Raw genomic sequence first — 138,698 nt, 5'->3', positions numbered from 1 at the left:
ACAAACTGGGTACCGCAGCCACACCCCACATGCCCTCCTCTGGAGCCCGGAGGGAGGGGGGAGGGGCTCCTGGCGGTGCGGGCCCTGTTGTCAGCTACACCTGGCTCTCTCCCCAGTGGCCCAGGAGCCGGTTGGAGGTGGTGTGGTGTGGAGGGAGGTATTGCTTTGCACCCACGCCTCACCTTTTCCCCCGGGTTTCCATTTCCCAGGTCTGGAAGGTGCTGGGCCTGGGCCTCTGCCACTCAGTGGACACAGAGATAAGAGCTGAAGGGACACAAAGGACAAAGAGCGTTTGGTCCCTGGGACCCAGACTTGGTGGCTGCTCGCAGGTGCCCCAGGAACAGGTTGCAGCCACTTCCTGCCCCCACCCTGCACCCTCGCAGAGGAAGTCTGGAACATCCACCCCCTGGACCAAAGGCCCGGACTGAAGTGGGGGGTCACCTCCTTGCTGCCACGGCTCTCAGAGCCCCTCTGCTCCCGGCTCTGCCCTGTTTGCTAAGTGCACAGGCAGTGGGAGGAGCACGGCCCTAGAGTCCAGGGGCCTCCATTCAGCTCTGTGACCTTGGACAAGTCTCTGTCCCTTTCTGGGCTTCCGTTTCCCCAACTGCAGCGAGTGGGTCGCAGTTGATTATCTCGAAGGCCCTTTTATGGACCCTGAATGGTGTTTTTGGGCATCTTGCTTTGTAAGGTTTTGTGTGGCTGCACATCTTGTAAAGGTGTGTGTGTGTGTGTGTGTGTGTGTGTGTGAGCCTCAGTCTATATTAGCTTAATAAGTTCTTTTAATTTTTTAAAAAATCCTCACCTAGCCCTAACTGGTGTGGCTCAGTGGATAGAGCGTCGGCCTGCGGACTGAAGGGTCCCAGGTTCGATTCCGGTCAAGGGCGTGTACCTTGGTTGCAGGCACATCCCCAGTAGAGGGTGTGCAGGAGGCAGCTGATCGATGTTTCTCTCTCATCGATGTTTCTAACTCTCTATCCCTCTCCCTTGCTCTCTGTAAAAAAAAAAAAAAAAAAAAAATCCTCACCTGAAGATAGTTTTGTCCATTGATTTTTAGAGAGAGTGGAAGGTAGGGAGAGTGGGGGGTGGGGGGAGAAACATCGATGTGAGAGAGACACATCTATTGGTTGCCTCCCACATGCACCCTGACCGGGGCCTGGGATCGAACCTGCAACCCAGGTACATGCCCTTGGCCAGGAATGGAACCCACTAGCCTTCAGTGCACGGGCTGATGCTCTGACCACTGAGCACACCGGCCAAGGCTCAGACTTAATAAGTTTGTACATACAAACAGGTAGACAGTCATCCAGTGCAAAGCAGAGCTTGACAAGAATGGCTGGCCTTCGGGGCGTGGCTCTCGGTCCCAGCTTATGCTGAATTCAGTGTGGCCTCAGACAAGTCCCTCATAAATAATCCTCCCTTTGCCTTCCCAAGGGTTTGGGGGCTCGCTGAGATATTGGTGATGGAACCCTTTGAAGGGGGAAGGCTAGAGGCTGTGTGCTTTCTGGTGTCATCTTTGGATGCCTGTGACAGTGAGGGACTTCAGGGGGAGAAGAGGACGTGAGATGTTCACAGCCTGGGGCTGGCCTCATCCCCACCCTGCAGAGGCAGCAGCAGCAGGCACAGTGGCGGCATGTACCCCCCTACTTCCCCCCCCCCCCCCAGCGAAGGGCACAGATGCACAGGGCCTCGCCAGACTCCAGCCCACCTTTGAGCGCACCGTGGGAAACTAAAGAGGGAAGATCAAGAGGCTCCCACCCTAACGGGAGGTGGTCCCTGGATTACAGTGAACCTATCAGCATGTCCTGGCCGAATACCTACCTGGTTGGCAGGTGCCACAGACACCCACCTCTGCTCGGAGGGAGAGTAAGTCCAGCTGAATGGTTAAACAGGAACACTTTGGAGAACTAGTGGAACAAGGAGAGGCCCTGTGGTTAGTAAACACACAGGAGGGCAGAGCAGGAGAACGGGGAAGGGAGGGAGCCTGGAGGGGGTGGGATTCGGGCTTTCTGTGCAGCCCAAGGAAATTTGAAGACAGGAAGGACAGGGTAGGTACCGGTGACTGGGAGAAGCATTCTAGTTGAGAGAAGGAGCTGAGCCAAGGTGCAGAGGTGGGAATGAGCAGAAGGGAGGGAGCTTGGGGATTTTGGAGGCCACACCAGTTGTGGAGAGATGGGTGTGGGATGTTCCCGAGAGGTACAGGTCCCAAGCTCCCCAATGAGGCAGCAGATGACAGGCCAGGAAGGCAGGGAGGTGCCCAGGAGTCGGGCAGCCTGTATTGAAACGACTTTGAGCAGTTGTTTCTCTTCGCTGGCCCTCGGTTTCTTTATCTATAGAGTGGGGATCATAACGTCTTTTCTTCTAGGGTTATCATGGGACCGCAGGATGCAGTTGGAAGTGCGCTGTAGACTGCTGAGTGCTGAGTGAATGTAATATTTGGGGTTTTGTTGTTTCCTTTAAGGGCCTCAGTAAACATGTGTGGAACTGACCAGGTTGGGTTGGGCTCTGCTTGTCTCTTCATGGCGATGGGTACATGGACCATGAAAGGGGGGGTCTGCAGATGGTCAGAGGGACCCGTCAGGGTGGGAAGAGGGGAGAGTGCCAGCCATAAATGCCACATCTCCTTTGTGTTTAATGTTTTTTAATTGGTTTCAGAGAGAGGAAGGGAGAGGGAGCGAGAAACCTCAATGATGAAAGAGAATCATTGATCGGATGCCTCCTGCACGCCCCCTACTGGGAATCAAGCCTGCAATCCAGGTGTGTGCCCTGACCAGGAACTGAACTGCGACCACCTGGTTCATAGGTTGACGCTCAGCCACTGAGCCACGCTGCCTGGGCCCACATGTCCTTTGGACACCTTTACAGTGAACTCAGCTACCCGCTTTGGGAGAACAGTCCCGTCCCATCCACATGACTCAGCATCTCCCACCTCTGCCTCTGCCCTCCTGGCACTAGGGGGTCAGGCGGCACCGTATCAGAACTTACTGTCCTAACAGGCCCCACCCCTCACAGGGCTCGCCAGCTCCTCCTGGGAGGGCCCAGACTGTCCTCTTTGTGCAAAATGCCCCTCATGACAACAGGAACGATGCAAAAGGGACCAAAATCCCCACTTAATACAGGACTTGGCCCTCCATCACCCAACCCTGACTTAACACGTAAGTCCTCCCCCCTTGTCTCCTCTGGGGTGGCACCGTCCGGGTTTACTGCTCCAGCTGAGGCTGGGAGCGGTGGCCACAATCCTCTATGCAAGGCTGGGGCGGCCCCCGGCTTGCAAGGGGAGAGCTAGGGGACTGGTTTGAAGCTGTGTTAGCAGAGAAGCGCTGTTTTATTTGGGTGGCTGGGGAAAAGGCCTGCATAGAGACTATGAAGGGGGTTTAGCTCTCCCTCTCGCCCCCCCCCCCCCCAACATCATCCCTAGCCCACAATAACCTCTGTTTTTCCCCTCCTAGCCTCAGAGGGTCGCTGTCCCTGCATCCACAAATGCTCTAACAAGAAAATACAATGCCCGCTGCAGTGGTCTCAGTCCTGGCTGATTTCAGCACCAGCCGCCAATTCACTCCGAATCTCTGGAGGTGGGCCCAGGTCTTTTGCAAGTTCCCCAGCTGATTCTGCTGTGCAGCCAGTGTGGTGACCCTCAGGGGGTCCAACTCCCTCAGCTGCCTGAGTCCCGGGGTGCCTAGAGAGCCTCGGTCATGTCTGTGCCCTCATCATCCTGCCCCATGGCCCCCGGGGGGGGGGGGGGGGACTCGGCACACGGCAAGTTTGCTGTATGTACGAGGAAACGTGTGCGGAGACAGGGAGCCTGCCCTGACCGCCTGGGCACATAGCGACAGTGTGGGATGTCCCCAGCAGCCACTGCAGCTGCACTTCCTGCCTGAATTCTGGGCCACCCAGTGCACGCAGCTCACCACTTCCCTGGTTTCTCCCTCGCCCAGCCTCCCTATCCCCACCGTGGTCGTGCGCGTTGGAGGAGTGGGAAGGAGAGAGCTCCTCTGGGCAGCCTCTGGCATCTGCTCTCAGCCCGGGGCGCTGCCTCTCCTCCAGGCAAGCCTTTAAGGATTGCCCCTGCAAAGTCTGGACTGCCTTAGTGAACCCAGAGACGGCCCTCGTCCCCCCTCCTGGACCCCCAGCTCTCTCAGTCCCCAGGTACCAGCTGTCTACAAGCTCTAGGCAAAACCTGGACTCAGCTCTCTTTCAAGAGCCACACAAATATTCAGCACCTTTAACCCAGCAATCCCACACCTAAGAATGTATCCTAAGGGAGTAATCCTCAAACAAAGAAAAAGCTCTTTGAACAGCGTTCCAGCATTATACCTAACTGGAGGGAACTTGAAGCAACCGACATGCCCAGCTCCAGAGCGCCGGTACGCAGCAGCCCACCCATTTCAAAGCTCATTGTGAAGACGGTTGCAACATGGGGAGACGCGGATGATACCGTGGTATTGAGTGCAACATTGCAGTGGGTAGGAGTCCAGCTGAGAGAAAGCGGTATATGTACAAGGGCTGTAGGGGAATTGGGGGATAAAAAGAAAACCAAAATTCCATTTCCTAGGTCTGGGATTGTGAGTGATTCTTTTTTTCTGATTTCTGGTATTGTGGCAATAAGTATGCAATAAATACATAATCGTGTGAGTATATAATAGTGATTGTTATTAGTCTTGCATTCTGGGAAGGCTCTTGAATAGCCTATTCAAGCTCAGGTGTAAATGAGCACAGGCCTCCTGTGGGCTGCCTCTGTGGAGGATTTGCATTTGAAAGAAGCTAAAGTTTCAGACAAACTGGCATGCAGGCCAGGGTGGCAGAGCTATTGTCCGGGCAGGTAGGGCCTGAGGTCCCCACCTGGGGATGAGCCCTCTTCTCCGCGCTCCCCCCGCCCCCCCCCCCCCCACACACACACACACACAGCCCTCTGAGCTCAGGGCGCCCACCTTGCGGGGGCAGCAGAGGGAGAGCTCACTGCTGCGAGCCTTGAGGGCCCTGCCCATTGTTTTATTCATTAATGAGAATATCTGCGGGGTCACACCGGGACGCTGACGAGGTAAGAAAGGTGCCGAGGCCCGCAGCTAGTACAGGCAGTGCCCAGGTGGGGCTCAGCCAAGGGCAAGGGCCTTCTCCCCTCTGTCTTTGGGCTTCACCCCGAGGTGGAGGGGTGTCCCGGAGCCTCCTCAGCGGAGCCTGGATGGCCAAGGACACTTTTAGAAATAGAGCTGACCCCAGGGAGGGGGGCTGGCACGGGGCCCGAGGCTTTCCTAAAGTCTGGGTGTGGGCCCTTTGCGGTTGTGTTTTCGGGAAAGGCCAGAGGAAGTTGCTGTGCTCCTTGTCCGCACCCAGCTCAGGAGCTGTTCGAGGTGGGAGGCGGAAGTGCTGCCTGCTGCTCTCGGGGCCTGGCCTGGGGGCGGCTCCGGACTCGGATGAAACCCAGGACACGCCCGGTCCGGTCTGCTTACGGCGTGGAAGTCCAGATCTACACCAAACATCTAGCGCGGCAGGAAGCCTTCATTTTGACAAGAGGATTTAAAGTGATAAGCATAACCAGTGTTTACCAGGCTCTTACTACAGGCCAGACACGATATCTCAGGCGCGTGCCTATCATTAGCCCCACTTCATAGACCGGAAAGTTGAGGCAGTGACTTGTACAAGGTCACGCAGTTGCTCAGGACTGGTCCAAAGTCTGTGCTCTCCATCGCTGCTAATCTGCCTTTCTTAGTAATCAGAGGATACATTTCAAAGTCCGAAAATTAAATATATATATATATATATACAATTTTTCCTGGAACATGTCTTCACCACAACATATATTCTGTCGCTAACGTTCAAAATATGACGCCTTTTTCACATTAGCCAGCCAATCTTGAGGCTTTCACAGGGTCGAGCCTTTGAGAAATCGTCCATTTATGGGAACTTTGGAGAACTTATGGGCAATTTCACACATTAGAATACAGGAAGGTGAGATCTATTAGCTATTCCAGGAAAAGTAAGACCCTAAGAGGGCAAGCAGCTTGTCTGAGGTCCCTCCAGGAACCAGAGGCTGAATTGCATTAGATTGCCACCTGCCTTGCTAGGCTTTCTTCCTCCTCAGGTTCTTGGGTAACTGTTTTCAGGGTGGTTTCCCACATGGGTCTACTAGAAAGTTCCTGCGGGCTTAGTCTGTGTCACATCAGCCTACGCGGTTTATTTAGTTTGCCTTTCCAAGATCCAAGTGCAATGTCTTTCTTCCAGCACATAGATCTGAGGGGGCCCGGGGGACGGCCCTCGCCTCCAGCGAAAGCCACAGCGGCTGGGAATCCGCTAAAAGCCATGGCCACAATCCTCCTCGCCACTGAGTCCCTTTCTGACCCAGAGCGGGGTTTGAGAATACTTCTGAAGTCCATGCTAAAGGTTTTAGCATGGGCAGTGGGTGCTAAAGAGAGGGAGAAGATAGTTGAAGGCTGTGTAAATATTTCATTTAGCCCCAAGCTGGTATCCTTACAGAACATTGATGTCTTTGTCATGATATTCCCGAGTCTGAGGACAAACAGCCCCTTTTCAGGCTCCCATCGTTGCCCGGTCAGAAGACCTCAGACAGAGCCCCTTTCTGTTCCTTGAATGCTCTGTCCCCGCCATCCTCCCAGCCCACACCATGCTGCCCTTCACATCCCGGGCGCAGTCTCAGCTCCCAGGGCCAAGGGAGAGGTGGGATGCACTGCCTCATCCCTGCTTACGGAGAAGGAAACTGGGGCTTAAAGGGTCAGGGAAGCAGGGACGTGCTGAGCTGGTTATTTTCACCCAGATTCTGAGCATTTCCTGCTCCACCTTGGGGTCCCCAGGGAGATCCCCAGAACCGCAGGCCCTATGACTCGTCCCATCTCAGGGTTCAGCTCCCCTGTAATGAATGACTAAAGGGAGTCAGCAAATCACACAAAGGGCCGTGTAAGACCTAAAGCCTCATTCACGCCCAGGACTGTCAGGCCTGGGGGCCAGAGGCCTGGGTGTGGTGGTGGCCACGGCTAATCCCAGGCTACCCGAGTCAGTCAGCACCCGCCCACTGGCTCCAGCTCCCCCTTTCACCCCTTCACCAGCAGTAGCATCCCTGCCCCCATGCACCACCCCAGGGCCAGGCTGCATTCCTGCTCTCCAGTTCTCTCTCTGCACCCTGGTGAGGCTGATGTTATCTAACCCGCCTCCCCTTGCAGATGAAGTCACTGAAGAGGAGGAGGCACAGACTGGTTAAATGCCCCATTCAAGCTCATGCCCTTGGCAAATGGCTGAGTCAGGACTTGAACCCAAAGTGCATGTTCTCTTGGTGACCCCAGACACTAAGCTTGCCCAGCTGGCACCCCGTATTCCCCTCACAGCCGACCTTCAGATCATCGGTCAGCCTGCCCAGTGCTTGATGAGTGCCACCTGCCGGGCTCCATTTGGGGCCTCGCCTTCCCAGTGCACATGGCACCTGGCCACTTGAATTGAAGGACCACTGTGCCCAGGAGCATTGTGGGGTCTCATGGCTTCAGGACCAGGTCAGAAGCTCACCGGTGGGCCCAGGCTCACAGGATGAGGAAGGGTAAACTTCATCGGGCCCCTGATTTCTTTCTTCCTCCGCTCACTCATTCATTCTCGCTAGAGATCCTTACTGAGCACCGGCTCTGTGATCGATGCTGTGGTAAGCTCAAAAACGTCACCACCTGATCCCAGAGCCCATGAATATGTTGCCTTGCACAACGAATAGGATTCTGCAGATGCGAATAATTTAAGGATCTTGAAGCAGGACCATTATCCTGGATGATCAGAGTGAGCCCTTTGCAGCCATAAGGGTTCTTGTCAGAGAAAGGCAGGCGGGTCAGAGGTCAGGCTTCCCACACACACTTTCGGCTTCAGCAGGTCTGGGTTGAGAATTTGCATTCTAACAAGCTCCCGGGAGATGCCGAGGCCTCTGGTTGCGGACACACTCTGAGAACCGCTGGGGTAGAGCAGCGGTTCTCAAGTTTTAATGTGCATTCAATGTCCTGGGGATCTCGTTAACATGCAGGTTCTGCAGTCACCGGTTCCATTTATTTGTTGCGTGTGCATGGCCTGAGCCCTCTGCTAGAACATCAGGGCTGTGAGAACAGCACCTTTGCTGTTAGCTGCTAGAGCAGTGCCTGGCAATCTTTCGTAGTGACTCCTGCTGAATGAATGGCGAGGGAGCCAGGGCGTGGAGCCTGCAGGAGCCGTTTAGGCTGAACACGGGGATGTGGGTGTCCTGGGTGCCTTGCTGATGCCACCGAGGGAGTGAAATTCCACGGAGATCCATGAGGATCGGGAAGGAAGAGGGGATGGAGAGGGTCAGGAGGAGTACCCACACAGAAGGAGCAGCTGGAGGAGGGGGAGAGTGAGGACAAAGCCGGGGGTGGACAGGAGGAAGGGAGGTCAGGTGCTCGGAGAGCAGAGAGCCTAAAGGGGCGTCTGATAAGGGGCAGGGAGGAAGACAGTAAGCACGTGACGGCCGGACGGCCGTTGCTGGGAGCTGGGTGGTATGTCCTCTGTGAAGAACTGAACAGTTAGGGAGGGCTCAGGGGCTCAGACTTACATCCACTTTTCTCTCTCGACTTAGACAATTTATAAGAGCCATATGCGTATGTTGGGAAACATTTTGAAGAATTCTGAGACATATAAGGAAGAAAACTGAAATCTCCTATAACTACCATCCCCAGAAATGAGCCCTATTTATATTTTTACGTGCTTCATTCTTTATTTAATACAAGTATTTAACACACACACACACACACACACACACACAATTTTCCTTCAGATTGAGGTTACACTGTTTATATCTTTATATCATAATTCTTTTACTTAATATTTTGTCCCATAATTATTTTTATGTTATTTTGAAGAACAAAATATAGTTTTTGAAAGGTGGATAATATACTTTTGTAGAAATGTACCATAATTTAACTATACTCTTACAGCCGCCTTCCCTTATCCGTAGCTTCATTTTCTATGGTTTCAGTTACCCATGGTCAACCTCAGTCTGAAAATATTAAATGGAAAATTCCAGGAATGGACAATTCAAAAGTTTTAACCTACACACCATTTTAAGTAACATGATGAAATCTCCCACCTTCCTGCTACGCGGCATACGGTCCCCACCCATCAACCACTTAGTAGCCTACTTGGTTATTAGACAGAGACAGAGAGGTAGGAAGAGAGAAAGAGAGAGAGAACACACTCACATAATTTTTATTACAGTATATTGTTATAATTGTGCTACTTTATTATTAGTTGTTGCTGTTAATCTCTTATTGTGCCTCCTTTATAAATTAAACTTTATTATAGGTATGTATGTATGGGAGAAAACAGTACAGCACATGTACGGTCCCGTATATCTGCAGTTTCATGCATCCACCGGGGGTATTGGAACGTAAGCCCCGCATGTAAGGGGGGATACTGTATTTAAGAGTATTTGCGTTCCTTCTTTGATTTACATCCCCCTCAGATGAATGATGTCTGGAATCTTTCATGTGCCATCCTTATTTCTTCTTTGGTGAAATATCGTTTGAAATCTTTTGCCTATTTTAAATTGGGTTATTTCTTTTATTATTATTATTTTTTAAACTATTTTCACAGAATACATTTCACATTAGAGATTCTCACAGTGGGAAAATAACAATTTATTACATAAAGTTTTATATTGTGGACATTATTTCAGGACAAGTAAAATGAACACATTTGAGGATTGTGTCTCAGTTTAGAATGTGTAATACTCCCCTGATTAGAACTTCTCTATGTTCAGAAGTTCTTCAGGCTCTTTTCCCAGGATTTATAAATTAGTAATGTGAAATATCAGCATTTCCTAACTTTAAAGTTTCCCAAAGACATATTACCATCAGTGACTGGTATCAACTGAACCAAGGGGGCAGTTAACCATTAAGTACTGCCTGAGTGTCTGCAGTCTTTACTTATGAATTAATAGTTTCCCCCTTTTCCCATCATTCCCAGAGCAAATACAGATGTTTGATCAGGTATTGATCATAATAAAGCTGAATTCCCTTTGATGTTTGGTAAATCAAGATGCGAAAGCTCATATATAATGTTCAGTTGCCTGTGAGTCTGTGAGAAGCTGGAAGACAACCTCATTCACTCGCCAGAATATGGAACTCAGTCTCACAATTTCTTGGACACAATTCCTCTCAAGCCTTTTCCTCACAGATTAAACTCTAAAACTAGCCAGGTGGTTAGAGGAGGAGGTTTATCTCGCCAGTGGACTTCTCTGTCACTTCCTCCTCATTGTGAGAGGAATGGCATGACAGCGTAGAGGTGTACAGCCAATTCTCAAGGTATTCAGTCAAAAAGGTCAGAGCTTCCACAGCGTGGCAGCAGCTTCGCACGTGCCCGCATCGTGGTAGCTGAAGTAACAAAGCCCAGCAAAGGGGAAGCCGAGAGTGCCAGGAGGCCTGCCTCGGCAGCTTCCTGCAATGCACCCCTTTGAACACAGTCGGTACCAACCTGTCCAAGGCCCCGGTGACGATGGGAGCGAGGGCTGCGGGCAGGGAGTGGTGCAGCAGAGCGGAGGGATTCACCACGCAGCTGGAGGCAGGCCCAGGAGCAGAACACGGGCAGCTCGCACCGTCCGGGGGAGAGACCCAGCCTCGGAACCGGAATGGCGGCGGGTGGCAGGCGAAGTGCTGTATTCCACACCAGCCCCGGGCAAATGCCGAGATTGGAGCAGCTCTGGCCACTGGGTTCGGAGGAAGAGAGCTCGGCCTCCTGGAGCACAGGACACCCCGCCCCAGATGCTCGCCATCTCGCCCCTTGGGCTACTTCTTATTGCCGACTCCTTTATACGTTCTGAATATTGATGAAGTCCAACTTATTATCAATTTTTTCTTTTACAGATTATGCTTTTGGTATCTAAGAACTCTTTGCTGAACCCGAAGTCACACATATTTTTCTCCTGTATCTTCTAGAAGTTTTTTTTTTTTATAGGTTTGCATTTTACATTTAAGACGATGATCTATTTTGGGGTTAATTTTTGTATAAGATGCGGGGTAGGTGAGAGATCTTTTTTTTTTTTTTGTCTTGCAAATAGAAGTCCAGTTGTCTCAGTCATTCATGCACTTGTGCAAAGCACGTGTGTGTGCACCCTGGGGCTGGACTCTCATGTGATCACATCCCCATTTACACACAGAATGGACAGAGGAATTCACCTTTACACCACACTCCTTTCCCACGAGGGGAGACAGTACTTGGCGAGAAGTGCCCGGGCCTGGGATCAGATCTCTCCTTGTTTCTGGCCTGATTCTCTAGAACAAGTCATGCCATCTCCCCAGGCCTCAGTTTCATCGTCTGAAAACGGGCAATAGCAATCCTGCTCTCACTGGGTTGACTGAGGGCTATGGAGGTGTAATCTGGTAGCAGGATTCTAAACACACACATTTGCAACCTGAGGAGCTGCCCTAGGCAAGGAGATAGGCCTGCCTGGGAGTTGTAGGTGGAGGGATGGGTTTGGCTTGAATGGGACAGCATTTCCACGGAGCCGTATCTCTGGAAACCCTAGGAAGCAGCTACAAAGACTGCTTGGTCTTGCCCTATTCGGTTTCTTTGTAGTGAAAGGGCTTCCTTCTGCAGTCTGAGGGGTTGGAGTTAGACATTAGGAAGAACTTTCCTTCTGCCAGAGGAAGAAGTGAAAAGGAATAACCATGAGCTAAGGGCGGGGAGAGTAGCGTGGGTCTCCTGGTTGCACTTGTCTGAACTTCCTTCATCACGCGAGGTCCTCTGTGGGCCGGAACCAGCCAGGCCGCATCATGCTCCCAGTTCTGGCTCTGATGTGAGCTGGCTTGCTCGGGAAGGGCCCCTGCTGCCCTGCAGGTGGCGCCCTCGTGCCGGCTCAAGAGGCGGCGCAGATTTGGTCCTGCTCTGCAGCCGCTGGGACTCACCCCTGATGTCTGGTCCCTAACCTGCGCCGCACAGAGCCTCAAGCTAGGGGCTGCAGGACCCAGGCCTCAGGCCTGAAGGGGCCAGAAGTAGCTGCTGTGGCCTTAGTGTGAAGACAGAGAAAACCCGGGGTTTGGGGGCTGCCCAGCTGCCCCAAACCGTTCCAGGGCCCTGTCCAGTGTGCCTTTCTAGGGTGGTACTCAGTGTGGGGTGAGCCGGCTACTGATGTTGCCCCTCACAGCCGAGGACGCCTGACAAGTCCTCAGTTTCTCTGTTTCCCCGCCTTAAACATGTGAATAATCCCTCCTACTTCGTAGAGCTGTCAGGACACACTTAGTAAATGTTAGCGCTTAATAAATGCTACCAATTCTTGTTACTCAGCACACAAGGTGTGTCAGAGTCAGGAAAGATTACATTGCCTGATGGACACTGAATGCTAGAATCACAAGTGGTTTTACTTCTATAAACTAGTTAAGATATAATTATAATTTTTAAAAAAATCAAACAGAAAATTTCAGGTTTAAGTAATTTTGACTTTAAGTTTTGATAGTCACAACATAATTTGTACTTGGCCTTTTAAATTTAATAGATACTTTTTAATATTTTAGAAAAAATAAAATTATTTTCACATACCTTTTTTTTAAAAGTTCATTTTTACAATTGATCTAATTTACACTGCTATGATGAAAATATATTCAAATTATATACTCTTGATGTAATTAATTTTATTTTTAATCCCATGGATCATTGAGAACGAGTGCAACTAGAGATTATGATAGAAAGAGCAATTATAAACGTGGAGCTCAGACCAGAGGTGAAAAGAAATAGAAAATCTAGAAAGTGACAGCCTGCTTAACGTTTTTTAAACTGCCAACAAGTGAGCAGTTTTTTCCGATACCCCAAAAACACATACAATTACTAGAAATGGAAAAAGGAGCTGATTAGACAGCCAGCTGTGGACAGTTTTCAATAAAAATAAGTAAACACCAATAGGGAGCGTTGATGGAATGTTCTTAAAGGATAAAATGATATTCCCTGTATCCAGCCAAACAGAATGCTGTATTTGGGAGAGGCACTAACGACATTATATATACAGGAAACAAAATAATAAAGCCTAGGTTTAGTAGAAATGACTTTAATTTTTATGCTAAACTAGGCAAACATATAACTGGAATTTTAAAAAGTGAAACAAATAATTATATAGGAGGTAGAATTCTAAATGAGATTATTAATTTGGAGGATAAAAAGTGAGAGAAGAAATTGAATAAAAAAACAAATATTACTCTGATCAATTAGATTGTACAGAGACAAAAGCTACATTGAATGACTAATATTATTGTACCAGAGGCCCGGTGCATGAATTCATGCATGGGTGGGGTCCAGCTGGCCCACTCTGATCATGGCTGATCTGGCCAGGCTGGCCGGGGGAGGGAATGGGGGTAGTTGGCCGGCTGGCCAACCCCGCCCCCTGGTTGAACTCCGGGTCAAACTCCTGGTCAAGAGGATAATTTGCATATTAGCCTTTCATTATATAGGATGAGTTTTGAACTACAGAAAAAGAAAAGTCAAAATTAAGGAGTATTTTCATTGGTTTTATGCCTTTTATGAAAAGTACTACTGTAGAGGCCCAATGCATGAAATACATGTAAGGGGCTCGGCCTCACAGCCCCAGATTCGTCGGAAAGGTCCTCTGGTCTAATTAGTATATTACACTTTTATTATTATAGACTAGAGGCCTGGTGCATGAAATTCGTGCACGGGGGGGGGGATTCCCTCAGCCCAGCCTGCACCCTCTCCAATTGGGGGATGTTCCCTCAGCCCAACCTGCACCCTCTCCCCTTGGGGGATGTCCGACTGCCGGTTTAGGCCCCATCCCTGTGGGATCGGGCCTAAACCGGCAGTCGGACATCCCTCTTGCAATCTTGGACTGCTGGTTCCTAACTGCTTACCTGCCTGCCTGCCTGATTGCCCCTAACTGCCTCTGCCTGCCAGCCTGGTTGCCCCTAACTGCCCTCCCCTGCTGGCCTGGTTGCCCCTAACTCCCTCTGCCTGCCTGCCTGTTTGCCCCTAACTGCCATCCCCTGCTGGCCTGATCTCGCCCCCAACTGCCTTCCCCTGCAGCCTGATCTCGCTCCCAACTGCCATCCTCTGCTGGTCAATTTGGTTCTGATTGGTTGGTTTCTATGCCAGTCAGCGTCAAAAGCTCTGCCTCCTAGGCAGCCATTGGTTCTTCACAGCACCCACATTTGGTTCTGATTGGTCGGTTCCTATGCCAGTCAGCATCTCTGGGCCTATCAATGGGGCCTGATCAGAAAGGCAGGGCTGATCAGCAGCCCCTGTGGAGGGCTGGAGAGAAATGGAGGCCCGGCTGCTGGCCAGCCTGGGAGAGACAGAGAGAGGCAAGTGCTGATCAAAAACTGCCACAGAGGCAACAGATCAGTCCCTGCTTCTCTCTTCAGGCCTCTCTCTGGCCCTGATTCGCAGCCCCCTCAGCAGTCAGTGCTGGGGCACAGTGCCTGCAGCAGAAGCAGTCAGCTCTGGGTTGCCACAGCAACCCAGCTGACTGCAGGACTGACTTCGGGTTGGTCGAGCCTCAGTCCTTACTGGTCATTACAAACCAGGGTTTTTATATATTAGGATAGGTTTTGATCAAAGTGAAAAATTGAATAACAGCTTTCAATTATAGGCATTGCTTTTAAAAAATTGTCAAGGCTAAACCTCTGATGATGCCACTAATGTGATCATAAAGAAAAAAAGTGTGAGCCAGAATTTTAATAAAAAATGAAGAAGCATTCCCTGTGCTGTGTACAGCTCATGGTTTCAATTCGTACTAGGAGAGGTGGCTTTAACTGCACCAATTCAATGGCATTTTTTGGACAATTCAGCAATTATATATGATATTTTCTGGATCTGTACCAAGATAGAACATCTTGATGAAACACATATCAAATCTGACCTTACAACCACTCAGAGACACTTGATGGGAAGGCCAGTGAATGCTCTTAAAAGGAATCAGAAGTAATTTGGACAAGATACAATACAATTAGAAGAGTTCAGTGAAACAGCAGATCCTCAAAGAGCAAGTCATGGTGCTTGACAGAAAATGAAATTATTTTTAAAATGTGTGCTACTCATAATTATTTGGTATAAACTGTTGCTTGTCAGTAATATTAGAAAAAATTATTTAAAAAACCAGATCTAAATTGGCTGTCATTTTTTTTAAAGGACTGAAACATTATTTTCACGTTTAGAGAAATTTTTAGATAAATAGAACAAACCTTCATATGAAATATGCAATCAAAGTGATATACCGATAGAATATAAGGAAATTAGGAAACACAACTAAAATGCTCTCATGACTAGAAAGGAGATTCACATTCAAATAGTCCAGGTTATAGAGACTGTTTTCTGGCCATTGTACATGAAGGCAGAATCTCAATTGAAGAGAGATTTGCACAAATGAGCAAATCTGGTGCTTTTGGTTTTCTTTATTATATCTCAGTTGAAAAATCAGAAAGAAGTTAAGAAATGCCACATGAATTCTTCATGCTGATTAAGGAATGTTAATCAACACACTGCTTTCTTCATCAAGAACGTCTTGTTTTGAAAAAAGCCAGCTGAATTGAAGGGTGTGCCTAGAAACACGTTCTTTCACAGCCTCCTATCTCATCACAGACCCGCCACAGATACTCCACGGGCTGGCATTCCGAGGAGCTCCAAGCTAGACGCGGCTTCAAGAGAGGCCGGAATCTGTCAGTGATAGAAATTTGTGTGGGGAAATTAGAATATTATGTAATGCTTCCTGTAATAATAACTTATCATATAAAAGCCCATTACAGTGTTTGAACATGATATGCAAAATTTATGGTTCACTTCAGAATCTAAGTACTGCTTTAAGGAATATATAAATAATTTCAGTTCCTATTGTTTCAGAAAACTGAAGTTTCTCCGCATAGAATTTAAAGCAAAACTGTCTAAGAACCCCCCAAAAATTAAAGGTCTAATTTGGCATTTCTGCCAATAGAACAACATTTTTGTAAAAATCCTAATTATAACAACATGATTTGTAATTTTGTTGAAGTAAAGAAAGACAAATTTATTTTATGAAATAAAGAAATAGTGTATAATTTATGTGTTTTTATTTTATTATTCTTTCAAACATCGCTAGCTCATTAACAGAACACTCAGACATACCTAGTAATGATTAAATGCTGTCATTTGTTTTTTTTTTTTCAGAGCGAGGAAGGGAGAGGAGGAGAAGGATAGAAACATCAATGATGAGCGAGAATAATTGATCGACTGCCTCCTGTATGCCCACTACTGGGGATAGAGCTCGCAATCTCAGCATGTGCCCTGAGCGGGAGTCGAACCTTGATCTCATGGTTCATAGGTTGATGCTCAACCACTGAGCTGGGCAAATGCTGTCATCTTTGATGTTTTTGTCATTTTCAGCCATATAAAAACCAGTTTTCAGCCCTAGCCAGTTTGGCTCAGTGGATAGAGCATCGGCCTGCGGACTGAAGGGTCCCAGGTATGATTCTGGTCAGGGGCACATGCCCGGGTTGCAGGCTCGATCCCCACTAGGGGGCGTGCAGGAGGCAGCCGATCAATGATTCTCTCTCATCATTGATGTTTCTATCTCTCCCTTTCACTTTCTCTCTGAAATCAATAAAAATATATTTAAAATAAATAAATAAATAAATAAATAAATAAATAAATAAATAAATAAATACCAGTTTTCAGTCATATGAAAAACACTATTTTTCAGTTTTGCTATTATTAAGGTATTATTTGTCAAGGTAAAAGGAGAAAATATTTTCGTTTAAGGGCATGTGAGCCTGAGCAATGACTATGAAATGTTTAGACACATGGTAGGTCCATTTGTACTGTTCAGGCCCCAGGAGTGTGAGGAGCCGACCCAAGGCCTCTGCCACCTGTGACTGAGATGCAGACGCCGCTCTCGCCTTCTTTTCACAGGCCTGAGGCATGATGGGGATCCTGGGTTGGAAACAAGAGGACCCACCTTACTTGCCTTATTTTCCCTTATCATCCATAAATCAAAGGTGATACTGCCTGCCTCATGCGCTGTTTAAAAATCATGTGAAATAATACATGTGGAAGTGCTCCATGACATGGAGAGAGAACTGTCCCAATGGAAACTATCCCATCCGTAGCCCAAGACCCTGGTTTCACGCCTTACCTCCCTCCAAAGGAACAATGGCTTGCCCCAGCTGTTGGCTCAGTGGCAGGTCTAGGCCCGTGGTCGGCAAACTGCGGCTCGCGCGCGTGTGGCTCTTCCACAAAATACTATGGCCTGGGCAAGTCTATTTTGAAGAAGTGGCATTAAAAGAAGTTTAAAAAATTTGGCTCTCAAAAGAAATACCAATCGTACTATTGATATTTGGCTCTGTTGACTAATGAGTTTGCCGACCACTGGTCTAGGCCATCGTGTGTGTGTGTGTGTGTGTGTGTGTGTGTGTGTGTGTGTGTGTGTGTATCTATATTTTTTAAAATTGATTTTAGAGAGAGGAAGAGAGAGAGAGAGAAACATCTATTGGCTGCTTCTCACACATGTCCAACCGGGCATCAAACCCACAACCCGAATATATGCTCCTGACTGGGAATCAAACCCTTTTGGTGCATAGAATGAAGCTCCAACCAACTGAGCCACACCGGCCAGGGCTAGGCCATCATATTTTATATCACATGATTCCTCCAACCCACAGTTGACCCACGGGGGTCAAGTGACATATGACATAAGATATGAGTAGAAAAAGACCAACTGGAATGGGGAAAAACATTTTCATCCTCCCACTGATTCCCTCTCCTTCCCAGGACATCCTGACCTCAGCACCAGGGAATTGACGGAAACCAATTACTGTTTCACTAATAGAGAGATGTGGACAGGAAGCCAGGAAGGCTGTCAACAACATTAATTGCTCTAACCACTCACCCTTTAGTTGAGACATTGTTAGCTGAAGCAGCCTCCACCTCTGTTTGTCCTATGTATATTTTTGTTATTTCCTGCCTAAGGTGTTTTCCCCAAAGCCTCAATAAAAGGGATAGCAGGGCCAGAGCAGAGGGTAGTTCTCCCGCTAGAGTTGGACTATTGCCTGGCCCCTCATATCACCAAATTAAATTTCTTCTAGTCTCTTTTCATTTGTGTGCGGCCCTTCTCCAGAACTCGAACCCTGAACCGGAACCCTGGACCACGCAGGACGTGGAAAGGGGATCCCACAGGGAATGCTGCTAAACTTCTCTCTTCTCTACTTGGCATCACCCTTTCTCTCCTTCTCATAAATGTGGTCCCAGCTTTCTTGTGGTGAAGGCTAAGAAATAGTTATAAACTCCAAAGTCTTTTATCCAATGCATAAAAAAACTTAGATGGCTCCACGAGGCTACCTTCTAGAATTCATGAAAGAATCAAATGTTCTTGACAACGTTTAGAATGAAATGTGACCCCAGAAAATGGACTTGGTAGCGGCAAAGGTTACAAGAGAAAAGCTGCCCTGACAGAAGCTATCATCAGTGAAATCTGATATCGACAAAAATTTGAGCTATGAACCATATTTCTGATATAAAATGTAAGTGAAAAAAGACTTCGTCCCAATGAAAATAGTTTCAGTCAACTCAAAATGAAAAAGCGAAAAAATTGGAAATAGCTTAAGTGAGCTTTATAGAAAATTGATCAAGGGATTAAATTGACTTAATGGAGTCCATTCCGGAAAACCTTTTCCCAAGGAAAATTCATCAAAGTCAACGAATTTCCTAGTTACGTGTTTGTATTCAAATGTCTCCAGTGGATTCTCCGTGGGATTTTCATTAAGACACAAGGGCAGTGGTCATGGTGGGCATTGCACCTGAGAGTCACCATGTAGAGGGACAGGGAGGGGGTGATGGACAGCAGGGAGCGGGGGATGGGCAGTGCCATTGGGAGTGGGCCCTTCTTTTTATGAACATATAGTATTAAATCTAATGTGACTGCATTGGTATAAAGATGACTATAATATAGAGTTATTATTTTATATTTATCACTAGAGGCCTGGTGCACAGTATTTGTGCAGCTAAGGTCCTTAGGCCTAGCTGGTGATCAGGGCTGATCTGTGGGGTGACCAGCGGGGCGACTTGGGGCCTCCTGCTGGCACCTGCCTTGGCCAGCCTGGTGCCGCCCGCTCACCAGCCCCACCCCTGGCCGCCACCACTGGTTGCCTTCCTCTGCGGGGTGATTTGGTGTGTGTGTGGGGGGCCACTGGCACCTGCCTTAGCTGGCCTGGGGCCTGCGGGCTGGGGGCAGCGCCTGCATTGAGCGTCTGCCCCCTGGTGGTAAGTGTGTGTCATAGCAACTTGTCATTATACCGGTAATTCCACTGTTCAGTCGATTTGCATATTAGGCTTTTATTATATAGGATTATTATTATATTATATTGTTCTGATTTTATTTTATTTAAAAATATATTTTTTATTGACTTCAGAGAGGAAGGGAGAGTGAGAGAGAGCTAGAAACATCAGTGATGTCTGTGAATCACTGACCGGCTGCTCCCTGCATCCCCACACTGGGGATAGAGCCTGCAACCCGGGCATGAGCCCTGACCGGGAATTGAACCGTGACCTCCTGGTTCATAGGTCGACGCTCAACCACTGAGCCACGTTGTCTGGGCTTGTTCTTCTGATTTTAAAAGAAATTAGATTAAAACAGTTTTGAGGGCCTTTGGCTAACAGGTAAGTTGGCCCTGGTAGGAGCCCAGGTCAAGGGTAAGCAGGACTGCTTGATGGAGCTGGGGGTGGGGTAGGTGGCACGGAGAGAAGAGATGTAGCTTTATCTCCGTCTTCTTAATGGACGGTGCCAGAGTGATGGCTCCCAGCCCCGCCGTCCTGCAGCCACTCAGCTTTTCCCAAGGCCTGGGTTTCCATCTCTCTTCATAGTGAATGTTCCCCCTCGCAAGCAGCCCTGGGTGTATTCTGTGCTTGCGGCCTAAAGAGCCCAGCTGAACAAAGAATCCCAGTGCTCCCTCCCCACCCTCAGGAAGCCCCTCAGCAAACTCACCTCATGGCTGTGAGCGAGGCTGAGTTGTCTGTGTGGAGAACCAGTGTGCACGGTGCCCTCGGACTCAGCTGTGTGCCATCTGGGCTGAGATGGGATCCTTCTCTTTAGGACCACCCCCTAGGCATCCCACCTCATCAACAGGCCCGAGCGAGGTCCTACTGTGTGCCAGACCCTGTGTCACAGGCACTGGGAGCTTGGCATTCCCCAGGACATAGCCCTGCCCGCAAGGAGCTCATTCAGGGCCGCTGGCACCAGGGTTTCTCCATCTCGGCACTCCTGGCATTTGGCCACACCGTTCTCTGTTGGGGGCTGTCCTGTGCACTGTAGGGTGTCTAGCAACCTCTCTGGCCTCTCTCCACTCGATGCCAGCAGCCCTCTTCCCCCAAATGGTGACCATCAGCGATATCTGCAGACGTTACCCTGTGTCCCCCCGGGGGCAAAATCTCCCCTGGGGAGAGCCCCTGGCTTAGGGAGTGGGTGTCCACACCCGAGTCAGACCGGGCTCACTGCAGGCTGGTGAGTTTATATTTTTAAACATAAAACAACACACTGATTTTTCACTTGGGTTTCTTGGGCCTTCTCCAGATCTTGGGATAAAATTCAGGGCACCAGGAGGCTCCACGATTGTGGGCAGGAACTAGGAGGCCTGAAATGTATCTAAGATTCTCTGAGCATTTTTCTGGTGAGGGAGTCCCTGGCTATCCCTCCAAAGGTCTCCCCCTCTCTCCTGAAAGAGGCCCAGCTAGAGCGGGAGGGGGTCAGGGCTGTCGCTGAGAAATTTTGTGCAATCAGCAAAGGAGAGACCCGGGGCTGCGTTCTGCTCACCTTTTCCTCTCAGTCTATTTTAATCCCGTTGGTAATTAAAAATATTAATGCACTGTGAGATCTGCTTAGAGCACAGGCAGGCTCCGGGGCGTCACCAAGCCGGGTGCATTGATTTAAGGCAGCTGGGCAAAGGGAGTGACTTTGTGAACCGAGAGAAAGCCTTCAGTTAATGACTTCCTCCACCATTAAGAGGCCGCTTTGAAGGACAGAGCCTGCGAGGGAGATAAGCGCTGCAGCTTGCAGGCAGCCGTCTGCCAGGACCACACTGAGCCGGGGGGTGTGGGCTCCCAGGTCTCTCCACGCTGGCCCCAGGGCCCCTGCCTGTGCTGCCTCCAGCAAACCACTCTTGTAAGGGACCTGGCGACTCTGTTTACACTCAGGTGTAGCCGTTGGAAACAGCTTACTCTGATCTTTTTTTTTTTTTTTTTTACCAGATTTTCTTTTTCTGACACCATTTCTTTTTTATTTTATTTTAATTTTATTATTATTATTTTTAAATCCTCACCCAAGGATAATTTTCCATTGATTTTTAGAGAGAGTGGAAGAGAGGGAAAGACAGAGGGAAATATCAATGTGAGAGACACACATGGATTGGTTGCCTCCTGCACACGCCCTGACCAGGGCCCAGGCCCGAGAGGAGCCCGCAACCAAGGTACATGCCCTTGACCGGAATCGAACCCGGGACCCTTTGGTCTGCAGGCCGATGCTCTATCCACTGAGCCAAAGGGGCTAGAGCTGCATCTTGCTTGGAATCATAGCTTGCTGGTTGAGGTAAGGGTGGAGGACAACCTTGGGGCGGGGCCTGTGAGGTGGGCTTTTGGAGCGGGGTGGTCGGTGGGGTGGGGTGGGGAGCGAGCTAGCTCCGGTCCCAATTCCCTTTTCTTCATCTGAGAATTGGAATTGTTCTTTGAGACCCAAGCACAGCCCTGCCTTTTTTTCCGGAAGGTTCTGGCGTGGGCACCGACTCTCCTTGAAATGACAGCAGCTGGCTGGATCTTCCCGACTTCTGCTGGTTTTCTGTAAGCCCAGCCTCCTTGAAACTTTTGACTGGCGGACCTGTGGGCAGAGCTCTGGATTCCTGAGGGGGTTGGCAGGGTGCCCACGCACGTGTATTCACTCGCGGTCTGGGGCTCACCCTGTCCCTGACCCATCAGAGAACTCGGTGCTGAGAACTCTGGGGAACTGGCTTATTTTGGGGTGTGTGTGTGTCGGGGGGAGGATGGAGAAAATGAGAAGCCTTAACGAGGTCCCTGTCTGATCGGGGTTCAGCCCCCTCCCTGGGTGATGCCTTGGTCTGACGCAGGAGCCACAGCCCCATTCAGAGAACGCCTTGAAGAGGAGGAAAGCGAAGCCCAGAGCAACTTAGGAACCAAGAGGACGGCGCGCACAGAACCACTCAGGCCAACGAGGGCCCGCGAAGACTGAGCCGGAGGCAGGGAGGCAACCACCCATTTCCCTCCTCCTTCCACCCCTGTGATCCCAGCCTTACCCTGTCTGCTCCTTGAGTTTTGCTCTCTGTTTCCCAACAGGAAGGAACAGCAGGCACGAGCGATTTCTCCACCTTGGCTGCACCTTATAACCAGCTGCACAGCCCAGCCCAGCCCACACCAGGACAGAGAGAATCACCGCGGGCCGGGGCCCAGGCATCCGAGCGCGGGTAACCCCCAGGTGATGCCAGTTTGCCGGCGAGTGTGCGAATCAGTGAACTAGGAAGCGCTCCTTAAAGGCAGGGAGCACACCGGGTACCTGGGGGGTTGGTGTAGCGCTGACCCTGATTCGGTAGGTTTGGGATGGAGCCTGCGTTCTCCATTTCCAGGAAGCTCCGGGCTAAGGCCCAGGCTGATGCTGGAGGGTGTAAAGCACTGCCAGTGCTGTGAGGAGCCAGCTAGCTCCAGGCCCCTCTTTCTTTGCAAGCTCTCATCAATTAATTAATGAAACTCCCGCCCGCCCACCCTCCATTGAGCCCATTCTATGGGCGGGGCTCTGTGCTGGTGCTGGAATGAGGCAGAGACCAGAGTCAAGCTCTTACTCTCAAGGAGGCCGCAGTCTGGGGGGGAGCAGGGCTGTGCACGGGGAGCAAGTCCACTTCTGTCGGGGAGAAAGGCTGTGCAAACATGGAAAGCGAGGCGCCGCGATCACAGCTCCCTGGAGCTGCCGTGGCTGGTGGGCCAGGGCCTCACCACCGAGCTGACATTGGGCTGATGACCCAGTGAGGAGAAGCCAGCCTCGGGAAGTCAGCAAACAGAGTCCGGGCTCGGGCGGAGGGAAAGGCAGAGCAAAGTCCCGAGGCAGTGAGCGACTAGGAGAGGCTAAGGCCGAGGGCCAGGCCAGGGCGAGGCAGGGCCAGCTCGCTGGAGAGGAGCTCGGATTCTGTTTCTGGGCCATGGGAAGCCGTTGGAGAGTTTGAAGCATCTGATTTTTATCCTAAAACAGTGTCTCTGCTGGCTATGTGGACACAGGGTTACAGAGGCAGAAGTGAAATCCCGTTGGTGAATAAAGAGGTGACAATCACTCTAAATTCTCTTTTCTCCTCATACCTTCAAATACCCTTGGAAAAGGCACTCCTCTTAGGCCCGGGCGGGGGCCCAGTCTTTAGAAGACCCCTTCCCCCCCACCCCCCCGTGAGACCATCCAGCCTTCCCATCTCAGCCCTCTGCCCCCCGTACCTGGGAGCTGCCCTGGATTCCTTGCTATCCCTCACCCTGCACAGCCAGCCCATTAGCTCTGCCATCTACCCTTAATCTGACCACATCTCACCACCTCACCTCAGTCCTGGCCACTGCCCCTCTCACGGGGCTCCTGCCATGATCGCCCCACTTCCACTCCTGCCCCTGCAACCCCAAGTCCACACAGCTGGAGTCGCTGAGGTGTGGAGAGGTGAGGTGACTGGCTCCACCTCGCACAGCTGGTGGACAGTGGGCGGGTCCCCCCAACATCATGCGGCCCTCTCACGGCTGCAGGAAGTGAAAGGCGGGAGAGCCCCCAGCGGAGTAAGATTTAGCTTGGGTTTTCCTTGGGAACAAAATAAAACTATCTTCCTGAACGTTTATGAAGTAATGGGCATCTTAAGATGGAATCTAGGGTCAGATGTACCTGATTTCTAGACCTTGCCTTGTCAAATAACTGAATGACCTCTGGCAAGTTGTTTGACTTCTCCAAGTTTGTTCTTCCATCTGTAAAGTTCACATCACATTTCCAAAATTAGAAAGAATTCACGTGGAGTCCTTTTGCAAGAGCTTGACTGTGGGCACTCGGCCGTTTTAGCTGTGAGTAGTAACACCATTGCGTGGTCTTTGGTTTTGGAAAGGGAAGGCCACTCCAGGCTGTGACTGGAGCAAGAAGGGGGTCTTCTCACCTTTTCTGTCTCAGTAGGTAGCACATGACTGGTGCTCAGTAAGTATTTAGTGAAAAGAATTGCATGACCTGGAGCAAGTTACTTAAACAGTGTTTCCTTTTCTACCTCCAGAGTCTGGATTCCAGTCGTGTGAGTTGTAAATGAGATTTAGTTCGGGGAGCGCCTACAAAGGTGCTTGACCCTCTCCCTATTCCTAAACAGCAGCCCCAATCCGGAACCATAGTTTGCTCTCCCCAGACACTAAGAATTCTGAACATTTATTAAAGCTCATAGGAAGCTGCCGGGTGATATCTTGTGGTGGCTATCTCCAGATGAAGCGAGTGCCTCCCTGGGTTACCTGCAGGAGTGGAGAAGATATACACTCGTCTTGATTACCTTGCCACACCATTGATGGGATTTGAGAATTAGTTTGGGGCCTCCCACTCTATATTCAATTGAACTGCACAGATTTGATTTCACTGGTGTTGAAAAGGAAAGAGAATTACAGGCAAAAAAATAAAATCATGCACTTTTGCCAAGACTCCCCACCCCATCTCACCCCAGGTTTACTTCCTTCTCTAGTCTCTAGGGATTAACACCCTTTACTAGGTTTTCTAAACTGAAAGGGGACAGCCATTCTCATCTCGGTGATTTCACTAGGTGCTGAGGAGAATGGCACGAAGTCCAGGTGGTAACCTTAGCTGCAGAGAGCTTGGGGTTGCTTAATAATATCCAGTCTAAACTCCGTTTACCATTGTTCATGGGCTGCTCTATTTCTGATCCTTCACAGGGCCTTTTTCTGCCCCTTTCGCTGTCTCTTTGTTACTGCTCCTCAATGGTTTGCTTTGCAGTCCTGTCATTTCACAAAATCCTTCTATTCCTGGAAAAGGATGAGCAGAATTACACGGTGTTGCTGCTGCTTACCATTCAGGAAGTGCAGCGCGCGCGCACACACGTTACCAATCATGCTTACCAGATGGTAAATGTATCTCGTTTCATCAGAAAGTGAGCAGCAAACATTCAATTTCACCACCAATGCAATGTCTAAATTCACATCCATTTTCAATTTGACATCCTTAATGAGTTGGCATGATGAAAATCAATATTTTATCCCTTTATTATTAACTGTCTGTAAGTTACAATAATGCAGGCTTGAGACTTTAAAAATTGTCATTAAACAAATCTCACAACTTGCTATTTTTATATGCTTTGTATCTCTCTATATTTTTAACACCTCAAGTTCTATATTCAGAATGGACTCACGGAAATGGCACATGGTAGGAAGAAGTAAAATCTAGAGGCTAATGTTGGTGCTTATATATATATAATTTTAACACCACTGCTTAAGTTTAGAGGTTACCTTTTGTTAGTTTATAAAGCAAAGTTTAAGATCCATTAGTTCTCTCCTACTGGACTGTGTGATGAGGCAAGGGAAGCCCATGGAGTGGAGAAAGTTCCTGATGCTACAATGGCAGAGCCAGGGAACCCCAGGTCTAGATCTCTGCCTACCGAATGGTCCCCAAAGATCTCTGACTTTTGGCCTTAACTGGTTATCAACAAATTGAATGGCAACCCTGCCTCGTTCAGTTTCTGTGCACTTGAGAGTGAAGAGTGGTTTATGGGCTGAATTGTGTCCCCCCAAATCCACGTTGAACCCCAACTCCTACGATCTCAGACTGTGACTATATTTAGAGACAGGACCTTTACAAGGTAATTAAGGTATAATGAGGTCCTACTTCAGTATGACTGATGTCCCTCTAAGAAGAGATTAGGACAAAGACAACATGGAGAGGACACAGGAAGAAGGCGGCCATCTGCAACCCAAGGAAAGAGGCCTCGAAGAAACCAGACCTGCCGACACCTTGATTTTGGACTTTCAGCCTCCGGGATGGTGAGAAAACAAATTTCCATGGCTTATGCCACCCAGTCTGTGGTATGTTGTTACGGCAGCCCTAGCAAATACAGTGGGTCCAGACTGGAGGAATATACAGAACTTACATTATATTTTTCTCTATAATGGAGACAGTTATTAGTTAGGGTTCATTAGTTATAAACAACAGAAATCAAATCCAGCCAATTTAGCACACAGAGAAATGTGTCCTAAAGAGACAGTGTATCTCACGGATCCAGAGGAAATGCTGCTGGCCTCTGAAATGCACTGGACCAAGGCCTAGAGCACTGCCAAGATTCTCTTCTTTTTCACTGTGTATCTTCTTCAGTTATCCATTCCGACTCTGGGTTCCTGGGGAAGAGACTCACCCCGGTCTAACAGTCATGCCCAGAAGAGGCAGGGTCACATAGCACACAGTGGCCGCCAGGACCCCATGGATACGAAGAAGGCGTTCTCAGGAAAGGAGAGCTCAACAGACTGGAGTAAGTCATCCGTGGCATGGAGGGTCTGTCCCCTCTCAAGGGCGATGGGGAGACAAATATGTGATGTGCAGTGTGCCACAGAAGAATGGCTAATACATTCAGTTTAGCTACAAATAGCAAAATCAAAGCAAGAACAGCCCGAGATCTCATCCAGGCCAAGAACTACTTGCCCCCTTATGACTGTTTCCCAACTGAGGATGACAGAGAAGGAAGAGAGGCCAAGAATGTGGATTAGCAGCCTGTCAAAATTTGTGTACCCACCAGCTGGAAAAAGCTGATTGGTGGTCAATTGGAATTCCATTATATAAATGCAGTCTTCATAACAAAAAACTAATGTGCAATCAAACATAACATGAAGCCACACTAGTCTATGATTTTGTATGTATTTGGGAGCCTGGATTACTTATGACTCTGTGAGAAGAAGGGAGGGATTAAATAATGCTTATTGTTCTGGAGGAGACACAACTACAGAAAACATAGGAAGGGCCAACTTTCTCATAAATCGAAATCAGACAGAAACAGTTATCAGCTGATTTAGCTTGGAAAGGGCATCCTCACAGCCAGCATGGCACCCTGGTTTTGATCATGTTACTTGATCCTCTTCTTCCACCTGGTACCCGGGCCTGAAGGCCCTGCTTAGGCTCTATCCCCTCCATAACGCCTTTTTTTGACTGACCACACAGTTCAGCTTTTTTTTTTTTTTTTCCCCCTCTGAAACTGATTTGTGGACACCGTGTACTCCCTATAGACTAACCCTCCTGGTTAAGGCCCATGTGATATTCTCCTCCCCATATTGTCTTAAAGGGCCTGATACACATTATAATGAGCATTTGTTGCCTGACTAGTTGTCACAGACTGAACAGAAAATGATGGTCAGAAATCTGCTTGCTGGGATAAAATAATCTTAGAATAATTAGAGATGAAAGAGAAATATCCAGGTACATTCCTTTTAGGATAAAAACTTTATTTTACAATTTTATAAAGCAGCTTTACATTCAGCACAATCCATTTACTTTGTATAGAAACAAAATACCTTTCCATCTGCAAAAAATCAAGTTTTGCTGTATATAAAACTAACATGTGCACATTGTGCTTAAACTGCAAAGTCTGTACAGCTTTACAAAGGACTACCCTTCAGAAGGGCATCCAGTAAACACTTTATTGCATATTTAACACATGGTATATAACCCACATGTACAATGGAGGAAAAACAAGAAAAACAATTACAAGGAGGATGCGAATAGCAGCTTTCAGTGGAAGTTTGTACACCGACAAAGAAGAAGGACTGCCACATCTCGAGAGTTGTGCTTGTGTGTCATTTTTTGTATTTGCTCACATACACTGGATGGTTTTTGGATGAAGCCTGTATGTACAGTAACTGCTAAAGGGTCAAACTTGACCTTCATCTGAAACTTTTGGCTGGTTTCAAAACTGAAGTGGCAATAGATTTAACTTAACATCAAAGCCAACTCAAGATAAGTGTAAACTAATACCCATAGTCTTGAAACAAAGACAAATTTAAAGAAACAAAATAAAACTTTAAAACACCTTCCCCATTCTCTCTAAGCACAGAGTAAGCAAAGTAAACATTTTACATGATTAAAAACCCTAGCAAACTCCATAGGTGTTTAGGAACAAAAGTGCAATGGATGTCTTGGGCAGTGTTCCTCCTTGTATTCCCCCAGATCACCTGCATCAGAATCACCTGAATGCTTGTTAACAATGCAGGTTACCATGGTCCACAGGCAGATTTACTGAATATCTGGAATCTGTATTTCAGTGGGTTCCCAGGTGGTTCTGAGACATCGTGAAGTTTGAGAACCAATAGTTTGTACTGATGTTGCTGCTATCGGTTCAACTCACTCTCTTAGAAAATTCTGGGATCACAAGAAAAATCAAGTTGCTGTTGCAATGTGGAAGGCAGTGTGAAACCAACAGCAATGAAATAGCAATGCCATTTCTAGATCAAAATGCCTTTCCTTTTTCTGTGGAAAAGGACAGACACATTGTTAAGGCACTGATATTTGTCACAGAAGCAGTACCGTACTGTTTTTGTTGTTTCCCTTAGTCTGAAGTACCAGTAGGCAAACACAAGGCAGTCTGGGCTGTTCTAATATAATAACAAATACAATGAAGTAAAAAGGGTTCCCAGATTGGAGAATGTTTATTTTTGAGCACTGAAATTAAAAATGAAGGCATCCAGATGTTCTTGTTGAGACATCTAATATAGAAGAACTACAAAGGTCAAAAGCTATGGGGAAACCTAATAACCCACAACTGTTTTGTTGTGGGTAAAATAGAGTTGTGATGTGCACTTAATATAGGTCACAGATAAACTGCACTGTTTGTGGTGACCCCTGAAAGTGTGGGGGTCTCATATTCCCCATCTGTCTAAGTACAGTACTGATTTAGTGTACTGTCAGACTTTAAAACAAAAGATAGAAAAATCAACCTCCTTTGGTTCTGACCTAATGCTTGAAGCCCTATAGCAGACACTGCCCAGGGTATGCGGGCTAAGAAACCTATAGGCATATAGTGAGATATAAAAGCCAAATAAAGTCTGGTTATATGTACAATAAATGCAGTAACATCACTTCTACCCAATAGCTAAAATAATTTAAAATTAAAATTACAAAGGAAAAACAATGATGCACAGAGTCAATGGTTTCAAAAGTTGATGACCAAGAATGATCTAAGTAGGAAAAAAAACCTTCTGTGATTCTTGTATGTAATATCTGATCTAGTATTTTTCCTTAAGGGGGAAAAAATCCTAAAGGTGTAATGGTGGTGGACTTATCAGAATTACTAGCTCCTTTCCAAATTTAGGTTTATTTATAATAAAATTTCCCAAATAATGACCCCCAAATGTCCCCCCAAATAGAAAAAACTCTTGCATGTAGTCTGAATTGAAATAGAAAATTCTAGATAACAACAAAAGAAACCAATCACAATGGAGATAGGGGAGGAATAGACTTGATTATCAAACCTTTACTGATTGTAGATCAAGTTTCATAAAACATAATATTTTTGTAATTTCTTGTGCAGTCAACACGTTTCATTTTAGTTGTGCTTACATTACATAACTGTGAAGCCTGAACACCGACTGTGTTTTAATTTACACATCAAGAAAACCAGAAATTCAAAATATTCTCCATATATAACAAATTGAACAAAAGCAACAAATGCTCAATTGCCCCCAAGAAGTTAATCTATAGAAAAAAACACACACATCATTTTAAAAAGTTGCACACAGTCCACTATTCAGGCTACAGGTAAATATTCACTGTATTACAGCACATTATTTTTTTTTTTTAAATCTGCTTTCAACATAAACATAAATAATCACATTTTAAAAGCACCCCATACTAAGTTTTCAGGTAAGTGATAGCCAGGTGGCGAGTAACAGCTATTTACCATTCATTTTCCCAAACCAAGAGGGGCTGGGCTACTTGTGGAACTGTACAGGGTGATAAGCAAGGCAAGGTTAAACATCTCTGTTCAGCCCCGACTAAACACTTTCCTGCTCTGAATGCCACCTACCTATAATTCTACACACTCTCTCATGGAATGCCGTCATCTCAGGAGACTGGTTTTAAGGATCATGCATCACTTTGATGTCATCCACAGACACCTAGTCTCCGACCTTTCCACGCGTGCCTCTGCGCTGCTGGCAGGGCCCGGAGTTTCTGTGTACAGCAGAGACTGAAATAGGCTTTTGGTTGTGAGCTCTAGTTGTGCTTTGCCCTGCTGCCTTTAAGGTAGCTTTTCCACCTCTTGACGAATTCTTTGAAGATTGGGGACTCATCAATGGTGCTGAGGAGCTGCAGTTGATTGATGTGGGTGGTGTGATAGTCCCAGCGGGCCAGGTTGGGGGCGATGCCAAGCATGAAGTGCCGGAGGTCATAGATGGTTCCTGAGCCAGTGTCGTACAAGGGGAGCATGGCTTTCAGGGATTCCATGCCATGCTCATACAGGGACTTCGCTTCTTTCCCGAGTTTTTCTCCTGCAGTTTCTTTTAAGTCATACAGCCCAATTAAAGAATACATAAAGCCATTTAAAACAAAAGAGCTAGGTGTGGTTGGATACTCTTCATACCAGTCATGTTTATTCATAAACACAGCTTTAACTCCATGCTGCTCTGATAGAAACTTATAAGGGGCTGTTGCCCTTAAAGCTGAATTGAGGAATATATGGTCTTTTGTTAATAGATAGGCCCTGACTAATGTAGAAATGGCTTGCCCTTGGGCCATGGCAGAGTACCACCCTGGCTCTAAAGACTTGAACCCTTCCCCTAACTTCCGGGTTACCATGATTGGCCAGCCACCTTTCTCATCTTGGTTCCTTACCAGCCAGTCACTGGCAGCGAAGAATGCAGCCATGTGGGCTGTGGTAGAGATAGTAATGTTATCAAGGAATCCTTTCCCTTTTGCAATTAACCTAACCACCTTCTTGGGCATTATTTTGGTTGGCTTGACAGCTTTTGTGTTGGAAAGACCCACTCCTTTCCTGAGGTCAGTGACCAGGTCCCTGGTAACCGTGCTCCATGAAGTCCTGGGCCCAATGCCGTAGTATATGTCTCTTTCTTTAAAAGCAATTAGCTGGGTATTGGACACATAATGCACAGTGAAGAGCTGGTTCTTTTCTGTAGTCTCTAGAACCACGGACACACTTCCATTTGTCAAGAACTTGAGGTCAAATGAAATAATAAAATCTTTTGTGTTCCCCAGCTGCAAAGATACACCTTCACTGGTTTCTGTAGGGAATAAAATATACCAACAAAGACTGATTAGAATACAACCTCTTTGTATTTAAAAGTTAACTGTAATTCATCCTTGACAACCACTGACCATACAAAATTAATGCTTCAATATTTTGTGTCAGATCATCATTGTTATTGTTATTGTTATTTTTACTGAATTAACCACAAATGATAGAATTAGTGAATCCATGATGGCTGTGAGCACCAGGCTAAAGCTCTTATCTTTTGGCCTGTGTGGTTAACATTAGATGGTTACATAACATAAGAGCAATGGCTAAGGCATTGTTGATCAAACTGCCTTTCAAATACCAGCTGATCAATAATCAGCGACTATTCTAATATACCCATTCTGCAAAAAGAAAAACAACAGTCAAAAGCTAGCTGAACCCAGGTTGTCTAGTCTGGCTCTCAATTACTAATATCTCATTTGATATTAAAAATGATAGGTTGTTTTCAGATATTTGCTGGAATTGTGAATAAAATTTCTGGTAATTAAGGAATAATAGGCTGATGTAGTCAACAAAAAGTGAGGGATACTGAGGGAGGTAGAGGGAGAAGCACAGGCTTTGGAGTTAAAACAAACAAACAAACAACCAGCCTCATATAAACTCTTATTCTATCACTTACTAGCTTTGAGATGTTCAATACACACACCTCTTAAGAGTCTCAGTTTCTTCACATGTTAAATAGAGATAATATTACTCTGCAAGGTTAATTGTGTGGATTTAAAAAAGATAGTGGCTTGGCTCACTGGTGTTGCTCAGAGATTGAGCGTCAATCAATGGACCTGGAAGTCACAGTTCGATTCCAGGTCAGGGCACATGCCTGGATTGTGGGTTTGATCCCGTGTGGGGTGTGCAGGAGGCAGTCATTTGATGATTCTCTCTCATCGCTGATGTTTCTATCTCTCTTACTCTGAAATCATATATATATTAAAAAAAGATATTGGCTTGGACTATAGTAAAAAAAGACAGTGATTATTATTATTCTGAAGCCACTGGCTTCAGAAACTGATAAATTGTAAAAGCTATTTAATTTGGCATATTATCAAAGAGGAAATTTCTCCTGCATATTTACAGTGCAATGATGGCTGACTCCCACAAAGATGACTTTCTGTGTACTGCTGGGCTAGATCTACCAAGCAAAGAAACTGAGCACATTAAATCAGACAGCAGCAGCAGCAGGAACAAGAAAAACAACAACAGAAAATATCGTACAAATTTTATAATATTAAAGATAAATGTAAATATCTTGATCTTTATAGAGCTTAAATATTCAAAACACACTCACAGGTATTATCTCATTTGATCCTTACAATAAAGACTGTGAGAAAGAAATGATATTGGAAGTGGCATTCTCATGAGAATAATCAGTGAAAAAGTTATTTCTCTTAAATATAGCCACAGAATCAGATCTGCTTTGAGGAGTCCTTGAGGAAATCTTTCACTGGGAGCAAAAATTAGAAATGTGAGCTGATGACAGTGCATAACGTATACCCTATGAGTAGTTTGGTGAGTATTAGCATGTTGAGTTGATCGTTAACTCTCCCAATAGTGGACTTTACCAATGTGGATATAATTAATCCAAGGCTCTTAATTACTTCCTTTGATGGACAATTATGGAAACTGAATTAAGAATGGGAACATCTTGATAGACTTTGAGTGATTTTTTTTAAAAAAGTGATTTCAAAAGTATACTTCTAATACAGTAAAAATCCATTTAACCAGGAAAATGTCAACATGCAATCTCTCTCTTAACTAGCATTTTTCTGCATCATAGTAAAATGGAATCTGATGCTCAGTATATCCCCGAACCACTACAGGATTCTGTTGACTTATGAATCACTCAAGATTAAATTATATTCAGCAAATCAGACTATCTTGAGTGCTACTTATTTTTTCATTCTTAGGGTAATGCCTCATTAATCAGACAAGAGTATTAACTATGACATCCATTTTCACCAAAGTGGGTAACAATGGCCCATCTCTAGAAGTCCAAATGGGAGGAAGCTAACGAAGTACCCATTTTTCTCCCAGAATTATATTCTGACTTTCACTTTATATATAAAATTCCAGTGAAATGATATGGTTTAGTCAATCACCTTATGTCTCAATATAACAGATTAGTTCAAAGAACTCAGTAATGAATAATGTCATGGGATGTAACCTTTTAAAAAAACCACTATTAACTTTCCTAAAACCTAACACCACCACATAACTTTCCTAAAATCCACCACCACCACACAGAGAAGTCACAATCTCTAATTTAAATCAATCTACCAACAACCATAATCGTCACAACAATTTTATGAGATTATTTTTAATTCCATTTCACAGATGTACTGAGAAGGATCTGAATGGTAGAAAATGGAACTGACTATGGTGTGGCAACTATAGTGCTTTAAATCTAATAGAAAATTTCCTAATTGCTTGAAATCCATGACCCCTCCTCTCTGAGCAGTTATTCCAAGGAGTCTCTACAAGGGTCTATTTTTAGTATGTGTTTACATGTACTTTAGGCAACAAAGAATAATAAATATTTAAGAGCAGTCTTTAAATCAGTATTTTCACCTAGTACACAAACTGTTAGGACTCATTCATTTAATCAACAGTTTTACTATGTGGAGTGAGAAGAGGCCCTACTCAAAATCTCCAGGACCACTGAGAGATAAGGGTCAGGTAGAAGAAGAGAAGCTCACAAGAAGCCTGAGAAAGAATGCTACAGAGAGAGGGAAAGTGATATCATGAAAATGAAATAAAGAGAGTGCTTTGGGAAAGAAAAACTAATTTAATTTAATAGAGCAGGACAGGTATAACGTTTTTAGTTCATTCCATCTTAAAATCAGGAAGAGGAACAAAATATTATGCAGCAAGTAAGACAAGAAAAAAATATGCTACAGATGCATGTTATAATTCTTTCTGCTAGATGATTTTGTCCCCTTCAGGGCAAAAAAATCCAAGGCCAAAATATAAAAAATAAAAGGCCAACAGTATTCAGGCGTTGGTCCTCTAGAGCCTCATCTCACTTAGACCTATGCTTTTATGTACAAGTCCCAATATCTTCTCTGAATTTATCTCCCATGAGGTCTATATCCTCTAAAAAGCCTCATCTCCTATACTACTGCTTTAATAAACAGATTCACCTCTGGGATTTCTTTCTCCTGCTCTGAGCAACAACCCCCATGTAACTCCACTCACTCTCCCTCCAACATTTGTATTGAGTGCATCATCAGGCACACCCAGGATATCAAAACAAGCTCTCCATCCCCAGCTAGCACACTTCCACCAACAGGGACTTCAAACTGTGAGTAGCTTCTGTCCTACTTGCAGAGGTACTGTCACAGAGTTCTCTTCTCCACATGCTTAAAACCACCTTAGGAAGTAGTTTTATCTCCAGCTACTGGCTGAAGAAAGAAGGACTAAAGTGAGGGTTCCTCGTTTCGTATGAGGGGACCTATCTTTGTATTATCCAGGGCATCTAAAAGTGGGCCATGAAATCTATAGCTCTAAATAGGATAGAGTTCAAAAGATTGTTCTAGAAACCTTCCAGCACTTGAAGAGATCAAGATGAGGGCTGCTGTTTGCCACCCTAATCTAGACAACATTTTGTAATTAGTGCAAAAATAAGCCCCTTTGGTGCACCCCAAACCAAATATCCTTTTGCTTTGTCCAAGCATTTCCTGCTGCAATAAATTACCTCTTAGGTATCACAAGCTAAATATCCTTAAACATTTCCACATACTTTCTCACCCAGCCAAGCCTGCTGTTTTACAATAAGCAAGATGTTCTATGTACAGGAATATCACAGAATACCTCAGGAGAAAAGAAGTCCTAGTCACAGAATAAAAACGAAAGGTCACCCATTATTTGTACTGCATTAAGCACTCATAAATCCATTACTTAAGGCCATCCAGAATGAGTAGATTTGTATTGTGGCTTTCAAGGTCTGTGAATTACACAGTCATCAATAAAGGACAAGGAGAGAATACAGAAGAGGGCTTATAACCTTTTCTCTTTCTATTTACTGACTGCAAGGTTGGTGGGAGGGAGGAATGAGTTCTATTTTTGACAACATTTCCCCATAGAGAAGTAAAGCCTGAGGTGCTAACTAAAATTATTTCATTGTCTTTTTAAGTAATGGACTCATTAATTCTCATTGATATTGATTAGTGGAGGAAAATGCATTACATTCTAATTAATGAGACTGTCTTAGTAAAAGGGAAAATGCTGCATAAAGTTAATTTGATTTTATAAATGATTTTATTAATGAAATGGTTTTATATGAAATTTGAGACAATTTAGTACATTAACAAAATTCAATATGGGAAGCAGGCCTAGTTGGTAATGCTGTCTTATCTTGAAAAAATTTAATAGCTACTGGTAAAAATATGCAAAGGAAAGGATGGTTCTTTCTATAAGGGAAAACCTCTACCTTAATGCAAAATAGTTTAAAAATTAAAGAATATTGTACTGAAATACTGAAATACACAAAAAAATCTTCATTCTTGTGGGACACAGATCCCTGGAAGGAGATGTACACCACGCAGTAACCTGGATCTTAATATTCAATCTAGGGCTTGGCTCTTCACCCAGAAAATATGCCTTTTATAACCTTGAATTTTTTAGCTGTTCCTTTTTAGGGATTTTACTTTAGTGACACCATTTGTTTCTTTATATATGTAACATGAAGGGTTTGTTAATGTGTGCTTTTTCCAAAACAATTTAATGAGTATCAGATGCTATAAATCAACATAAAATTAGCAGTCACACAATACATCTCTTACCTGGAGCAATGAACTGTTTAACATTGGTGAATCTAGACTTATCAGCCACACTAGCCATAAAGCAGCCCTTTGGCACAGTCCAGTCATTGGGCTTGTTGGCTTTGTCTCTATCTTCTGCTGTTTCATATACTTCTATATGAGGAGGTTTCTCAGTTAGATTCTTGCTATAATGACTTAACCCATACTGTGCAATCTGGATCGGGTAGAAATAGCCTTGAGGTCCCCATTGTGTAGATAAAGGTACACCTATAAAGTAGAGAAACAAAATAAATAACCATGTCCATACATTTATAAGTTTGTTTGAACACTACTCTTCACTGTTTTACTTCTGGGGATATAAAGTTATTAGCAAAATTTGAGCTTCCTCATATAGTTTTCATATTTAGTAAAAAAAGAGTACCCAAATTAACCAGATAGGAAAAACAAAGTTAAGCATTCATTTACTCGTATTCATTATTTGTTGACAGGCAGCAATGTAATGTTGTAGATTATCTTTTAAACTGACTTTTTATGAGTGGTACTTCTGCTCATAGCTATAGATGTTATGTTTTATAATCCTGCTTCAAACATTCAAGTTTTGCGCAACTTAAATACATGTAGATAATGTTATCATAGTTTTATTCTAGAGTATCAATCCTGAAATTTTCTTAAACATTTATACTTAACAGTCAAGTTAATTACATACTCATCTCTCCTCCAATATCAAGATGTGGTCTCATAAGTATATAATCTGATGGTTAAAGAACCCAGTTACGATTAGGCAACTTAAAAGTATAAACAAGCTTGCGAAGCTTTTTCATATAGGTAATTCTTGAGAACAAGGAGTATTTTTAAAAATGAATTAAAGTTGTATGTTTAAATAGATTCTTGAAATAATTCATTAATAGATTATCCTCTTATAAAGTTCTAAGGAACAGTTATACATGCTTGGTGTCCGTATTTTATTTATTTTAGTAATTCCCTACATGGGAAATACAATCACACCACATTGCACAGACTATTGAATTGTTGCATCATGGGGTATGTGTTGAGACATAAAGTCCTATCTGTATGTAGTTCTAGTCCCAGCAGAAACTGGGAACCTATAAAACTATATGTGCTCTGATATAGTTTCAACACAGTTTAGGGGGCACAGAGGTGAAGAAACCTAGGCTACAAGTAAGCTTTTTAACTTCTGAATTCCTTCTCCAAGGGGAGATATTTTTTTCTAAAATTCAAACAGAATTATTTTCATTTCATAAAAGGAAAGCTTATACAGTCTCATTAAAGATGGTTGATAACTATAATAATATACAACTGGCATGAGAACTGATAGACTGATCAATGGAATAGGCCAGAAACATACTCTGGTATTCAAAATACTTTAGTATAATGATAAAGCTAGCATCATGAATCAGTGGGGAAAAGAGGAGATTATTTAATACATGTTAGGAAAAAAGTATAAAGACAGACCTTACCCTTTTACCATTTACCAAAGCATTAACCACCTTAGCTGGATTAAAAAAGTTAAATGTAAAAAAACCAAAAACATAAAACTATTAGAGAAAATACAGAGGAATAGTTGATTATGGTGTGGCAAATGACTTTCTAAGCTTAAAAGGAAAAGGTAAAAAAAAAAAAAAATCCCTAAGCTTAGTAAATAGAACTGAAAACTTCTAAAGTTAATAAATCATAAGTAAATGAAAAGTCAAATTCAATTTCAAATCCTAGGTTTGAAATACAAGTTCAAATTGGACACTAATATAATCATAAGAAACCCCCACTGCTCCAAATTTGAAAGACAATATGTAATAGACTATAGGATTTCAGAATAAGTTCAGAGAAAAGGACTGTCTATGGATTGTCTAGTTCTGAGGACTTTAAACCTCCACCCAGAGATGATGCCTGGCTAATCTGGTAACAAGACTGTATTTGGGACATTGATGGCTCCACTGAATGGTCTCTGTTTCTTTCCCATCTCCTCTCATAGGAAAATAACTGTATATTTTAACACAAAATTTCTGAAGATCCTGTGCCTTGGCCTTACTGGTGAGAATTTTTGATTCTGAGGCAGATTAATGGAATAATCCTATTTGATCAAGTATGATCTTATTGTAGCTCGTAAGTCACAATAGGAAGATGCCCTAGGTTGAGAATAAATTGTTCTTCTCTGCTAAGTCAGAGTGATGAAAGGTCTCTTGATGGTAAATTATGTATGTACTTGCTTTATAATTAATACCTATAGTATCTTATTCCCCAACACAATCAGGATAGAAAAATGCAGTGGAGCAGAGATACCAACCTTCTACCCCACTTATGCACTTGACTCTGTCTCGGACTTCCACGTTGTAGCCTTCAAAGGACATAAATACACCATCAGGGTGATAAGGAGCTCTTTGTGCATAGACTTTGGAATAGCTATGAGAGAATTCAAACCGATCATAGCCATCATACTGAACTACCTTTCCATAAACATCAAAATATTTCTCTATCCAACTGAATGGAAGAAAGATCTCATTCCCCTCTCGTCTCCCTTTAATTGTGTGGTCATCATTTATGAGACAGTCAATTTCTTCATATTTGAGTCCTAACACCTTGCTCCCCCCATTGCTATTGAAGCCCCCAGCGACAGGGGGTGCTTTCTGCTGTTCCTGAAGAAATGCCTCCTCGGACTGTTTGGCCAGATGGTTCACATAGTTGTTACTCTCAGATGCTGCTGCTCTTTTTTCTAATCCATCCACTCTGAAGCCACCACTCAGGTGCCGTGGAAACTGGATCGCTTTGTCGCTGGAACACTTATTCCACAAAAGTACTGTGACCAAAGTGAAGAGTGCGCAGATGATAATCAAAGTTTTATAGTTGACCCGAGCTGCCAAGCAACGCATATTCAGACCATACCTATGGAGTCAAGAAGAAAAATTCATGCAAAGATGTATTACTGCTGATATTCCACAAGATAAGGCTTTATTTTTTATGTTGAATTACCACATTAAGGAAATTTTATTAATTGCATGTAATCTAATCAGATTTAAAATTATGAACTCAAAGTTTTTGGCATGACAAAGAAAAGGCAAGAGGTGCTTTCCCCTCTTAAAATGCTCACTTGGCACGAGCCTCTAAAGCAGAGATTCTCAAACTTTCTGTTTGTAGCTCCATTTGTATCACAGTAATTTTTTCACAAAGCCTATAGGCCCAAATAAATATCTAATAGTTCCATTTATTAAGTAGTTGGGCCCAAACAACTTAACACATTTTTTTTCTTAACATCTTAGTATCTATTTAAAACACATAACAGGTCTTATTAAGGTAAACTCCAACATCCATGTGGCCAAATCCAACAGTGAATTTTTAGTGCTCATCCTACTTGACCCCTTCACAGTATAAAACAGTAAATGATTCCTTGGCTTCTAGGGCACCATTCTGTCTTAGTTCTCCTTATACCCCAGTGGCTGCTCCTCCTCAGTCATCTTCAGTCATCCCTTCTCTTCTCCCTGAAACTAAAATGTTGGGAGTGACATAGGGTCCCAGTCCTCAGACCTCTTCTTTCTCTCTACTCATTTCTAGGAGATCTCACTCAATTCCATAGCTTTAAATACAATTCATATATTCCCAAAATTCTATCTCCAGGCCAGTCCTTTCTTCAGAACTGCAGACATCCTATCTAATAAAGAGGGAATATGCTAATTGACCATCGTTCCATCACAAAGATGGCTGCACCCACAGCTGAGGCCAAGTTCCCTTAAGGAGCCTTAATGAGCCATCAGCAGGGACCTGAGGCTATGCCCTCCCCCACCCCCGTGGGGCTTGACAGGGGACCTCAGGCTGTGCCCTCTGCCCTGGCATCAGGCTGGGAGACCTCAGGCCATGCCTCCTGCCTTGGCACCAGGCTGGGGGACCTCAGGCCATGACCCCCACCCTGGCACCAGGCCAGGGGACCTGAGGCCATGCCCCCTGCCCGTCGGGGCTTGACGGGGGACCTCAAGGCGTGCTTCCTGTCCTGGTGCTGGGCTAGGGGACCTCAGGCTGCTTCCCCTGCCCCAGCGCCAGACCGGGGGACCTCAGGCTGTGCCCCCCACCAGGTTGGGCTTGACAGGGGACTTCAGGCCGTGCCCCCCACCCCAGCACCAGGCCGGGGGACCTCAGGCCACCCCCCCCCCACCCCAGCACCAGGCCAGGGGACCTGAGGCTGTGCCCCCCTGCCTGGCAGGGCTTGACAGGGTACCTCAGGCAGTGTTCCCCACCTAGTGGGGCTTGACGGGGGACCTCAAGGTGCACCTCCAGTGCTGGGTCAGGGGAACTCAGGTTGTGCCCCCCGCTCAGGGGGGTTTGATGGGGGATCTGAGGCTGCGCGCCCCCTCCTGGTGCCGGGCCAGAGGACCTGAGGCTGTGCAACCCCCTGCCTGGTGAGGCTTGACGGGGGACCACAGGCCATGCCCCCTACCCAGTGGGGCTTGACAGGGGATCTCAGGCTGTGTCCCCCACCTGGCGGGGCCTGACGGGGGACCTCAAGGCACGCCCCTCACCCCATCTGGGGGACCTCAGGCCACGCCCCCGGTCCTGACGCCAGGCCAGGGGACCTGAGGCTACGCCCCCTGCCCAGCAGGGCTTGACAAGGGGGGGACTGGCCGGGTCTGGATCTAGCCCAATGTGGGGTTGGGGACGGCCGAGTCTGGGTCTCACGCGATTTTGAGGCGCATGTGGGTGGGCGGGGACTTGATTCTGGGTCCCCCTTTTAATGTGCACGAATTTCATGCACCGGGCCACTAGTATATATCTAAGTTTCAATCTAACAACTGACATCTTTAGTTGGAGGTCAAATAGACTTCTGAAATATAACATCCAAAACTTAACTCCTAATCTTTTCCCTCAATCTGTTCTCATTTCTTACTGCTCAGACCAGAAATCTTGACTCCTTTGTTGCTCACCCCATATCCAATCAGGCAGGAAATCCTATTGGCTCTACCTTCAAATTATGCCCAGAATCTGACCTCTTTCTGTTACTGCTATTACCACCAAATCAGAGCCACTGTAATTTTTCATGTGGAATACAGCAACGATGTCCAACCTGGTCTCTGTGCTTCTATCCTTGCTCTACTATTCTACCCCCAAGTCTATTTTCAACACAGCAGTCAGAATGATGCTTTTGAATATAAGCCAGATCATGTCATTCCAGTCATGATGGGAGAAGAATTTGATGCTGTTGTCCCTGCTGGTCATATGGTGTACCAGCCAGTTGAGATTACATGTAAGTGGTCCCAGGTTGCCTGTTGCTGAGGTCATTGAGAAATATGAAAAATTATGAGTTATTTATGTGCAGTATATAGAATATTTCAGCCCGCTGAGAGTAAAGGGAGTGGTCTCATTGCTGTTTACTATGGTAGCTCTGTCATTTATTTTGTGGTATAAATCCACAACTACTTATTTTATTGTTTGCAATCCTCCTTCCCTTTTCCCTCTCAATAAACTCTTTTGGCACCAATGAGATTTTTAAAAAAAGCCCCTAATGAAAATGTTTAATGAAAATGTATACAATGAATTTCTGTTTTACAAGAAGGTTGATGGTGAATGTGCAATCCATTTATTTCTTTTAATTCCAAGAGAAGTTAACTTTGAGCCCTTGCCTGTCTGAAAACAACTTTATTCTGCTCTCACCTTTCATGAATAGTTTGGCAGGATATAAAATCCCTGGTTGCTAGCATTTTCTTCCAAATGTTGTAGGCAATATTTTACTGTCTTAAAGCATTAAAGGTTACTGATGAGAAGTTTGATTTCAGACTGATACTTGTCACTTTGTACATGACTTTTCTCTGGATCTTTTATCCTAGGAATTGTGCAGGTTCATGTGTTACAGTATTATGTCTGCATTACTATTTCAGTACTTGGTGTGTCCTATCAATCTGAAAACTGGTGTCCTCTTATTCTTGTTTAATCAATGTATCTTCTTGTAGCTTTGAGTATATTAGTTTCTCTTTTATAAAGTTCTCTCTGGTTACCTCTATTTTCTCCAGTGGCATTTTTCTGATTATTTTAGTCTCTCTTTCATGCCATTAGTTTTTCTCACATGCCTGGTGATCTCTGGTTACTCATTCATATTTAGGCCTGAATGACTCATTAGCCAACATAGATTTTCTCTGTTACTGTCAAGATGGTCTGTTTTTTTGTTTTTTTTGTTTTTTTCCTAAATGGCTCTCCTGAGGGGGCCTCTGTGTGGGCTAGGTATACAGTGTTCCTTCAGGATGTGTAGGTGGGGAGCCAGCAAGCCCTCTAAATGCCAGAATAAAGATGGCTTTTTGCTTTGTTCTGGGGACATAACTTGTACTCAGAAGCCTTAGTACAATTTCTTTGAAAAAAATGTCTGGTGCTTTGCCTGGGTTCATGCCAGCTAGCTGTAGTCCAAGTGCAGGGGTGAGAGAGGTATGGGAGGTGAGATGAGGGATATACTTGTGCCTTCTTATACTCAAAAAGAGATCCTGAAATCTGCTCAATTATCACTCTTGGGGAGTCTTCCTATTTATTGTTATTGGCTTCTTCACTTCTTATTTTCTATATATTTTATTTCATCAGAGCATTAGGAGGCAAAGATATGGGTTTAATCTTGAAAATCATACAGATTTTAAGAGCTAGAATCCAATCACATTTTATCATCTGCATTATTAGTATGAGAAAATGTGTTGAAAATGCTAAAAAACAAAAACAAACAAATAAAAAAACACAGTGTGGCATAAGCAAAGCTTCAGAAGTCATATATTTATACATTGAGAATTTCCTTATATTGTAGTACAGATAAACTGATAATAAATGGTGTTTATTTCAGAAAAAGGTCCTTTATTAAAAACACCTACCTGCCAAAATTTGAATCATTTGTCAGCTAAACCTAAAATGTAGACCAATTAAAGTAGAAATATAAAGTTTTTTGTCGCATCTTTGAGAAGTGCCCATTCTCCACGATTCAGGTGAGAGTAACCCTGCTTGTGAGAAGTAGGCTACCATTATGATGAGGCACATGAGGGGAAAGTAAAGAAAAATCAAAGTTAAAAACTTTCAATAACCTTTATGCCCAGATTTTATCTGATGCCATTCCTCAATCAAAGCAATCAGGGCTTCTTAGAGAAATGGATGATTCCAGGTCTGGGGCCTTGCCATAACAGAAAACTTTTCAAATATCAATGGAATCATAATTCAGAAATCAAAAAAAGTAGAAGAGGTCAAATAAAAGAAGATTGGAAATATACTGATAATCACTGAAGCTGAAAGATACCTTGGAGGTTCACTGTATTTCTCTCTATACTTTTATGTTTAAACATTTCCATAATTTAGAAAACTAGAATCATAGCAAAAAGATACAGGACAGGAATCAACCTGAAAGGTCCCCTTCCCCACTAGTAGAGTTGACCAAACCAATAGCCTCATATGTTAAAAAATCCTATTTTATAGAAAAATTATTGCTAATAAAGGAGAAAATATTTTAAATAAAAAAATTATGGGCTCCCTCATTAAATTACTAATTTAGGCAAATATTAGAGTAAGGTATATGTTTGATACGGACATAGAGATTCATACTGTGCAAAGTAACACCAAATGTATTGTTTTCTAGTCACAAAGGAGAGAAAGATGAAATGCTACAGTGAAGGATCGAATGGTCATTACCCTAATTCAGTGGTCAAATTCACTCTCATTAATGGTGACTCATCTAGATACTGTCTCTCTCTCTTTTTTTTAAAAATTGAATTTATTGCAGTGGCATTGGTTAGTAAAAGTATACATGTTTCAGGTATACAATTCTACAATACATCTGTATATTGTATTGTATGTTCACCACCTGAAGTCGAGTCTCCTTCCATCACCTTTTATCCCCCTACCCCCACTTTCCTCCACCCCTCTTTCCTCTGGCAATCACCGTACTGTTGTCTGTGTCCACGAATCACCCTTTTTTTTTTTCCTTTGCTTAGTACCTCACCTATCTCACTCAGCCCTCACTCCCCCTGACAGCTGTCAGTCTGTTCTCTGCAGATACAGTATCTCTTGATGAGTTAAAATAAAAAGTACATAACCTATCACATAGCCCAACCAAAAATGTTTAACTTAAATCTCTCAGGCCTTAAGATTTAACTTCTAGTTAACAGGAAATACAAGGTATAGAGGGACAAGTTAAGTATGGGAGCAACCAGATACATTTAGAAGGTAAAACATCCTGCAGGAGAGCTAGCCCTGTCTCCTCAATATGTTTAGGGACAAAGAAAAAGGGGACTAGATTCAATTGAGAGAGAGAGAGAGAGAGAGAGAGAGAGAGAGAGAGAGAGAGAGAGAGAGAGAGAGAGAGAGAGAGAGAGATATGTAAGGCATATAGCAACCAGATGTGAAAATTTGTCCTACACCAGGAAATTTGACTATGGACTTGATAAGAAGGAAAAATGGAAGGACATATGGAGAGATACTGTTAAATAAAAAAATGTTATAAAACAGCAATATAGTATGATCTCACTTTATTAAAAAAGCATATTTTCTAATTTTCATAATTATATTTATTGTTTTTAACTGTATAAGTTGAAAATTAAAAAGGTCAAAAATATTGTTAAAATATTGAAATAAAAAAGTGTAAATTTTAAGTTAAAATGTGTATAAGTATTTAGCTTTCAAAACAGGCACTGACATTTTTGGAGAAGGGGGAGAGATTGGTGAGCTAGAAGAAGGATAGAGAGAAAGAAAACCCTGATATTGGCATGCGGTATTAACTACTAAATCAGGCTTATCTAAAGGTAGATGTGAACATTTTATTATAATGTTGCTCAAATTGTAAAAAACTGACCATAGAAACTTTCAAATTTCAAAAAGTAGCCTGCATTGACATTTTGCTAAGTATAAATGATAGTAACTTTAAGAGCTAAAACGAGGGTTTTCTGCTGAATGGTGATAAGCTTCCTACTTAACTTTAAAGCCTTTGCCATATCTATGAACTAGATTAACCTTTCAAGTTACAAGAAAAGTTTAAAAAAACCCATAAGTAAAAAACTTTGAAACTTCATCTATTGCTGACCCTAAAGGTTTATTTTCTTAGAAACATAATGCAATAAAATTTGATTTTAGTAACTATGGAGATCTGAAACAGAAAATAACATTCAGTAAGATCATAAAGAAACTGGAGAAACTTTGCAGAAATAGATAAAAATTAGGGAAAACAAAATATAACTTAGTTTTTCTTTGGGAGAACAAACTGTTCTCTTCTAAAATGATTTGCAATTCAAAGAACTCCTCTGTGATAATTTACTTTTCAAATTCATTTTCTTAACAGAATATTTCAAATAACCACTAGAGTAATTCAATAAACAGTAAAACTGTGAATATCACCATGAATTTTTAAAATATGAAGGTCATATTTCAGTTAAGAACAACCTTAAGATAAGTTTGTACAAGATTTCATTGAAAGAAATCATTGGCTTTTTCTTTCCTCTGAATAATGTAGACCAAAGGTTGCTTGCTCATTATTTAATTATTTATATATCTAACAATTTACATTTGTTATAATTCTTTGTTACCAAGTAAATAAAAGAAATAGGAGTTGCTCAATAGATAATCAAACTGACTATGTATATGGAAAATAATGTTATGAGACAAAAACTATAAAAAAGTCACATAAATTTGGTATGAAACATAAAGGAGGAAGCCTGTAACTGTCAGTTAACTTTTTAAAGTGTTGAGGAAAGCTTCAAGGTGGAATGAGTAGAAGATTGACAGACGAGTATTTGCACTTGCTATTCCTTCTGCCTGGTACTGTTTCCCCAAATATCCAGTGGTTTGCTCCCTTATTTCTTCAAGTCCCTGCTTAAGGGTCAATATGTCAAAGAGACCATTTCTGACCACCTTCCTAAAGTAGCAGTTCTCACCCTGTCATTCTCCAGGTCCTTACTCAGCTTTATTTTCCTTCTTAGTATTTATCACCACTTGATACTATATATATATTTAGATTATTAGCCATCTCCAATCCACTAGAATCTAAATCCCACAAGGACTGGGATTTTGTTTCTCCTGGATCCCCAGCGGCTAGAAATGTGCCTGGCTCATAGGAGGCATTCAATATAGATTTGGTGAATGAACGAACAATGTTAAGTATGCAATTTTAAAAATAACAGACATTTAAAAGAGACAACTTTGTTTTCTTTCCCATATTTGGGTATTCTGAAATCATAATTCAAATAAAAATGAACATAATGGATACAATAGAATATGGATTGTGATGCTGTATATTGGCCAACTCTTTAAAACAGATTTACAATTTAATTACTGCTCTTAGTAATGTTCCATCTGTTTACTGTTTGATAGACCAAGATTTAAATTACACAAATGGTTAAGCATTCTGTGATAATTCTAATTCAAAGGAGAACTGCCTAATATTTCTGGTGGTCAGGCCTCTTCCAATAATGTAAACAAGCAGTATTCTCTGGCAATTACAATAAAGGACAAACTGAGAAGGTAATTCTGCTAGTCCCCATTTTTTAGAATAACAAAAGTTAAAGTAATCTTTGATACAAGTGGCTTATAATGCATCAAATAAGATTATATTTCTAGGTACACATCCCAAAGAAATTGAGTAAGGAGTATATGGTATACTATATTATTTACAATTCAGAAATGAAGAGGCTAAGGTATAATAGCCCACAATAGCTTCACTAAAGAAGAGGACAGGAACAAAGCCAAAATAAATGAGAATTTAAACCTGATTAAAAATTGTATTTCTCCTATTTTACAGATGATAAAACTGAGGCTATGTGATGTTAAGTAATTTACCCTAGGTCACAAGATTACTTGATAGTTCACTTGAGATTTGAATTCAAGTTTGTTTGATTCCAAACCTTGTGTTCTAACTGACATGTCATAGATGGTATCTTTGAGCAGATATATATTGTATTTCTGACACTGAATACTACCTTCCCTAAGCAGATATTCTAATTTATAACAGGTTACCAGTTGTGAATTGAACTCAAACATTTACAGGTCTTATTCCAGACAAAGTTGAATTCTGACCTTGAATTAACAGCTTGCAAAGGTAAAATATGATTTTAGGAAAAGTTATCTAGTATTCTAAAAATTTATTAGTATTTTTGAATTGTCTTTAAATTCAACAGTGTAATTACATGCCATATTAATATAAGAAAACAGTAGAAATGACTCATAATTATGAATATTTAAGTATATACAGTCCAATAAAGCTCCCAGGTCTCTAGGTAGATTAGAATAATTAAGCCCTTGAAAATAGGATCCCACTGGCCCCACAAATCCAGCAATAACTTACAAATGCATAACAAAGCTTCATTTCTGCTGATAATTATCATGATGCTCTGGGGTGGCTTGTTAAAACAAAACCTTTCTCTAGAGACAGAAATGGAGCATAATAACAGTTTCATCAGTCCATGTTAATTTGAGGCTTTGAAAATAATGTGTCAGTGTTCTAAAAATCCCAAGGTGGCAGTATATGTCAGAGTAACCAGCATTAGTATAAAAAGTGAGGCTGTAAAAAGTATAAATCTTAAGGTAAGAATATTTTTATTTCATGATTGTCTTTTAATTAGCCAGGGCCCAAAAACAACAACAACCCCCCCCCCCCAAAAAAAAAAACTACAACCCAGGTTAAATATTTTAACCTTTTTTTCTACTTAGTGTACTTTCTGGCAAGAATCCTATATAATAAAGAGGTAATATGCAAATTGACCATCACACCCTCACACAAAGATGGCCGCCCCCATGTGGTCACAAGATGGCCACCACAAGATGGCTGGCAGGTGAGGGCAATTGTGGGCGATCAGGCCACCAGGGGAGGGTGGTTGGGGGGGACCAGGCCGGCAAGAGAGGAAAGTTGGGGCAACCGGGCCAGCAGGGGAGGGCAGTTGGGGGCGATCGGGCTGGCAGGGTTGCAGTTAGGTGTCGATAAGGCTGACAGAGGATTGGTTAGGGGGTGATCAGGCTGGCAGGCAGAAGCGGGTAGGGGCAATCAGGCAGGCAGGTGAGTGGTTGGGAGCCAGCAGTCCTGGATTGTGAGAGGGATGTCTGATTGCTGGTTTAGGCCTGATCCCACACCGGCAATCGGACATCCCCTGAGGGGTCCCAGAATGGAGAGGGTGCAGGCTGGGCTAGGGACAACTCCCCTCCCCGTGCACGAATTTTGTGCACCGGGCCTCTAGCGTATAATATTGGATATAGTTTGCCTGTAATTACCCTCAGAATGAAAATTTTCTGTGGCATCAAAGCTCAAGTTTATCTGCTCAGTTATTAAAAACAAATCTGCTTTGGAACAACTTAACCCAATACTTTAGCTTTCTCTGCTATTCTCAAATCCATTGCCACGAAAGGAAAAAACAAACAAAACAAAAATGAAAAACTTCAAACTATAGAAATAAAGGAGACCCATCTAATAGAGAATGTTAATTGTATAGAAGTTGGGGGAAGGTACACTTGTGATACTTGCTGTATTTGCAAGGAGAGCTGAGACCACCTGCTGTCTTCTATTACTCCAGAGTGTGGAAGCTCACTTTCTTTTTTCTCCCCAATTAAAAAAAAAATTGTGGTAAAATACACATAATATAAAATATATCCTCTTAACCACTTTAAGTGTACAATTAAGTGGTATTAAATACATTCATAATGTTGTGCTATCGCTACCATTTATCTCCATAACTCTCTTCATCTTATAAAACTGAAACTCATTAAACAATAACTCCCTATTCTTCTCACCTTACCAGCCTATGGTAACAACCAATCTACTTTCTGTGTTTATACTTTTGACTACATTAAGTATCTGATATCAGTGAAATCATATAGTATTTGTCTTTGTGTGATTGGCCTATTTCACTTAGTATAATGATTCTGTTTCATCCACGTTGTAGTACATGCCAGAAATTCCTTCCTTTTTAAGGCTGATTAGTATTCAATTGTATGTATATACCATATTTTGCTTCTTTATTTATCAACTGATGGATACTTGGATTGCTTCCATCTCTTGACTATTGAGAATAATGTTGCAATAAACATGGGTACAAATATCTTTTCAAGACCATGTTTTCAATTCTTTTGGGACATATACCCAGAAGTAGGATTGTTGATCATATAGTAATTCTATTTTTAAGTAGTTTCTGATAGCTTTCCTGTATGACAAGATATCCAAGTTCATCATGTCAAAGACCTGAAACAGCCATTCTTGAAAGAGTTCTAGTTGCTTTCAGTGGGAATATCTAGATTATTTTTAATAGAAATTTCTGGACATTTCTATATTTCAGGTATATAAACACCCCTTTTCCATGTTTCAGTGCTGGTGTACTATTTTTAGATATATTAGTCATTTTAATAGTGACTGGAGGCAGGGTTATAGTTTCAAAATTGTTGTGGTAGGCAACAGTTAGGTGTTTACCTTATGCCGCCATCTTGGTTTCTCGAGGCAGGGTTATAGGTAAGGTGACCAGACGTCCCGCTTTTTAACAATTTGTCCCGCGTCCCGTGGCATTTTAAAAAAGTCCCAATTTTTGGAAAGAATACACGACAAGCTAGAGAACGGCGGGAGAACGGTAAGGGAATATACGGTTTTCGGCGGCCATGTGGCTATTTAGCCAGGATATGAGTTTTATATTATTTTTGTTAATTTTATAATGTTAAACTTTAATAATAACAAATAATGGTTGAGAACTGATTATCGAGAACTGCTTATCAAAGTTCACATTGTTGATCAATTGTTAGAATTCGACCACCATTGTTTGGATTTAATGAACAATGGCATTTTTTGGGATTGGCAACGACGAAAACATTTTGTAACTGTCTCTCAGACGATACACATCGTACTGTGTGCTAGTAAGCTAGTTAAACAAGTGGTGTCATTACAAATCAGCTATTCAGATAATTTAGGTAAGTAATTTATTTATTTCATAAATACATAAATTTTCTTGAATTTAGCAGACAGTACTCGTATTATTTATATTTTATAGTGGCGGCAAAAAGTCTAGCGCTGGCCACTTACGACTTACGTTATGGCAAATTCAGAGGAAAAATAATACAAGTTAGTATTGTTATTATTTAGAAAGAAATATAGGATTAAAATAATTTTTAAAATATAGTTACTTTATAACAATCAAATTAATTTAATTTATAAACAATAAAATATGTTCATGTAATTATGTACCTACTTACTGTGTTTTTAAGCAATATGTATATAATAATTTATAATATAATTAAAAAATTTTTTTTTTAGATTTTTAACATGAGTAAGAAAAGAGGATGCAAATTCAACGATGATCTAAGAAGTGAATTTCCTTTTATTAAAAAAACCAAAAGTGATTACAATATAGACCAAATTTTTAATCAAGACCCCCCCCCGCCCCCGGGCTGAAACCGGTGTGGCTCAGTGGATAGAGCGTTGGCCTGAGGACTCAAGGTCCCAGGTTCGATTCTGGTCAAGGGCATGTACCTTGGTTGTGGGCACATCCCCAGTAGGGGGTGTGCAAGAGGCAGCTGATTGATGTTTCTCTCTCATCGATGTTTCTAACTCTATCCCTCTCTCTTCCTCTCTGTAAAAAATCAATAAAATATATTTAAAAAAAAAAAAAAAGAACCCCTCCCCATCTCCCCCGGTCAATGGTGTCCCGCTTTACCAATGTTAAAATCTGGTCACCTTAGTTATAGGGAACCAAATACCTATAGCCAGAATGCTATCAGAATCTGTTAGGATTAGGTTCTGCTGCTATTAGCAGACACCAGAAAAAATATCCTTATGTGTTTAAGCCATTGTTATTTTCACAACAGTAAAATAAACTGTTGGCCTTGCGAAGAATATACTTGCCAAAAAGGACTCCTCCTTGTTAATTGAGCTCAAATTCATAATCAGAATCTAGCAGCCATTGTTAGCAGAGGTCTCTCACACATATTGCACTTCAAGGAAAAGCCACAGGCTGTCAAACCTCTTACACTGTGTATCTGCTCTCTGAGCCAACCCTTGTAAGAGAACTCCTAGAATGGTATTTCAATCAATAGGACTGAGACTTTCCCCATCCACAGGGAGCTGCACAACTATATCCTCATTTGTATATTCACCAACCAATCAGAGCAGCTCCATTCTGACCAATTAGGATAGAGCTTTTTGGACTAATCAAACTCAAAGGATTTGAAACTCTCATTTGTATGAGAATGCACCAATCAGAGACTGGGAGTGGGCACTACTGTCTATATAAGCAAGCTACTTTTGCCTCACTGGAATATCCTTTAAGTTTCCTTCAAACTGTGTTTCCCCAGGTAGAGGTGTGACATCAGAGCTGGAGATGGAGCAGTCATGCAGGAGTGGAGCAGAGCTGTAACACTGGGGCCTTCTCACCTGAGCTATCTCACAGCCGTGGTGTTCCAACCATGCTATATCACTATTGAGCTGTCTTATAGCTGAACTATATCACAATTGAACTATTTGCACTACATAAAGTCTCTCCCCCTTCAATGCACTTCAAATTGGGGGCTCCTGTTGCTGTTGGATTGGCAATAACGTCTTTCAGTTGACAAAACTCAGAAGTAGGTAGTCTGGAGCTAATAAATACCTACATCATTAAGGATCTAGGCACTTTCTATCTTTTTACATCACACTATGGCCCAAGAAAAATACTGAAGCTTCAGTCACCATGCTTGTGTTGTGGCCCAAAAAGAAAAGGAAAGACAGAAGGATATAAGAGCAGATGATCTCTCAGTAGAATGTCTTATCCATTGTAGGTGATCCTCAAATATTAAATTGAATATGCTTATTCAGGCATACAGGAGGTATGTATCTACTCACAGTGTTTATAGTCATGTGCAGTTTCAAACTAATCTGTTGGCTTGTATTACCTAATATGGCAACCTAGTTTTCCCTAGTCCAGAGCTTTGCTGAAAATCATCTCCAGCACTACATGGGTAGGCCTACCCTGCTACCCTAATCTGCCCTCAAACCTGCATGAGACATATTTAGGTTTTTTAAAAACCAATTTGAATAATAAAGTGTTTGTTTTGTTTTGTTTTTGAAGGGGTAGGAGGAAAGGTTACAGGGCAAGGACAAATTTAATGGGTAGTTTTACCATATGCCAGGTGCTGTACATACTTTAGTTACTGAAATCAAGCCCTAAGAAGAAGCTCTTATTATCACCAGCATACAGTAGTTGAGAAAACTGAGTAGTTTTAACTCCTCTGGGAAAAAAATTATTAGCAAGCACATAGTGGGATTTAAACCTAGATTTATCTGGCTTCAAAGTGAAGGTTCTTTACATCTGACCACAATAGCATATTATCTGGCTCCAAGTCACCAATTTACTTTCTTACCAACTAGATCAGAGCACAATGGTTTGTGCAGACATCTTAAACTACTAGTATTATGCAGCAACTTCTGAAACGAAAATGTTTCTGAAAATAGCTTCTAAATGTATTCAACTTAATTCTCTCTCACATTTAAAGCAATAATATAAAGAACTAGGACAGAGAGCAAAGAGCAGCTTTGTATCCAGAAAAGCTAAACAATTACAGTGTAGCTAAAATGTTCTTTGAAGTATTTGTATAGTACTTAACTAAAAAAAGTATCTGCTTCTTCTAAGCAATGTGTCAAACTAAGCATATGCTATGTAAATAAATCAGTTCAAAAAGGAGTCCCATGCTTTTCCAGCTGTGTAAGATTTCTCCCCTCATTAGGCAAGTTGGGAGAAAGAAAACCTAATGATGTGTTTACTTGTTATGGCTCATGGACAGGGGGATTTACAATACAAATTGGTAGAACTAGCCTAAGAAGTTCTACAAAATAGCTGCTGATAATGTTCTATCAAGTTTGGTGCAATCCTGCAAAACAGGAATGACAGAAGGGGAAAGATTCATCAAGTCGGTTGCTTATAGTAATTTTAAACAATCATAAGGCATACAGAGATAGTCTTGGCCATACAGAAGCTGTATGTGAAGAAATCAGTGCCCACACTGATTCCTAAATGTGAGAAGTGACTGGGCTAATTTTTAGCACAGAAGTAGTAGAATGCAGGTCTGAGCTACTTCACAAAGCAATGCAGAAAGTATCACATTGGGGAAAAAATAACCGAGAGAATGTGCTAACAAGAATTATGTGAGAACAATCTGTCAGGCTGTTAGATTATACTGTGAATTCTATTTGCTAGTTGACTTATTGTTTTTCTAATGTTTATGATAAAAGAAACATCTAATATGCCAGCTTTCTGACACTATATAATCTTTGCAATTAAAAAAAAGAGAAGTTAGCACCCACATTTTAGATTTCTCTTAATAACAGTTAACAGAATAGCAGGGCAGGAAACAGAGGGACCTTTGTTAAAAGGGAAGGAGAGAAAGAGACTATCATATATACTTCTCATATCTACAAAGTGTGTATTATCTCCTTTTCCAGATAGGGAAATGATATGGGGTCATCTGTTCACTCAACCACCTACTTACTAGCTTTGCTACCCCTGCCAGTTACTGCACTTCTGTGAATCACAGTTTCTTCATCAGGGAAATAGAACTAGTACTACCTACCTCAGAGGTACCTCATAGGGTAGTCCTGAGAACTAAATGAAATAATGTATATATCTAAAAATCTTGGGCCCTGGTCAGGTGGCTCAGTTGGTTGCAGCATGGTCCCATACACCAAAAAGATTGCGGGTTCAATCCCCTGATCAATGTTTCTCTCTCACATCGATTTTTCTCTCTTTCTCTCTAAAATTAAAAAAAAAAAAAATTCTCAGGTGAGGATTAAAAAGAAAGTGGAAATGTTAGTTTTATTTTGCTCCTTGTAGAGGATTACTAGTTTGTTCAAAGTAAAAATCTGTCCAAAATCATTACTAGTTTGTTCAAAGTAAAAATCTGTCCAAAGTCTAATAAGAGAGAGAGCTGGAAACAAACCAGATTAAAGGACTAGAACTCAATTTTTGAACTCTTAGTTCAGTGTTTGCCATTATGCTACATTTTCATTGTACTTCATTTCATATAATTTATCTTTCTACTTTTACAACATGCGAAATTAAAAAGTATGTCCTAAATGTCATATAGTACCTCCAAATTTCGAAAACAGTCAACAGGTTTTTCGTCCCCAATTTCTAAGAGGGCTCAGAGACCTCAGTGAGAAGTCTCCTTTAGATTATCTTAGACTAAGGGATCTCTTCGGATCTCACTCAAGAGAATGCCATACTAACCCAGAAATTCTATAATTAAATAGGTTATAAACATAAATGTTTATAGCAGTTTATTTATAATAATACCAACCAGGAAAAACTCCAAATGTCTATCAACTGGTAAACTGTGGTTCAGGAAGGTTATCAAACTGAATTAACTTCAGCACTGTAGGAACTTTCATACAATGAAATACAACTCAGCAATAAACTGATACCTGATATCTTTAACAACATAGATGAATCCTAAAATAAACAAAAGTTTACTTAACATATAATTTCATTTATGTGACATTCTGAAAAAAGCAAAACTATAGGGGTAAAAGTAAGATCAGTAGTGTCAGGAAGGAATTGACTATAAAGGGGCATGAGGGACTTTGTGGGGGTGAGGAGGTGGGTTGGTAATGGAAATGTTCCAGATTTTGATTGTTGTGGTGCAGGTTACATGAATGTATATATATATGTCAAAACTCACCTAACTATACACTTTAAAAGAAGTGCATTTTGTTGTTGTTATTAATCCTCACCCAAGGATATTTTTTCCATTGATTTTTTTTTTCTTTTTTGAGAATGGAAGGGAGGGGGAGAGACAGAGAAACATCGATGTGAGAGATACATCGACTGGTTACCTCCCACATGACTGGGGCCAGGGATAGAGCCTGCAACCAAGGCACACGCCCTTGACCAGAATAGAATCCAAGACCCTTCAGTCCATAGGCCAATGCTCTAATCACTGAACCAAACCAGCCAGGCTGAAAGAAGTGCATTTTATTGAGTGTAAATTATACCTCAATAAACCTGATTGTTAAAACAATGTGTAAAATTAGTCAGGAAAAATGCGTTTCTATAGGATTTATTTTGAGTAGTAAAGACTATGAAAATATAGAGGAAATTAATAAATTAGGTAAAATAAAAAGGAGATAGTATATTTTGGAAAAAACCTGAGTTTGATAGACCTAAATTTGAATATTGGTAAGCTGGACAATCTTGGACAAGTTAGGTAACCTTTCCAAATCTTGATTTCTCATCTGAAAAGCTGAGATAAGACCTTCTACTTTATAAAGTAGTTGTAAGATTAAATGAACACTTACTTTGGTTCCCACCATACAGTAGGCAAACAAAGGAAAATGTCTATGGATAAAGTGGTGTCTTTTTTTAAATCAATAAAGGAATAATCACCTACTTACATCAGTTAATTCAATCAACTTATTATTTTTTTTGCTATGCACCTATTATATGGTATGTTAGCACTTTCCAAATAGGCAACCTGAGAGAAATACATCCCCCCGCCCCCGAAAAGAACACCTTTCTCTAAGCTTCTGTAATTTTTGTCATAAAAGTTAATAAGAACAGCAATCAAGAAACAAATACAATATGCCTTTCCACAGAATGATATATTGGTATGGAATATAAATTTTATCAGCAATAAATGTGAATTAAATATGATTTAAGCTAAGATTTCCCAGATGTACAATTTTCTAAGCAAATAGGAAGGTTATCAAACTGAATTAACTTCAGCACTGTAGGAACTTTCATTTCACTCCCACTTAAGACCTTACTGCACGCTGTGCAAAGGGTATACAGACAGTCCTCGGGTTACGTCGGACTCAACGTACGTCGTTTCATGGTTAAGTCGCTATCTCCCATTTATTTATAAAAAAAAAAAAAATAAGGTTCGTCATTTCAACATATGTACATATGTGCTTTATGTTTTTATTATTTATTTACCACAAGTAAAGGTCAGGAATTGTTATCTTTCTTTTAAATTTTTTTACTGTTTCACTTCATTACTGCTGTATATGTGCTCCATGTGAGTGATGTAGGTGCATATGTAGATGGGTTCTGACTTAGGGCGAAATTGCATTACGTCACGCAATAGGAACGGATCTCCGACGTAACCCGAGGACCTACTGTAAATACTTTCTGTTGGTTTTTAAATTTGAGACAACTGGAAATTACAACACAAATTCCATTACTTAAATAAGGTGCCTGAAGTACAGATGAAATTTATCCAAAACAGTATTTCTATATATTTTCTAAGGGTTGAAACTAAGTTTTCATGAACATTTACATAAACAGTTTCAGATCTTGGTACTGGGATTATTTACAAAGGTGAGATCTGAATTACAAAAATTTGGCAAAGAGAATTATATCTTCTGTTTTTCTTCCCAAATTGAAATTATTTTCTCCCTAAATGTATCTGTGTATATCATGTATATTTTATATATCGAATATACATATATACGTATATATTTTCTTTCTGCGATAAGCTCCACCATATAGCCCACACACTTTATATTCAAAGTGTGTTTCTTGTAGACATTACATAATTAAGTCTTTTAAAAAACTGCTCCTACAAAATAGAATTTAAAAGTATTATCCACATTTTATAAGCTTTAGGCTTCTTTTTAAAAAAAATTTTTTTTTTATTGCTTTCAGAGAGGAAGGGAGAGGGAGAGAGAGATAGAAACATCAATGATGAGAGAAGACCATTGATTGGCTGCCTCCTGCACGCCTTTTCAGGAAAATGAGAAATTACTCTAAAGTGCCCAAATATAGATATTCTATCATCATTAGTAATGTCAAATGTTATTTCTTTACATTATTCCTCATTTGTATATTCTCTGCCTCATTCCTTGTGGTCTGCTGCTCCTCCCCATAAAGCACATCCTCCACTGAAACAAAAACACTCTCAATTAGCCTGATGATTTTAGACTCATCTAAACCTTACACCTCTCCAAGGATGAATTTCTTATACACCCTTGTTGTTGCATTTATATTAGAAAATAAACACCTGAAAAGAGAAACCATGTGTAAATGGATCATTTTTCCCTCCTCTCAAAGTGCCTAGGGCAATGCAGTTTTGTTTTCTTTCCATATAATGGTCTAATTATTCTGGGAATACATCTCAATAAATTCCAATGAATATAATTCTCACCTCAAATTATACTTTGCTATCCTAAACACTGAGTTACATCTCCCCTATAACCCATTTTGGACTTCTGACTTCTAGAACTGTAAGATAATAAATTTGTGTAAGCCACTAAGTTTGTGGTAATTTGTCACAACAGCAATGGGAAACTAATACACCTCGCAATTAGTAAGCCCCAATATTTACTATTTTTACTGCCACCTGACTGTAGATATTTATGTAGAATCTGCACCTTTAGTACTATTTCTATAATCAGGCTTGGCAGGCATAATCTTCTGGCTAATGAGAGAACCAATATTAATTTGAGGGAAAAAATTAAAACTAAAATATCATTTCCAACTATAGTTGTGTATTTGTCTATTTCTCCTTTCAGTTCCGCTAGTTTTCCTTCATTTACTTTAAAGTTGTTATTAGATGTCTAGACATATTGGAGTGTCTCTTATATCTTGCTCTAAAATATACATTTCTGATATTAATATAGGAAATCCAGCTTTCTTTTGATTAGTGTTTACATTGCATAACATTTCTCATCTGTTACTTTTTAAAAATATTTTTAAATTGATTTTTTAGAGAGGAAGTGAGGGAGAGAGAAACATCAATGTGAGAACAAAACATTGATTGGCTGCCTCCTGCATGCCCGCTACTGGGGATCTGAGCATGGAATGGAACCAGCAACCTTTTGATGCACAGGATGATGCCCAACCAACTGAGCGACACTGGCCAGGGCTCTCATTTGTTTAATTCCAACCTGTATCTTTATATTCAAAGTGTGTTTCTTATAGACAGTACTTAATTAAATCTTTTTAAAAAACATCTAATCATACAATCTCTTTTAACGAGTGTGTTTAGATCACTTACATTTAATGTGCTTATTAATATGGTTGGATTTAAACCTCTATCTTGTTATTTGTCTATTTATATCATCTTTTCTTTTTTTTTCTATCATCTTTAGGTATTTTTTATGATTCCATTGTATCTCTACCACTGACTTATGAACTATACCTTTTTATTATTTTACTTCTACTTATGTTATAGACACCACAATCTATTTTCATTCCTGTGTAGACAGTTCTTTTCAAGGGAAAAATATCTTAAGTGAAGGGAAAATGGCATTTATATCTACCCACATATTTACCGTTTCCAGTGCTCTTTATTCTCTTTGTAGATGCAAATTTCTATCTGATACCATTTTCCCACTGCCTGAAGAACCACTTTTAACATTTCTTGTAATACAAGTCTGTTGGTGACAAATTCTCTTAGCTTTTTATCCAAAAAAGTCTCTATTTTGCCTTCATTTTGGAAATATCTTTTTTGCCAGGTACAGAGTTCAAGGCTGTTTTTCCACTTCTTCTTCTAGTACTTTAAGACTGTCACTTCACTGTTTCTTGACATGCATAGTTTTTGACAAAAGGTCTACATTAATTTTTATATATCTGTTCATCTGTTATTTAAGGTGATACTTTTTCCCTCTGGCTGCTTTTAAGATAATTTTTAAGATTTTGTCATTTCATTTCAACAATTTGATTATTTTGCCTGGTTCCTTTGCTTGGAGATTTGTGAACTTCTGTATCCTATGGGTTTATAGTTTTCATCAAACTTGGTAAACATTTGCTTACTATTCTTTAAAATATTTTTTTCTGTCTCCCATCTCCTTCTGAAACTTATTTTGCTTGTGTTACACTGCGTGATATTGTCCCATGTCTCACTGATGTGTATTTTTTCTCTTGGTGCTTCATTTTAGATAGTTGCTTTTGCTGTCTTCAGGTTTTAACTAATATTTTTCACCTTCAATGTTGAATCTGTTCATCTCATTTGCTGTATTTTCTTTTTTGTTGTTGTTAATCCTCACCTGAGGATATTTTTTCCATTGATTTTTGGAGAGTGAAAAGGAGCGAGGGAGGACTATCCATGTGAGACACACACTGATTGGTTGCCCCCAACACACGCCACAACCAGGGGCCAAGGACTGAACCTGAAACACAGGTTTATGCCCTTGGCAGGGAATCAAACCTGTGATCCTTAGGTGCAGTGGCTGATGCTGTAAACCACTGAGCACACTGGCCAGGCTGTATTTTCCATTTCAGATATTGTAGTTCTCATTTCTAGAAGTTCTACTTGGCTCTCCTTTTTTAAAAATAACTTCCATTTCTCTCCTTCACATGCTCATGTTTTTCTCTACCTTCCTGAACATATGGAGTATATTTATAATTGCTGCCTTAATGTCTTTGTCTGCTAATTGGATCTTTCTTTCTCTCTTCCTATTGGTTAATTTTTGTCTTGATGATGGGTCATATTTTCCTGCTTCTTTGCATGTCTGGTAATTTTTCATAGGATGCAAAACATTTAAGAATTTGCATTGTTGGGTACTGGATTTTTTTTTCAGATTTGTTATGAGTATATATTCATCTGTTGTGCTTAATCTTCACTATACAAATATATTGCATATTTTTAAAAAGTAGAAAATGCTATTAAGATATATGAGTCAATAAATGAATTTGTACAATTTGTTTACCCTCAACAAACTTTAAGTGTACAGTCCAGTACTATTAACTACAAGCTCAACAGATCTCTAGAACTTTTTTCGTCTTGCATACCTGAAACTTTATACCCATTGAACAGCAACTTTCCATTCCTCCCTCCCTCTAGCACCTAGCAACCACTATTCTTTCTGCTTCTCAGTCTATTTTAGAAAACTCATGTAAGTGGAATCATGCAGTATTTATTCCTTTTGTGACTAACTTATTTCACTTGGCATAAGGTCCTCAAAGTTCATCTGTGTTGTTGCGTGACAGTTTTTCTTTTTCATTATATGTACATATCACATTTTCTTTATTCATTCATCCGTTGATGGACATTTATGTTGCTTCCACACCTTGGCAACTGTGAACAATGCTTCAATGAATAGAGAAGTGCAAATATCTCTTCAAGATCCTGATTTTAATTATTCTGAACCAATACCTAGATGTGGGACTGCTGGGTCATATGATACAGATTTTTAAAGTGTTTTTTAGCTTTGTTCTGGGTGTAGTTAAGTTACTTGGCAATAATTTGATAATTTCAAGTTTTACTTTTAAACTTTGTTAGGTGGGACCAGAGTAGCTTTTAGTCTAGGGCAGTGACTTTAAACTGGTGTGCTGTGGCACACTGCTGTGCCGCAAGAATTTTTACAACATGCAATACCCGCCACTGCTGCTGCGCTCGCCAGCCGTGAGCACCGCTTCTGGCTGAGCGGCACCCTCCCTGTGGGAGTGCATTGACCACCAGGGGGCAGCTCCTGTGTTGAGCGTTTGCCCCCTGGTGGTCAGTGCACATCATAGTGACTGGTTGCTCCTCCATATGGTCGATTTGCATATTAGCCTTTTATTATGTAGGATAGGATAGGCACATTATTTTTTAAAAAGTCACTTTGGAGCAAAAAGGGTAGGTAATTACTATTATTATTTTTTGTAAATCAATCAAAATTATACCTATTTTTTTGGTCAAATTGGTAAAATATTTTTTGGTGTGCTGCTAAATTTTAGTAATTAGTGTATGTGTGCCATGAGATGAAAAAGGTTGAAAACTGCCAGTTTAGAGCAATACCCTTCTTAAGACTTTACCCAATGCTTGTCTATTAGTTCTTTCCATTCTGGTTGGTGAGGCCACCTTACCCTCTGTGATCTCTGAGGACTTTTCTTCCCACTCCTTCTAGTGGTTCTTTTCCTGGTGCTGAGTGGTTACTGCATGATCCTGAGGCAAGGACTTGAAGGGGACCTCTACACAGGTCTTTGGAGCTCTCCTTTTGTGCAGCCCTCTCCTTTCCCACATTTTGCCCTTAAAATTTTAGCTTCCTTCTCATCTGTGAACCCCAGACTCAATCCTGTGAGACTCCTGGGCTGTTTGTTTATGTTCCCTCTCCTGGCACTGTGGCTTGGAAACAGTGTGAGCTCACCTCATTTGTTTCTCTTCTCTCAGAGATCATTATTCTAGATTGACTTAAAAAAAATAATTGTACTGATCTCAGAGAGGAAGGGAGAGGGAGAGAGAGATAGAAATATCAGTGATGATAGAGGATCATTGATTGGCTGCCTCCTGCACACTCCCTACTGGTGATCAAGTCTGCAACCCAGGCATGTGCCCTTGCCTGGGAATTGAACCTGGAACCTTTCAGTCAGCAGGCCGATGCTCTATCCACTAAGCCAAACCGGCTAGGGCCTAGACTGACTTTTATCCAATGTCTGAAAAACCACAATTAGGAAAAGAGAAGTTGAGAAGTCAATTCTTACTATTAATAAGTTCCATTTAATTATTATGCCATTGTTTTGCTGCAACTTATAAAGTCTATAAGGACTTCATAGGGGCAAGGGTTAATTACTAACCTATCTTAGAAAATGTTATTCTTATATTGAGCACATTGTAAATCAAGCATGACTGAGGATACTGTTGTGTGGAAATGTGAATTTTTCTTTGTATTTTCTTGTCCTATAAACTGAACAAGTGAATTTTTGGCTAACTCTCCAAATATCCTTTTAACTAGAGGCCCGGTGCACGAAATTCGTGCACAGGGGGGGGGGGTGTCCCTCAGCCCAGCCTGCACCCTCTCCAATCTGGGACCTCTTGAGGGATGTCCGACTGCCCGTTTGCCGGGATCAGGCCTAAACGGGCAGTCGGACATCCCTCTTACAATCTGAGACTGCTGGCTCCCAACTGCTCGCCTGCCTGCCTTCCTGATTGCCCCTAACCGCTTCTGCCTGCCAGCCTGATCACCCCCTAACCACTCCGCTGCCAGCCTGACTGATGCCTAACTGCTCCCCTGCCAGCCTGTTTGCCTCCAACTTACTTCCTCTGCCAGCCTGGTCACCCCTAACTGCCCTCCCCTGCAGGGCTGATTGCCTCCAACTGCCCTCCCTTGCAGGCCTGGTCCCTCTCAACTGCCCTCCCTTGCAGGCCTGGTGCCTCCCAACTGCCCTACCCTGCTGGCCATCTTGTGTCCACATGGGGGCAGGATCTTTGACCACATGGGGGCAGCCATATTGTGTGTTGGAGTGATGGTCAATCTGCATATTACTCTTTTATTAGATAGGATAGAGGCCTGGTGCATGGGTGGGGGCCAGCTGGTTTGCCCTGAAGGGTGTCCTGGATCAGGGGGGGGGTTCCCTTGGGACGTGGGGCGGCCTGAGCGAGGGGCCTGTGGTGGTTTGCAGGCCAGCCATGCCCCCTGGTGACCCAAGTGGAGGCCTTGGTATCTGGAATTTATTTACCTTCTACAATTGAAACTTTGTAGCCTGGAGTGGAGCCAAGCCTTCTGCTCGCTCTGTGGATGCAGCCATTTCTGTTGGGACTTATGTATCTAATATAATTGAAACTTTGTAGCCTTAAGCGGAGGCCTGGGCTGGCCAGGGCTGCAGAAGCTTAGCTTCCTCCATTGCCAGGGGCAACCCTTGCCTCCTGCTCTTTCCATCTCAGTGGCTGCCACCATGTCTGTTTGGATTTGTTTACCTTCTATAATTGAAACTTTGTAGCCGCAAGGGCAGGCGGAAAGCTTGTCTTCCTCTGTTGCTGGGGAAACCCAAGCCTCTCTCCTGCTCTGTGGCCGCAGCCATCTTGGTTGGGTTTATTTGCATATTTGCTCCTGATTGGCTGGTGGGCGTGGCTTATGGGTGTAGCGAAGGTACGGTCGATTTGCATATTACTCTTTTATTAGGTAGGATTTAATTAAAAAATTTAAATAAACATTTTATCACAGTATAATATACATAGTACACACCTTGATTAATTTTTATAAAGTGGATACACCTGTGGAAACAAAAACCAGATCAATAGTATAAGAACACAGGGTTGGTTTAACCCTTTGCACTCGCTTGCTTTTTTCTCGATTCCTTTATTCTACTCAGGATTTAATTTTTTAAATACCCCAGATTTTACAAAGCGCGGCAGTAGAATAAAAAACTGGAGTTTCTTTTCATACAAACTTATTTATTTGGATTTTTTTATATTTCAAATTATTGATACATTCAAAGAGTATAAAAAGAGCTGCTACCGATGCTAACTGTGTCGAGTCACACTCGACATCCGAGTGCAAAAGGTTAACATTCAGAATTCAAATTAACAGAAAGAGAAAAATTACACCGTCTCAATAGCTTTTATCAAATAGAAGCTTTTGATAAAATTTATTCCTCCTAATTTTATTAAATGTGTATAGCAAACTATCAGAACTTCCTTAAGCAGCCATGCATGATCTGTTCATGTGGTTTGCCTGTCAAAAGTCTTCCCCTGAAGGACCAACTTCCCTGACTTCAAACACAATAAATCAGTTTTGCCTGTTTTAAATATCATATAACTGGAATCATACAGTGGGTACTCTTTTGTGACTTTTTCAATGAGCATAATGTTCCTGAGATTCATCTATGTGGTTGTATACTGCAATAGTTCATTTATTCTCATTGTGTATGGTATTACATTGCATACAAATACACCACTATTTATCTAATTTGCTATTATTGAACATTTTGGATTGTTTTCAGTTTTTGACTAGATGAATATTGATCTGTGAACATTCTTACACATGTGTTTTGGTGAACAAATATTTGCATTTGTGTTGGATATACGGGGTGGACAAAAGTAGGTTTATTGTGCCATTGTGACAGTTGAGTTAATAAAGCTATTATAATAATCATAACCTGCATGTCTTTTTCCATATGAACTATAAACCTACTTTTGCCCTCCTCTATATACTGAAGACTGGAATTGTAAGGTCCTATGGTATCTCTTCATGGGTTTAAACTGTTTTTTTTGCAAATAACTAATGAGACTGAGGATCTTTTAATATGTGTTTGCTTTTTAAATATCTTCTGGGAAGTGACCATTTAAGCATATGGCCCATTTTTTTATTGGGTTGTCTGTCTTGCTTATTGCTGAGTAGGAATTTTTTATATACTCTGGTTGAGTTCTCAAATTGCAAATATGTTTTCCACACTCTGTGGCTTGCCTTTTCATTCTCTCCCCGCCCCCCCCCCCCCCAATCCTCACCCAAGGACATGCTTAGAGGAAGGGATGGATGGATGGATGAATGGAGGGAAGGAGAGAAGGGGGGAGGGAGGAAAAGAAGTGGGGGGAGAGAGAGAGAGAAAGAGAGAGAGAGAGAGGAAGGAGGAGGAAGGAGGAGGAAGGAGGAAGGAGGAGGAAGGAAGAGGAAGGAGGAAGGAGGAGAAAGGAGAAAGGAGGAAGGAGGAAGGAGGAGGAAGAAGAAGAAGAGAGGAGGAGGAGGAGGAGGAGGAGGAGGAGGAGGAGGAGGAGGAGGAGGAGGAGAAGAAGAAGGAGAAGAAGAAGAAGAAATAATATTGAATGGCTGCCTTCCATATGCTCCCCAACTGGGGATCAAACTTGCAACCCAGGTATGTGCTCTGACCAGGAATTGAACCAGCAACATTTTGGTACACGGGATGCCGCTCAACCACTGAGCCACTCCAGCTGGGTCTTTTTCATTCTTAATGGTATCTTTTAATGAACAACATTTCTTAATTTTAATGTAGTCCAATTTATCATTTTTTCTTTTATTGCTAACACTTCATGTATTCTGTTTAAGAATCTTTGCCTACCCCAGTCATGAAGATACTGTTTACTTCCAGAAGCTTATTATTTTATTTTTCATATCTATAATTCATCTGTAATTAATCACCCCCATTCACCCCCTTCACACCACACCTGCCCTCCCAGGTCCTCACCATATTATTATTGTCTATGTCCATGGGCTGTGCATATCCTATATAATAAAAGGCTAATATGCAAATAGACTAAACAGTGGAACAACTTTGTTGCTATGATATGTGCTGACCACCAGGGGGAGTGTGCAGAACATGGCGGGTGTCAGCCGCAGCAGGATGGTGGAGCAGGTGAGCGGGGTCGCCAGACCAAGGCGGGGCGCTGGTCGCTGTCATCAGGGCTAGCCTCTGGTGGTTACTGAAAATTCTTTGCTCCTGTGTGCCATAGTCCCACCCGGCACTCACACCCGCTGCCAGTGCCCGGTGCCGGCCCTGATTGCTCGGCGCCGTCAGTGGGTGTGAGCAGCAGCTGTTGGCTCTGATCTCCCCTGAGGGCTTTTCCACCTCCCCCTGCTCCTGAGGGGAGATTGGGGCTGGCAGCCGCTTCTCGCACCCACTGCCAGTGCCAGAGCCGCTGCTCGCTTGGCTCCATCAGCAGGTGCAAGCAGCGGCTGCCGGCCCTGATCGCCCCCGAGGGCTTCTCCACCTCCCCCTGCTCCTGAGGGGTGATCTGGGCAGCAGCCGCCGCTTGCACCCGCGGCTGGCCCCAACTGCTCCATGCCTTCAGCGGGTGCGAGCAGGGCTGGCGCCGTCAGCACGTGGGAGGGCAGCGGTGGGAGTGGGGCTGCTGACAGGGGACCGGGGGCCTCAGTGGGAGGGGCTGGGGGGGCGCGGAGGATGGGCCAAGACCCACCCCAATGCCTACTGCGGCTTCATGGCCCAGTTCCTTTCAAGATGTATGAATTTGTGCACTGGGCCCCTAGTATGCATGTAAGTTCCCCAATTAATCTCACCCTACCCCACCTCCACCCCAGCCTTCCCTCTGAGATCCCAGTCTGTTCTATGCTTCTGTCTCTGGATCCATTTTGTCAATCAGTTTATTTTGTTCATTAGATTCTACATATGAATGACATCATGTGATACTTCTCGAACTGGCTGATTTCACTTAAAATAATATTCTCCATGCCTTCTCAAAGGTTAAGAGATCCTTCTTTTTTATAGCTGCATAGTATTGCATTGTATAAATGTACGACACTTTTTTAATTCACTCATCTACTGATGGGCACTTGAGCTGTTTCCAGATCTTAGCTGTTGTAAATTGAACATAGGGGTGCATAAATTCTTTCAGATTGGTGTTTGGGTTTCTTAGTATATATTCATAGAAGTGGGATCACTGGGTCAAATGACAGTTCCATATTTAATTTTTTGAGGAAACTCCATACCATTTTCCATAGTGGCTGCACAAGTTTGTATTCTCACCAGCAGTGTAGCAGGATTCCCTTTTCTTCACATCCTAGCCAGCACTTGTCCGTTTGTTGATTTGTTGATGACAGACATTCTGATAGGTGTGAGGTGATACCTCATTGTCATTTTAATTTGCCTATCTCGGATGATTAGTGATTGAGCGTTTTTCCATGTCTCTTGGCCTTTTGTATGCCCACTTTGGAGAAATGTCTATATAGGTTCTTTGTCCATTTTTTAATTGGATTGATGTCTTCCTTGTGTTAAGTTATATGAGTTCCTTATATATTTTGGAAATTAACCCCTTATCAGATGTATCATTGCCAAATATGTTGTCCCAGGAGTGGGCTACCTTTTCATTTTGTTGATGGTTTCTTTTGCTATGCAGAAGCTTTTTATTTTGATGTAGTCCCATTAGTTTATTTTCTCCTTAGTTTCCTTTGCCCTAGGAGATGTAGATATATCTGTAAACATACTGCTATGAGAGATGTCTGAGATTTTGCTGCCTTTGGTATTTCTTCTAAGATTTTTATCGTTTCACAACTTACATTTAAGTCTTTTATTATCAATTTTGAGTTTATTCTTGTGTATGGTGTAAGTTGGTGGTCTAGTTTCATTTTTTTGCATGTACCTGTCCAATTTTCCCAATACCATTTATTGAAGAGACTTCCTTGACTCCATTGTATGCTCTTGCCTCCTTTATAAACTATTGAGTGTAATGGCTTTGGTTGATTTCTGTGGTCTCTGTTCTGTTCCATTGATCTACATGCCTGCTCTTTTGCTAGTACCAGGCTGTTTTGATTATAGTGGCTTTGTAGTAAAACTTGGTATCTGGTATTGTGATCCCTCCAAGTTGTTCTTCTTTCTCAAGATTGCTGCAGTGATTCAGGGTCTTTTTTGGTTCCATATATATATTTTTGGTTTGTCCTAGAGCTGTGAAATATGCCATTGGTATTTGAATAGGGAGTGCATTGAATCTATAGATTGCTTTGGGTGGTATGGACATTTTAATGATGTTGATTCTACCAATCCATGAACACAGTATATTCTCCCACTTTTTTTTTTATAACTTCCTCTATCTCTTTTTCCAACATCTTATAGTTTTCCTAGTATAGGTCTTTTACCTCCTTGGTTAAGTTTATTCCCAAGTATCTTAATTTTTTTGTTGCAATGGTAAATGGGATTTTTTTTTTTTTTTTTTTTTTTAGTTTCTCTTTTTGAGAGTTCATTATTGGTGTATAAAAATGCCCTCGATATCTGGGTGTTAATTTTGTATCCTGCTACATAGCCAAATTCCTTTATTAAATCTAGCAGGTTTTTGGTGGAGTTAATTTCTTTTATGACTTGAGGTTGAGATCAGGATTCACCTTTTCTTTTCGCATGGATATCTAATTGACTTAGCATAATTTATTGGAAAGAACATCCTTTCTTCTCTACACTACAATGTTATCTTTGATATAAATCAAGCTGACTACTTATATGTGCATCCACTGGCTCTATTTTGTTTCACTGGTTTGTCTTTTCTTGTGCCAGAACCATGCTGTCTTTATTACTGTGCTTAATAATAAGTCTTGGTATCTTATAGTATACTAGAGGCCTGGTGCATGAAATTCATGCATGGGGGGGGTATCCCTCAGCCCGGCCTATACCCTCTCTAATCTGGGACCCCTCAGGGGATGTCCAACTGCTCGTTTAGGCCTTATCCCAATCCCTCTCATAATCCAGGACCACTGGCTCCTAACTACTCACCTGCCTGCCTGCCTAATGCCCCCAATCGCCCTCCCCTGCCAGACTGGTCATCACCAACAGCCCTCCTCTGCCAGCCAGTTTGCCCCCAACTGCCCTCCCCTGCCGGCCTGGTCACCCCCAACTGCCCTGCCCTGCTGGCCTGATCGCCCTTAACCCCCTGCCAGCCTGATCTCGCCCCTAACTGCTCTCCCCTGCTGGCCTGATCACCCCTAACTGCCTCTGCCTTGGCCCCCACCATCATGGCTTTGTCCAGAAGGAAGTCGGATGTTCGGAAGATGGCCAGTCGAACCGGTCTAATTAGCATATTACCCTTTTATTTATTATTTATTTATTTATTTAAATGTATTTTATTGATTTTTTACAGAGAGGAAGGGAGAGGGATAGAGAGTTAGAAACATTGATGAGAGAGAAGCATCTATCAGCTGCCTCCTGCACACAGCCTACTGGGGATGTGCCTGCAACCAAGGTACATGTCCCTGACTGGAATTGAACCTGTGACCCTCCAGTCCCCAGGCCAATACTCTATCCAGTGAGCCAAACTGGCTAGGGAAGCATATTACCCTTTTATTAGTATAGATAGATTATATATGTTAGGATCGCTTAAATGGGGGGGAGCCTTTTTCAGCAGGAGGAGATGCTCTGGGCAGACAAAAATACAGAATCCCTATATCTGGACTGATAGCCAGCCATATGCACTATACTGCCAAACCAGTTATTAAAAAATTGAACCACTTTCTTATATCTTACACCAAACAGCTGTTGCCCTTAAAACCCCTCCTCAGCCCCCACCTTAGGTTCTGCCTTCTCAGTTCACCCAGATTAGGTTCTGATTGGTTGGTTTCTATGCCAGTCAGCATCAAAAGCTCTGCCTCCTAGGCAGCCATTGGCTCCTCTGAGAAATCCAGAACGGCCCCACCTTCACATCGGAGCCAGTCCACTACCAGGTGTATCTCTTGCCACTCTGAGAAGTGGTGCCTCAGGTCTGTGCTGGTGGCAAATTTGAATTCTCATCCCTAACCTAAACTTCTTACAGTGCAAGCTCTGTGAAGGCAAGCATTTGTCTTGTTCATTCTTAGTTTACACATAGACTATGTCTATGCATCTATGCTAGCACTGCATGCAGTGGAACGGTCGTTTCGGTCATCATGGTCACTGCCTTTTTATATATATAGATATCCACTAGTTTTATTATTCTTTAAAACTATTCTTGGCTATTCTTGGTCCCTTACATTTCCCTAATAACTTAAGAATCATCTTGCCAATTTCAAAGAACAAACAAATTTTCTGGAATTTTGAGACTACATTGAATCTATATGGAGAGAACTGACATCTTTTATAACACTAAGTTCAATCCATGAACTAGAATATTCCTCTATTTATTTGTCCTATTAATTTCTCCCAGAAATGCCTAAAAAATGTTCAGTACAGAAGTATTTTGTTAGATTAACTTTGGGTAGTTTATGTTTTTGATATACTGATACCACTTCTTAAATTTCATTTTTTTGCAATAAGAGTTTTTTAATTGTTTTTTCTTTTTGGTTCTCTGATTGAGTGATATTTTCAACTCTGTCTTCTAATTCACTAATTTGATCCTCAGCTTCCCCTAATCTGCTGTGTATTCCTTCCAATGTGTTCTTGATTTGTGCTGTCATTCTTTATCTCAGACTGTTCTTTTTCCATAGTTACTATATCTTTCTTTATGCTGTTGAGCATTTTTATCATCATTACTCTGAACTCTGTTCAGATAAATTTCTTATCTCTGCTTCATTTATCTCTTCTTCTGGAAAATTCTCTAGTTCTTTCAGTTTGGGGTTGTTTCTTTGTCTCCTCATTTTGGCTTTCTGTTTGAGTTTGTGACTATGTATTAGGAAGATACTCTACACCTCTCAATCTCTAGTGCAGGACAGTGTTAAATGCTGTTTCCAAATTTCATTTTTGTTTGTTGCTGGTAAAAGGGCCTAAAAATGATTTCTGTATATCAATCATATACCTGGCAATCTTGCTAGATTCACTTTTTAATTGTGTTTGCAGATTTTTTGAATTTTCTTTGTAACAATCATGTTATCTGTAAATAACTACAGTTTTATTCCTCTCTTTCTAATCATTATGCTTCCTCCCTATTGCTGTTAAATAGAACTTTCTGTGATAATGGGAATGTTCTATATTTATGGTATATGGTAGCCACTAGCCACATGGGCCTATTAAGCACCTGGTGTGTAGTCAGAATGATCTGTAATTTTAAATTTAACCAAATGAAATTTATATTTCCACAAGTGATATTGGACAGCTCAGGTCTAGGATCTCCAACATAATGTTGAATGCAAGTGGTTAAGCAAGCATCCTTATTTTATTCCTTATCTCAGAATAAATGCTTTCACTATTTCATCACTAAATGTGATGCTTGCTGTAGGTTTTTTTTGGGAGGAGGCAGAGATGGGGTAGAATTCCATATCAGATGAAGGGAGGTCTGTTCTACTAACAGACTGCTAAAGGCATTTAATAAAATCATGAACAGGTAAATTTTATCAAATACTTGTATTTAATAAAACCTATTGAGATAATGTTATTCTTTCTCTTGTTTTGTTAATTTGGTCAGTTACATTGACTGAGTTATGAATGTTAAGCCAAAATTGTACTCCTATAGTAAATGAAACTTGTTCATGACATCTACCTATGTCTGTCTGTCTGCCTGCCTAGCTATATATTTTTTATCTATCTATATTTGATTTGCTAATATTTTTAGATTTGTTAATCGGTATTCACAAGTGAAATGGTCCTGAAGTTTTCTTTCTTATAATGAATGTCCTTACCAGGTGTTGATATTAAGGTTATGCAAATAACAAAACAGGTTGGGAAATATTTTCTCTCTTTTTATTATCTGAAAGAGTTTTAGTAATATTTATGTTATTTCTTCTGAAAATTTTTGGAAGAATTTATCTGTGAAGCCATCTGGGCCTAGAAACTTTTTCATGGCAAAGTTCCAAATTACAAATTCAATTTTATTAATATGAAACTATACAGATTTTTACATTCAAATTTGTCTAAATTTTTAATCTATTGACATAAAGTAATTTTAAAATCTTATCTTTTTAAATGACTATTGGATCTAAGGTGTCATTTTTTCATTCCTGAAATTAGAAATTTATGCCTTTTCCCTTTTTTGTTCATCAGTTCTCCAGGGAGTTTACTACTTTTTAAAAAATATATATTTTTATTGATTTTAGAGAGGAAGGAAGAGGGAGAGAGAGAGATAGAAACATCAATGATGAGAGAGAATCATTGATCGGCTGACTTCTGCATGCCCCTTACTGGGGATTGAGACCACAACCCGGCATGTGACCTTAACCAGAATCGAACTTGAGACCCTTCAGTCCATAGGCTGGTGCTCTATCCACTGAGCCAAACCAACTAGGGCGGGTTTATTACTTTTATTAAAATTAATGATTTTGTTGAATCTCTCTTTGTTTATACTTCAGTTAATTTTGGCTCTAACTTATTTTCTGTCTTCTACATTCTTTGTAGAAGCATGCTTCTTATAGGGCTTATGTTACCCCCCCCCCATAACTGTAATATAAAAAAAATTAATAATTCCTCTTAGTTATGTAACAGTTCATCCTACTGAATGCTGTGTTTTTAAAGCTTGTTCTGACATACTCTAGTATCAGCTATATAATGAGAAGATAATATTTAAGATTAGAGACTGATGCTATAGGGCTTCCCTAATACTGATGTTCTCTCTCCAAAGTATCGTTTTATTTAAATAGGGGTCATCTCCAGTGATTAATTGGGTACCCTTACTGTAAAACATACAAATTAGTCTAGTCAGGATAATCAAGGCCTGAGACAATAACAAATATTCCCACACTCTTAGTGACTTAGCAAACAAATTTATTTCTTGCTCACACATGGTCCACTGCCTCAAATTCAAATTGCATTTAAACAATCACCACTGATTTAGTTAGGCAATAATTTTGTTTCTACTGACATCTACTCAAGATTATATTACTTGGCAGGCTTACACTGGCTGAAAACATGAAATCTACATTAAAAGTCCTGATTTAGAAATATGCATGTCCTTAAAATGTTCCCATACAGCCATGTTGGAGTTCATTTTAGTATGAACTTTCCTGGTTGGCCATTTAGCGTTACTCTGAAGACTCCATTATTCCTATGCTGTTTTGCAATAAACACTATGGACAAAATAAAAATGCTAAATTTAAAAAGTAATTGACTAAGCTAAATTATTGCCTCAGATTTTCCTATCTTCTGCATTTGTACATTTGTGAGACAGGCAGGGTTTACACAGACCAGAAAGTTTATGAGAGTTTTATAAAAATAGTTCACTTGCATTGTCTATTTTTCTTAATAGAATTCTATCTAGTTTAATACTTCCAACAAAAGCAGTGTTTGGAACTTGGCCTAAATCATGTTTCTTTCTCATGAAATAGTTCTAAATTGTTAATAATTTTGAACAAAAATGATATTTGTGCCAAAGATCTAATTCTTATCTAACTCACCTAAACATGAGCAGTTTAGTGACTGCCATGATCATAATAGTCTAAGAACTATAATAACAGAGAATTGAAATAGGTGTGTGTGTCTGTCCGCACACATGCATGCACTTTCCCACTTAGGAGGGTTAGTTTTGATGAATTTAGGGCCTTAGTCCAACAAAAATCTGAAATTTCACACACATAACATTAGGAAGCTACATAGAATAGCAGTTAAGGATGTACTATTCTAACTGTTCCTTCTGGGTTTGAATCCTGGCTCTATCACTTATTAAACTCTGTGTCTTTAAGACATTTACTTAACTTGTTCACAACTGTTTCTTCATAAAACCATGGGCTTCAAGAATAACTTTCATACTATAAGCCTGGTGCATGAAAATTCATGCACTGGAGGGCGTGTCCCTCTGCCCGGCCTGTCCCCGCTCACAGTCCGGAGCCCTCAGGGGTGGGAAGCAACCTGGCGATCAGGGAAAGGTGATGTCTCCATCACACCTCTGCTGCTGCCACTGCTGGCAGTGCAATCCTCAGCCGGCCCTGGTTACCTGAGCCTCGGGTGGCCCTGAGCGGCTGGGCAGCCGCCATCAGAGGTATGCCTGTGCCTCGGGTGGCCCTGGGTGGCTGGGCAGCCACCATCCGAGGCTTGCCTGCACCTTGGGCGTCAGCTGGGCAACCACCATCCAAGGCTTGCCTGTGCCTCAGGTGGGCCCTGGGCAGCGGGGGGCCCGAGGGGACTGGGGGACTCTGGAGGCAGGTGCCCCAGCGGGGCTGAGGGGACTGGGCACCGCCATGTTGTGGCTGTGGGCGCTGCCATCTCTGAGGGCGTGACAGTCAATTAGCATATTCCCTCCTTATTGGCTGTGGGCATTGCCATCTTTGTGAGGGTGTGATGATCAATTAGCATATTCCCTCTTTATTAGATAGGATGGTAGGATCAAGTGAGTTAATGTATGTAAAGTTGTGCCACACCAGCATGACCATGTGTGAACCTGAGGGGGGCGGGGGGGAAGACAGTGAAGAATCAGAAAAGACAGACAAGAGAATACAGCTGGGGCTGGGTGGATCTCTAGTGCCTGGATAAGGACACAGAGAGACTCAGCCTGCAAGCTGAAGCTTTATTTTATAGTCAGAGCACACAAAGCAAAACAAGGGAAGTGGTCAACATGTTTACAATGTTCTTGAGAGTTTCATCTTGTTTTGGCACAGCACTTGCTGCATCTCCCACAGTCCATTAGCTACCTAGGAAGGAACTAGGGAGGACTATAAGGTTAAGCTTAATTATACTAAGAGGGCTCTGCCTTCCAAGCTGGGACTTATTTGTTGTCCTGCCACAGGTTAGTCCGAGGCTTGACCCTATAGCCACTCCCTATATAAAGTGTTTAGATCAATGCTAGGAACACAGAAAGTACTAAATAAATGTTAGTAAGCAGCATCACCACATTTTTAAAAGTGAGAGAAAGAATCTTTAATTAAAAATGTAAGTTGAAAATTTTAAATTTAAACATTTCACAGTAAGTTGTATGTACTTTCAACCTAATGTCTATCCAAGTTTCAAAAACTTTACTACTCTATAAAACAATATTACTCCTTATATATGATGACCCAATCAATACATGTTTATTGAACACCTACGAGGCATTGGGATATAAAAACAAGAGGTATAACATCTGCCCCTCCAAACCTTATAATCATGCCCTGGCTGGGTAGCTCAGTTAGTTAGAGCATCGTCCCCATATGCCAAAGTTGTGAGTTCAATCCCTGGTCAGGGCACATACAAGAAGCAACCAATGAATAAGTGGATCAACAAAATCGATGTTTCTCTCCCTTTCCCCACTCTCTCTAAAATCAATAAATAAGACATTTTTAAATGTGTTATAGTAATTCTTAAAAAATTTATTTAGAATTAAGACCATATATAATTAATGTTGATCTTGATAAAGTACATTTTGTCTATAACAACAAGGAATTCCATGAGAGCTGATACAAGGACGCCTAATATATTGCAGGCATTTCCAGAACTAAGGAATGACGCTGCATTATGCCAAGTCTAGAGAGTACCAAATAATCTAACCCTTTCCTACCTCCCTCCTGCAAAAAAAAAAAAAAGGTGGGGAAAAGCTTTAAAAATATTCGGCTAACATTGTAGTCTTTTATTCCTTTTGGCAAGAATCACACTTTCCTACACGTACTGTATCAGTGTAGGTATACTAGTATGTAGTACGATAAGCACTCACACTCGCCAGCATAGTTGTACTAGGCTACCCATTCCAAAAACAAAACCCCCAACTCCCTATTCATTGGTTAAGAACTAGAGAAGAAAAGTAGAATTATACTTTTTATGTTAGGTTTCGTATTGACACTATTTCTGGCATAAGAATCATAGAGCTGAGAATAATCTTAGAAATCAGTCCAATTACTTTATTTACAAACAAAAAAATTAAAATCTAGAGAAATGTAATGACTTGAACAAAGTCACACAACTAGTATTGACTGCACTAACATTAGACCTCAACTCTAATAATTTCTAAGGCTGTGCTTTCCATTTCAACTTACTGCCTTTATTGATCTACCTACAACATCTAAATAAATAAATAAATAAATAAACAAATAAATAAATAAATAAGAAAATAAACAGAGTCAGGTAAAGCTTTGAAATACTGAATTCTGGACTTTTTCCTTACCAAATGCCAACTAATGCTTAGCACTTTTTAAACAAAAAGTCTATGGTTTGCCCGGCTGGTGTGGCTCAGTGGTTGAGTATCAAACCATGAATCAAAAGGTCCCCGGTTGGATTCCTGGTCAGGGCCCATGCCCTGTTTCAGGCTTGATCCCCAGCAAGGGGCGTGCAGGAGGCAGCCAATCGATGATTCTCTCTCATCATTGATGTTTATATCTCTTCTCTCCTTCTCCCTTCCTCTCTCTCTAAAATCAATAAAAACATATTTAAAAAGTCTATGGTTTGACTGCTTATATACTGAAACAATTTCCCATTCATTTATTTATTTATTGGTTAATCCTCACCTGAGGATATTTTTTCCATTGATTTTTAGAGAAAGTGGAAGGGAGGGAGAGAGACACATCCTTGGTTGCCTCCTGCATGGGCTCCGACCGGGGCCTGGGGTCAAACCAGGTACTTTCCCTTGAACAGGAATCGAATCCGACACCCTTTGGTGCGAGGGCTAATGCTCTAACCATTGAGAAAGACTGGCCAGGGCCAATTTTATCATATTTAAAATACCTTTTATATTTAGTCATTTAAGAATTTTAATATGCTAGAAATAAATACTAAATTACTAACAACTGGCCTATAGATAAATTAAGTGTACAATAAGCACTAATGTAACGAAAATGTTGAGAAAAACTCTTACAACCAACAATTCTACATGCAGTCATTAATTGTGACAGTATAACATTACTACAGAATAAAATACCATTAAGATAAAGAAGGTTTAATCACTGTGCAAATGGAATTTATTGATCTACCATAAAATGAGTTTATTGACAAAACAGTTTAAAGCGTTATTTACAGTTATACAAGAGTTTGTTTTGCAAATGTTATACCAAGTATCATTTCTACAGTTTAATTAGGCTATTAAAAAGTTACTGCAAATGTGTTACATTTTTTAGATTTTTTTTACTGCTAACGGCAATGCAGATGTGTATTATTTCTGAAAATAGATGATTTTTATTTTCAAGAAAGCTATTAGTTATTAATATCATTAGAGAATCCTTCTAGAAATATCAATTGGAGACTCATATAATTAGCATTAATGAATAGTACTATGCTGGCTGTTCCCTGATATAAAATAGATTTTTTCAAAAGTGACGCCCCTTAAGGGTGAAGAAAGCACTACATAAAGTTGAAGATAATCTCAGTCTTATGTAATTATTATTTTCCCTCCCAGGGCTTAAAAGTTTAGAGGTTTCCTAATAATTTTCACTACTTTTCTAATCTTAGGAGAAGCAGTGCAGTATAACAGATAAATGTGTGGGCTTTTAGGTAAGAGAACAGGTTCAAATCCTGACTTGGCCAATACTAGTTGTGTTATCTTGGATAAATTTTCTTTACTCATAAAATGTAAGTAATCGTGCACATCATGTAGGCTAATTGTGAGGATTAAGTTAAATAACATGCAAAAGAAAGTACCCGACTTGGAGTTAACCAAAAACAGTTGCTCAAAAGAAGTTACATTTCATCCTTCCTTAATTCTTAATTTCAGCAATGTTTGTTTGAACAATGTCAGGTAAAACTGATATTGTCAACTGTCATACAAACACAACTGCTTATAGCTGCCACTTTGTTAGTCTCAGGCTCTAAAGAATACTCAATGAAGTTACAAACTTTATCTTCCGAGTCTTCTATAAATAAGGAAGTAGGCAACCATCAAGACCTTAACATACAAAACCCCACACTTTACTTTTTTATCCTACTATTCAGGAAAAGGGAAAACGAAATAAAATATGTAAATATATACTTCTCCCTGCCCTATCACAAGGCTAGGAAAACACTGTCTTATTTATATTTATCTACAAAAAGAGCCTGAGAAGGTAGGGCACTATTAAGTTATGTTATGTACAGTGACCAGAGCAGTCACTAAAGAAAGGTTTGCAAGCTTTCAATTTAAAACTTGCTGGCTTAAATTCAAAGATTGTCATCATCATAACTACAACAAACCTGGGTTTAGCCGCTACAAATATCAGGGACATAATCACACTTATCAAATAGAATGTTTAAAGAGATATGCTCATGCTGAAGCACACAAAAGTCATCTTTCCATTTGTAATGATTTTTAATGCTAACATTTTTAGAATCTGAATATGTACTGTTTTGGCGTTTTCCTACTGAAATAGTAGATAATGCTAGAATCTGTATCAAGGGTATCAATCATAATTACCCAAGTGATGTAACAGGAATTGCTATCCTTTAAGGCATATGATATTTTTCCAATTTAAGCATATATTTTATGTAATATATTAAGTTCTTAAAAGGACTTTATACAGCAAACAGAATAATCTATTTAAATAACATGGTATCCATGCACATATTCTAATAGATTTAACACAAGTCTTTACCAAACAGAAATCCTATCTAATAAAGAGGGAATATGCTAATTGACCACCACACCCTCATAAAGATGGTAGTTCCCGCAGCCAATAAGGAGGGAATATGCTAATTGACCATCACACCCTCACAAAGATGGTGGCACCCACAGCCAATAAGGAGGGAATATGCTAATTGACTACCACGCCCTCAAAGATGGTGGCGCTTGCTGAAACCGGTTTGGCTCAGTGGATAGAGCGTCGGCCTGCAGACTGAAAGGTCCCAGGTTTGATTCCGGTCAAGGGCATGTACCTTGGTTGCGGGCACATCCCCAGTGGGGGGTGTGCAGGAGGCAGCTGATCGATGTTTCTCTCTCATCGATGTTTCTAACTCTCTATCCCTCTCCCTTCCTCTCTGTAAAAAATCAATAAAATATATTAAAAAAAAAAAAAGATGGTGGTGCTCAGTCCCCTCAGCCCCACAGGGGCAGCAAGTGCATGGCACAGCCGGGCCTGCCCCCAGGCAGGCCCGGCTGCTCCGCACAACTGCCTCAGGAGTCCCCCAGTCCTCAGTCCCCCAGCCACCCAGGGCTGGCCCAAGGCGCAGGCAAGCCTCAGATGGCGGCTGCCCAGCCACCCAGGGCCGGCCCGAGGTGCAGGCAAGCCTTGGATGTCGGCTGCCCAGCCGCCCAGGGCTGCCCGAGGCTCAAGTAACCAGGACAGGCCGAGGCTTGCACTACTGGCAGTGGCAGCAGCAGATGTGTGATGGGGGCATCGTCTTCCCCTGATCACCAGGTCGCCTCCCACCCCTGAGGGCTCCCGGACTGTGAGAGGGGGGAGGCCGGGCTGAGGGACCCCCCTCCAGTGCATGAATTTTCATGCACCAGGCCTCTAGTAGTAAACATAAAGCTCAAATAGGGTAAAAATCACTCATTAAAATTTTGTTTTTATTCCATTCTGATAAAAGCTAAATATGTTAAGAATTCCATTAGTTATTGAATTATAGGGTTTTTTTGCAGTAGTCTTTGAAATTCAAGAAAGTAGGTAATGAGTATTCCACACATTTTAATTAAGTCAACTCAATGAAGCAATATATTAAAGTGTTTTTTAACCTGTCAGTCCATTTATGTATGTATGTATGTATTCATTTATTTATTAAATATGTTATGTTATTTATTTATTTATTATTTTAGAGAGAGGGATAAAAACATCGATGAGAGAAACATCATCGACTGGCTGCCTCCTGCACACATCTTCTGGGAATTGAGCCTGCAACCCTGGCATGTGGCCTGATCGGGAATTAAACTGGTGACCTCTTAGTTCCTGGGTCGACGCTGACCCATACCAGCGGGGCTTTGTCAGTCAATTTAAATGTTTATGTAAAGAGGCCAAGTTTAAAATCATTAATTTGTAATATCTTTCACTAAAATTAACTGATTAATCTTAAGGACATTCTAAAGGTTGCGTGTGTTCACAGATACCCGAAGAAAGTATCTGGTTTTCTTTGTTCATTTGATAGCTAAAGGAGAAAAGATCTTAAGACCCTAAAATTTCTTTTCCTAAAGTGACATTTGTCAATCCAAAGCCAACCTTTAGCACTAAAAGAATTTATTTCATTTTACCTTCTCTTGAATGTCTTTTCAGTCCAAGATGTAACTTATGAATAGATTATTATAAAGAAATCCCGTTTTGGAAAGCCATTAAATTATTATTCAAATACTCAGCTATATAAAAAACTATACATTCATTCTAATGCAATAAGCATAGAAAACCAAACTCATATATGGAAATGTGTATTTTTATTATAAAATATAGCCAAACATTCAGAGATGATGGCAACTAGTTCAATCAAAAATATATTTGGGGGGGGGGGGTAACCCTCTATCCATGTGGTTTATCACATAAGGAGAAAATTAAGAGATATAAAAGGGACCAGCTGCCCTTCACAAACAGATGGATGGCATATCCATACCATTGGTCACTGGGAAAATTAAAACAAGATATCACTACACATACAGCAGGACAGTTATTTATACGACAAAACAAACTGACAAGTACTGAAGGCCATGCAGAGCAACAGAACTCTCATACACTGGTGGTAGGAATGCAAAACTGTATAGCCACTAGGAAAAAAGTTTGGCAGTTTCTTCTAAATTAAATATACAGTTACACTAAGGTACATAATCCCACTCCCAGGTATTTACCCAAATGAAATAAAAGCAAAGACAAAGAAAAACACACACACACAAGTACAAAACACCTTTATATAAATGTTTGTAGTAGGTTATTCATAACTGCCCAAAACTGGAAACAATCCAGATGTCCCTCAACAGGTAAATGGATACACAAACTGTGTTAATACAATGGAATGCTAATCAGCAATAAAAAAAGACAAACTAATGATTTATGCAACAGATGGATGAATTAAATGCATTTTATCAAGTAAAAGAGGCCAGTGATTCCATTTATATGAAATTCTGGAAAAGGCTAACTAAAGGACATGGGAAATACATCAGTGGCTGGTCGGGTTTGGGGTAGGAAGAGGGGCTGACCACAAAGGGGCAACACCAGGGAATTTAGAGGATGATGGAACTGTTGTTGGTAAATACATGACTATGCATTTCTCAAAACCAATACAACTGTGCAACACAAAGACTGATTTTACAGGATACAAATTAAACCAAACCAAACCAACCAGGGGTGTCGAGGAAACCAAAGATGGAATCTAAACTATGACATATGAATCTAACTGTATTACAAATGAATAACACAGCAGATTGAAGGAGATATGGAAAAAAGACATGACTTAAGTAACTTTGGAAAAGAGCATTTTGGCTGGATACTGTAGTAAGGAAAAAAAAAGAGCATTTTGGCTGGATACTAGAGTAAGGAAAAAAAAGAACTGTACATAAACACTGTATTGTGTTTGGAAATTTGTTTCTCACAGGAATATGGGTAGCAATTCTAAAACTACTATATATATAGCAAATATGTAAATGTAGTTACAAACAAGCAAAAGAGGAATACTAGAATAATCCCTATGGGTGCTAGATTGGATTTGTAGTTATCAGTATAAACTAATTTATTTTCTGTATATACAGATAGTACACACAAAAATAACCATAAATGTATGTGTGTGTGTGTGTGTGTGTGTGTGTGTATATATATATATATATATATATATATATATATATATATATATATATGGATAAAAAGTTTACAGTTGTGAGTACAAGAAACTGTTTATTCTTATATTGTTATTTATTAATTACTAGAGGTCCCTCGGCCTGGCCTGCGGGGATCAGGTCAAAACCAGCTCTCTGACATCCCCCAAGGGGTCCCAGATTATGAGAGAGTGCAGGCCAGGCTGAGAGACCCCACCAGTGCACGACGGGACCGAGGAGGGGCCATGGGAGGGGCCATGGGAGGGCTCTAGGGCGTGTCTGGCCCATCTCACCAGTCCCCATTGGGGCCAACCAGGGTTGTCTCGCCCAGTCCCAATCGGGGCGATTGGGGCCGGCCAGCCAGGGAGGGACTATGGGAGGTTGGCTGGCCAGGGAGGAACCGTGGGAGGGCTCCAGGGCGTGTCCAGCCCATCACGCCCAGTCCTGATCGGCCGGACCCCAGCATCAAGCTAACCTACTAGTCGGAGCGTCTGCCCCTGGTGGTCAATGTGCATCATAGCGACTGGTCAAACGGTCGAACACTTAGCATATTAGGTTTTTATTATATAGGAATGTATTATTTTATATTCAAACATATGGGTTAGTACATAGGCATACATTTCCTACCTCTGACATCTGAAAGGCCGAGAAGCAGTAACATTTCAGTAGCAACGAGCACATCTAGTACCCAGAAGCTAGTTTCTAAATACTATTTTCCAATAAGATGGACTTGGGCACCTTGGAGAAGTGGGTAATTCCAGGCCTGGGGCAGGGAAAATACAACATGAGCCTGGAACATTTTGTAGAGCCACAAAGTAAGAAATAATTTAAAACAACAACAATAGCAATACATACAAAACATGCTGAAAGGACACAGAAGCAACCTTCAAAGGGCTCACAGTGGCCAAAGCTCGAACAATTTGAGTAACAAAATAAATAACAATAGCACTGATTCTACTACAAAGAATAAAATATCCATGTGTGTGCATAGATATAAATAAATGATTAAATAAAATAAATGTGGGGAGAAACAACTCTTTCTTACAGATGAATTATAATTAATAAATGTAGAAGGAAGAAATGAAATAGAAAATCATCATTAGAATATCAGAATAATAACTGCTATAGGCAAAACCCACAAGTTAATGGTAAAATTAGTGGCCAAAACTTTAAGGAGAAACAGAACTATTTGTGTAACTTCAAAATATTCCCCCCCCCCCAAATATTTATTAAGAGAAAACAGTAACTTTACAGTGGAGAAACCTGGCAGACATCACCAAAATCAAGTGATCAAGGTTAATAACATCACCAGTAATGAGTCATATTGACATCATGTAACCCCTGATATCATGCACTGAGAAGGACACATCACCCCTCTGGCATTCTTTCAAAAAATCTGTAAGTTCAATCTAACTATGAGAAAACATCAGAGAAAACCAAATTGAATGACATTCTACAAAATACCTGATCAGCAGTCTTTGAAAATGTGAAGGTAATGAAATATAAGAAAAGATGCGGAACTGTTAGATTAGAGGTGATGAAGAAAATAGGACAATAAATATAATGTGGGATCCTGGAAAAAGGACATTAGTGGAAAAATTGGTGAAATCCTAATAAAGTCTGTACTTTAGTAGTCATTGTTGATCCTTAAGTTCTGATTACTGTACCGAGGTTATATAAGATGTTAACATTAGGGGAAGCTGAGTGAAGAATACACAAAAGCTCTGTACTATCTTTAGAACTTAATTATATATCTAAAATTACTGCAAAATAAATATTTTTAAAAGGAAGCTTTAAAAAATAGCCTTTATTTCTCTTTCAAATAAATTTTCTTGATAGCAAATTCTGCGAATAAAATTGTTTTTATTCTAAAAAACATTATTTTGGTAGAAAATGAAATGACTATGTACAAGGAAAGGCTTTAAAAAATACATTACCTCAAGTTTTTAAAAATATATATATTTTATTGATTTTAGAGAGGAAGGGAGAGGGAGAGAGATAGAAACATCAATGATGAGAGAGAATCATTGATTGGCTGCCTCTTGCACACCCCCTACTGGGGATTGAGCCCACAACCCAGGCATGTGCCCTTGGCCGGAATCGAACCTGGGACCCTTCAGTCCGCAGGCTGACGCTCTATCCATTGAGCCAAACCAGCTAGGGCAAGTTATTTTGTTTGTTTTTTTAAAGAAAACCCCATAGTGGTCAATCAAGTTAAGATTTTTTTTACATTATCTCCTGTGAGGATAAACCTTAGAGGTTCATTTCCAAACTAGTTTCTTTATTGACCTAAGTCTGTACAATGGCATTGGTCAGGATTACAAAATTAAAAAGTTGACTGCTATAGACTGTTTTGTGTCACCTCAAAAATTCATGTTAAAATCCTAACTCCCATTGTGATGGTATTTGAAGGTGGGTCTTAGGGAGGTGATTAAGGCCTCTCCTTTATAAATGAAATTAATGCCCTTATAAAAGTGGCCCCAGAGAGCTCCCTCACCTCTTCCACTCTGTGAAGGCACATTGAAAAGACAGTCATCTGTGAACCAGAAAGCAGGTCCTGGATTGCAAGAGAGCACAGGCTGGGCTGAGAGACTCCCTCCCTGACCCCTCCACCCCCCGCGCCGTGCACAAATGTCATGCACCGGGCCTCTAGTATAAATATAAAATGCATGATGGTATAAAACAATGCAAAGATATTCTTTTTTTAAAAAAATATATTTTATTGACTTTTTACAGAGAGGAAGAGAGAGGGATAGAGAGTTAGAAACATCGATGAGAGAGAAACATCGATCAGCTGCCTCCTGCACACCCCCTACTGGGGATGTGCCCGCAACCAAGGTACATGCCCTTGACCGGAATCGAACCTGGGACCCTTGAGTCCGCAGGCCGACGCTCTATCCACTGAGCCAAACCGGTTTCAGCAGCAAAGATATTCTTACAGATAAATTACCTTTCCCACTTTTAAAAAGGAAATTTTAAGAAGTTTTAAATTCGCTTTTTAGAACACAAGCAAAGATACCTCACAGAAGTCTGTTAGCAATCCAAATTATGCATGACATAATAGAGAGTGTTTTTCAAATCAAATAGTTCTTAAGAGATGAAAATTTCAGAAACTTATTTTATTTTATTAAAATTACTTAGAAACTAGCAAAAAATACCTTTTAAAGATCTGGTTTCCAAAACAAATTCAAAACAAGAGAAATATCTTTATCATGAATTTCATTTGATATTGCTTAGAAATTCTAATTTATTTATCATGTTTAAAAAATACAGTTTTTTCTTCAGCCAAGAGATTCCTAAGAAGCTTAGCAAATATAGACTCTCTAGGCTCAAATTTTAATCTCTTCTTCTATTTTATATTTTTTAAGCACTCATAATTTTAGGAATCACAAACAGGTATAAATGATTCAATATAAACCTCAGAGATAAATAAAATTTCAACTTTACCCACTAAACATAGTTTTATATCAGAACGTTTTCGTTTAAAACTTCATATACTCTAAACCACTATGTTACTAGGACAGATTTTAAAAACACATAATCATTATTCTCAAAATATCACTAATTCTGTTTAAATTTATCAAGAAAGACAAGTTATAAATACATTGGTATGAAATTTTTTTTAGAGAGGAACAAGAGTGACCTTATCATATAAACTTTTATTTTTGAAAATCTAGGCAAAATAAAGACTTCTACTTAGAAATAACACTTGGCATTTAGCTGCTCATAGCATTGTCTTATTTGTAAAATCGATTATCTCAGAAATTAATACCTCTTCTTAAGAAATAATTCCAGATCCTTCACTTTTCACCTTTTTTCTCCATTCTCTCAAGCTTAACCCCCTTGCTAAGGTAGGGGTAGGAGCACACCCACTCAAATGCATATTCAAATCATCAATTAGTATTCATACCTGACAACACTTACTGACAACTAAAAGTTGGTTAGCTATCACTTCACATATTATAATTATACAGCATAGTAAGAAAACCTGATTTAATCACCTAGGCCAGTGGTTGGCAAACCGCGGCTTGCGAGCCGCAGTTTGCTGCTCTGTTGACTAAAGAGTTTGCCGACCACTGGACTGGACTAAATGTTACCGTGTAGTTGGAAGCTGCGAGGATTAGGCAATTGTGGCATATTGTGTGCAAAGAGGTATAGAGTAGTATATGACAGTGGTCGGCAAACTCATTAGTCAACAGAGCGGCTTGCGAGCTGCATGTGGCTTGCGAGCAGCAGTTTGCCGACCACTGACTTAGACCAAGGGTCAGCAAAATTTTCTTAATGAGCCAGATTTCAGGCTTGCAGGTCACAGAGACACTGTTCCAACTAATAAACTCTGCCACTGTAGTGCTAAGTCAGCCATAGACAACATGTAATTAATGGGTGGATTATGTTCCAATAAACCTTTATTTACCAAAACAGGTGACTGGACTGTAGGCCATAGCTTACGAACTACTGCACTAGACAAACAGATCTGATTATCAATATACAACACCTCCAGTAAACATTATAATCATATATTCCCTTTATATCTGGAAATTGCTACATGGAACATTAGCTATTCAAATCATAAAAGAACCATGAAAATATTTTCTTATGTCAGAATCTCTGGTAGATTGAAAAGTATTAATAAAGCACACATTAAAATCTAAGTTTGAGCCGAGCTGGTATGGCTAAGTGGTTGAGTGTCAACCCAGGAACCAAGAGATTACCATTTCAATTTCTGGTCAGGGCACATGCCCAGGTTGCAGGCTTGATTCCCAGTAGTGGGGGTGCGAGAGGCAGTCTGTCAATGAAGTTTCTCTCTGAGCAATGTTTCTATTTGTCTATCCCTATTCCTTCCTCTCTCTCTAAAATTCAATGAAAACATATTTAAAATATACATATATACTGAAAATGTACAGTAAGGGTTAAATCTTATTAAACAATCTTACCTTAATTAAATGAAAGAATCTAAACTCTAGTACATGTCTGGTTTCAAACTCAAAATATTTTTTGATCAAAACTTCAGTTTCCTGTGAAATTCCTGGAGAAACAAAATTGAAAACCTTTGTTAACCAATGTTGGATAAAATGGGGTAATCATATTCCAACCTGTCTCTCTGAGTGAATGTAGCTACAAGATCTGGATATTGAGGACTCTGCAAAGTAAACAGTAGCAAGCAGATTGGGTAAAAAGACCACAATTTGAAGTATCAATGAAAGAGCATTTTGTTCCCCACTGGTTTCTTCCAGTCTGAACTTAATACAGCTCCACCCAGAAGTATGAATTAACGTAGAGAAAGCTTCAGAAGTCTTCTGGTGCTCGCTCTGGGAAAGGGGAAGGGACCTCCTCACACAAAAATGTGTGGGAATCCCTCCCCCCTTTTTTCTCCATTCTCTCAAGCTTAGCCTCAGTGATAGCTGTGGCAATAGAAGCCATCGGGACCCTAAGACTCTGATGGAGGGGAACACCTTCCTCTCTGACCCGAGTAGCTGTGGGCCCAAGAGGATGTGATGAATCCCTATTGCTTTTTTTCTCTCCCTCTGTCCTCTTGCCACTTGGCCCTAGATAAGGGCACAGTTGTAGATAATGCACATCAAAGAGGGATAAATAAAGCCCTATCTTTCTGGTCAGAGAATGGGAAAGGGGGCGTTGCAGCAAATCAGAAAGTACTGGGAGGTTCCAGAGAAGGAGGAGCTTGGTAAAGCAACATTTCAAAATTGTTTATGAACCGCTGGGCTTACCCTCAAGCAGCACATGTGTGGATTTGACCAAATAACAGAGACTTTGAGACTTGAACTATGAGACAGACCACTACCAAGTTCCAGATTGGCCAATGGATGGTGCACATGTGGGACAGTGCAAACAGCATGGCAAAGTCCTTGAAAATTGAACTGATGTTGTAACCACTACCCACAAGAACATACAGCCTGAACCTAACTGGGCTGATAGCATACTAAACAAATACATCAACATTATGCATGGGATTTAAACAAGAACCAAAGTTTCACAACATGAGTCAAAATGCCCAGGATATAATCCAAAATTACTTGATATAAGAAGAACCAGGAAAATCTCAACTTGCATGGGAAAAGATGTCCACACCAAGAAAGAACAGATACTGAAATTATCTGAGGAAGATATAAAGAAATAGAAAAGCAACTATTAAGAATATTTTACCAAGTAAGAGCAAACATTCTTTACACATGTGGAAAAATAAAAAGACTCAGAAAAAAAGAGAAGATATAAAGAACCAAATGCAAATCTTAGAATTAGAAAAATATCAATAACCAAAATTAAAAGCTCACTAGATGAGCTCAATAGTAGAATGGAAACTACAAAAGAAAAAGTCAGTGAACTTAATATAGATGAATAGAAATTATCTAAGGTGGTCTTAACCGGTTTGGCTCAGTGGATGGAGCGTTGGCCTGCAGACTGAAGGGTCCCAGGTTCGATTCCAGTCAAGGGCATGTACCTTGGTTGTGGGCACATCCCCAGTAGGAGGTGTGCAGGAGGCAGCTGATAGATGTTTCTCTCTCATCGATGTTTCTAATTCTCTATCCCTCTCCCTTCCTCTCTGTAAAAAATCAATAAAATAATATATATATATATATATATATATATATATTCACTATGACACACCAAAAAAGGCAAAACTATAAGAAAAGAAAACAAATTGTCAGGGATGGGAGGTTTTGGGAAATGGCTGACTACAAAGCAGATGCACAGATGCAATACTGTGATTTATAAGAAATATATATTTGGTCATTCAGATGACCAAAATATATTTTTCATATACAGTTGGTCTTCACCTACAGCTCTCCAAACCCTTGGAATTTCTCAAGTGATAAGAGCAATGGGAGCATTCTTTGTTGTAATATTTGGTCTTTTGTCCTCAGTTCCTATAAATAATTCGGAGTCATGAAGGTAAAATGGGTGTCCTATTATTCATAACAAGCCCCTTCCCACCACACTGGGTTTATGTTAATGAGGTGACATCTGGAAAGCACCTTAGGGGCTGGTTGTCAAGAGAATCAACTATGTGATTAGAAGACTGTAACTTTCAGTCTCCTAACCCCACCCCTGACATGCAGGTAGGAAAGAGAGGCTGGAGGTGCATCAATCACCAATGGCAAGAGCCAATGATTTAATCAATCCTGCTTACACAGTGAAGCCTCCATAAAAACCCAATAGGAGTGGTTTCAAAGAGCTTCCAGGTTGGTTAGTGAATCTGTGAAAATTTGGGGAGTGGTGGGCTCGGAGAGGGCATGAAAGCTCCACACCCTTTCCCTATACCTGGCCCTACACATCTCTTCAATCTAGATGTTTATATCGTTTTGTAAACCAGAAATCTAGTTAAGTAATGTGTTTCTCTGAGTTCTGTGAGCTACTCTAGCAAATTAATAAAACCCAAGGAGCAGGGGTGGTCACTGAAATAGCCAATCTACAGCTGGTGGATCAGAAGCACAGGGGACAACCTGGACTTAGGATTTGCCTCTGAAGTAGGGGTAGCAGGGGAGAGCAGCCTTATGGAACTGAGCTCTTAACCTAAGGAATCTGATGCTATCTCTAGACAGATAGTGTCAGAGTGGAGCTGAATTGTAGAATACCCAGCTGATGTCCGAGAATTACTTGTTGGTGTGGGGACGACTTGCCATACACACATTGTAATTGGGTTCAGAACCTTCTAACAGGAGAATTTTAGAGTGATGAAACTGTCTGTATGGTACAGGGGTAATTGACAGTGACCCTGTGTATTTGTCAAAATACCCATATAGAATCACACATCACAAATATCCTTTTGTAAACTAGTCAAGAGTGAACTTTAATGTATGTACATTTTTAAAATAAATCAACTAATTGGGGGGAATTTCAAGATAGAATACAGTATGTGACAAATGAATCTGAATGTATTATAAATGAATAGCATTACCTCACTGAAGGGAATAGGGGGAAATTGAGCTGAACCAAGTAAATTTGAGAAATAATGTTTTGAATGGAAACTTTAAGGTTAAATATAAAAGAACCTGCACACAAACACTGTACTCTATGTGGTAAATATATTTCTGGTGTGGTACTAGTTAACAATTCTGAACTTGCTTTACATGTAGAATACTGGGGTGGAACAAGTAAGTAAATGAATGATTGAAGCCAGGTTTCTCACTGTCAGAGAGAAGCCAGGCGGAGAAGGCTAGAATGAACCCTGTGGTACTGGATTGTAGTCACAAGACATTGGTATGAACTTAACATATACACTGCTTAATATGTAATATAGATGAATACAGAAATAATTATAGATATGTATACATACATGGATTAGCATACATATGTATAATTCCTAGTTCTGTTCTCCGAGAAGGCCTAGAAACAGTGATACCTCAATAGCAAGGAGTACATCCAGTACCTAGACATCGGTCTCTAAACACAATTCTCCAATACAAGAGACCAGAGCTCCTTAGAGAAATGACTGATTTTAAGAGTAGGGTGGAGAAAAGACAAGATGAACCTAGAGTTATCTTGTAATGCCAGAAATCAGGAACTCAAAAAAGAAAAGGAACAGGAGTTAACATTGGAATAATTTTAGCAACAAAATAAATAACATAGTATTGAACTATAAACCAATGTATAAAGTAAGTATACATATTGATGTAAATGAATGAATGAATGAATCAGTGAAGAATGGAAGAGAAGGGACAAACTTCCTTACGGAAGAATTCCTAATAATATATATAGAGAGAGATAACGCATCCATAAAATGTAGCACAATCAACCCACCCCCTTGAGTATAGGCTAGAATTAGTGACTCACTTCTAAAGAATAGAGTACAAAAATAACTGTAAGGTGGAGGAACCTAGCAAACATTACCTTAACCAACTGATGCTAACATGTAGTTCTGATATGATGTGATAAAATTCTTCCCTAAAACTCTTAACCTTAGTCTAGTAATAAAAACATCAGACAAACACAAATTAAGGGACATTCTACAAAAAAACCTGACTAGTACTCAAAACTATCAAGGTCCCAAAAAACAAAGAAAGACTGAGAAATGCCACAGACTACTGGAGACATAAATGCAATGTAGAATCCTGTATGGGATCCTAGAACACAAAAAGAAGACTAGTGGAAAATCAGCAAAATCCAAGTATAGAATATGGAGTTTGGTTTACGTAAGGTACCAATGGTGGTTTCCTGGCTTTGACAAATGTACTTGGTTTCATAAGATGTTATTATGGGTAGCTGGGTGAGGGACATACAGGAACTCTGTATTATCTTTGCAACTTTTCTTTTTAAAATAATGTATTTTTATTGATTTCAGAGAGGAAGGTAGAGTGGGAGACAGAAACATCAAGGATGAGAGAGAATCATTGATCAGCTGCCTCCTGCACACACATTTCTGGGGATTAAGTCTGCAACCTGGGCATGTGTCCTTGACCAGAATCAAGCCCGGGACCCTTCAGTCGGCAGGCCAATGCTCTATCCACTGAGTCAAACTGGCTAGGGCCTTTGTAGCTTTTCTATAAATCTATAATAACTCCAAAATAAAAGTTTCTATTATTTAAAAAAAATAGACAAAAACTCAAACAGACCCTTCACCAAAGAGGATGGATATATCTATATATATATATAGATATATTGATATACATCAATATATCGATATCTATATATATCTATATATGTCAATATATTGATGTATATAAATATATATTGATATACATAGATCTACATCTATATCTATAGCTATAGCTATGTATTAGAGGCCTGATGCATGAAATTCATGCAAGGGGCTCGGCCCTCGCAGCCGCGGTGGCTGCAGCCACTGGCTTCATCTGGAAGGTTGTCTGAAAGGCCATCCAGAAGTTCCTTTGGCTGTCGGTCTAATTAGCATATTAACCTTTTATTATTATAGATATATATCAAAAAAGCACATGACAATATGTTCAGCATCATTAGCTATTAGGAAAATGCAAATTAAAATCATTAGATATCATTGCAAACCTATTAGAATGGCTAAAATTAAAAAGACTGACCATACCAAGTGCTGACAAGTAGGCAGAACTAAAATTATCATACGCTTCTGATGGGAATACAAAGTGGTACAACCACTTTAGAAAAAAGTCTGGCAATTCCTTATATAAATTATATACTTACCATCTGATTCATCAATCCCACTACTATGTATTTACCCAAGAGAAATGAAAACTCACATTCACACAAAAGCCTGTACATGAATGTTTATAACTTCTCTATTCAAATTACCTAAAAGCTTGAACAACTCAATGTCCTTCAATGAATGAATGGATGGATAAACAAACTCTGGTACATCCATACAATTGAATCCTACTCAGCAATTAAAAGTAATCTTAAGGCATTATGCTAACAGTCTCATATGGCTATGTACTGTATAATTCCATTTAATGATCATTTTTGAAAAAACTAAAACTAAAACAACAGAGTGGTTGTCAAGAGTTATTAATGGGCTGGAGAAGGTACAACTACAAAGTGACAGGGATAGCATGAAGTTTTATGAATTAATTGAACTGTATGGATAATGACTTTGATGATGGTTACATGAATCTACAGACGTGTTAAAATTCATCAATTGTACATAGAAAAAGTCAATTTTACTGCATGTTCATGAAAAAAAATTTATGATAATTAAACAAATAACCTTTAGCTCATTAAGGTTTTTCTAGGATATTTAGTTTGGATTTTATAGTCTGTAACAATTCTCTTGTTTATTCTGGCTACTTTTAAGATAGAGCAGTGACAAATAACACCGCTCAGTCCTGACATGTAGAATCACTGGGGGATCAATAACCTAAATGTCAGTTCTTCTAGGTAGTGAGTGCATCACCTGCAAAGGAATCTAATCTGCAAACAATCACAACGCTACCTCACTGAAGAGTAAATCCTGATGACTTAATGGCATCATAAAAGAACTTCCATTAAAGTTGTCTTTTTATTTTTTTTATAATACTGATTTATAGTCGGAGAATTTCAGGGAGAAAAAAATGTTTTGTTATTAATTCTACTTCAAATGCATAAGAGCAGTCTAAAAAATAAAAAAAGTAAAACAATCATTTGTTTCCACCTTTATTATCAGGGAAAAATTAGTTGTTTTATTTGAATAAATAGGACATGGTGAAACAAAAATGTAAATCAGATAACAATATTTCAGAATTTATTCTTCTGCAGAGTTTATTTATCCTACTAATACACTAGTACTATAAGCTTCCATTATATACTATACGTACACATGGCACAAAACATTCAACTCCATATACTACAAGAATTAACTTAAATTTAAAAAAACCTTAAGTACAAATCTGCTATCTGTCCATATCTAATCATATTCAATCTGTTCTATTTCTAAGTTTATTCTAGGTGTTATTTCTAAAAATTATATTCAGCCAAATACTTGTATTTAAATGAAACTCAATGAGTACTTGTTTTTTAAGGATACAATTGTTCACAGCTATGTTAGTAAATTTAGCAACAATTTCACATTGCTACACTTTATTTAAAAGAATCAGGTTTTTGTTATTTTTTTTTAAAAAGGCCAATCTATAACTGCACTAATTTCAAATGAAAACCAAAAAACTTCTGTAAGAAAAAAAAATTTTTTTTGCCTTAGACCTTTTGTTTCCCTAATACTATATTCAATTAGAAGTGAAATAGCCGCTTCAAGAAGTTAGGATCATTTTTCCCAGAAACACATTTGGAAAAAATATATGGTTTATCCTTTCTAACTGAAGCCATTTGTATATAATTGCTCTAACCTTTCACTAAGGCCATTTTAGTTTCAACATCTGTTAAAACTTGCTTATTCCTCTATGTAATCTTAGTAGATGCTCAATTTACCAAACAAAGACTGCTTTAATAATTCAAATCTGCCTTCTAAAGATGCAATGCACCTGTCAAAATTTTTCAGTAAGACAGTAAATTTTATCTGTCTTTCTGTGCACAGCATATATTTTAGTTATTCCTTTATTTTAATGTCCATAACCACGAAGGGTATTTTCCCTCTCTTTTCAAATGAAGCAAGAGAACCTCAGTCATTTTTATCATTGTGCCATTCACTGATATACTTCCAGCTTCCTTCAAGTTTCTATTCAGTAAGAATTTTTGCATATGACCTATATCCAATAGGATGATGCTACACTTTCTTAGGCACTGAAATATCAAAAAAGTTTACAGAAATCAACATTATCTAGTAACATTTTAAAAATTATAGTTCATTAATCCACTTTTATAAAATAAAAGTAGCTATCACCTTTTTTCACCCAAGTTAGTATTATCCAAACTTAATGACAATAGCTATCTCTCCATAAAAATCAAGTGAGTTTTCTATCCACTATTCTAAAAGTTACTTTTTTCAGAAATGAAATATTTGTATAAATATATTTAGGCTATTTGTTTGGAGACATAAAGAGTCGTACTTACTGATAAGAAATTATCCATGAATAATGTTAAATGGCCAAAGAATTATAAAGAAATTTTCGATGGAGAACTTGGTATGTATTAGGTGCCATAAGAACCCATGTGATGTTTACACTTTGTAGCCCAAACTTGTGTTACAAGTATATTTAGTCACTCACTAGTAGTTCTGATTTTTTAAAAGTTCTGTAATTTTTAGAAGTTTGAAATTAATACCTGGGTATATTATCTATAAGTCTCACACTTACTCCATACTTACTCCAGTCCATCATTAATTAAAATTCTCCATTGCTGCTTTGGGAAATTATGTAATACAGACCATCTCCAAAAAAAATTAAGAATAACTGCCTCTAAAAGTTCTTGAACAATTGATAAGAATCTTGTGGGTTTTCCATAAAGAGTACACTGACACTCAGCACATAGTGGGAGTGCATTAAGGAATTGTATAGGAGAAAGACAGAAGCTATAATATAATAGTAAATAACAGATAGTAAATCTTTCATTATTTTAAAAGTCTATCCATTCACAGAAAAAACATATTGAGGAGTTTGTTTTAATGTGCTTCTGGGTTGGCAATTCTTCACTATCTATTGATGAAAACTGGTTTAAAGCAATTACTGATTATTTTTTATTTGGGTAAATACTTTCTGGCTATAGAATGCAGGGGGGGAAAGCGAAAGTTTACCAAATTATATAACAGCTTTTGTAAAACTGTCTTTAGCACTTTAGAGTTGTTATTAATAAAAATAAAATGGAGTACATGATCATTTTTAAGGCCTTTTAAAAAATTCTTCAGCAGAATCTTAGATTGTCATCTGAATCTGGATTACTAAACTCAAAAATTCCTCACTGCTTTTGGAGTAGAACATAGCAGAAAAGAGAGTTAATTCATGTTCCTAACAACACAAGAAAAAACAAAGTAAGCCTTGTTAACAATATCTGTTGAGCATCTAGTATGTAAAACACTATTGGAGTGGTGTCATCGGAGAAATGCATAGATTGCCTTTCTCCTTTGCTAGTGGGAGTGGGGTTCTAGGGGTACCACTGGAATAAACATTTTCGGAGGCTCTCACGGGAGGATGAGAAGACGTAGTTGAAAGCTTTATTTTCATGGAATTATATCCCTTCAATAAAGCTAGAAGCAGAGCCAGTGTCCAAAATTTCCATTCCATGTTGGAATTGGATTCGGTACAGCATTAGGCTAGTTGCAGTCCATTAGTCCACTGTGTGGGGTCCACCTGGCTGTGGGCCACGTGGGAAAATGCAGGAGTGTGGGAGCCGCGCAAGCCAGACGTCAACCAAGAGCCAGGAGCCAAGAGCACAAGAGAGAGCAAGAGCACTAACTCCTTTGTTTAGGGGATTAAATATTTCAAATTCTCCTGTGCTTGCCGTGGCCATGCCTACTCTGGCCAATGACCTGTTCCCAGGTGTGACTGACAGGTAGTACCTCCCCTATTTCACCCAGACTTTACTGGGCATGCGTCTATTCTCCCCCTCTCCAGCCCCTTCCTTCCCCCAGGATCTACAGGGAATAGACTGGTGGCCCCCTGGGGGTGTTAAACTGCTGTTTCCTGGCAAAGCTGCACAAATGACATACCTATGCCATTTGGCCTTCCCTTTGCTCCTTTCCAGTTATTTATAACTAGGTTAAATTATAACAGTATCAGTGGTGGGGTGAGGAAAGGGCCAAAACAAAAAACACTATACTAGTACTTGCTTTCAAATAACTCACATAAATATAAAACACAGCAAGAATCTGTTATAAAGCATGACTATAAGGTTTCTGATTTGCTTTTTATAAGTATACTGCTATACATATAAGGGGAGGGGCCATGACTTATCTTGTTTATCACAGTATCTCAGTGCCTATTGTAATATCCAGTACATAGTAAGTAATCAAAAATTATTTGTTGGATAAATTAAGACTTTAAACATTTATGTCAACACTGACACCTGGCTTCCTTGACTCCAGGAACCTAGCCCCCTTTGACAGAATAAAGGATCTCCAAAAATATCCTGCCCTTCCCCCCTAACCTCCAGCCTAGCTTTTCCTACATGGCAAAAGGGACTTTCAGTTATAATTAAGGTTAAGAACACTGAAATGAGGAGATTATCCTGGATTATCCCAGTGGTCCCAAATTAATCACATGAGTCCTTTAATGTGGAAGAGAAAAACAAGATGGATCAGAGAGATGAGACAGAAGGAGGAGATATTGCAAGTCTTAAAGGGACTTGACCTGTTGTTGCGGGCTTTTTAAAATGTTGAAGGAAGGCCACAGCAAAAAAATGAGGGTAGTCTCCAGGAGCTGGGAAGAGTCCTCATCTAATAGCTAACAAGGCAAGTGTGATTTAAGCCCTACAATTTCAAGAAGAATCCAGCCCTACTGCCTCCAGAAAGGAACACCACCATGCCGAAATATTTATTTTAGCTCTGTGGGACCCCTGAGTTGTCTTACTAACTTGCAGAACATCCTATCTAATAAAGAGGGAATATGCAAATTGACCATCACACCATCACAAAGATGGCGGTGCCCACAGCAGAGGTGGGGTTTCCGTAACACAAGATGGCTGCGCTCACAGCGGAGGCCAAGTTCCGGCAACGCCTTAAGGAACAATCAGCAGGGACCTGAGGCTGCGTGGCACTGGGCCGGGGCAGGGAACCTGAGGCTATGCCCCCCGCCTGGTGGGGCTTGATAGGGGACCTGAGGCTGCGCCCCCACTCCCCCCAACCTAGCGGGGCTTGATGGGGGACCTGAGGCTGTGCCCCCTGCCGGTGGGGCTTGATGGGGGTGGGGCCGGCTGGGTCTGGGTCTTGCGCAATTTTGAGGTGCTGTGGGTGGGCGGGGACTTGACTCTGGGTACCACGGCACGCCCCAGACTCTGACAGGAGGAAGATTTTCATATACATTTTACTAATTTTCTTTCATCTCTGACACTTACATTATAGAGAAAGGGCAAATAGCAATATTAAAATATTTCCTCTAATTAATCCCCTTTTAATGTGCACTAATTTCATGCACTGGGCCACTAGTAAGATAATAAATTTTTGTTGTTTAAAACACTAAATTTGTAGTAATGACAGCAATGGAAAAACTAATACATCCTCTTTAACCTCTATTCTAGCAACCCAAATATATAGCCTCTCATCATCATCCTGCCACTGCTTCAATAAAAGATCTAAAATTCTTAAATGCTTCAATCTGATCATAATCTCCTATTCTTTATTTTTTATTAATCCTCATCTGAGGATATTTCTTCCATTGCTCTTCAGAGAGAGTGGAAGGGAGAGAGGGAGGGTAGAGAGAGAAAGAGGGAGAGATACATTGATGTGATAAAAACACATCAACTGGTTGTCTCCCACACACACCCCAACTGGGGCGGGGAACAAATACGCAACCTAGGTATGTGCCTTCTAGAATCAAACATGTGACCCTTCAGTACTCAGGCTGGCGCTCTCTAACCACTGAGATGCTGGCCAGGGCACAATCTCCTATTCTTAACTCTTCTTCACTCTTCTCACACCTGCCATTAAGAAGGAAAGATTTCGTTTAAAAGAACCGATATCTTGAAAAAGAATTAGTATTTTCTAATTACAATGTTTGGTCAGCATTGTGTCAAACAAAAGAGTACATGACAGCTCTGTAAAATAGTTATAACAAACTGCAAATTTCACATTCTTTGCAACATACAGTACCAAGGACATACACAGAATGTGTTATTAACAATCCAGCGTGTCAAACACATCCTGATTAACTTACTTTCAAAGGAAAGGCCTTTTGTTTTTACATTTGGTACCATTTCTTTGCCTCTTTATATTTATACACTTGCTCTAAAATATTAAAACAACCTCATAAACAGTCTGTTTAACAGTAATTAGAATTTTATCTAGTTAAAACAACAGCAGAGCATGCCACAACACAGATGGCAGAAGACTTTCTCCTTGTCTGATCAGTGTCAAAGAACTTCCTGAGTATGAAGAATCTTGTTGCAGGCTATCTCATTTACAAAATACATACTTATGAGTGGAAGGGCAGCTTTATTAAGAAAGCCTTTGTTCAGCAGCACTCTTGGCTATTTTTCAATGTAAAGATTTTTCTTACTGCCCAGAAAAAAACCCTAGCCAAATATATGATTAAGAAATCAGAATGGATGGAAGTCCGTATTATTGATTTTACCCTGGTTCCAAGTCCTTAAGCATAATAATACCTTTATGGACCAGGTTCCCAAACTTGGAGCTTTTAAAAATCCAATGCTCAAGTTCCACCCCATACCAATTAAATCAGGATGTCTGGGTATGGGATAGGAATCAGTATTTTTAAAAATCCCTAAGTGGTTCCAGTTTATTAGTAGCAAAGTGTCATGGAACAGTGCACTGAATAGAATCAAGTCTAGATCTGGCACTGGCTCTACCACCGCAAGCCTGAGTATGTCACAGGAAACCATTTCCTCATCTGTAAAAATGTAAGGTTGGATAAGTAACTTCTAGTATCAAACATGTTACAAGTCTAGGATGAGATTCCTTAGTTCTCTTCTAAAGATTAAACTGCCTCAACATTTTGTGGACGAAAGGGGCCACATGCTAACCTGACAAACTCAGGGAAGGACTGCATAGCAGTCTTGCAAACTCAGACCTAAAGTAACCACAAAGGATGGTCTGAAATTAAACTTTAACTAAAAGCAGGTATGGTGGGTAGTTACATCCTAGGCCGGTATCTTCACTGACAAGGTCAACCTTTACCTTAACTGAGCCTGTCTTTTTGCATCTATAATAACGTACCCTTTGAAATGTCTAGGTAACTTGTAACTTCCCTTTTTCTGGACCCCTTGGGGCACAACCTAATGTGCTAGGTGCCAGGACAGATACCACAAATTCCTTCATTATCATGTTAATTGTTCTTGCATCTATCATTTTACTTTTTATCCAACCCCAAGGGTTTCCCCTGCTTTGCTTTCTCCGGCCTCTCTAGTCTATCACCAATGGATTTCATGTAACCCACCTACGCCCCTTTCCTTTGATTGCAATATATAAATACAGATGCAACCCGCCATTCTCCGGAGCATTATCTCAATTCGATGAGGTTCTGCTTCCCGGCATATGTAGACAGTTTGGCTCAAATAAATTCACAAAAATTCTTTACAGGTTTCAATGGTTTGTTGTTGTTGTTGTTGTTGTTTTTTACGTTAACAATTTAAACTATGTTAAAAATTTTTAAAGACAATCCATGATCCAATACTTATTCCAGCCTATTAAAAGCTTTTTTTAAAGAAAGATCATCTTATAGTAGAAATTTAGCTATACTTCAATTGCACAGGTTTTGATATATTATTATGTCTATCCAGGTCATAAACTGATATGTGTGTTGGGAAGCTTGAATCATCTCAAAATATAGCTTGCTATTAGACTATTTCTTGAATTTCCATTAAAATATATACTGCATGTATTCTGATATTCTTAAATAGCATTCCTGGTTTCATTTAGGTCCTAAAGATATAAAATGATTTTGACTTTTTACCAATATTAACTGATTTCATTAAAGCGTATCATTAATAAGAGGGACATGGTTAAAAGAATTCCTAAATAGCAAGTTATTGTTTGACCGTCTAAAACTGAATCTGTACCTTTGGCCAGCCCTTTTACAAAGACACGCTACCAGTTAGAAGGGTCATAGGAAAGAGTTAATTCACTCAACAAGTTGTTATTTTATAGTACCACGGCTTGGGGACTGGGTGGCAGACTTCTAAGATGCACTGCCAATGATCTCTGCCTCCCGGTATTCACATGCTTGTATGATGTCCTGTTCCTCTGAGTGAGGACTGGGCCTAGTGACTTCCTTCTAAAGAACAGAATATGGCAAAAGTGATGGGATGTCACTTCTCTGATTGGGTTATAAAAGATTGTAATGTCCTTGCTGGCACTTTTTCTTGCCCTCTCACTTACTTGCTCTGATCTTGATTGCCTACTTTGAGGGAGATGCTTTATGAAGAGGTCCATGTGGCAAGGAACCAAGGGAGGCTTATGGCCAATTCCAAAAGAAAATGAATCCTGCCAACAGAGCTAGGAAGTGGATCTTTCCACAGCAAGCCTTTAGGATCAGTGGTTCTCAACCTTTCTAATGCAGCGGTTCTCAACCTGTGGGTCGCGACAGGTTGAGAACCGCTGCTATAGAGCCTAAGACCATCGGAAAACACAGGTATTTACATTACGATTCATAACAGTAGCAAAATTACAGTTATGAAGTAGCAACAAAAATAATTTTACGGTTGGGGGTCACCACAACAAGAGGAACTGTATTAAAGGGTCGCTGCATTAGAAAGGTTGAGAACCACTGCTTTAGATGGATGGGCTGCATACTCAGTCAACTCATTGATTATAGCCTTGTAAGAGACCTATCTAAGCTGTTCCCAAATTTCTGACCTACTGTGAGATAATAAAAACTTTGAGCTTCTAAGTTTTGAGGTAATTTACTATGTAGCAATAGATAACTACAGGAACCAAAAGTTGAATAATGAATAGCATCAAGGTATCAACAATCTAGTAATGGCTGAGAGACATGTAAATAGTAGGTAGTGTATTAATATTTATGTGTTTTTAAAATATATTTTTAGTATTTTTAGGGAGAGAGAAAGGGAGAGGGATAGAAAGATAAAAACATCAATGATAAGAGAGAATCATTGACTGGCTGCCTCCTGCATGGCCCCCACCAGGGATTGAGCCCAAAACCTATTCATGTGCCCTGACTGGGAATCGAACCGCGACCTCCTGGTTCATGGGTCGACACTCACCTACTAAGCCACCCGGCTGGGCTAATCTTTGCTTAATGAATGACTGAACCAACCAAGAGGATTCTTTCACTGATCCATTCTAACATAATGGAGTAATCTAAAAAATGTCAAAGGTACCAAAGTTTACCTCCATATTTTAATCATTGTGATTTATGTTCTGACATATTTAACTCCTTAATTATACTCATACTAGAGGCCCAGAGCACAAATTTGTGCATGGGTGGGTCCCTCGGCCTGGCCAGCAATCGGGGGCTGATCGGGTCCACGGAGGCTGGCTGGCTGGGGGGAGGGGTTGCGGAAGGTTGACTGTGGGAGTGCACTGACCACCAGCGGGAAGCCCCTGCATTGAGCATCTGCCCCTTTTGGTCAGTGTGCATCAGTGACTAGTCGACCGGCTGTTTGGTCACTTAGGCTTTTATATATAGAGATTAAGCTTATATTAAATTAGTTTGCATTCCCCTCAATGCATAATTAGGAGGGGAAGAGCAGTTCAGAATCATCCTAGACAACAAGAAACAACCAGACTGATTTTAAAAAATAAGTTTTCATAATCCAAAGTAGAAAATCCACATGCAACATTTCATAAAATATAACTGTTAAGAATTTTCAAAGCCTAAGAGTAAAGAGACAAAAAGATGACTAAAAATTTCAATCACATTTTACTAATATAAAAGCACAAAATACTTCAAGGAGATTTTACTAATTTTAAAAGGTAATTTATAACCTTTGCCTAAGATAATACCATGTGTTTTCCATCCATTTTACAACCTACATATACTTCATTTCCTTTTTTTTACACTATCAGTGATAAAAGAAATAAACTACTTAGATGAAGCAATATTTAAACAGTTTCTCAAAGATAAGAATACGACTTGATTGAGCTGAGAAAATAATTTTATAAATGTTATTTTTACATTTGTATTTGTATAGTCTTTTACACATTTTCCATGGTGCTATTACATCTTTATCTATTATGATCTTCATACTGACATACACAATAAAAAGGCAGATCTAATCACATCCTCCCCCACCTCCAACACACTTACATATACTTTACAGATGGAAATAACTGAGTAACAAAGAGATTAACTGACTTGCTCAAGGTAAATAAGCTATAAATGGTTCAACCTGGACTATAATAGTTCTTTCAAATCAAAGTCCACTATTTTCTATCATGACATATTACCTCGTTCAGTGATTAAAGAAAGGTACCAGTCCATAAGTGTACAAAGACTTGACTGTAAAGGCATCTTCCTTCAGGATTGGGGTTTTTACATTCCAATCTATCTATTATAAAAGTGTTTTCAGATGTTACAAATGTGCTAATATTCTTACAGAAAACAAAAGGAAAAAGCCCAAGAAGTCAATAAAAATCAACTAAAGAAAACTTAGTATCCAAAGCAGTAGTAACAGGAGATTAATGGTTATCCTCTGTACACAAGATCAATGTTTTAGGACCTTTGAACTATTAAACAGATACCACTGCAACCAGAGAAGATATATGAAATGCTAGTCCAGGTAAAAATCACATATTACCGCTAGACCTCATACTAGATCCTTATCTGAATAACCCTGAAAATCTGGACTGAAAATAATAAGAATGAATTCTTTTTGACCTAGTAGAAATCTACATTCATTTCTAAACCTATGTCAGGCTTATTGGTACTCTGAAACTACAAATATGGCTGCAAGCCCAGCAGGCAATAGCATTAGAATTAACAGAATCTGGCCTAGATAGAGAGGACCATTCATTTCTAGGGCCAAGTCAGACTAACCTAAAAATAGGTAAGGCTTCAGTACACATGGTTTGGCTCTGTGGGACAGTATCTGTTACCTCAGATACTCTTTTCTTTCTTCCATTTTCAGCCAATACTGAGGGACTGACATGTTACATCATACTTCATTACAGTTCCTCCAAGAAAGTAAGTGGTTGGAGAGAAGTTAAAACAATTTAACTATGAAGAATCCCTCCACTAAAAAAGACAGGAAAAGACTAAAAAAGCAAAGAACTGATAAAGACAAATACAAAACAAATAGCAAGATGGCAGACATAAGCCCAATTACATTGGTAATCACATTAAATGTAAATAGTCTGAACCCCTGATTAAAAGGAAACTGTCAGATTAGATAAAATATGGTATACAAGAAACCCACTTTAAATATACAAACAAAAAGTTTAAAATGAAAAGATGGTAAAGGTATATCAGGCTAACACTAATCAAGAGAGAGCTGGAAAAGTATATTTCACAGCAATGACTATTATGAAAGATAAATAGGGTCATTTCATAATGATAAAGGAACCAATTCAAAAGGATATAAGAATCCTAAACTAACAGTTTCAAAGTACATAAAGCAAAACAGAAAGAACTGCAAGGAAGAACAGAAAAATCCATGGTCATCAGATATTTCAACACTACTCTCCCCAAAATTGATAGAACAAGACAGAAAATTAATAATACAGCAGATTGAACAATACTACCAACCAGTTTGAATTAACTGACCTTTATAGAACATTCCATTCCACTCAATAATACACATTCTTTTCAAGTACATGTGGAACCATTACCCAAGACAGACTACATTCTGAGCCATAAAACCATTCTCAATAAATTTTAAAGATTTAAAATCAGACAAAGTATATTCTCTGATCACAATGGAATTAAATTAAAATCAGAACATCTAAAAAAATTCCCCAAAATCTGGAAACCAAAAGATACACTTGTAAATCTTAGAAAAGGAGATCCGAAATCAATGACCTTAAGAAATTAGAAATGGAAGAGCAAATTAACCCTTTGCACTCGCTTGCCTTTTTCTCGATTCCTTTATTCTAATGCTAACCGTGTCGAGTCACACTCGACATCCGAGTGCAAAAGGTTAAGCCTACACAGTAAGTAAAATATTCTCTCCTTTTCTGTAAGGACATTGAAAAAAGAGATAGAGGAAGATATAAACAAATGGAAGAATATACCGTGCTCATGGAATAGTAGAATTAACATCATGAAAATGTCCTTATTATTCAAAGCAATCTACCGATTCAATGCAATCCCTATTATTTACTAGCAGCATATTCACAGATCTAGAACAAATACTTCAAAAATTTATATGGAACCAAATAAGACTCTGAATAGCTGCAGCAATCTTGAGAAAGTAGAACAAAGTTGAAGGGATCACAATACAAGATATCAAGTTATACTACAAAGCCACTGTAATCAAAACAGCCTGATACTGGCACAAGAACAGGCATATAGGTCAAATGGAACAGAACAGAGAACCCAGAAATCGACCCAAGTCTTTACGCTCAAATAATATTTGACAAAGAAAGCAAGAACATACAATGGAGTCAGGACAGTCTCTTCAATAAATGGTGTTGGTTAAATTGGACAGATACATGCAAAAAAATGAAACCAGACCACCAACATACAGTATGCACAAGAATAAACTCAAAATGGATAAAAGAATCAAATGTGAGTTGTGAAACCATAAAAATCCTAGAAGAAACCATAGACAGCAAAATCTCAGACATCTCTCTTAGCAATATGTTTGTTTACGGATACTTCTCCTAGGGCCAAGGAAACAAAGGAGAAAATAAACAAATAGGACTACATCAAAATAAAAAGCTTCTGCACAGCAAAAGAAAGCATCAACAAGATGAAAAGGGAGCCCACTGTATGGGACAACATATTTGGCAGTGATACGTCTGATAAAGGGTTAATATCCAAAATATATAAGGAACTCATATAACTTAACAAAAGGAAGACAAACAATCCAATTTAAAAATGGGCAAAGGACCTAAATAAACGCTTCTCCAAAGAGGGCATACAGAAGGCCAAGAGACATATGAAAAAATGCTCGAAGTCACTAATCATCCGAGAGATGCAAATTAAAATGACAGTGAGGTATCACCTCACACCGGTCAGAATGGCTACCATCAACAAATCAACAAATGACAAGTGTGCTGGAGAGGATGTGGTGAAAAGGGAACACTACACTGTTGGTGGGAATGCAGACTGGTGCAGCCATTATGGAAAAGAGTATGGAGTTCCCTCAAAAAATTAAATATGGAACTGCCATTTGACCCAGTGATCCCATTTCTAGGAATATATCCTAAAAGGCCCGAAACACCAATCAGAAAAAAATATATGCACCCCTATGTTCATAGCAGCACAATTTATAATAGCTAAGATCTGGAGACAGCCAGATGAGTGGATAAAAAAACTGTGGTACATTTATACCATAGAATACTATGCAGCAGTAAAAAAGAAGACAGCATTAAAGGGACCTGAAGAGTATTATGCTAATTAAATAAGCCAGTCAGAGAAAAACAAGTATCACATGATCTCACTCATATGTGGAATCTAATGAACAAAATAAACCAATGAACAAAATAGATCCAGAGACATAGAAGCATAGAACAGACTGTGGAATCTCAAAGGGAAGGCAGAGGTAGGTGGGTGGGAAGAGATCAACCAAAGAACTTGTATGCATAAATGCATAACCCATGGACACAGACAATAGAGTGGTGAAGGCCTGGGGCAGGGGGCAGGGGACAGGGGCAGGCTAGAAGGTGTCAATGGGGGAAATAGGGGGACATATGTAATACTTTCAACAATAAAGATTTAATTTTAAAAAGAAAAATAGATAATGAGAACAATTCTATATCTGTTGAAGATATCAGAACTATAGTAAAAAATCTTTCCATAAAAAGAACTCTAGGACCAATGGCTTCGCTGGTGAATTCTACAAATATTTAAGAAACAAATAATGCCAATTATAAAAAACATCTAGAAAATTGAGTAGGATGGAACACTTTTCAATTCATTGCACAATGCCAAAGCTTACACAAATGTGGATGCAAAAATTCTTAACATTTCTATAAATCAAGTCCAACAATGAATAAAAAGTATAATATATCATGACTAAGTGGTATTTTTAGAGAAAAGCAAATATGTAGTGTGCATATTCTTATTCTTAAGCTGTACACTCCTGTTAACTCTCTTCTTCATTTGAAAAAAACAAAACACATCTTCCTCAAAGAGGACTGTAATTACGTGAAAGCAGGTATGAAAAATGTAATGACAGTAGGAGCAAGTGAGGGACAGTGGGATTTCTCCATTAGACTAATTTTGAGTTAAGTAATCTCCAAATTTAAATGTTTTCTTTTGTAAAATGGGGGCACTAATACTCTTCCATCAGGTTGGAGGAAGACTAAGATGACATAAATGTTAGGTGCTTGGTATGCTTGTACATAGTAAGAGTCAACACGTTAGTTCTTCGTTCCCTTCAATGCCTATATACGGTATCCTATATAATAAAAGCATAGTATGCAAATTGTCCCCTCGACTGGGAGGTCATTCAGGAGTTTGATCAGGGGGCAGGGCTGGCCAGGGGAAGGGAGGGAGACCCCAGCCGGCAGCCAGCAGCCACTAGGGACCCTACCAATGCACGAATTTCGTGCACTGGGCCTCTAGTCTCCAATACCGCAGAAAAAGACAGATTGTGAGATAAATCTTCTCATTTAGAAAAGGGTAATGCCCCAAATCCAACATGATGGATAATAGCAACGAGCTCAAAACTAAAGGTAAATGATAATCAATTCAAGAAGCATATATGCTTTGTTTCACCAATAGTAATAAGACACAAACACTATACTGTATACTCTATAGTTTATTAACATATTCAGACTCAACATCTACATTAACTGTAGACATGATGAATATATTAAATAGTATTTAAAAAATCAAATTTCTTAGTGTCATCTTAGTTTCATTCAACTCCAAATACAAAGTTTTGCTTTTCAGAGTTCTCAGCAATGAAATGTGATATCCCATTTGGTAATAACACCCAAACTCCACCCACAATCCTGTGTGAAACCTCAAGATTCTTAAAAGAATAATGTTCCAAGAAAGAAAAAGAACAGAATGCATATGAGAAAAAAGCAATAACTGAAATAAATAAATATATAAATGTATCCATCATATCCTGCAAACCATATAAAGTGTTATAAATTTACAATTTACTCCATACTTACCTTCAAAAACAGCTTTAACCATAAAACCATAGCAAAAATTAGAAGTAAAAAAATTCTGGGGAATACTTGAAAGGTAGCTTCTACTTTACATTAACTAGAATCAAGCTTTCAAATAGATATTTTATAAAATGTCTTTCTTTTAGTTATGAAGCATCTAACTTTTAAAAAGCTGAACACATCTTTATTTTCTACTGATATAGCTTGAGTACTTAGAATCTAAGATCAATTATTTATTTTTTAGAATCAGTATCTCCCATGTTATTTAGGTTTCCTCCTTTTACCTGCCTACTCTTTAATTAGTGTAATATTAGGGCAATTTAAAATTGTGTGCTACTTTATACGTTTCACACTTCTTTCACACAATTTTATTGAACTCCCATAAACACAATTTGGTGAGAAGATAGGTAGTATTATCTCAGCCTATAGAAAAGACTGTTAAGGTCAGAGATGAAGTGATTTGCCCATGATCACACAAAACTGGAAGACAGTGAAGTTAGAATTAATTAGAACCTTACTCATAACCCAGCTCATTTTCTACTTTACCACAATGCTTCAGGCAACTTGAAGAGAGAAAGGAGATACAAATCAAATCACTATGTAAATGGTAGCTAAGTCAATTATCTAGTTGTGAAAGCAGTTAAAAATTATTGGTTACAAGGAAATACTAGTACAAATTCAAATTTGCAACTATTCCAATCTTTTCACTACTCCAACATTCTTTTTAAAGAAAGGAATGCTTAATAACTGTTATATTGCTTTACACGACAAAAAGCTCTGAACTGGGCAATTAAACAAAAAAAAAATGGCTAAGCATATTTTTACTCATTATGAAAGTATAACAAATAAAGAATAGAGAAAAAAACTCAGAGAAATAGGACACAGCCAATATCCTGCTCCAAAGTCCATTCCACAACTGTAAGTGGCAGCAACTTGGAGAACTGACTTGGGCTCAAGGGTGAGATTATCACTGCCAGAAATTGATTCAGAAACGAGGAATCATGCCAATGAGATATGAAAAGGTTTTCTGGTAGCTTCTGGTTCAGTTTGTCCTTTCTGTTAAGATGAAGCCAGACTTTCTTCCTGACAACCATCATACAACTACAAGGAAAATCCTGCCTTGGTTTAAAGCCAGCATTATGGATAATGGAATAAAACAATGCAAATAATCTGAATCCTTGCTGTCTTCATTAAAGTGCTGACCAACTAATCCGGAAGCCTTGTGACCCTGACTTCCACTTATATTAAGCTAATAAATTTCCTTATTGTGTAAGGCTGTTTGAATTGGGCTTTCTGATACTTATAGATGGAAGGGGCCTAACTGAAACAGGCACAGAGATAATACATCTAGCTGATGAACTACTAAAGGTGCCCTAGAACCAAAATAAGCTCTTGGATTTTTGAGATTTTCAGAACACTATTATTCTTTCAGTGGGTAATTTAGATACAGTAATATAAAATAGATAAAACAAATTATAGAACAAACTTTAAAAAAGAAATGGAACAAATATATTCTTAATTTTGATAATTAATATTTTTCTGAATTGGATATTCCTGAAAGACTTGGAGGGAGGTAGAGTTCATGAGGGAGGAAAGATGTCATTATTCTGCACTGCAAGACTTGTACACTGCCCTGGTGGTGTGGCTCATTTGGTAGAGCATCGTCCTGTGTACCTAAAGGTCACCAGTTCGATTCCCAGTCAGTGCACATATCCAGGTTTTGGGTTTGATCCCCCGGGGTACAGAAAGCTCTGAACTGGGCAATTAAACCAATAAAACATGACTAAGGCAGCTGATTGATGTTTCTTATATTGATGTTCTCTCTCTCCTCCGCCCGCCCTTCCACTCTCTCTAAAATCAATTAAAAACATATCTTTAAAAAAAGGCTTGTACACTGAAAGTGACAAAAGAAAGCAGAAAGAAATTCAAGAAGATCTAACTAAACAAATGGAAAGGCATCCTGTGTCCATGGGTGGGAAGATTTAAAATGTTAAAATGGCAATATCCCCCAAAGCGATCTACTGACTCAATGTAATCCCTATCGAAATCTCAACAGCTAGTTATGCAGAAATGAAAAAGGTGATCCTAAAATCTATATGGAATTGCAAGGGATTCTAAATAACCCTAAAAATCTTGAAGAAAAAAGAAAGGGGGTTGGAGGACTCACACTTCTCTTTCAAAATGTACCAAAAACTACAGTAATCATGCAGTACTAGCATAAAGATAGACATATACAGATCAATGGAAAAGGATTGAGAGTACAGAAATAAACCCATTCATCTATGATGAACTGATTTTGACAAGGATGCCAAGAACATCAATAGGGAAAAAATAGTCTTTTCAACAAATGGTACCAGGATAACTGGATATCCACATAAAAAAGAATTTGAACCCCTATCTCACACTAAATGAAAAAGTTAACTCAAAACGGAGCAAAAACCTAAATATATAACCTAAAACCATAAAACTCCAAGAAGAAAAAATAGGGTTAAATCTGCATGATCTTGGATTGGGAATGGTTTCTTATATATGACACCAAAAGTATGAGCTACAAAAGAAAAACAAACAAACAGATCAATTGGACTTTACCGAAATTAAATTTTGTGCATCAAAAGATACTATGAAGAAAGCAAAAAGAAAACCTACGGAATAGGAGAAAATATTTGCAAATCATGTCTGACAAGAATCTAGATCCAGTATATATAAATAACTCTAATAATTCAACAAAAAGACAACCTATAAAAATTGGACAAAAGAGTTGATATCTCTCTAAAAATACACAAATGGACAATAAGCACATGAAAAGATGCTCCACATCACTAGTCATTAGGTAAATTCAAATAAAAAACATGATGAAATGCCACTTTATACCCACTAGGATAGCTATATTTAAAAAAAATTAACGTCAAAGATGTAGAGAAAGTGGAACCATCATATATTGCTGGTGGGAATGTAAAATGTTATAGCTGCTATGGAAAACAGTACAGGAGTGCGCAAAAGTAGGTTTACTATTGTAATACAAATAAATAATACAATAATTAATAAATAATACAAAAAATAAACTGTTTCACATACAACTGCAAACCTACTTTTGCTCACCCCTGTAGAGTAATTCCTCAATAAGTTAGTCATATAATTTATATATTACATAACAGTTTTGTTCCTAGGTAGATACATCCAAACAGGTGTTTGAACAAAAAATTTTACACTAATGTTCACAGTAGCAGAATTCACTATAGCAAAAAAGCAGACCATCCAAAATGCTCATCAATGAATGAATAAATGGATCAACAAAATGTGTTATGCCTATACAAGTATTATTCAGCCATAAGAAGGAATGATGTAGTCCTACAGGCTACACCATGGATGAACCTTGAGAACAATATGCTAAGTGAAAGAAGCCACTAAAGGGTACATATTGCTTGATTCCATCATATGAAATACCCAGAATTGGCAAATCTACAGAGACAGAAAGAAGATTAATGGTTGCGGGGGGCTGGGGGAAAAGGAGGAATGGGGAATGTTTGTTTAATGGGTACAAGATTTCTTTTTGGGGTGATGAAATGTATCTGAAACTAGATATTGGTGACAGTTATACATTATTAATGTATTAAATGTTCTGCTGTAGTTTAATTTTGCATAATAATATTTTATTACTAACACTTGATATTATATGAAATTACAAGGTATTGAGAACAAGTGATATACTTAACAGAAAGTTTTGCTATGGGGAATTATAATAAATGAATTTTTAAAAAAAAGGTCAGAGCTGGAAAAGTCCCTAGAGAATTGCTTGATCAAACTCTGTTCAGTACATACTTTAATGCCTCAATGACAGAATGTCCACTCTATTTTCATTTCAATAGTTAAAAACATCATTATGTACCAGTATTTCCCTTCCTTTTTCATTCGCTGTTCCTACTTCTATTCTCTAAGAATACAAAAGATATGTTTAATTTCTCTTCCACATGCCATTCCTTCCTGTTTTTCACAGAATTACAGATTTGAGACAGGAAGATCTGAAAGATCATTCAGTTATCCAATTTTAAAAGCATTACCATATATCCCACTAAAGCGTCCTTTTTCCAGGCTGAAAATCTTAAATGTTTCAATTATTGTGCAAGAATCTCTTTCAAGACATGGCTTCATACTGATTACTCTCCTCTGAATATATTGTTTATCAATGTCCTCCTTAAAATGTGACAAACAGAACTGAGAATACTAAGCTAAACGCAGTGTACAAAGCATTTTGACAACATGCTTCAAAATAATGTTTTTAGTGGGTGTTAGCCTTTGAGGCAGTTATAATAAATCACTGACTCACCAACTTCAGACAAATAAGAAGATACATCCAGGCTTCATCTGCTTAAACAAACAAACAAACACCTACTGCTGTTAGATCTCCAAGTCTCCAACTCTGCATTTGTGCAGATTTTTAATATATATATTTTATTAATTTTTTACAGAGAGGAAGGGAGAGGGATAGAGAGCTAGAAACATCAATGAGAGAGAAACATCTATCAGCTGCCTCCTGCACGCCTCCTACTGGGGATGTGCCCACAACCAAGGTACATGCCCTTGACCGGAATCGAACCTGGGACCCTTCAGTCCGCAGGCCGAAGCTCTATCCACTGAGCCAAACCAGCCAGGGCTTGTGCAGATTTTTTTAAAATTCAATTACAGAGCTTCGTCTGTCCCTATCCAATACATACACATCAAATATAAAAGTATTATAACAAATATTTTCTTAGATATAGTCTTGCATTCTAATTATTAAAAATAAGGGGGTGGGGTACGGGGAGGAGCCTGATTCTGTCACACAACAAACATACTAGCACACCCCCTCACAATTTTAAGAGTAACTGATAAACATCTTAAATACGACATGGGAGATGTGAGAAACTTGAGGCATAACACTAAGAATTAACTGTAGTTTATTTTTACCATCGGACCATTAACGAATTACAAATCCATCTACCTATGTAATTATTTGGACGACATTTCTCTTGTCTACAAAGATATCTTAAAAGGCTGTCAAAGGTATTACTGTATAATCGCAGGGGTCCCTTTCCTTATTTATAAAACAGGACTAAATGAGGCAATCGATGTAAAGCATTTAACCAGTGTCTAGCACAAAATTAAAAATCAAATAAATGTAGCTATAATCCTAGATAGATTATGGCTAGAGTATCTGCTGAGGAGCTGACCAGTTTACCTGCCCTGTAAGAAAAAAAGTGAGGCTAGTATGGCGTGACTTGCTCTCTGTAAACCCATGCTGGCTCTTAGTGATCACTGTCTCACTTTTTAAGTACCAATAATACACGTGTTCAATAATCTGAGAATTTGTTCTGAGAGACTAAGATTGCCAGTTTATTATAATTATCTGCAACCTTTACTTGCTTTCCAATATTGTACATATTTTAGCAGCTAAAACACTCTTTTACACATAGCAGGTGTTCAAAAACAAGGTTTGTTGAATTCTTTTTAAAAATTGAGATGATTTTCTAAGTTTTGATAAATGTATCGTAATTATATAAGATGTTAACATCAGGGGAAGCTGGATGAAAGGTATATGGGAATTCTCTGTACTATCTTTGCAATTCTCCAGTAAGTATATAACTATTTCAAAATTAAATGTTTTAAAAAATCCAAATTGTCTTTTCCCACCTCTGATAAATTATTTCTTAAAACTCCTCAAATATTACCAATCACTAGGTACATATTCTTTAGCAGCCTTTATAGCCCTATAATTAATCTGGAATAGGAGATACAAATTCCAGCAAATAGGAGCTCTTAAATACCATTACTTATCCTGGGCCACACAGAGAGCTAGTATTCAGTAAACAATAGTCATCCAAAATCTTATTAAACAAAGGACTTAAAAATATATATCCCCAAAACAAATATCTTTGCCATAAAGTATTAAAACTCTATAGAATCCAATTAAAACCTCTGACTCCTATTGCTTCAACTACTTATTTAGCAATGACATTTAAGTCAAGCTCAAAGTTCTTAGATGAGACAAATTACTACTAAACTATTAATATGAAAATCTTTATAAAATATATATTTAAAATGTTTATGTCATGGCTGATTGGTTTTTGAATTAAGTAAATAAGAATTTAAGAAAATAATGAATTTTATTTGCAATTATTCAAGCTCAAACTTTTACTGTTAAGCAACAAAGTCATTAAAATTCTGCTAAAACTGTAACCATCAAGAAATCATAAAATACCTAAGAATAAAGTATCTTTCCCCTAAATGTTCTCTTAAATACCTCAAAATAGCTTTTGTACTTTAAAGAGTTTCTTTCAGGTACCAACTATCTAATTTTCAAAATCTTGGCTTTCCATTTTGGATCAGTACTAGAAAATAAACAGAAGTGCTATTGTCAAAGAATTGATCCAATAATAAAAAGAGCTAAGGCCACTTGTCTTATAGAAAATTAGTGCCAAATACTGCCAGACCCTGCTTTTCTTCCTTCTGGGCCAATAGCCAGATACTAATAATTTTTAGACCCTTTCTAATTCTTACTATACAATTTAGTACACAATACCACACCTGAACTAGACAGTATTTTAATAATGTTCTCCATAATTCATCTAGTGTTTCTCCTCCCTCGCTCTCTCTCTGTCTCTCTCTGTTTCTCTCTCTCTCTCTCTCTCTCTCTCTCTCTCTCTCTCTCTCTCTCTCACACACACACACACACACACACACACACACACACACACACACACAGGATCTACAATACCTCGGGAACTATGCAGAAGGAACTGATAACAGTGATTGCCTCTGTGGCAACTGTTTGGGTTTTTATAATAACTACTATTAAAAAAATTGAATTATCTATATTAAAAGGGAAAACTACAACAATTAACCATTAATTCTAGTTAAAATATTTTACCTTAAAAAATAATGTATGAGGCATTCATTATCTATTTTTTTAATATATTTTATTGATTTTTTACAGAGAGGAAGGGAGAGGGATAGAGAGTTAGAAACATCGATGAGAGAGAAACATCAATCAGCTGCCTCCTGCACACCCCCCACTGGGGATGTACCCGCAACCAAGGCACATGCCCCTGGACCAGAATCGAACCTGGGACCCTTCAGTCTGCAGGCCGACGCTCTATCCACTGAGCCAAACTGGTTAGGGCTCATTATCTATTTTTTAATCTTCACCTGAGGATATTTTTTCCATTTATTTTCTCAGAGAGAGAGAGAGAGAGAGAGAGAGAGAGAGAGAGAGAGAGAGAGAGAGAGAGAGAAACACTGATGTGAAGAGAGACACATTGATTGGTTGCCTCTCACATGCACCCTGATGGGGGCAGGGATCAAACCTGCAGCCAAGGTACGTGCCCTTGACTGGAAATCTAACCCAGGACCCTTCAGTCCTTGGGTCTATGCTCTAACCACTGAGCAAACCAGTCAGGTAAGGCATTCATTATCCTTTAAAAATATTTTTTAAAGATTTTACTCAGACATCTCTCGTAGCAATATGTTTACGAACACATCTCTAAGCAGGAAACTAAGGAGAAAATAAACAAATGGGACCACCTCAAAATAAAAAGCTCCTGCACTGCAAAAGAAACCATCAACAAAATGAAAAGGGAGCCCACTGTATGGGAGAATATATTTGGCAATGATACATCTGATAAAGGAAGACAATCCAATTCAAAAATGGGCAAAGGACCTAAACAGACACTTCTCCAAAGGGGACATACAGATGGCCAAGAGACATGAAAAAATGCTCAAAGTCACTGATCACCAGAGAGATGTAAATTAAAATGACAATGAGGTATCACCTCACACCTGTCAGAATGGCTATCATCAACAAATGACAAGTGTGCAGGAGAGGATGTGGAAAAAAGGAAACCCTACATTGTTGGTGGGAATGCAGACTGGTGCAGCACAGCCACTGTGAAAAAGAGTATGGAGTTTTCTCAAAAAATTAAATATGGAACTCCCATTTGCCAGTGATCCCATTTCTAGGAATACATCCTAAGAAACCCAAAACACCAATCAGAAAGAATGTATGCACCCCTATATTCATAGCAGCACAATTTACAATAGCTAAGACCTGGAAACAGCCCAAGTGCCCATCAGTTGATGAGTGGATAAAAAAGCTGTGGTACATTTACACCATGGAATACGATGCAGCAATAAAAAAGAAGGATCTCTTACCCTTTGAGACAGCATGGAGGGACCTGGAGAGTATTATGCTAAGTGAAATTAGCCAGTCAAAGAGAGACAAGTATCACATGATCTCACTCATATGTGGAATCTAATTAACAAAATAAACTGATTAACAAAACAAATCAAGGAGAGAAACCAAGATGGCGGCAAAGGTAAACAACTAAACTGCTGCCTTGCACAACAATTTCAAAACTACAACTAAAAGACAAAACATCTACCACCCAGAACCACGGGAAAGCTGGCTGAGTGGAAGTTTTACAACTAGAAGGAAAGAGAAAGGAGCACAAATGCTGAAAAGCTGAGGTACGGAGGCATGCGAATCAGGCTGGTGGCGGGCCACTGGGCGCGCGGCTTTTTTCAACCCGAAGGGAGACAAGTTCCCGATTACTCTGAAATCCAGTTTCTGGGGATACGCGGGGGACCCAGACGCCTACGGGGAGAAGCTGGACTGTCGGCCATCAGATTGGAAAGTAAGGTTAACTTTTTTGCAGAGGTGCGCCCAGCAATCATTGTTTACTGCACTGGAGCGCGGGACACCGGGAATTGGAAACATGGAAAGGCAGAGAAGGCAGACTAGCAGCCACTACTGTTTGCCACGCCCTAGCCTAGTGACACCCTGAGACCCTGCTCCGAACAATCTACAAACACACCCAAGCTCAGCGCAGTGGCTTTTTCACATAAATGGCCTGCCCTATCGCAGCTTAACCAAATAAACTGCAGCTCCAGTCAGACAGCTCCAAAACCTCCAAATCCCAAGCAAAGAGGAGAAAACTGTAGTTCTTGCTGTAGCTCCTGCTGGGTGGCCTCAGACAGTAGCTGACCTGCACCCCATTGGAGATCCAGAACTAGTGTATCTAGTGGTCTGTGTGAGACGACACCAGATTTCAACCACTCTCATAAGGGACACATTCAAGAGCAGACTCAGTGAGCTCCAAAGCCCCACTGGAACAAGTCCTGCCCCATAAACGTGTCTCCACCACAGCAATTCTTCCGTTATAGACACAGCGGGTCCTCATAGCCAATTGGCCTGGAGGTCAATTCCTCCCAGTGACACCAACAACAATCAAGACTTAACTACAACAAGGCTGTAAACACAGTTCACAAAGGGGTGCACCAAGAGTGTCCACCTCAGGTGACTGGGAGGCTGACCCATTGAACCATATAAGGACACCTAGCACCCAAAACCACCCTACCAACTCAGGGAAGCAGCGAAAATGAGGAGACAAGGAAACAGATCACAAAAGAAAGAAATGGAGGAGAACAAACAACTGGATATAGAGTTCAAAACCACGGTTATAAGGTTTTTCAAGAATCTACTAGAAAAGGCCGATAAATTTAATGAGACCCTCGAGGATATGAAAAAGGACCAACTAGAAATTAAACATACACTGACTGAAATAAAAAACATATAACAGAGACCCAACAGCAGACTAGAGGAACACAAGAATCAAGTCAGAGATTTGGAATACAAAGAGGCAAAGGACACGCCTCCAGAGAAGAGAATCCAGAAAGTTGAAGATAGTGTAAGAAGCCTCTGGGACAACTTCAAGAGAACCAACATCAGAATTATGGGGGTGCCAGAAGAAGAGAGAGAGCAAGATATTGAAAACCTATTTGAAGAAATAATGAATGAGAACTTCCCCCACCTGGTGAAAGAAATAGACTTACAAGTCCAGGAAGCGCACAGAACCCCAAACAAAAGGGATCCAAAGAGGACCACACCAAGACACATCATAATTAAAATGCCAAGGGCAAAAGACAAAGAGAGAATCTTACAAGCAGCAAGAGAAAAACAGTTACCTACAAGGGAGCACCCATACGATTATCAGCTGATTTCTCAACAGAAACTATGCAGGCCAAACAGGAGTGGCAAGAAATATTCAAAGTGATGAATAGCAAGAACCTACAACCAAGATTACTCTACCCAGCAAAGCTATCATTCAGAATTGAAGGGCGGATAAAGAGCTTCACAGATACGAAAAAGCTAAAGGAGTTCATCACCACCAAACCAGTAATATATGAAATGCTGAAAGGTATTCTTTAAGAAGAGGAAGAAGAAGAAAAAAGTAAAGATAAAAATTATGAACAACAAATACATATCTATCAACAAGTGAATCTAAAAATCAAGTGAATTAAAAATCTGATGAACAGAATAAACTGGTGAATATAATAGAATCAGGGGCATAGAATGGGAGTGGATTGATAATTCTCAGGGGTAAAGGGGTGTCTGTGTGGGGGGTACGGGAAGAGACTGGACAAAAATCGTACACCTATGGATGAGGACTGTCGGGGGGAGGTAAGGTCAGAGGGTGGAGTGGGAACCGGGTGGAGGTGAGCTATGGGGGGAAAAAAGGAGAAACAATTGTAATAATCTGAACAATAAATATTTATTCAATTAAAAAAAAAACACAAAACAAATCCAGAGACATAGAAGCATGGGACAGATTGTTGAATCTCAGAGGGAAGGCTGGAGTGGGTCGGTAGAGATCAACCAAAGAACTTGTATGCATATATGCATAACCCATGGACACAGACAACAGGGTGGTGAAGGCCAGGGGTGGGGGTTGGGTGTGGGCTAGAACGGGTCAATGGGAGAAAAAGGGGACATATGTAATATTTTCAACAATATATATTTAGAAAGCTAAAAAATATACTTTATATGTAATTGTTTTAAAAATAATTTACAATGCTCAACTTTACTTATAATCAAAGAAATACAAATTAAAGTAAGATCATTTTTGTTTATAAAATTAGGAAAGATTTTTAAAACTAATATTAAATATTGGCATAACCTTTCTGGAAAGCAATGTGTCAATATGTATGATTTTTTAAAGTTCTTACCTTTTGACTGAATATTTTTATTCCTGTCCTAAGAAAATAATCAAGTATGGAGACACATTTATGCAGAAAGATTTTCATCAACACTATCATCAGAGGAGTAAAATGTTCAATAATTAGTAATGGTTAAATCATACATCTACTCAATAGAATATTATGCTGATATTAAAATTAGGTTTTGAACAATTTTAACAAAGTAAAAAATTCTTCATAATTTATTGCTTGCTAGGGGGATAAACAGTATACAATGAATAAATATATTCATGGGAGGTGGAAGAATATATACCATAATGTTAGCAATACTTATATTTGGGTTAAGGCATTAGATTTTTGTCTTTTGTGTTTCTCCAAGTTTTTAAAATGAGTTCCTAGAACTTATAAAATCAGGGGAAAAACATTATATACATATGTGTGTATATGTATAGACCACACACATATATTCTTAAGTTTAATATTATAAGTTTATAATATTGCAAAACTGATGTGGTATTTAAACAGCTGAAATAAATTAAGTGTAAACTTTTATGGAAGCCAATGACAAAATAGCCCATATACTATGTATCATTAAGATGATTCCTACCATGCAATAGCACTCCCAGCTAGCTTATTTTTATTTTATTTTTTAAAATATGTTTTTATTGATTTTTTAAAGAGAGAGAAAGGGAGAAGGAGAGAAAGAAACATTGATGAGAGAGAAACATTCATCAGCTGCCTCGTTCATGGCCCCCACTGGGGATTGAGCCCACAACCCAGGCGTGTGCCCTGAATGGAACCAATGCATGGGTTGATGCTCAACCACTGTTGCATGGGTTGATGCTCAACCACTGAGCAACACAGGCCAGGCAGCTAGCTAGCTTATTTTGAAATCAATACAATAAAAAATAAAATTTCAAATATAATGAACATAAACTGATGAACAAAAATAGAACCAGACACATAGAAGAATTGAACAAACTGTCCAACCTATGAGGGAAGGCGGGGGGTAAGGGGTTAAGAGATCAACCAAAGGACTTATATGCATGCATATGAGTATAACCAATGGACACAGACAGTAGGGGGGTGAGGGCATGTGCTGGGGGATGGGAGCGGCCGGGGAGAGGTCAATGGGGCAAAAAGGAGACTCATGTAATACTTTAAACAATAAAGAATTTAAAATAAAAATAAATAAATAAATAAAAATTAAAAAAGGAAAATTTCAGAGGATCATATGATAAAATATGGACAAAATTTAAACCCTATCAAACAGGATTAATATTGTTAGGAGTTAAATTATTATACTTATTAGGATAAATAATATCCCTGGAAGAAGTAACTGATTAAACTAACATATAACATCCAAATTAATAAATATAACCAAACTTTTCTTTTAAATGGACTGAGTTTGCTAGTGGGAGAAGCAATATTTATTAATGAATGGGTAAATTATAATTTCTCACACATTAACTAATCTGTAGTTTCAAATGTAAATGGAGTTTACCCTTAAAGATTATTTCCAACACTAGTTGCCCACTAGGAAATCACAAATCTCACCAAGTCACTATTACGCTTAGCATCCTTCAGTGGGTTACCACTGCCTGAAATGCAAAGTGTTTACAAGAGTCTTCATGCCTTGCTTTTACTCCCTCCTTCATTCTCACTTGCTTCCTATGCTCTACCCCAGTGGTTTGCAAAGTGTGATCCTTGAACCAGCAACATCTCCATCAACTGTGAACATTTTAGAACTACAAATTCATGAGCCCCACTCCTACCAGGAGATTCATATGCATGCTATAGTTTGAAATCCACCCTTCTAGCCCTCCTGAATTGCCTGCAGATCCCCAAATCTGCTCTGCTCTCTCTGCAAATGCAGTTCCCTACCTATAGTGAGCTGTTACCCATTTTCTATGGGTATCCCATCCACCTTATTTCCTATCCATCTTTCAAGGCTTATGCTTAGGAATCACTTCAAAGGGGAACTGAAAACTTTTCCAGAATGAGAAAAATATTTATCAGGATTTTTCCTGTTATTGTAGGGGCTCTCATTTGCATTCTTCACCAACTAAAACCACTTCTAAAATGATAAGGCCATCAAAGAAAGCCTTTGCTTGACATATCCCCAAACATAAGGTATTAATACATAAAAGAAATAAAAAACAGATTCATAGTTCTTCCACCCATTGATTTCAAACTATAAAATAGTAGAAAAATATAATGTATGATAAAACCAAACTGTCAGAAAGAATTGACTTTTATTATGGAAAAAATACAGGAAAATAGCCAATAAGGTCTGAAATTCACATTTTGAAATTAATTTGATTTTTCTCTTTTATGCACATATTTTTCCCATCTTCTGGAGGAGGGAGAGCAATTAATAAAGAATATGGGTGTGTCTTTTAAAGGTGGGGAAGAGAAATGTATAGGGATTGTTACTAAGTTTGAGATAATCTCACAGTACATGATTAGTTAATAATTTATCTTCACACTGGACAGTGTGGCTCAGTTGTTTGGAGTGTTGTCCCATACACTAAAAGGTAGCAGGCTTGATTCCTAGTCAGGGCACAAATTCGGGCTGTGGGTTCGATTGCTTGGTCGGGGCACATATGGGAGGCAACTGATTGATATTTCTCTCTCACATAAAAGTTTCTCTCTCTCTCCCTCCCTCTTCCTCTCTATTAAAATAATAATAATAATCTTCAATCAGTTAATGACCATCTAGCATGTGCTAAGAACCACGTGGGATTAAGAATTATGTGCACCTGTAGGTTAATTCCTAGTTATTTAGCCAAGAAATGAAACCTTATGCCCATCAAAAGACAAGTGCAAAGTTATTCATAGCAGCTTTGTTTCTAAGAGCTAAAACTGGAAATGGCCCAAATATCTATCAAGAGTAGAAGAGAAATACACACACACACACACACACACACACACACACACACACACTCATAAAATGAAATACTACACAATGAAAAATAATAAACTACTGCTAACTCTAAAAACATGGATGAATCTCACAGAAGAAACCAGATATAAAAGAATGATTTGATTCCATTTACAGGAAGTTCAGGAATAAGCAAAACTAATCTATTGTAATGGAGGTCAAAATAGTGGTTACCTTGGAAAGTATTGACTAGGAGAAAGCATGAGAAAGACTTCTAAGATCCTAGAAGTATTCTATATCTTGATCTGGTTGGTGATTACACGTTTAGTTTACACATGTAGAAATTCATGGAATTGTGTATGATTTCTGTAATTTACTGCATATAATGTTTTAAAGTCCTATAAAAGTAAAAAAAAAGAAGAAGAAGAAGAAGAAGAAGAAGAAGAAGAAGAAGAAGAAGAAGAAGAAGAAGAAGAAAAAGTTCTTTCTCTTCCATACCAACCAGAAGTGAAGGAGGGAGGGAGGGAGGGAGGGTGGGAAGGAAGGAAGGAAGGAAGGAAGGAGAGGTTAGATCAAATGATCTTTACATTTCTGCTTTAAAGTTCAATTGTCTTATTCATTCAACTAAAATTTGGGTACCTATTCTGAAACAGGTATTGTTCTGGGTGCTAGGTATAAAGCATTGAATAAAATGCATAAAAATCCCTGCCCTCATGGCTCTTAATCTATAGTAGGGGTAAAAAGACAATAAAAATATAGAGTATGTTGAAACAAAGCAGGGAAGAGAAATACAAAGAGTATGTTTGAAAGGGATATTGTAATTTTAAACAAGGTAGACAGTAAAGGCCTCATAGAAGGAGTGATCTTTTAATTAAGATGTGAAGGAAGGCCCTGACTGGTTTGGCTCAGTGGATAGAGCGTCGGCCTACGGACTCAAGGGTCCCAGGCTCGATTCTGGTCAAGGGCATGTACCTTGGTTGCGGGCACATCCCCAGTAGGGGGCGTACAGGAGGCAGCTGATAGATGTTTCTAACTCTCTATCCCTCTCCCTTCCTCTCTATAAAAAAAAATCAATAAAATATATTAAAAAAAAAAAAAAGATGTGAAGGAAGTAGGGAAGGAGACACATGGATATCTGGAAAAACAAGTTTTAGGTCTTCTGAAATAGCAAGGAGGCCACTGTCACTGAAGGGAAGTGAGCAAGGATAAGAGCAAGAGGTTCTTTTCCCCAGTCTTTTCCTTCTTTCATACCACTCCAACTCTTTATTTAAAGATTAACTTAAGATAAACCTTTTTTACACAGCAACTTCTATAACCACTAGCCTCTCTATATTTATCTAATCTTCTCTGCTCCTACAGCTGTATCACTCATGGCATCTTTATATACTACCTTGCAATTAAATACATACTGCCTCCCACTCCCAAATAAACCATGCCTTTTCAGAACAGTGACTAAATGTTATGCTTTTCTGTATCCCTAGTACTTGACCCAGTACTTAAATAGTTACTGGTAAGGCCAATGCTAATAATAACTTCATCAGGCTTAAGATTAGTAAACTGTGGATAGATTTTTTAAAAATAAAAAGAGGAAGGAAAGAGACCAAGACTAGGGAACTATGTGAGTAAAGGTTCTGAGGCGTTTCCATGTGTCATGATGCAAAGTCAGGATTACCTCAGCCATGTCCTTAAGACTCTGAGATCCTCGACATCACTTTTCTAAAGGCCACTCTAGGCTTTTTTTTTTCTTGGGGTGGGGGTGGGGGACCTGGCATCTGATATTCCTTTCAAATAATGGTTTTATAATACCATGTTCACAACTAACTTAAAGAAACTCTTAACCAACTAGCTGTGTGATCCTGAGCAAGTCATTCAACTTCTCTTGCTATGTCACGCTCCCTCATATGCTAAATGAAGGAGGTGGATTAAATGGTCTCTAAAGTCCAATCAACCTCAAATTCTCCTTAGCTTTTTTGAAAAATCTGAATGGATAAACCTTATAACCTACTTTTTCAATTTATACAATGAGTCAAGTATCTATTAATAACTTAAAATATATTGAGTAAACAGTCATATTCAGAAAGTAATGTAGTATTTTGAAAAATTATAGGATCTGGAATAAGACAGACCTGGATCTAGTCATAACCTGCTTTTTAGCAGATAATGACCCTGAGTAAGTTATTAAATCTACAGGACTTGTTTGAAAATTAACAGCAATGTATGTAAAGCATTAAGTGAATATAAAAACCCATACACATTGGCAACAATCATTTCCCATAAAAGAAAACAGCCCAGGTAAAATATCTGCCAAATCACTGATATCCAAGATCTGAAATACCCAAACTAGTTCATAATTCTCTTAGCAATTTTAGATATAAGGATACCTCAAAATTCGGCAAGACTTTTCTGCAAGTTTAACAGAGTAATCCTTAACTCCTATAGTTGCGGTAGTCTCACATCTTACCAGTAAATGAATAAGAACTACAGATCGAATGTCAATTTGAGGTCAGTGAGGCAAGAAAATAAGATAATTTAGAAAGCCCCAAGTTTTAGAAAAATAGAACAAAACTAAGATTTCAGCTTAACTCATCTTAGATAGCACAAAGAAACTAGAGGCCCAGTGCATGAATTCGTGCACCAGTGGGGTCCCTTGGACTGGCCTGCGGGATTGGGCTGGCTCCCCTGAGGGGTCCCAGACTGCAAGAGGGCGCAGGCCAGGCCAAGGGACCCCACCGGTGCACGATTGGGTCCAAGGAGGAACGCTGGAGGTTGGATAGCCAGGGAGGGACGATTGGAGGGCTCCAGGGCATGTCCATCCGTCTTGCTCGGTCCCGATCAGCAGGACCCCAGCAGCAAGCTAACCTACTGGTCAGAGCGGCTGCCCCCTGGTGGTCAGTGCATGTCATAGGGACTGGTCGACCAGTCGACTGTCTGCCCCCTGGTGGTCAGTGCACGTCATAGTGAGCAGTTGAGTGGCCTTAGCATATCATTAGCATATTACACTTTGATTGGTTGAAAAGCTGACCCGACACTTAGCATATTAGGCTTGTATTATAAAGGATTAATATTGGCATTGAGAGTTCAAACATGTAATGAGAAACAACAATGTAAAATAAGCAATAGAGATTGAAAAAGTAATAAGACAAATATAAACTTGCCTTTGAGTCCAGGAGGAGACAGATATAAATAATTATAGCAAACCAAGTAACATCAGAGAATGAATAAAACATAGAGAGTGAATAACCTAGTGGGGTGGGAAGAAGGAGGGCAAAGGACACTGAAGACTTAAAAAGCTGATAGAGCTTGGTTGTATCTTGAAAAATCAGTAGTCTTTGTCTACAAGACAGGAAAAGGAAAAGTATTCTAAGCAACAGGGAGAATATATGAAAAAACTCTAAATCAGGAAAGAGTATGGCTCTTTCAGTGAACTGATTTCATTAATACATTTAGCGCTTGAAGTTTATGGTGGGGCAATGGCAAGAGATGAGTCAGATGATGAAGGGCCTTGTAACAATAAATAAGTTTTGACTAAACACTATAGATAAGGAAGGAGTATAGGTTTTAAGAAAGAAGCACTGGACAGATTCGCGTTTTAGAAAAATCACCTTGGCATTAGTGTGAAGTATGGATTAAAGGGGGGTCAACCACTAGAGACCTCATTCTACAATCAGAGTTAAATAAGGACATTAGATTATCATATAGATATTCTACTATAGAATCAGAGATCAGAAATAAAACCAACAATGCTTTAACAGATAAAGCTAAATTATCAAAAGAAAATCGTTTACCTTCGTAATGTATATTCTGGAATTAAGTATTCCTCATAAACCTTAAAAAGGAAGAGGCTTCTAAAATTAGGTATGACTTGTAAAAATTACATGAAACTAGTTGTATCCTGAGTACTAGCTACTCTTATGGCATCTATCTCTTTTTGTGCATATAATACTGCAGATCTGCAACATAAAAACCAATGCAATAAAATCCTTGGAATTTATATAGATTATTTACAGAGATTTCTCTTGCTTTAATTTTATATATACAGAGACTGAGGCACTGAGAGACTAAGGAATTACCTGTGGTCATATGGTTAGTTGCACACTGAAGATGGGAATCCATGTCTTATTATTTCCTTTCTAGAAACTGATTTAGTATATCATATTTATGACTCTAGAATGCTGAATGATGATCCAAAAGACACTGCTATTGTAATTTTCTGCAGTGTAATAATGAACTATAGAACTATCTTTACGTTTCATATGCCTCAGAAGAAAAACGTATCTATTAGATTTGCATGTGTTTCACAAAACAAGAACACTTCCTCCTCTGCCATTAAAATACACCCTATTCTTCTGCAGAGAGTCTAAAAACTTCCTTTGTCAAGCTTGGGACACAATTCAATTTGAAAAAAGAAAGGCCTAAGATTAACTTATCTTTAAATAATTAAATTTCCAACATCTTTAACATGTTTTAACATTTTACTTACGTTTCAGTCTTTTTCTTATTTTGTCATGCTCCCCACCCCTATAATTTTTAGATCCTTAAAATATATATTTTCCCTTCACTAATACAAACAAGTAGACATGGCAATACTGACAAAAGTCTGATAAATACTATACTTTTCACAAATTTGCCCAGTGATCAAAATTTTTAATTTTTACACTTCTCTAATTTACACTTAATTAATGTCTGCTCATTGAAATAGATTCAAATAATATAAAAATATAGTTAATAAGCTGTTTTATGTCTTTGCAATTTTCTCTTGAAAAATCCTCCAAACACTGGTAAATTTGATGTGTGTTCTTACAGATTTTTTTATGTTTACGTAACAACAGGTGCTAATCCTCAAAGAGTCAATACTATATATTTAATACCCAAACTCTACTGATCATAATGTAATCTTTCTTTAATAATCCAGAAGGTAGATCATTATCTTGCTTGGTTTCTGGTTATCACAACAGACATCAATTATATTATCATCATAATTATATTATTTAAAAAGTGAACTAAATTCCAAGTATGCTTTTATTTCTTCCTTGTCAGCATCTCAATTATTTTATGTACGTATTTAGTAGTTGCCCTTCTCTCGATCCATGTAGGTTACATGAGAGCTGGAATCATTGTCCCTCCAGTGCTTGACACTTAGCAGCTAATCTTGACTGATCATTATGTTTACTTAGAAATGAGAAAAGCTGCTTAAGTTATTGAAATCTGCTTAATTTGTCATTTGTCTTTCAAAAGTTCAGAGAAAAAAGTTTGCTTACGTTTTGGGAGGGGGTTCTTGTTTGTTTGGGGGGAGTTTGGCTGTAGTTCCAAATATCTGCTCAACTGATCAGTTTTGATAGCTATAAAAGTCAATCAGGTATTTTGGTTTTAATTACAACAGCAACAACAAAGAACAACTGTAAGCTGTAAGCTCTCCAAAGACTTAAATATTTGCTATGTAGGATTCCATTGTTTTTTAAAATGATTGCAATATTCAAGGATTAAGTACATTTTCCCTAATCTATCTGGTTCTAAACCCAAAAGAAAAAGACAAAATTCTTTGCTTTGGCATACTTAAATTTGTCTGTTTACCTAAAATTACAGAATTACTATGAGCTCCACTGCCTGCCACATCAGACTTCATTTACAGGCCTCTATGATAAAGTAGCTATCTAACCAGAATAATTGTCAGGCAAACTCACAGACTCTGACCCATAGATTTTTTTTTTTTAAGCCACATTTCACATATATACAGGTCGTTTTATTTGAATTGCATCTAAGTCCGGGCTAGTTACCAAGAACTCTACATAAGTTTCATGACTGACTGTACCTTTACAATAAAACTGTTAAGCAAGATTCTCTAACAGAGCTCTCTGTTAGTCACCCGTACGGGTCTCAAATGACACTGTTGCAGAGTTTCAGTTTTGCAACTTCAAATTCCAGTGTGTTGCTTGGAGGCTAAACTTGAAGTTATCCTTATCCACACATGCTTCTAGTTTGGAGAAGCCAGAACACACTTTCCCAGCACCACTTGACTTGACCTCACATTCAGACAAGACTTGGGTACAGATCTAAGACAGTACCGGCAAAGCAGATCACCTAGGAAAGGGAAGCCAAAACCAAAATTACACATTCCTCCCCATCTTCGGCGGCTTCTACGCTGGCACCCGAGGGCACTCGCCTCCTAAAAAACTTACAGTCTACACCCACCCCCCCACCCACCCCCACCCCCCCGCCTAAGGGACTGCTGCCGCTCTTGATCCCCGAGCAGCCAGGCCAGCACGCCCCCACAGGGCTCCTGGGGCAGAGAAAAGAAAACTGCAGGACGAACCCACTCTTTCCCCAACTAGTCAACAAAACGGACCAACCTTCCAACTAAGCACTGGGTACATCCTCATCTCGAAAGAAAGACCTGTCCCAGGATGCTGACCAACCAGACGGTCCCCTGGGCCGGCTCAGGATGCCCCTGAAAGCCAGCCCCCTCTCGCTGCGAGTCGCCCCGGCGCCTGCTGAGCCGCGCCCTCCATTCAAGATCACCCGGGAACCCGCTAACTCGCCCCGACCCCTCCACACCCTCCCCATAAAGACTGGAGACCATGCCAAGTTACCGCCCCCCTCTGGGCAAAGCAAAAACCCCAATAAAGGCGCTGGTCTCCGCGGTACACCCTCCCGCCCCCAGCAGCACACCACGGCGCCCGGCCGGCCCCAGCAGGGCGCAGACACCTCGCCCTCTAGCCCGGAGACCCCGATTCACTGACCCCTTTGCCCGGAACCCTAATAAACTACTTCTTCATCCCAGAAATGCGAAACAGACACCCACTCCCGCTCAAAGGACCTCCCCCAGACCCCCGAGATCTGCCCCTTCGGAGACCTAGCACCTTGCTAAACTGAATCTTCTGCACTCGAAGAGCCTAAGACCCCGGGAAAGGGACCCCTGGTCCCGGAACCCCGCCACACCACCTCAAGGAACCTCAGGACCCTGATAACTCTCCCACGATCCCGAAGACCCAGCACCCTCTACGCCACTACCACCCCCGCCGCCACCACCCGCCAAAGCCACCAGAGCCCTAGGACCCTAATAGCCGCCCCCTCGCCCCGAGGAGCTCCGGCCACACCGCCCTTGGGCGCCCGCACCCGATCCTGCCACACCGCCTCCTGCACTCCCGAACCCCGCCAAGCTTTGCGCCCATCAGGCAGCGCCGCGCTGCCCCGGGAGCCGCCCCCGGAGCCGCCCCCGTCGGGAGCCCGACTGCCCCGGCGGCTCCGAATCCCCGCTCCTCGAACGCTCCTCGGCGGAGACGCGCCCCGGGCTTCCTTACCTGGGCAGCGTCGGAGGGCGAGCGGACTGGGGAGCCCTGAGGAAGAGGAGGCGGCGGCAGGGAAGGGGCGGCCCAGGCCTGCGGCTGCCGCAGCTCCAACCTCTCCGCGAGGAAGCGCTGGTGTGAGAAGAGCCCTCCCGCTCCGCGCGCAGCCAGGAGACCGAGCCACAGCCGTGCCCGCCGCTCTTCCCGCGAGATCCCAGCCACGGCGAGGGGCGGGAGCGGCGGCTCGAGTGACAGCGCCCAGAGCCTGTCGGCGGCAGCGTGGGAGGCGGGACTCCGAGCCGGTTACTACCAATTGTAAAATAGGAAAGGTAATTTGCCACGCCCACCGCTTCTTCTCCTCCTCCGCCCCGCCTCAGTAAACTAGGAGCAAAGGTAGCAGTGACCTGACGTAGTCCGAGGCGGCAGGCGAGCGCGGGATAGTAACTTGGGTCGCGAATCTGGCTTGTGTCTGCACCAGCGCAGCCTTCGTGGATATCCCTGGTTTAGGGAAGAAGCCGGTCTTCACACCTGTGTGGGCAGAGGCGCTGTTACCCTTGGTTACAGCGCTGCCTGGATGAAGTTCGCTTCTTGCTAGTTGAAGACGCACCTCTTTGGTTACCTGGTTCTAAACTACCTTTTAACCCCATCTCGGCTTCTCCTCCCTCTCCACCTCAGACATGGTGCCATTGTTGAGATGCCCGTGTTTTCCAAAATCCAGCTCAGGACATCTGGTCTGACAAAGGACTCTCTTCTGATTCATGCATTTATTTCTACTTAAAGCCTTCTAGAAAAGTAAAAAGTAAATCTTACTTGACTCACCAATCTAGCAAATTACAAGAAAGGTCGTATCTCCCTAGACCCCAGTGCCTGGCACACGCAGGACACTGAATAAATGTGAAAGGAATGAATGACGAATGTGATATTTAAATATATGAAATCTGGATCCGCCCCCTGAAAACTCCGGCTCTCTCAACCTTTCCTCTACAATGACAGCCACTCCCTAAATCCAATCTCTTCATTGTTATGCCAGTCCTGTAGCCTTCATTCATTGTCCCCTCCTCATTGCCTTACCTATAGCAGCAAGAAGTGTCCTTTGTCCTCATTAAGGTTAACCCCAGCACCTGTGCACTGGAGCTCAGCCATTCCCAGATTTTGTTTAATCAACTATCTTTTCTTTCCTTATCAGTTTCCCCTCTCTAATCAAGCTCTTTTCTGCCACAAACATTCTCCATCTTCTCCATCTTTTGAACAGAATAGAACCACCTACCTCTTCCACCCTCTCAAGCTACTCCATCTCCTTTCTTCTTTCTTTTCAGAATCATACTTCTTGAGAAACATCAAAGTATATTTGCTATCTCTACTTTCTCATCTCTGTTTTTCCCCATTACAATGTTGCTTTTGCCCACACAATCTGCTCTTCTCTCAATGGCCACAAAAGACCTCTTTCCTAATGGGCAAACGGTCTATTTGGGGAAAATCTTTCCCACTGACCTCTCTGCAGCCTTTGGTATCTGATTCTCCTGATTCTCTAGCTACTCATCTGACTTTTTTTTTTTTTAATCTTCTTTCCTGGTTTGAAAACTGTTGTGTATTGATGTCTCCTTATCTTATAGCCATATGTTGCTCGTAATAAGAAATATGACTACATGTGGTTGCACACTTTGAGTGCCAGTAAGTGGCTCAGACAAAAGCTGTTAGAGGAGTGCAGAGGGAGGAGGCACAATGATGAGCTGGGTCTTAAAACAGTAGCTTGGCCTCTACAAATGCAGGGCAAAAATGGAGGCCTTTCAGAGAAAAATAGTGTGAACCTGAGCACAGAGAAAACGATGTGGGCGGAGCCTGCCTATGAGTAGATCAGTTTGGTGGATGGGAAATTCCTGCAGAAGAGCAGTGGGAGGTAAGATTAGAGAGGAGCCAATAGTAAAAAACCTTAAAAAAACGAGGCAAGCTGATTCAACTTGCTTCTGTATTAAATGGGGAACCAGAACCAACCTATCATTTGTAGGACCCATAAAACAGCTGCATGTCTCAAATATCAAATGTCTACTAGTAAATAAGTAAAACATATAAAACAAGCCAACAATATGTGAAATTAAAAAATTGGAAGACCACGTTTGCACTTAGAATTCTGGGACCTCTCAGAGTTCCCTGCTGGAACAGGGAGAGCTGGTCCCCACAAAGAACAGTCTCCCCCACTCCACCCAAACAGCCAGTTCAGCCCCACACTGCAAGGTACTCCCCACTCCCTAGACATCCAGCCCACATGTCCAAACTCTGTTCCCACCTTTCCTTCTATAAAACAGACATATTTTGGGCATTCCACGGGTCCAGGAGTAATATTTCAGGACCTAGGGGAGAAGTCCATATGAGCCCTGGATGCAGGCTCAAGGCCATTTGGGCAGAGAATTCTGGCTTCTGGGTATGTAGAACAAGGTCTGAAGGAGTCAAGTCAACTGCAGGAGAGCACATCCCCCTGCTCCCCTCCCCCAGCCCCCCCCCATTGATGGTCTTCTGCTCAGTAGGTGGTAGTGCAGCCACAGAAGGGCCAGAGCAGAGCCCCTTAAAGGCAGGCCTCTCCCACCTACGTCCACAGGTGGCAGCAGGAGAACCAGTGAATTTCTTTGGTGTGGTGATGGCATGTATACTTGATCTGTATTCTGAAGTATAAATCTCTGTTTTCTGTGTTTTCCACCTCCTCTGCTGTTGCACTGGTGTCTTAATATCAGGAATGTACTGGGGGCGGGGGGGGGAACTATTCTTCATTACTTTGTCTTTATATGGCATCTTCTTTCGCCTGGTTTCATAAATTATACCATTCTATGATTCCCTTATTAGTGTATCAGAAATCTGGGTGTCTCTAAATGTGAGAAAAAAGGAAAGCTATGAAGTCCTCTTAGCCTGGACTAAAGCTTGGAACACTTACATTTGACTTCTAAACCAAAATGCTTGGGCAGTAGAAGCTCTTGAAGAGGCCCTGTGTGAAGGGTACACAGGCAGGATGAGGACTGAGAAGACAGTAAGCCACCACAGACGGGGGCACCCCTCTCGCCATCTGTCTTTATGGCATGATGCTTCACTCTGTGGCCTGACAGTCACGCTCTGTTCTCAAAACCTCTCCATCTGGTACCAAGTGCTCCTTTCCTCACGTCCTATGATAAGAGCCAGAACCACCATGGTTTCTGTTCTCTAAATCCAAGCCTAGAATCCCGCCTGCAGATTCTGCACTTCTCTCAGCGGTGCTGCGGATAATTTCAGCAGGAGGCTTTGGCTCTTGCTTGATCCCAAGAGTTGATTCCACTCATAGCCTCGCTCTCGCCATCTGTGTCTGGTCTTTGCCAACCAACAGTGGAACAGAACCAGCTAACTCCTTACCAGATCTTACCATCTGCTGGCTGTATCTGACTTATTAGTCCAGGCAAAAACAACCAAATGCAAACCCATCTATCCCTGCTTAGCAACCATCCTTACTGCTCTCCCATTCTGCACACATGCCCTGGGAAGAGCTACCTCCTGGCCACTGCATATTCACAAGGGACACAAAAAAACAGTATTATTGGAAAAGCTGAAAGAAGAAATCTGTCTCTCTCAGACCCAAACCTCTACTCCATCCTTTTATTATTTTTGGGGTTTTAAAAAAATATTATTTGCTGACTCCAGAGAGAGGAAGAGAGACATAGAAACATCAATGATGAGCATCATCGATGGGCTGCCTCCTGCACGCCCCCTACTGGAGATCGAGCCTGAAAGCTGAGCATGTGCCCTGACTGGGAATTGAACCCTGACCTCCTGGTTCATGGGTTGACGCTCAACCACTGAGCCATACCGTCTGGTCTCTACCCCATCCTTTTAGAGTTTTGGTGGAGCGCCTCTTTGGTTAGGTTAGAACAGTGGTCGGCAAACTCATTAGTCAACAGAGCCAAATATCAACAGTACAACGATTGAAATTTCTTTTGAGAGCCAAATTTTTTAAACTTAAACTCCTTCTAACTCCACTTCTTCAAAATAGACTCGCCCAGGCCGTGGTATTTTGTGGAAGAGCCACACTCAAGGGGCCAAAGAGCCGCATGTGGCTTGCGAGCCGCAGTTTGCCGACCACGGTCCTAGAAGGCTGAAATCTTGTATGACTTACCTCAAGATTGAGGGAACATTACTCATCTGTCCATTTGCTGACCACAAACCTCTGACTTTGTTTTTTGCAAATACCTTGTAACAAAGGGGAGAAATCAAGGTAGTTGTGGTGGTTTAAAGTGTGTCCACAAATTCTTTGCTATACTTCCCTTCAATAGGTAGAGCTTAATTCTCCTCTCCCTGAGTATGGCCTACACTAGGGACTCATTTTTAATAAAGAGAATATGCCATAAGTGACGGTGTATGATTTCAGAGACTTGCTTTGTAAGAGGCATAACAGCTTCTTCCTTGGTCTCTCTCTTTGATCACTCACTCTGGACTGGAGGAAGCCAGCTGCTGTTCTAGGAACATTCAAGCAGAGGCCCACATGGCAAGGATTTGGGCCTCCAGCCAATTGCTGTGTGAGTGAGCCATCTTGGAAACCCCAGTTTGGCTCCAATTAAGCCTTCAGCTACCTGCAGCTCCAGGCCAACACTTGGATATAACCTTATGAGAGGCCCTCAGTCAAATCCACCCACCTAAACCTCTCCCTTATTCCACCCAGAAACTGTGTGAGATAATACATGTATACTGTTTTAAGCCACTTCATTTTGAAATCATTTGTTATGCAGCCTTAGCTAGCTATTACAAGAGCCTTGAGAGTAGTTCAGTCCACTGCTACTCCTGAAAAAAATCTAAAAACTTACATCCTACTAATCATCAGACACTAGCATGACCTAAAGAGCAAAGAACAATGATTTGTTGCTATAACTTGCTACATCTAAAAGCCAAGTGGGGCTACACCAAAAGAGGGTAGAAAAAAACATTTCTTGGTGAGAACAAGATTCCAGTGCTCTAGGACTATTAAGAGCACCATAGGCCCTAACCAGTTTGGCTCAGTGGATAGAGTGTCGGCCTGCAGACTGAAAGGTCTCAGGTTCAATTCCGGTCAAGGGCATGTACCTTGATTGCGGGCACATCCCCAGTAGGAGGTGTGCAGGAGGCAGCTGATCGATGTTTCTCTCTCATCAATGTTTCTAACTCTCTATTCCTCTCCCTTTCTCTCTGTAAAAAAAAAAAAATCAATAAAATGCATATTTTTTAAAAATAGCATTTGGAGATAACAATAACGGGGGAGCCATTTGGAGGCAGTTAATAATAAGCCTTGAGCAGTACAGAAATTTTTCACTCTCAAAAGTTTAGAGTGCTTTACAAACATATTACTGTCATCCAATCTTATGGGCAAGCATATGTTTCCATGAAAACAGAGAGGGAAAAAACCTCAAATATCCTCTTATTCATCCATATTAACTAAGAATAAAAGGTTGAAAATTCCATCTATGGGGGCCCTGTCAAAATTAAATTGACATCCTGACAATATTAAGTGCCCATGTGAAAGCACAGTGTGTTTGACAGTAAGAAGATTGAAATTCTTTTTGAATATAAAGCTGCATTTCTGAAGTCTTAACATTGTGAATTAAGATTCAGTGGGAGAGCAATTTCCCTATTAAATAAAAAATGAGGAAAAGCCACATAAAAAGGAGACCAGTTAGCCAAGTCACATACATTGCCTGTCTAAATTCATTTAACATATGTAAGTGTGATATAGACGGGCCTTACATACTGAGTCAAATAATTTACAAGGTGACCAGGAGATAACTTACAGCTAAGAAGATATATTTGAGATTCATTTGCATCTGCATGATTTAAATGACCATTACACAGATGTGGTGATCTTTCATTTCCTTTAACAGTGAGGGCAAAAATTAAATTTTTGAACCATAAGAACCCAGAAAAAACGAATTCTACACCCTTCTCTCAACCCTTCACCATCAAACTGAAAAAACAAAAGCACCAACAAATATTTATTGAGTGGCTACTAAGTGAATAGCCACAGTTCCTGCCATTAAAAAAGAAACCACAGCCATACCCTGACCAGGCGGCTCAGTTAGTTGGAATGTCACCTCTTCATCAAAAGATTGCGAGTTCAATTCCTGATCAGGGCACATACCTAAGTTTTGGGTTTGATCCCCGGTTGGGGCATGTGCAGGATGTTTCTCTCTCACATTGATGTTTCTCTCTCTCTCTCCCTTCCTCTTTCTCTAAAATTAAAAACACACACACATATCCTTGAGTGAGGATTTCTAAAAAATCCATATGGACTAGATGAAAATCAGAAATATATAGTGCCTTGCATGCAGTAAGTTCTCAAAGGCTAGCAGATAAGTTGATAATAAGGCATTCCTGGGCATTGCTCCTAATTAACTAGCCAACAGCAAGGACCTTACCCCCTCGTTCCTTCTAGCAGAACCCTGCTTTAGTTCAGCAATGTCCTCGCTCCAGGAATGAACCTTGTTGGAGCTAATCCAATCTCCACTATTCCATTCCCCTTTGTCAAGTACAGTAAGTCCTCACTCAGTGTGGATAGGTTCTTGGAAACTGACTTTAAGCAAAAACCAATTTTATCATAGGCCAATTGATATCCTATATAATAAAAGGCTAATATACAAATTGAACGAATGGCAGAATGACCGGTCGCTATGACGCACACTGACCACCAGGGGTCAGACGCTCAACGCCGGAGCTGCCCCTTGGTGGTCAGTGCGCTCCCACAGGGGGAGCATGGCTCAGTCAGAAGCTGGGCTCACAAAAACATCGCCAAACTTCTAATATTAAAAGTTGAACCAAATGTGAGCTATACATACATTTAAGTAAAATTAATGAATACCAGTAAGAGAATTATTTTCCAAACCATTTATTCCAGTTCAAGGTCACAGGTGGCAGAGCCTCTCCTGGCCGCTCAGGGTACAAGGTGGGCACCCACACTGAACAGGATGCCCTTCCATCAGAGGCCACTCACACCCACCCACACTCACTGAGACTGGGACAATGTAGACAGGCCAGTTTACTTCATGTGCACATCTTTGGGATGTGGAAGGAAACTGAAGTCCCCAGACAGAATCCATGCAGACATGGGGAGAACATGCAAACTCCACACAGACAGTGGCCCGAGCCAGGAATTTTTTTTTCTTCTCATCAATGTTACAACGAAATGATGTTGAACGAAACATTTTTCGAGGACACGCAGTACATCGTACAAGCTCAACAACTATATGTAGGAAAAAATGGAAGAAGGTAAGAAAGAAACCCTATAATTTTACCATGGCCTGGCATCTATTTCAGGCAAGCAAACTGACTCTTTCCTCCCTGAGCCTGCACATAGGTTATTGGGAAGACTGGAGACGAAGAAAGGGGAGAAGAGAACACAAACTCATTCTCCAGAAGTCCTCAGGGTGCGCGGAGCATGACTGGGCCCAGCTGGTTCCAGGATTCACAAGGTAAGACAATGGGCAGGGGTGGAGGCCTGGGAGACTAGTGGGCAGATAATCATGGCAGACACGACATTTCTGTGCCGGCAGGGTAGAGGCCCAGATCTGGATCGTGGTGACCCTACATCTCTGGGGCCTCACTTACAAAAGCTACTGCCCTTCTTCTGACATTTATTTTTAGTAACAACTGGAACAAACTGTTCATTAGCAACTCCCAGAGGTTTTGTTTAAATAGCCATATGAAATCATTATTACTGACCAAACATGACCCTTGCCTATAAACTTTTGTACACATGTTGGGGCAGAAAAATCTGAGAAAAACTGCTTTTGAGTAGCTAAGTATGGCTTTCCTTCTTTCTTTCTTTCTTTCTTTCTTTCTTTCTTTCTTTCTTTCTTTCTTTCTTTCTTTCTTCCTTCCTTCCTTCCTTCCTTCCTTCCTTCCTTCCTTCCTTCCTTCCTTCCTTTCTTCCTTTCTTCCTTTCTTTCTTTTTAATACATTTTATTGATTTTTTACAGAGAGGAAGGGAGAGGGATAGAGAGTTAGAAACATCGATGAGAGAGAAACATCGATCAGCTGCCTCCTGCACACCCCCCACTGGGGATGTGCCCGCAACCAAGGCACATGCCCTTGACCAGAATCGAACCCGGGGCCCTTCAGTCCGCAGGCCGATGCTCTATCCACTGAGCCAAACCAGTTAGGGCTCTTTCTTTCTTTTTTATTGTCAAAAGTTTTATATATGTCTCTCCTCCCCCTTTAGTGACCACCCCCCCCCCCTCAGCTATTCCTACCCTGGGCAAGCCCCCACCGCCTCAGTGACTGTGTCCATTGGTTATGCTAATGTGCATGCATATAAGTCCTTTGGTTGTTCTCTATCCCCCCTCCCCCCACCTCCTCTGCCTTTTGTCTCTGGATCTATTTTTGTTCATCAAATTATGTTGATCATTATATCCCACATACGAGTGAGATCCTGTGATATTTATCTTTCTCCGACTGGCTTATTTCGCTTAGCATAATGCTCTCTAGTTCCATCCATGCTGTTGCAAAGGGTAAACATTCCTTCTTTTTTTATAGAAGTGTAGTATTCCATTGTGTAGATGTACTACAGTTTTTTCATCCACTCACCTGCTGATGGGCACTTAGGTTGTTTCCAAATCTTAGCTATTGTAAATTGTGCTGCTATGAACATAGGTGTGCATATATCCCTTCTGATTGGTTTCTGGTGTCCTGGAATATAGTCCTAGAAGTGGGATTACTGGGTCAAATGGGAGTTCCATTTTTAATTTTTTGAAGAAACTCCATACTGTTTTCCACATTGGTTGCACCAGTCTGCATTCCCACCAGCAGTGCACAAGGGTTCCTTTTTCTCCACATCCTTGCCAGCACTTGTTGTTTGTTGATTTGTTGATGATAGCCATTCTGACAGGTGTGAGATGGTACCTCAATTTTGTTTTGGTATTTTTTTTTCTTTCTTTCTATGAATTGCAAAAGATAGCCTTCTGCCCTGCTGATTTGCTCAATGGTTAGAGCATTGGCCGGAGGACCCAAGGGTTGTGAGTTCAATTCCCGGTCAAGGGCACAATATACCTCTGTTACAAGATCCCCAGCCCTGGTTGGGGTGCGTGCAGGAGACAACCAATCAGTGTGTCTCTCTTATATAGATGTTTCTCTCTCTCTCTCTCTCTCTCTCTCTCTCTCTCTCTCTCTTCCCCTCTTCCCTTCTATCCCTCCTCTCTAGAAATCAATGGAAAAAATACCCTCCAGTGAGGAATAACAAAAAAAAGATAAGCCTCCCATTTTCCTTGTGCACATTTCCCCATATTCTTATAAGCCTCTGCTGTCAGAATAAACACTTCTGGAAAGCTTAGTAAACTCGTGGTGTTTAGTGGTAACTTGACCTTTCACAGACTTCAAATTAAACAACAGGGAAATAATAAGTTGCCTTAATTAAAGCATTATTTTCATTAAAGATTATTAGCTGGATAAGAAAAGGACTCCCTAAAAACCAGCATGTACTCTCTGACTGTAACAACCCCAGCATTTTGAAAACAGAGTGACTGAAGGATCCAGAATTGAATTTGATGATTAGATACCTCTGCAAAATATGAACCATGTTAACAATGATTCTTTCTCCCTAGTGTGTTCTAAAGATTGTTTCCATGGCAATCTACATTGTTTTGTCTAAATTATTCTTTATGCCATCTTCCCCTCCATCTAGATATTTGTGAGACACCTATCACTTGAGTATCTCTTTTCTGAACAAGTTCCCAGGAGGGAACAGAGAATACTTCTTGAAAGAAATGAAGGGCTGACACTTGTCAAAAAGAGCCCAATTTGTAAGATTATGTAGGGCCTGAGGTTCTCTGCAGAGTGCCTGGGATCCATCTTCTGCTCAGGTGGTGGAAAGGCAAAAGCCACTTCTAAGATGTCTTCTCAGGAATCCAGTCCTTTCCCGGCTCTGGACAGAATGATAAACTGAGGCAGGTGAGGTGGGCTACATTGGGTATAGATTGCCCTAGTGCAACAGAAACAATGCTATTTGTACAGCAACCATTCCATTTTCTCCTGACACACAGGAAGACTGCATTTTCTAGGTGCAGCCAGGTACTAGTTCTAGTCCGTGATGAGTGCAGAAGCCAGATCCTGAATCACCATGTGGTAGGCTGTCAAACCCTTGAACTGTGTGGGTGAGAAATTAACCTGTTATCTGTTAGGCTACTGAGATTTGAGGTCACAACAGTTGGTCTAATTGATGAGATAGGGCAGGTTTCTGGGTAGACCCAGCAACACATGGCAGCAGGAAGTCTATGGAGTGTGACAAAGAGCAGAGACCAGAGATGAGATGGACAGGAAAGGGGTCAGATTCTAGATCAGGGTCTTCAAGGTGGTGTTAGTGGCCATGGCTTGTCATTAACTGAGCATGACAAAAAGAAGTCTTGAGATCCAAGGATTGGACTGCCCCTCCCACTGGACTCCAGCTCCTGAGGGCGCAGTTTGCACAGTGATGGCAGGGCAGGACCCTCGTTCCAAAGGAATGAAATGGAGCATTTAGAAAGGAATCAGGCAGGGCAGGGTTTGGAGCGAAAGGATAAGATACGAACCTGGTGAGCAGGATTGTGGGACCAGGCAGAGACTTGCACACAGGAGAACAAGGCCCAGGGACATTTTAGAGAAATAGAAGCAGTATGGCTGACTCAATGTCAATCTCCTGGTGTAATAATACTCAGAAAAGGATATTTTAAAAAAATATTTTATTTATTTTTTATTTTTAAAAATATATTTTATTTATTTTTACAGAGAGGAAGGGAGAGGGATAAAGAGTTAGAAACATCGATGAGAGAGAAACATTGATCAGCTGCCTCCTGCACACCCCCTACTGGAGAAGTGCCCGCAACCAAGGTACATGCCCTTGACCGGAATCAAACCTGGGACCCTTCAGTCCGCAGGCTGACGCTCTATCCACTGAGCCAAACCAGTTAGGGCTCAGAGAAGGATCTTGTAGAGTGGTACTTATAGGATACAAGTAGCCTTGGCAATCACAGTCGGAGGACAGCAGAACATGGTTAAAAAGCAGTCACACTGTGGAATGTTAAGAAACCAGAGCTCAGGAGGAGAGATGAAAGTCAGAAGATCATCTATGGGGTCAGAAGATGAGAGATGGCAGGAAGAAGAGGTTAAAAGAGTAATCTGAGCCAAAGCATCACCCAGCTGGAGTGGCTCAGTGGTTGAGCATAGACATATGAACCAGGAGGCCATGGTTCGATTCCTGGTCAGGGCACATGCTCAGGTTGCCAGCCTGATCCCCAGGTGGGGGTGTGCAGAAATCAGCTGATCAATGATTCTCTCTCATCATTGATGTTTCTATCTCTCTCTCTCTCCCTCCTCCTTTCTCTATGACATCAATATATCTATATATATATAAAAGGCTAATATGCAAAGTGTCCCCTTGGGAGTTTGACAGGAGACCGGGAGTTCAATTGCTTGCTATGACGTGCACTGCAACCAGGGGGTGGCACAGAACAAGGCGGGTGCGGTGCTGAGGGAGCGAGGGAAGGAGGAGGTGGAAAGGTGGGGAGGCGGGGAATCTGGTCTACCCTGATTGCTCGCCAGGCTTAGGGACCCTACCTGTGCATGAATTTCGTGCACTTGGCCTCTGGTATATACATAGATGCAACAAGAATGGAACTTAATGTTCAGTCAATTGCCTTCTAATACTAGGTCAGGTTGACTTCAAGGGTGGCAACAAGTGGGAGATAAGAAGGGATACTGATGAGCTAGGAGGTCAGGTAGTAGTAGTACCTGATACCAGTCAACAAGGAAGGGAAACCAATCACCCCAAGGAAATAACCTCACTCC

General features: G+C 40.6%; 1 protein-coding gene across 4 annotated transcripts; it reads right to left on the bottom strand.

Moving 5' to 3' along the window:
• Nucleotides 1–28,347: 28,347 nt before the first annotated feature.
• On the bottom strand, nucleotides 28,348–127,101 carry GLCE (glucuronic acid epimerase). 4 transcript variants are annotated; one of them, XM_079768565.1, is made up of 5 exons: nucleotides 126,924–127,050; nucleotides 85,441–85,532; nucleotides 38,289–38,884; nucleotides 36,008–36,253; nucleotides 28,348–31,218 (listed from the first exon to the last, which is right to left on the bottom strand). In XM_079768565.1, the coding sequence occupies exons 3-5, from the start codon at nucleotides 38,869–38,871 to the stop codon at nucleotides 30,194–30,196; spliced, it is 1,854 nt and encodes a 617-aa protein (XP_079624691.1). In that variant the 5' UTR covers nucleotides 38,872–38,884; nucleotides 85,441–85,532; nucleotides 126,924–127,050; the 3' UTR covers nucleotides 28,348–30,193. The 4 variants fall into 4 exon arrangements, with proteins under 4 accessions (XP_079624691.1, XP_079624692.1, XP_079624693.1 ...); XM_079768566.1 differs by lacking the exons at nucleotides 85,441–85,532; nucleotides 126,924–127,050 and adding exons at nucleotides 123,411–123,451; nucleotides 124,884–124,917; XM_079768567.1 differs by lacking the exon at nucleotides 85,441–85,532 and having other exon boundaries at nucleotides 126,924–127,101.
• Nucleotides 127,102–138,698: the final 11,597 nt, after the last annotated feature.

Source organism: Cnephaeus nilssonii (genome assembly GCF_951640355.1).
Source record: "Cnephaeus nilssonii genome assembly, chromosome: 4".
NCBI lineage: Eukaryota > Metazoa > Chordata > Mammalia > Chiroptera > Vespertilionidae > Cnephaeus > Cnephaeus nilssonii.
Note: the sequence above shows the minus strand (reverse complement) of the source record. Positions and strands in the feature narration are given on the sequence as shown.

Excerpts from the sequence above, each read along its gene's own strand:
- GLCE (XM_079768564.1), bottom strand. The coding sequence starts at position 62,667 with ATGCAAATAAACCCAACCAAGATGGCTGCGGCCACAGAGCAGGAGAGA. Across the intron at positions 36,254-38,288 it reads GTGCATAAGTGGGGTAGAAG|GTGTACCTTTATCTACACAA; the intron begins GTTGGTATCTCT and ends TCTACTTTATAG. Across the intron at positions 31,219-36,007 it reads TAAACAGTTCATTGCTCCAG|AAACCAGTGAAGGTGTATCT; the intron begins GTAAGAGATGTA and ends TATTCCCTACAG.